Genomic DNA, 116185 nt, shown 5'->3' with positions numbered 1-116185 from the left:
GATATATGAAAATGCTCATGATATTTGGCATTTGTTCAGGATAAAAAAGAAGAAATGAAAGAAAAGTTAAATAAGTATTACAACCCCCGGTGGAAAAAGAAATAGCTGAGGGAAGAGTTTCATCACCTGAAGCAGCAGATGTAGTGAAACCATTGAGAGGGAAGGCTTTGTTATGGCAGATCAGAGCCAGGGGTCTAAAACATTTAGATGGAACTGAGAGTCCTAAGAGTTCAAAGGTGAAAGGCCATGGGAATTGAGAAGGCTGTGAGCCAGATTTTTGTTGTTCAATTATTTTGGTCATGTCTGGCTCTTTGAAATAACCTTTTGCCATTTCCTTCCCCAGCTGAGGTAAACATGGTTAAGTGACTTACCAAGTCTGAAGCCAGATTTCAATTCAGATCTTTCCCGACTTCAGGCCTGGCTCTCCATCCTCTCGCTGCCCCATAAGCCAGGTCTTGAATTTATTGAAGAGGAAGGAAAAAGGAGCTGGAGATCCATAGGTGACAATGACAAGGACTTCTGGAAGGGGAGGTTGAAATTTAACAGTGAGGTGGGTGCTGAGTTACTGTGGGAGAGAGAACCTGAAAGTAGTGATGAAGATCAAGGAATATGTCTATCCCTCCTTTTAGTCCTGAGGGAATAAGAAAAGGAATAGCCATCCTTGAAGAAAGTACCAAGAGACGGATGTCTTCAGAGCAGGATTCCATCTCATATGAAGGGGAATCTCAAAGTGCAAAATTTCCTTTCTGGGGAAAAGCCCTAAAACTTAGGGTGGCAGTTCTGGAGGAACTTCTGGAGGAAAGAAGTGAGTCCCTGGGCTTGGCATCTGGCTGTCAGATCCCCTGCTTCTAGCTTTGTTTGGGACCCTCAGAATTAGACTTGTTTTGTCCAGTCCAGGGTTTCTCCTAAGAATGTATACCTTGTATCTAGGTCTATACAGAGATGGCTAGAAGGGGCCCTCAGTTCATATAGTGTATCTTGGATAAAGAGTAGCCTTTATTTTATCTTCAGACATAAAACAAACAAAGGGTTTTTTGCAGCCCATGAATCATCCAGTTTTTCTCCAGTCCTTTTAAACTCATACCACCATCTTATGATTGAGATTTCCTAAAAAGGGACCCTTATAGTCCTTCAGTATTCCTAAGTTTCAGGGCTCACACTCCAGGGAATTTTGCACTTGAGATTCCCACTGGATCTAGATAACTCACTGGAGGATGATGTCTATATTTGCTCTCTCACATTGTGACTCAGTTCCATTTTATTTCTCCAACACCAAGGTCTCTTTGCTTTTTAAACCTCTTCTCTTTAGAAGCAGGATCAGTTGGAGATTGAATATAAATCAATACATGCTATGTTCACTTTTTTTTTCTTTTTCTTCTGTTTGTTTTTTCCTCTCATGGTTTTTCCCTTTTGTTCTGATTTTTCTCTCCTAACATGATTCATAAATGTGTATTTAAAAAAGTAATTCACATGTATAACTAGAAACAAAAACAATTAATAAAAAAGGCAAGAAAACTAGGATCAGGAATTCTGGGAAAATTTCTTCCTTGAAATCCAGATCCAGAGAACTCAAGTAAGACTTTTTCCCAGAAGTTTTCACCACTTAACTGCTACTATCTCTGGAACTTTTCTTGACTGGCTTATCCTTGATCAACCCCACCTACAAAGCACATCACTTAACCAGATATCATCAAGCAGGGTGAAAGGGAATGTTCTGGTGAAGAGTTCTAAATATCTTCCTCTTCATCCCTCCCAAAATCTGAAATACCTATTCTATGGAATTATTATACCAGTTTTAACATCTTCCTCATATTATGTTTGAAAAATAAATAAATTTAAGAAAGCAATTTAAAAATTATGCAGAGTATAATGGAGAACTTAATAAAGCTGTATCTTATAATATCAATTTTAGGAGCTTTATTTGGTGATTTACTTGATAATTCTAAAAACACTTTGACAGTGTAACTAAAAAATATAGACCATTATCTGGCTGACCTTATGAAATTCTATATTTGATATTTAGTGTATACTGTACCTTCATATACTTCTGGCCAAGTGTTCTGTCTTGGCTTTTGGTCTCATTCTTTTCCTCTTATTTCCTGTTCATTATTTTTGATTCTGAGGAACATATAAGAATAAATTATATTACCTTTTTTTAAAAAATTAAAAATTTGTGTGAGCATTTAAACCAGTTCCTTGAGTTGACAGATGCTAAAATGTTGTTTTTCATTTCTCACTTATAATCTTGTCACAGTCCACTTAGCAAAGTTGTTAGATTTCAGTAAGAAGCATCTTCTAGAGGTTTTTTCCCCATAACTTTACTATGATTAGGATGTATGATGCAGAATTTCATTCAGATGAGGGATGCCATCAGTATGTGGTCATTTAAACACTTTTAAAAAACAAAAGGATGGTGCACACTCTAGCTTCTTAGGACAGCTTCTAGACCCTAGTTTCTTTTACTGATTTAAAAACAAACAAAAAAATTATTCCCACTCCTGGAACCAAAAAGTCCCCCAAGCCAGTATTTATTTAGTTTCAATCTCTGAGACTGAAGGACTCTACCACTTTCTCTGGGGACAAGGAATTCTCGGAGGCCCCTGCTAATACAGCAGACTCCACCCTTCAAGAACTTGGCTGCTTTCTAAAATATTCCCTTTCTCTATTTTTTCAGGCTCACTTCTGGTCTTTCCAACACTGTGCCAGAACTGCTCCTTTGTGAGCCTTCATCTAAGAATAAAGCTCAGCTCTACAATAATGCTAATTCAATTAGTCATCTTCAGTCAAGTATGAATGGGTCAACAAGTATCCCTCAAAACACCATAGATCATTTCACTGTGGAATTCATGGGACTCTAAATCCTCTGTAGTGAAATGTCTTCTAAGACAGAACAAAGGCCTTATTTAACTTCAAGTTATCCAGGCTTTCTCTCTCTTGTATTATAAGAAGTTCTTAGAGGTTTTTGTTTATTTGTTTGTTTTTTTAAGCTTACATTTATATGCAGCTTCCAAGTTTTAACAAAGGACAGTATACATACGTGATGTCATTTGATGGACAAAACAAGCCCATAAGACTAGTGCAATTATTGTTTCATTCTATATTCAAAGAAGGAATTACTCAAAGAGACGGGGTGACGGTCCATGTTCATAAACTAAGGGTCAGGAATGGTACTGGAACTCAGGTCTCTCCTTATTCTAAATCTATAGTGATGACAAATGATAACACATTTCTTGGCACAGAGGTGATGGACTAAATCTGCAGGGGATATATTTTTGGACATAGCCAATGTGGGGATTTTTTTTGCTTGACTATGTTTGTTATAAAAGTTTTCTTTTTCCTTATTTTTTTTTCCCCAGGAAGGGAAGAGAGAGGAAGTGAGGAGAGGGGGGGAAAAATCAGTGCTTGATAACTGAAAAAAATTAATTTAATTCTAAATCTACTTTATAGGCTCAGATTCTGCATCATTATATATAGTTTTATATAGTTGGTTAAGATGTTCCTTTTTATGATTGTTTTGTATATACTTTAGAAAATTTTCTACAGAGTAATACGTAGGTATAGCATTTGAAGCTGATTAAATATGGCATTTATGATAATTTCCAGAAAAATCTGGGCATTAGGCCCTGGGTCAGGGGCGTAACGATTTACTATAACACTGTTTCTTTTTAAAATGTATTTTTTTAAAGTTTTTTTCCCAGGTTATTTTTACATCATAGTCATTTCCTGGTAGCCCATCTACAATACTCCCACACTCAATGAGCCTTCCATCCTAACAAAGAAAAACAGTAACATAAAAAAAAAAAAAAAAAAAAAAAAGGCAATGTAGCAAAATATATTAGCTCTGGATTCAGAAGACCCGGGCTGAAATCCCACTTGTGAAAATTACACTGTAGGACCTTGGGCAAAGCTCTTATGAGGCTTTGTAGTACAATGCTTTTATTTAGTTGTTATTCAGTCATGTCTGACTCCTCATGACCCATTTGAAGTTTTCTTGGCAGAGATACTGGAGTATTTTGCTATTTCCTTTTCCAGCTCATTTTATAGATGAGGAAACTGAGGCAAACAGGGTTAAGTGACTTGCACAGGGTCACACAATTAATAAGTGCCTGAGACCCTGTCTGAACTCAAGCCTTCCTGACTCCAGGCCCAGCACTCTAGCCACCATACCACCTAGTGGCCCACAGAGAGAAGTACCTTCTTTCTTATTCAGAAGGAATTACGATACTGATCTGCAGAGAAAAATACCCTTTCAGTCTTAGATGTGGAGTGATCAAAGAAGGAATTGAATATTGTTCTATTTGTCGAAATAGAATTTCTAGCGTATTTTGACATATTATGACATTTTCCTAGTCCAAAAGCCATATTCATGTTGTTACTTTAAATAATCTTGGGGTAGAGAGATGTCCAAAGGCATAGGAAGGATTATATCAGTTTGGCCACTTCTCTCTAAGCTAGGAATTCTTGTATTTAAAATAATGTTAAATTAATTAAAAATGGTTTCTGGTAGACTTGTACCTAAGATGCAAAGTATATTATGAACACCTTTTTTTCTTTGGTTATTCTTTTGACCCATGACCAAAGCCATCACATAGACAGCTGTTGCTGAATTTTCCTCTTCTGATGTATATGGTATCTGATTACAAGCTTTGGAAGGTATATGGGAAAATTTTTCTTTCTGCCTCCAAAAAGGCAAATTTCTATCCTTATTTCTTTCTACTGAAGAACACATGAAGTAACCTGTTCCCCATTGTTTTCTTTTCTCTTTTAGGTCACACTAACATGGTTCCTTCCAAAGTTGGAAGAATGTCACCCTGTTCCTCAGTTATACCATCTGTGTCTGAGAGGACCACTTATGTCATCTCATTTTTACCTGGTGAATTTCCCAAAGTTCACCCAATCTGTCTGGGGAACCTCCAACACAACCATGCTAGCACCATACGTGTTTGAGGCTACACCATAGGCTTCTGGCTTAATTCCTAAGGCAGAGGCCCCTATGAAACCTCACAGGCAATTCCCCTTCACTCATCGGCTCATTCTTGATGGAGGAGGACTGTTAAGGGAGAAAAAGCATTAGATTTGGACTCAGAAGTTTCAAACTTAGGTCTCCTACTCATGTTCTAACTTTTCTAGCGATCAATCCTGAGTATTTTGCTAAATTGATTCCTTGCTTTGTATCCAGGCTGAAATCCTATCTAAAATATCATGTTGCTGCTCGCTGAACCATAGGGCGTCTGATATATCTTGCATCCAACCCAACAAGGCTGGATCCTGCTTAGCTTCTCAAAACAAACAAAATCAGGGGTACGATGACCATAAACTCTATGATTTAAACCTTTTTCATGAGCCCCCACCAGTGTGCTTACCTTTGGTAGTCATAAAACATAATCATTTCAATGCAAAGACATTTAATTAAATTTGATAAAACAAAACATTTCCCCCACTAGCCAAAGGATATTCCATGAATATCCAGGGCTTTAGTGGTAAGAATTGACATGCAAAGGGGATATGTGCATCTAAAATCTTTATGTAGGGAATATTTATGCATACATGGGACTACTCATACCTCAGAGGCTGCTGGGTTGCTTAATTTCTCTAGATGATATCATCATGCAGCTCCGACCAGGTCTGCTTGCAGTATCTCCCACCGGACCCAGGACATCTGGACTGAGAAAATAGTCTCTGCTGGCCATTGCTCCACCAGGTGTTGCTCTACTATAATCTCTGTGAGGTGTTCCTTAGTCTCTGCCTCTTCATCTGACTCAACTGAAATCCTTGGCTATCTTTCTCAGGGGACAGTGGTACTGCCATTCTCTCTTAGCTTAAAGCCTATAGACTTTCCTTTGTTCTTTTAGAAAAATATAGGAATCCTTGGAACTAGCAAAAAGCCTTTTCTGTCTTGATCACTCAGAATCTTGTCCAGGGAAACCTCGTATCTTTCCTGCAAAGGGAAAATATTTTTCACATCTCAAATGCCATGCTTTTTAGAACAAAAGTCAGGCTAAGAGAGTTAAAAGTCCATCAGGTGGCTAGGTGGTGCAGTGAATAGAGTGACAAGTCTAGAGTCAGGAAAACCTGAGTTCAAATTCAGTTCAGTCACTTATCAGTTGTGTGATCCTAGGCAAATGATTTAAAACCTGTATGACTCAGTTTTCTCATTTATAAAATGATCTGGAGAAGAAAATGGTAAATCTCTTTTTGCCAAGAAAACTCCAAAAAGCATCACAAAGAGTTGGACATGATAGAAAAATGACTGAACCAAAATACTTGACCTAAGCATAAGGTGAAACAAAATTTTCATCTCTGACAGTTAAGCTACAATCCTTGAAATGGTTATTTGTCTAATAACTGTCATGCAGCTCTGGGGTTCAAGAGTCTAACTTTTTACTTCTGTGTCTTTTCCTTTCTCCCATATAGATGAGAGAGTGGGGAAGTAGGCAGGAAGAAGTTAAGCCTAGGGGGCAATGCCATTTTCTCTTAATTGTATTCCTAGTTATCATATAAAAATTATTCTTCTATATCATATGCATATAAAACAAGCCCCAAGCTTAGAGGGACTTTGCAGAAACTTCCTCATATAAAATATATGCAAAAAAATTAAGCATAGGAGAGGGTTAAAAACTGGAGTAGGGGAAAACAATCTGAAAATTCTTCCTGTAGGAGATAGCACTTGAGCTGAGCCTTGAAGGGACCCAGGGATTCCAAGAGTTGAAACTGAGAAAGGCAAGCATTCCAGGCATGGGGGACATAGTAGGATTGGGGATGTATGTGTGGGACTATATATAGGAAGACAGTCAGTGGGCCAGTTTGGCTAGGAGGTAGAGAGTGTGATGAGGGGGAATAATATGTCTTAGAAATATAGGTGGAGATCATAAGTGGCTTTAAATAACCAATAGAGGAATTTTTATTTTATCTTCGAGGTCATAGCTTTTTGAGCCCCAGGAAGCCTGATTTTGGCAGACCAGATCTCACTATTGAACATCATCTACTAGAAAGGGCATCATTTACTAGAATGGACATAGAGTTGTTAAAAGATTTTGCTTTGAGTTTGAACTCTAAGATCTGTGACTCAGACAAGGTAGTTTCATTTTGGGGGGCCTCTCAATTTAGTAAACTGAAAAATTATCAAATTATCAAAATTTCTGTAGGACCAAAAATGTAAGTAAGGCAATTCAAAGAGTGATAAAAAAGACACATGGTGGATGAAAGCGGGATATACCTTATCACCGATGTTGATTCGTCCTAAATGGCATTATTACCAAAGATGTAAGTGATTGAAAAAAGAGGGAAGGCTGGTTATGTATCAGGACAGAACAATCACAGTTATTATTGCCTGAACATTGCACTGGGGTCCATTAGATATTTTAGGAAGGACATTGGACAAAGAGCCTATCAAGGATCTGTGCAAGGATATGAACAAGAACCAAGAAGGATATGAATATTTGGAAGGACTGTGATCTTCATGTGTCTTGGGCATGTTTCAGAACTGTAATTGGTATGTAGGGACCAAGGCTTTCCTCCAGGGAACTGACAATCTCAGGAAATGCATGTCTACTTCCTGAAAAGGGGCTCATTTCCTTTTTGTGGTAACCATCCTCCCTGAGTTTTATTTTGCAATCTTTTGCCAGCTGCATTACAAATGACAAGGCCACTTCCAGTGTTCTACCATTGTGCCCACTCTCCTCCTACACTCTCTCTTCCCCTCTGCAATAAACTACCCTTTCTTCCAGCACATCTGAATTTGTGTTTATACTATCCTCTATATCAAAGTTATCGAACAGCTTTCCCTCCCCAGATACTTTAGTCAAATAGATGCAAATTGAATTCCCCTCATGCACCAGAATTTCTAGTTATTGCTCTGGAGATGGTACTTTGCCGAGGTCACAGATTTAGGAAAGCTTCAGTAAAAAAGCGTAACAACCCCCTGGGGGAGTGAGCTTGGAAGAGTTTTTTGCAAGAGCACCAAACAGAACAGCATGAAAATATATCTTATTTCACCTGTATAAAGAGTCTCAAAATTCCTTACACTGCAGCAGGATCATGGATGCATTGGGACAAACTGAACATTCTATACAAAGCAGAAACCAGATGAGATGAGGAAAGGACTTCCAAAATTGAGAAAGTGGGGGAAATGCCAAGAATCTAAGGTAGGGCTTTCCTTTTTTCCTGGGTATTCTTACAAAAAGATCCTGATAAGGAGCTGACAACTCTATTCCCTTCCAGGTGGCAGTGGAGGGGGGGAGACTTAAAGGAAGTCCCCCGGGCATATTGCCCTATGATAGGGAAGACAGAGTCCCTGAGATTCTAGAGGGCACTGCTTGGAAAGGCAGGAATTAAGGTGGACTATGATATGGGCAGGTCAAGGAAGAGTTCATTGATTCTGTGTGTGTGTGTGGGGGGGGATAATGGGGTGATGGATTCATCTGTAAAGAGATAATTTACTCACACAGCTATCTGGTAGCTATTTTAATGAAATTTTCTTGCTAATGAGAAACAACAGTCAGTTGTTTCCATGTCACCAAAGGAAGGTAAACACTGTTAAGAACCTTTAACTTTTGGTACCCTGGAACAAAGTCTCTCATACTACACGCTAATAGTGGTTCTGAGAGACAGAAAAGATAGAAGAATTAGTTGTGACTCAGTTATAGAGATAGAAAAGCCAATAATACCATAGACATGATGGATAGCTATATCCTGTAATTCAAATCAAAGCAGGAAAATCCTCATTAATTATAAATTTAGATGATGTAATTGCTGAAATATAAACCCATCTCATCCATAGAAATGTTCATAGTTTTTGACTTAGTGATTCTATTGACAAGAGTATACTCTAAAGAGTTTATGATGAGGGTGAGAGAGACAGATCTGAATTCCTGAAAAGGAGCTTTCCTGATTCCAAGCCCAGAGCGCTACACACTGTGCCCCCGAGCTTTCCTGTTAAATGGACAGCCCCTTTACAAACCATAAAACACTGTCTAAATATCAGTTATTTTTAATAATATATGAACTAAGTGGAATATTACTATGTTATGAGAACAGATGAATATGAGGAAATTAAAGAATTATGGAAAGATTTAAATGGAGTGGCACTCTGTTGAAATCTTAAAAGGGATATTGGTTTAGGAATCAGCAGTCAAAGTTCTAATCCTTGCTCTGCCACTTACCAATTAGCTTTCTCTTTTAAGGTGTCTATTTCCTCATTTGTCAAAAGAAGGAATAAGACTAGTCCCATTTTCCCCCATTGGATATGATTTTTCTTGTGCAGCATGATAAATATGAAAATGTGTTTAGAAGAATTGCACATGTTTGAACTGATGCTAAGTGAAATGAGCAGAATCAGGAGATCTTTATACATGGCAACAAGAAGATTATATGATGATCAATTTTGATGAAACTGACTCTTTCCAACAATGAGATGATTGAGGCCAGTTCCAATGATCTTGTGATGAAGAGAGCCATTACACCCAGAGAGAGGACTGTGGGAACTGAGTGTGGATCACAACAGAGTATTTTCACTTTTTGTTGTTGTTTTGCTTGCATTGTTTTCTTACTCATATTCTTTCCTTTTTGATCTGATTTTTCTTGTGCAGCAAGATAAATGTATAAATATGTATACATATATTGGACTTAACATATATTTCAGCACGTTTAACATATATTGGATTACTTGCCATCTAGGGGAGGATGTGGAGGAAAAGAGGGGAAAATTTGGAACACAAGGTTTTGCAAAAGTCAATGTTGAAAAATTATCCATGCATATATTTTGAAACATGTTTAACCTATACTGGATTACTTAGTACTTAGGGGAGGGAGTAGGGAGAAAGGGAGGGAGAAAAATTTGGAATACAAGATTTTGCAAGGGTAAATGTTGAAAACTATCTTTGCATGTGTTTTGAAAAATAAAAAGCTATTATTATAAAAAAATTTTTTTAAAAGATTAGATGAGCTTTTCCTGGTCTGAATCTTCTGATCTTTTCTAAACTGATAAAGAAAGCTGAACCAAAATAATAGTAAATTCATTGATTACAGCACTATAATTAAAAGACATTAATAAAGGGATAGCTAGATGGTACATGGATAGAGCATCTCTAGAGTCAGGAGGACTTGAGTTCAAATACTATTTCAGGCACTTACCACTTACTAGTTGTGTGATCCCAAAAGGAAAAAAAAGGAAATATAAAAAAAAAAAAAGAAAGAAAAGACATTAATAATAAGAACATGAAATCTGGTCATAGAAAAAGGAAGTTTAAAAGGACTATAAAGGAGAAATGACATTGGTTAAAGTTAAACACATTTAGTATTTGTCTTGATTAATGATTCATTAAAGTAACAAAAGTTTAAGGTTAGCTTTATAATGGCTTTTTTAGTTTTTATTTTTCTTTGTTGGCTCTTGATATATCTTTTAATATTTATACTCACTGTTGAAAAGTAAAGTGATATTCATTTTGAAAAAGCTGTTTATACTCATTTCAGCCACTTCCTCTTCTCTCACCCATTTTTCAGCCTTTTGCAATTTAGTTTCCAACTTCATCTCTCAGATGAAACCTGTGAATTTCAAGTCTGACCTTTTTCTCAGACCTCATCCTTCTTCACCTCTCTGTAGCATCTGATGCTATTGAATGCTTTCACTTCCTTCTCCAGGTTTTCTTGCTCCTGCTCTTTCTTCTCCTCCCACCTGACTGATCCTTTTCCGACTTTGCTGAATGATCATTCATGTCCTGTCACCCTCATTATGGATGTAATTCAAGGTCCTGTCCTGAATCCTATTCTTTTCTCTTTCTACCACCTCAGCCTTTGTGACTTCATCACTTGTCACTTTTATGCTGATAATTCTGTATATCCCAGCTTAGTTTCTCTTCTGACCTCCAGGGTCCACATCACTAACTCCTTACTAGACATTTAAACTACATGTCCTCCACATTTCTCAACCTTAATGTATCTAAAGCAGAATTCAGTCTTTTCTGCAAACTTCCCTTTTTCTAGCAAGGGAATGAAAGTCGTTCCACAACTTCACATCATTCTTCACCTTCACTTATCAAGACTTGTCAGTTCTGCCTCCATAGCATTTCTTACCTCTGTTTCTACACTCCTTCCCCCCCCCCCCCCCCCCCCCCCCCCCCAATCCATTCTAATTCAGCAGTCACAATTCTTGCCTGGACTATTGCAGGAAGCTCCTAATTGATTTCTGTGCCCTCCCTGTGGCTCTCTTCATATATCTCTACACAGACTCCTGAAGCACAGTTCTGACTGTGCTGCCTGCTATTGAGCAGCTCTAGTGGTCCCCTGTTACCTAGAGAATAGAATACTATTTAAACACTTAAAGCCCTTTGCAATATGGCTCCAGCAAGCCTTTCCACACTCATTACATACCTATTCTCCTTAACCAACTCTTTGGCTCAGCCCCACTGTTTTACTTGCTCTCCTTTGTACTAGCATTCATCTAGTCTTGTCTTTCCATGGAATACCTGGAGTACATCTTCCTCCTCTTTTCCCAAACCACTGTATTCCCAGTTACTCATACTTGCAAATTTGGTGCCATTCTGAGTTTACTATTTACTTAAGAGTTTGTCTTTTCATATAGACCTTCACATCTCCTGCATATATCCTCTCCTTTCCACTCACACAGCCACTACTGTAGCTCAGATCCTCATTATTCAAGCCAGAGCTATTATAATAGGTTTCTGGTTGGTCTCCCTTCCAGCGTCTCCTCTCTTCAATCCATCTTGCACTCAGTAAATGAAATTTTCCTAAAGTTGAGGTCTGACAATGTCACTGCCCTCGCCTATAAACTCTAGTGGCTCCCCATTATCTTCAGGGTCAAATCTAAAATTCTCTGTTTTTTTAAAGTTCTTCACAAACTGGTCCCTTCCTTCCTATCCTGTCTTATACTATATTCCCTTCCACACATTCCACTATTCAGTGAAAAGGGTCAACTTCTTCCTCACTCATAATATTTCATTCTCCTTTTCAGTGCCTTTTCTTTCCAGGCTGTGGTTTTCTGGGATAGCCCTGACAGGAGATTTCCATCATCAACTCCATGAATCTTGTGAAAATGTGCATCTATGTTCTTTTCTTAAACCCCTAACCTTAATTTCTGAGGCATCCCTAATGTTTTAAAGCAACATATCACCTATATAAGGTGGCTGCAAGGAGCAAAAGAAAAAAAAATAAAAAGGATTTTGCAAATCCAAAAGTATGTAAATATAATCTTTTCTTGTTGGAAACACTTCTCTTTGCCCAGTGCAGGTCCCAGATCTCTTAAACCAGAGGTGCCAAACAGTAGCTATGGCACTCCCAAACCAGATTAAAATGTAATTAGGAAATCTAGAACAAAAAAAATTAAAATATAAAGAATATAGGAGCAGCTAGTTGGTGTAGTAGATAGAGCACCAGCCCTGAAGTCAGGAGGGCCTGAGTTCACAAACACTTAACAGTTCCTGGCTGTGTGACTTTGGGCAAGTTTCTTAACCCAATTGCCTCAGGGGGGAAAAAGAAAAGAAAAAGAATATAGATGTTAATATGTTTCCTTTCAAGTCAATAGGGATTCATGTAGTTAAGTGGCCATGTCCACATAAGTTTGATACTCCTGTCTTAAACTACAAAAAAATCCTTTTCATTCCATGATTACTATAGTTGTTCAGTCTGTTCAACTCTCTGTGACTGCATTTGGGGTTTTCTTGAAAAAGATATTGAAGTGGTTTGCCATTTCCTTTTCCAGCTCATTTTCCAGACGAGGAAACTGAAGTAAAAGGGGCTCAGTGACTTGCCTATGGTCACTTAGCTAGAATCTGTTTTATTTGAACTCAGAAGATGGATATCTGGGCAAGTCACCTCACCTGCTGTAAAAAGGGGGTAACAGCACCTACACAAGGTTGTTGCAAGGCACAAAAGAAAAAATAAAAAGGACTTTGCAAATCCAAAAGTTCTAATTCACTAAGGAGTGACTCAGTTTAGGGAAGGGGGCCAACTACAACAAGGACCAATGGAAAATCAGAGAGATGCATATTGATGAGTCTAATGTTAGTCAAATACCCCAGTAATTTGGGGTGAGCTGAGGACAGCCCAGGCTTCTGGTTCTGACTTATGAATGTCCATTCACATGTTTGGGATAACAAGCTGGACTGGATCTGGAATACATGGATGCTGCCAGAGATACATTTCTCTTCCCATTTATGGGCAGCTTTGGCTGCCTGTGGAGGGTGATACAAATTAGTCTGCATTGTCTCCAGTTTCCCCAAGGCAAGTTCTTAACCCAATATATATGAATGTTGTTTTCTTTTTTTAATGTAGGTAGATATAGATAAATATTTCAATAGAACTGATTTTATTTGTAAATGATATATATTTTATGCATTTTAAAAATTAGCCTGAGAAGGTTTCAGTAGACTGCCAAAAGTGTAACAGGGAACCTGGACAGAGACAGGGAAGGGAAACACTGAAGCTAGAAACATTTTTAAGTTAACAAGTTAGCACTGGTGGGGTAGGATCCTGCATGAGGGAAGAAAGGAACCATTTTGGTGATTGTTCATAACCCAGGGATGGCATCGTAAGCCTGAGAAGCAGATTATTCTCTGATAAAATCCAGCTGCATCAATACTCAGGGTGGTGGGGACTTAGCAACAGTACTACTTCCTGACTCCACACAAAATCTCTGACTCAGTCCATGTGTCAATTAAACAAACATTTATTAAGTTCCTCCTATGTGTCAGGTACTGTGCTTGGTGTTGGAGATACAAAGAGAAAAATGAAACAGCCTCTGCCCTCAAGGAGCTTCCATTCTATCTTAAAGACCCGGTCATAGCAACAGATGCTACATCCCCAGGGTAGCTGCTGATATGCCCAAGGATATCACAGTTTACACTGTCCCATTTAGTCATCAGCCATGCAGATGGTGGATAGAGACCGAACCAAGCCTTTGGGGGTAGAGGTTCAGGAGCCCCTCGAGGATTGACTCAATTTTGAGAGGCAGCACAGTATATTAGGAGAAGCCCTGGACTTTGGAACAGAGGAGCTGGGTTCAAATTCCAATCCTATTAATTGCTATCTGTGTAGATGGGCAAATCATTTCCCACTCTCACGTCCTATCTCCGGGCCTCAGTTTCCTCATCTGTAAAATAAGATTAACCTAGATGACCTGTATGGTCCCTTCTAGTTCTGACATCACATTTCTGGGTTCAGGGGCCAAAGTGGCTTTGAATGCAGACACCTGGAGTGGATGAAGGGATCCTTCAGGTAGTGCAAACCGCTGGCAGATTAGTTCCTAGTGGATCTAATCAAGGATGAGTGGTTTAGAAAGATCTAGCTGAGGTGGCTGATCCACTAACTTTATGAATTCTGGTTTCTGTTTATCATCTGCAATATTCTAGAACATAGTAGCATTAAATCTGCTTAAAAACATCAACATAAACAGTGGACCTTTTCACTGATTAAACTGATGCAAAACCTGAAGCTTTTACTAGGAGATCTCAAGTGCTAAGTGGAATCCACCATCTCCCAAGGCAGCTCCATTTGGGAATCATTCTACTTGTTGGAAAGAATTTCCCTTCATTGAAAATTTTAATTTGGCTCTTTGCAAGTTTGACTCATCCCACCCTGTTCCCCTCGGGGCCAAGCAGTCAAATGCCTCTTCCACTCAACAGATGACTCTTGGACTATCTGAAGAGCTCTCCTGTGTCTCCGACTCCCAAGGCTTCTCTTCCTCAGTTCCTTCAACTGTTTTTCCAGGCTACCTATCATCCTGCTCAAGCCCCCCTAAACACGGCTTCCAGTCATGGCAAGGCTCAAGATAGTTTCTAGACCAATCCTTTTGGGATCCTATTTACACGACTCTCCCTGTCCCTGCCTCTAATTATGGCTAATTTGTATGTCTCTGTATTTCTGATTATGTATGTATGTATTTCTAATTATGGCTATTTTGTATTTCTCCTTAGAAGACAGGGAAGGAACAGTGGGGTACACTGGATAAGGACAGAAATGGGAATAAGTGAACCTCTGTGGGCTGACAGACATTTTATGGTGAAATATTTTTGTCTGATTCTCCCTCTTCTATTTCCTCCTGCCTCCACCCCTTTCCTTTATCTGTCACAGCTCAATAGTTTGGCTTAACTACAGTTTGAAGGCTCGCCTCTGGCTATAGCCTAGTTCTTTATGATGGTCTATCTTTGCCAAGAAAAGCTGACGCTCTCCTCATAGCCTTTTTTTGCTCTCAAGTCCCTGATCTTCCCCAGAAGAACAGTTGTGCTCAATAGTCCATCTCTACTCCAAGGGCCTGGCTTTGTCTCATTTGTCAGAAAAGTCAGGGGTCCAGAACCCAGGTGATTCAGTAATCTGGAGGAAAAACAGAAGTTTCAGGACTGTGCAAGCTGGACCTTAGCAGGTCCAATAGGAATTTTCTTCACTTCAGACCCCAGAGCTGCCCTGGCTTGTGGTTCTTATCTTTCATGACTGAACTGGGCAGATTTGGAAAGCAGAAACTTAAGGGACCTGTAGGTTGTTTTTTCTTTTGTTGATTCCAGAGGATCTTCTTAGTTCTGGTAATTTTTTCCCCAACAAACAGTCCAGAATTGGACTGTTGAAAAGAGCCTTGAATGGCCAAGAGGACTGAAGGGGAAAACTGTTATTCTGGGTATGGGATTCAATTCCATTCAACCAACATTATATTATGGGTTTAGATTTACAAATCTTCCACCAAGATCCAATCACTCAAAAAACTTGAGAACCTATATTCCTTTAGAATCCAAGCTCAGTTTGTAGCCCTTTTCCTCTCCCTTTCAACCCTATCACCACCAACTCTCCCCTTCCTATCTCCAGCTTTGGATTCTCCAATTTGGACCAAAAACCAGTGGTATTTTTCCTGTGACCTCGAAGCCCAGATGGAGCCAGAGGAGAAGGGGGCCTCCTGTGGGTAATGGCCTCTGGGTACTAAAAACACATCTACTCTACAATTCTGGGCCTCTCTGGTCAGGAAATACTTCACAGGGGCTGCAAGTAAGAAATTAATTTGCTAAACCCGGCTCAAAACATCTATTTCTGTTCCATCAAGTCAGGAAACATAAGATACAAAACTGCCCATAACAACTAGAGCAGAGGCCAGTGAAGACATCTAATTTCAAGCAGCATTTTACAGTGAGGGATATATTGAAAATATCACAGAAAGAGGAAGGGTCAGTTTATATAGTCACAAGCTGTCCACTCAGCATCCTTCCACGGGGCGGACTTGAAGCATGCTTGCAGCTGAACCCTTGAACATACCCTCTGGTCTGAGGGTACAGACACTCCTACCCAAGGGCTGGCTGGGAGCAGCTGGCAGGGAGTGTGTGGTGGGTTGGGGCTGGGTAGGCCTCCTCTAGGCCCAAGCCCCCCCTAAGCCAGGCTACAGGTGTTTTGGAACGGTCCTCAAGGCCTCCTCTCGGGAGCGGTGAATGTCCACATTCTGCAAACACAGAAAAAGGACCATTAGGGCCCCACTGGACTCTTCTTTCGCTTCCCCTCACCCTCCCGGCCACCTCCATTGTCCATGGCTCCAGGAAACTCAGTGGCTCAGACTTGAGCCACTGTCCACTCTTCAGTGGCCCAAGGCCAGTTGAGCTTTAGAGATGTCTGTTGTACTCCAGAGTCCTCAGAGGACCCTTAACCTAAGGAATAGGGGAGGGGGCAACTACAATGGGCTACCCTAAAGCCTTGGAGGTCTTGGATGTGGAGTAGCCGGTTCAGAGGTAGGAAGCTAGGGGAAAGGCAGAGGGGGAGGAGAGGTTCAGGGGAGAAAGCCTCCTGGGAGAACTGACAGGATTAATGCTACCCACGCTCTCTTCCTTCCCCTTTCTTTAGCCTCATGCAAAACAGCTCAGCTGGTTTCACTTGGAACAGGACTTGGGCTTTAAGCAGTCTGACAAGGTGAGGTTCAAACGAAGCTGGAGAAGTGGCCCTCTCTGGCAGGTTCTTCTTATCTGCCAAAGCCCCCTAAAGGCTGACGTCCCATCCTCCCATAGGAAGCCCTCACATTTCACAGGGAGAAGCCCTTTCAGCACTGGGTACAACATCTGGCAGACAGTAAGAGCTTAATGAATGCTTGTTGACCGATCCTTTCCTCTGAACCAAAGGAAACAGGGCATGGATTCCAAGAGTCCTCCTGAGACACAGGAAACAAGAATCAGCCTTGCCAACCGTGGTTTCTCTAACTGGTGCTAGGAAGGATCACAGTGAGGAGTGAGCTTTCTGCTGTTGCTGACTAGCCCCCCCTGAAAGATAAAGGACTGATTCAGCAGCAGAAATCAGCAGCGACTCCCGATTTGTCCGATTTCTTGGAGGACACTCAGGATGTGCAGAAGCAACCCGAGTCTCTTCTTTGCATATCGGTTTTCAGCAGAAGTAGTTTGTCTTTATCATACCTGCCTTAGCCCACCTTCTCTGTTCGTGCAAGGAACAATCCTCCAACTTGGGGACAGTTTGTTTTGGTTTGCCTGCCAGGTGACAGTGTATATTCTGGGGGGAAGTTGCAGAACGAGAAGTTATAGTCATATGGTGAGCGGGAAAGGGAAGTTGAGTTCTTCAGACCAAAGAGAAGTAGGTGACCTATAGTCTTCAGGTGAGACTCCCCCACCCTTCCCTCTGATGCTGATCAGCCATACTTTGGACTCCTCCCTATGTGCTACAAAGGTGTAAGAATGTACATCGGGGTCCTCAAACTATGGCCCTCGGACCAGATGCAGCAGCTGAGGACGTTTATCCCCCTCACCCAGGGCTATGAAGTTTCTCTATTTAAAGGCCCACAAAACAAAGTTTTTGTTTTTACTATAGTCTGCCCCTCCAGCAGTCTGAGGGACAGTGAACTGGCCCCCTATTTAAAAAGTTTGAGGACCCCTGGACATTTTAGCTGAGGATATTGACAGACTTCCTAGCCTAGGGACACTGAAAGGCCCGGTGACTATCATCCACCCATGTAGCACCTGTTCTTGGTAGAATGGGGTTCCCATGACAGCTTTGAAATGAGTAATAGAGAGATTCTCTACCTCTGAGCCTTGGTTTCTCCACTTATGGGGGGGAGGTTGGATCAGGTGACTCCCAAAGTTCCTTCTAGCTCTATGATCCATGTTTTCAATGACTATAGTCAAGGGTCTAGATCTGGTGACTTTTCTGCGTCTCTCCTATTTCGTGACTGAGGAGCAGACATAACAGATTTCAAACAGGTCTCTCCCCACTCTTTTAATTGTAGTTCCTCATCCTGCAATTAGCAAGAGTTTTGCATCAAAGTCTGAGTGCAGTGGGATCCTGTCCATCTGAAGCCCACCCTTTTTGGCCTGTTTCCACTCCCTTTTGATTTCTCATCTCAAAAAAAAAAAAAAAAACCAAGACTCTTCCCACTCTCTCCTGCAAGCATTATAGGGTCAGCCCTTCTTGGGGGGTTGACATACCCCGTTAGTCCCCTCAGGGCCAGGTGTCCCGGTCAGCTTGGAGGGAGGCTCCTCCTCCTCACCCTGTCACACCCAGACATGCGGGTCAGACCCACGGAGCCAAGGCCACACAACTGAATTTCCTTCCTTGGGTCACAGGATACATCGCAGGGACCTACCACATCTACACCATCAATTCTTTTCCAGCCAGAGATGGAGAGCCACAAAATCAAGGCTCTGAGGGACTTCAGTCAACACACTGGGCAGGAACTGCTCAGAAGGGGACAGCAACTCAGGCAGTGAGGGAAATGGGGGAGTGCCCCCTCCTCCCCATCCTGAGGGTCAGCCTGGTGTCCCAACACAAACGAGCCAAGTTTTCCAGGACACACTGAATTCCAGAGTGTTTATTGCAATTAAAGTCCAATCACATGCATCACGTGGATAAGACACAATACAATTAAGTTTGAAAAAAAGCCTCCTGCAAAGACTGTGTAGTTCAGGCACATGGTAAAATACAGAGGGAACAGAAAGTGGGGATTGCGTTCTCGGTGGTTTTCAGGTAAAACATAGCCTCGTGAGCCAGCTGGCTATTCTAGAAGGGGTCCCTGTACAGCCACCTCCTGGCAGGGGGCAATTCAGTGTAGATTTCCTAGCATTCCCTCCTGCCCCAGACCCTCTTTCTAATCTGGGGCCCTTTTGCTTGCCGCTGCCCCCGAGAACAGGCAAAGATGGCTTAGCTAACCAGGTATACACGGACCAAGGCCATGGTGGCCAGTGGGGCTGACAAAGCAGCAGCAATTTGGTCCTGGCAAAGGGCAGCTGAAGCTGTTCAGGACAGTTCTGTGACCCAGCACAACAGGGCTGTGTGCCTCACACCAGTGGCCAGTGATGGAGTCACATACCACAGGCTGCTGGGGGCTGGTAGTGACTGCTGATGAGTCTCTAGGGCCCAGGATTCCAGGAAGGAGGGTTTCTAAGGGAAAAGGTTCTGGCCTTGGGCAGAGGCACTAGATAGTTCCCAAGATTCTCAAATGTCAGCACAGTGATTTCTGGAAGTCACTCTCTTTGGGGTATCCTACAGGAGATTGAATCCCAGGAGTCAGAGCACTGACCCCCAAAGGCTACGTCACACAGATATAGGGCTACTCTTCCTGGTCCCCCTTCCTAGCGATTCCCAACACGTGTCGTTTCTCAGGATAGCTGCAGGTCCAAAAGCTCCTAGCTGTGGAAGCACCAATGCTGAGCAGAAGGCAATGAACCTCCAGTGCTCAGGAAACGTCTGGGTTCATTCTCCACAAGGCTCCATGGAAAGACCTTCAAGCATTCTGTTCTAGGAGCCATGTTCAGGGTCCCCCATGAATGCTTGGTGTGCTCTTAGCTAAGGCACTTTTATCTGCACAAGCTTGCTTCCTCATCTATAAAACAGAAATAAAGCCTTCCCTGCTGACCTCACAGGGTGTTGTGATGCTCCAAGAGAACGTACAGGAAGGCACTGGACAACTGGGAGGAATTGTTATTGTTATTATTTTTATTAAGCTTCCATAGACACATAAAACGCAGTCATGATCCTTCCATAAAGTGCTTGGGACCACAAGGCCACAGCCCTGGTCTCCACATCTTTCAAGAAGGACTCAAGCCACAAACCTGATCCACAGGAAAGATGTCCACATACTTCAGAGCTAAAGACTTCAAGAGGGCACGAGAAATTTTTCTGGTGCTAGTCACATTCACATCTCTTTCTCCTCTGAGGTATTTTAGTTTGAGCAGTTGGCAAGGGGCGAGACTACAGCTACCTTGCTAATGAATTTTCACTTGTGATTATATTCAGGAAGTGCTAACTACAGCTGTCACCTTTCCATGTTAAATCTCAGTACTGAGAATTTCTGCATGGACAAAGTGACTCAGGGTGACCACAGCTGTTGCTCCAAAACTCCTATATGTGTACATAATCAACAGGGAGCATCATTCCCTTTATAAATTTCAAAGTGGATGCATAATCAGTAAGAGGTGACTAGAACAGCCCTTGGTAAGTGTGTGAACACCTGACGAAGGTTCATTATGGCTGATGCTTTGCCATGTGAAATCTGGTGTGCCCATACAAGGAAGGAGTAATGACAGCCGTCGCTTTACTGTTTGGAATTTCAGTGTGTATACAAATCAGCAGTGAGTAAATCTGGTCACAGAATGGAGTACAGTACTTAGTGATGCAACTGGAGGTGGAGGGCAGGTCTGGATACTTTCAGCTCCTGTAGTAGGGAGCTATGGAAATTTTAAATATTTAAAAGGGAAAGGATATCTGGATCCCTGTAAAGTGAGGGTGCTCAGTGGAAATAAGCTGTTTTTAAGGCAAATAACACTATGAGGAGGCTCTGCCAGCAACAAGCTATGGTGGACAGGTCCATTGGTCCCTGCCCCACCCCAGGAAATACTCTGGGGATGTGTTTGGGGATTTTGCCCATCAGCAAACTGCACCAGTTCAACAGCTTAGAAGATAAGAAAATCCAATGGCACTAGTTTGGCTCTCCCATAGGGCAGTCAACCCAGGGAATTTGCTAACATTCAAGTCCGTCATACAGAGGTTTCACAGTGGCAGTTTACTTCGTACAGGTCTGCCTGCTACTGCACATCAGAGTTCAAACACTGGAGTGGAAAGATTGGATGATTAGAAAACTTTGGAGAAGATGAATCAGCAGATTAACTCTAATGATTAACGCAGAACAGGTGCCTGCCTAATTATGAGGCAACTCCTTTGGAGCCGAGCCCCTTGGGGGAAAGTCTCTTGAAGACAACTCTTGAGTTGATTTAAAAGTGACTAGAATGATTGAGTTTATGAAAAATAATGAAAACTGCACCATAAGTTTGATGGCTGATGAGGACACAGGTTCACTGGTGAGCAGGGACGGTGACAAGGGCTTCTTCTGGAGGTCTTGAAATGTCTACATTCTGCATAACAAAATACAGGAGAACACTTATCATGCAACAGGAACAGTTACTCTGACACCAAAAAGTTACTTTCTCAAACACAGAGTCCTGTTTACACAATTGGAACCCAGAATTTACAATGAACAATTTTTCTAGAAAAGTCATTTATAGTATTAATTTTAAATATTTGTGATTTTTAGAGATGATCATTTTTATGATGGTTTGTTGTGGGAAGGAAAATCTGGAATGGTTTAGGAAAAAAAAACACTCACTTTTCCCACAGAATCCCCGTCCAGCTCTAACTCTCCCTTCCCCCCCAAAAAAAAATCTTGGAGCTGGTTCCTTCTTTCCAGCTGTCCCTAGCATAGCCAAACACAGAAATGGCTGTGCAGTAGCTGCTTGGTAAACGCCAAGCATTTGAACAAATTGGCCAAGTATCTCAGAGGCCAGACATGTACTTGACTTTGGAGGTACTGGGACTACAAGGGACCCAGAGGAACCAGAAGCATTTATTCCCATCCAAAGGTTTGTATCATGGCAGTCTTGCACAGCCTGACTGCTGAAGACTGGAGGGAACAGAGACAGAGAAATTCTGTTCTCTTTCCTTTGGCCAGTCAGTAAGCGAGCACATACAATGGCTAGGCCCTGTGCTAAGTGCTGGTGGTACAAAGAAAGGCAGAAATGCTATTCCTGCTCTCAAAGAGCTCACATTCTAACTGGGGAAGATTTATCCAGGCAGCAAGCATAGAAACTCTGTGGGAGCACCCTATAAACCAGACAAAATGGCAGCCCGGAGGCAGATTCAACTGAAACACAAAAACCTATTAGGAGGCGAATTTCTCACTTGAAGCTTTTTCTTTGCACGACTCCCTGACATCAAACCCTTCTTCAGCTGTTAATGTCAAATCACCTCTCCCACCCAGGGGGTTGTGCCCTGACAACAGTTTGATGTTTGGGCTCCAGCTGCACTTGTAGCCAGAAGGGAATCTGGGAACGAGTTGTCTCAGTTTTACTGTATTAGGGCAGTAACTTAAAGGATACTTATCCAAATGGGAGTAGGACACAGCTCCATCCTTATTACCAAACTAATTTAGATTACTTGAGAGAAAATCCTGTACCTTTGATGGCCTCTGACCATTTCAGAGAAAGCCATTCTCTCCTGCTTCAAAAAATCAACTTCTGAAATACAAGATGGGGAAGCATGGCTGGACAACAAATTGTATGTGAACTGCATGGAAATAAAAAAACTGTGATCTTAGGCTACAGGGTGAAAAAACATGGTCTCCAGAACATGAGAAGTGCTGGTTTTACTGTAGTTTGACAAAGTCAGCACAGTTCTGAGTATTGTGTCCTTTTACACCAAGTTGACAAGTAGGATTGGTGAGAGGACTGGAAACCATTGTTATACAAGGATCAGTTGAAAGAAAGGAATTTTTAGTCTGGAGGAGAGACTTCTTGGGGGGAGAGCAAGGAAAGAGAAACATGATGGTTTGTTTTCAAATATTTGGAAGGTTTTCTTATGGGAAAGGGATTATACTTATCCTATTTAAATTAGCCAGAGAGAGCAAAAGGTAGAGGGAAGAGACAGTTTCAGTGTTTTTAATCAACCCAATGGCTCACTATGATTCCAAAGCACTGATCCGGAAGCATGTTTGAAACATACATTTTTTTGGACATGGCCAATGTGAGAATTCATCTTGTTGGCTAACACATATTTGTTATAAGACTTTTTCTCTCTTCCAATAGAGCAAATAGCTAGAGAAAAATCAATGTGTTCACTGACCAAAATTAAATTTATAAAGAACCTTAAAACACGTTGGGATCTTCCTCACCGAAGGTCTTCAAGCAAAGGACGGATAACTACCTATTTGAGATGTTGTGATAGGATGTCTGCTCAAATTTGGATTGCTTTAGAGCGGGGGTCCTTAAATTTTTTGTCATGGGATGTTTGGCATCTGCTGAAATCCTTGAACTTATGTTAATAACATTTTAAAATTTCTACTGAAATAGACATCAAAATATTTTAAAAACAAGTTCACAGGCTTTTGGTCTAGATCATTTCTGAGATCCTTCTCAGTTCTGGGGTCCTGTGGGCCCAATTCCCAACTTGTGGAAGACTCTCAGAAGACCACAGCAATGGAAAGCTAAAGTCTTCTGGGCCAGGTGAGAAGAGGTGACATCCTGGGCCTGCTACATGTTGTTCACAGTTGTATCCTGCATTTCCTCAGGGAGGATTTCTTTCTCCATCGCAATGACCCTAGTAGGGTTACATATAAAATCTATTTCCTCTAAAGCAAAATTCCTATCTCCCCATAAGGGCCTAGACAGAACTAGCAGCTTCAGGATATAATGAATCCTTCCCCTGACCACATCCACATAAGCATGCATTTTTCTTTAACCCCTGATGTAAGGGGGATGATGTATCTAATGTCCACCAGTCCAGAATACGATCCCCAGTGACAATCTCCAGTCCAGAGGAAGACCTATCATTCTCGGCTATTTCAGGGCAATAGGTAAGAATGCACTGAGTCCTGAGTTGAATGTGTCCTACCACAGAATGAGAGGCTTAGGAAACCTTGATATAGCCTGAAATTGAAAGTGGATAGATATAAGGTAGGTTTTGTTTTTTTTTTTTAAACTATTTTCAGAAAATGGCTTCCTTTCTTTCCTGCCAGCATTCTAAAGTTTTGGTAACAGAAAAATCAAAGTCTGATCCCAGAATTCCAAAGACTTCCCAGAGGCAGTGTGATGTAGTGGTCAGAGTGCTGGACTTGGGAGTCAGCCAAGGTTCCAATTCCAGCTCAGAAACCCATGAGACAGGCAAGTAAGTCTCTTAGTGTCTCTGATGTGCCTTTACACCATCATTGGAAAAAAGAAAATAATACCTGCAGCACCTATCTCACAGGGCTGTTGGGAAGTTCAAATAAGATATCACATTGGAGAAGCCTTTTGCAAAACATAAATCATTATCACAAATTATCACTTAACACTACTGTTACAGCCTAGAAAATGGTCATCTAAGCATGGGAGCGGCTGCCAGTGACATCAGTCCGATGCTCACCCCCTATTTTGTCCCCAAAAACAGGGTGATTCTAGTATCCAGACTAATCAGTGTTGTGCAGTCCCTAGAGCTGAGGTGGCCAACTTGAGCCAAATGAGCACAACTACAAAACAGCTAAAGGAGAATGCTGCAGAATGAGAAAGAGCAAGCCTGGCCCCAAGAGGAAACAAGAGAAGAATACTCCTCCTGCTCCCCTGCAGGGACACAGCTTGTATTTCCCGACTTTTCTGATGCACTGCTCAATTTCGTTGACTTTTTTTTTTCTTCAAAAATCTTCTTTGTTAACTAGTTTGGCTTTCTGGGAGGTGAGGAGGGGAGGGACGCAAGGAGAAATGTAGGCAACGTAAAAATAAAACACTCCTAAAATTCTATTTTTAAAAAAATTAACCTTGCACTGATGGAGCCTCTGGGTCTGGCACTCTCCAACAACATCCTCCTAACTACTGGTGCCCAGCTCTGCCTTCGGGGAGGAGGAAGCAGGATGGACACTTCTTGGCTTTTACCAGCACGGATGCCCCTGGGGCCACTTAATTCAGAATGGAGGGTTTCTCCCTGCAGACCATGCCCAGCTTCTCTCTCTGTAGGTCTGTTCAGGTATGGAGAATTATTGGGAAGATGCTCTGTGCTTTTTGTCCTGGAGCTTTCCCAAGCAGTCCCTAAGGAAAGCTTCCCAAGCGAGCCCAAGCACACGAGCAGTAAATTCCCTTCTCAGGGATTGGAGGGCCCTGGATTCATCCTCTCATCCAGCCCCATGGCTTCTCTTGATGCTGTCCCTGGGGCTGTGGTGCTGGGTCCATGTTCCCAGTTCCAGGGTTAGCTGGGCAGCCAGTAGGTTTCAGTGCCACAGATATTCAGTACTTCCAGCTGGGCAAATGTTCAGGTAATTCCTTCTTTGCCCAGCTGCGGGTCTAGAAGGCAGAGTCCTTGGAATGTACACTGAATGTCTTGTGATTTCCAAGAAAATCTGCATTCTGCAGGACTCAGAGAAGCCAAGAAGGGGTGTCCCGATGGGAGAGTTAATTAAAGTGTAAAGGCTTACCCAGCAATCAGCTGGTCCTGAGTGGGTGATGAACCTCCGTGCTCTCTTCCCGCCGCCCCCTTCCCTCTCATACTCTAAGGGAACACTCAGGAGGTGCATAGGGGACAAGAAGCACGCCTGATGGCTACATAAATGGGAGTTAAGGCCAGGTCCAAGGTGGTCCACAGACCTCAGCAAACACCTGGCTCTCCCCTCTCCAGTGTGCTCCAAGAAGATGCAGGGACAGCAGATCTCTGCCATTCCCAGAATGACCTGAGCCATCTTTCTCCACAGCACCTGGTGAACTCCCTACCAACAGTCATGTAGAGCAGCAGGACGGGTCAGAGGGACAAAGTTAAGAGGGAGAGGTCAAAGGGCAAGGAGAACCTGCTACCAGCTCCACGTGACCTATTAGAGACGACAGGAACACTCACTCACAGACTGTTTCCCTGCACACATTGTCTTTTCACTTGTGTCTCATGGCCAGGTCAGGGTCCACGTGCACATGCTCCCAGGAGCTTTGAGAAATCAGAACAGATTCCTGGAACTCCGGGGAACTTGGAGCCAGTGCTCTGATGGCAAGCAGATAAATGCTGGTGATCAGCTCTAAGGGCCAGCTAAGTGTCCCTTATGATCTCCTTTAACTCTTCCCATCACCCTAAACACCCCTCAGCGCTGACCATGGCACAACTCAGCAAGAGTCCGCTCATATACAAGGTCAGACACTTGCTAGAAATGTGATCCTGACAAGTCCCACTCAGCTGTTTTTTGTCTCCGTTTCCTCTTCTGTAAAACAGGGATAATAACAGCACCTCCTCCCAGGGCAGGATCAAACAATAATTATGTAGCACTTAGCACAGAGCCTGGCACATAAACCTTAGGCATTGTTAGCTGTTTTTATCCTGCCTCCAGCTGGGCACTGGAATTGTAGAACTAACTCCTAGTGGGTAGGGACCTTCTTGATTTGGGACTCTTAACCTTAGTTCCTAATATAGCCTCTGGCACTCAGTCAACAACTGATAATTAGTGATCGATAGTGGGGCCCACTCCTACCTCAGGTCTGTCTCTGTGTGTGTTCACAGCTTCAACATTGAGGAATATGGATTCCAACTTACAACCTGTGGATATGAGACAAAGCAGATTAATTGGATAGAAACCACATGATCCTCGTTTGTGCCCGTCCCCATACCAGGGCCCCCCAAGGCTGTCTTTGGCCCTTGTTTTTCTTCCCCTTTATAGCTTCTCCATTGATGATCTATCACTCCCAATTAGTATCTGAATGCATGTGACCCTCAGATTTCTATCTCTAATGCTGACCTCTCTTCTGTGCTTCAATCCTGTATTTCCAACTGCTTGCATGTCCTGCCAACATTAAATATGGATTCAGTATGTCCAAAATTAAATTCATCATCTCTTCCTTAACCTGACCCTTTTGTTAATGTCTCTATTGCAAAACCTTCTGTTCCAAATTTTCCCCTCCTCCCCACCCCCTGCCCTAGAAGACAGGTAGTTCAATAATTTTTCTTTTTGAAAAAAATAACTTCTCACTGACAGTTTCTTGGCTTCAATTATGTTTCCTACTTTTTCCTTCCTTCCTTCCACTCCTTCCCTGAGATCCAAAATGAATAAAGTTTTTTTAAAAATGGTAAAAATTTCAGCCACACTAATCAACAGGTCTAAAAAGCCTGATGTCCTATATAGTACTGTATACCCAGGATCCCGTTTCTATATGGAAGCAACTCTTTTGGGCTCAAAGTCTGTGGCTTCAATTGTTTTGTTGTTATTCTTTCCATTTTTTTTTTTTATTTTTTTGGGGGGTGGGGTGGGGAGAGGAAATCTTTTTACTTTGCATCTGTTCATTTTTGTCTTCCCATGCTACTGCGACAGAGGTATTATTTCTTACAGCATATTCCTATCACATTACATTCCTAATCCTCAATTTGTTTAGTCATTCACCAATTGAATGATATTTGTTTTGAGTTTTTCTATTGCCACAAAAAGAGCTGCTAGAACTATTGTGGTGTCTGTTTTTCTTTTTGTCATGAACTTTTTTTCTATTTTGCTTAAATAATGCCCCCAGGAAGTTGGACCAGGTGTTCTCCAATTCCCTTCCAACTAAGTCTCAGGATTCTGTGATTCTCTCTGTGCTCCACTCTTCATGACACTGGCAGAGGAATCTTCCTACAGCACACTGATCATATTGCTGCTTTGCACTGAAATCTTCAGTGGCCCCTCATTGCTTAATGAACAAAGTATAAACTCCATGAGCAAGGCATTCAGTGTCTCCCAGAGCTCTGCCCCAAACTATCTTTCTAGCTTTAGTTCATATTCTCTTTCACATGATCTGTGCTGCAGCCAAACAAGCTTATGCACAGTCCTCCAGCATCATCCTGCCTTCTTCTATCTCCCCGATTTTGTTTGTGTCAACTTCCATACCTGGAACAGACTCCCCAGCCCTCCAGCCCATCTCCTCTCTATTTCTGTCTATTGAAATCCTGGCCTTCCTTTAACATCCAACTCAACTGCTACCAGTTCATGAAATGTCCTAATATTCCCAGCAATCTCCCCCCTAAATCTCCCCATAATACTCTAGACAAGTATCCTAACCAGTATTAGACTTAACTGTGCATATGAATAATCTCTTTATTCAACTAGTTCCTATTTTACTCCCTAAACTCCACGAGGACTGAAACCACATCTACTTTCACCTTTGTATCACCCCCGGTACCCCAACAACAAGGCTTTGCACACAGTAGGCTCTTAAATGCTTCTGAATTCAGTTGAGAGGAATTTTATCTGAGACCACTTTAGTGGTGGAAGATTTCCCCAAAGGGGGCCCAAGAAGCAGCTAGACCAGCTCTACCAGCTGCAAGGTCACGTTACAGTCTCACCCCTTCATAGCATTTCTCAAATTGAGTATTACCCAGGCTTGAATTGGATCAGCTAATTCCCTTCTAACTGTAACAGCAAAATCCGTGTCCCTATTGCCTTCCCTCCCTCCGCAAAAAAAGTGCTCTCCATCTTAAGCTGGCACTTCCTCAAGCTCTCCCCAAGGCAAGATGGTTTAGGAAGAAATCTGCTTGGGAAATGTGTGTGTATGTGAGACGCAGGCAGACAGACAGACAGGCACCTTCTTAGAGAAGAGCTAGAATGAATAAATGTCCCACCTTCATATACTCAGCCAGTATCAATAATAATAATATAGAGTCCACACACCTTTGCTTTAAAAGCCACACTCTTATCTAACTCAGTTTCAATTGATCAAGGATGGACAGAAGCAGCTACACCCAAAGAAAGAACACTGGGAAATGAATGTAAACTGTTTGCATTTCTGTTTTTCTTCCCGGGTTATTTCTACCTTTTGAATCCAATTCTCCCTGAGCAACAAGAGAACTGTTTGGTTCTGCACACATATATTGTATCTAGGATATACTGTAACCTATTTAACATGTATAGGACTGCTTGCCATCTGGGGGAGGGGGTGGAGAGAGGGAGGGGAAAAATTGGAACAGAAGTGAGTGCAAGGGATAATGTTGTAAAAAATTACCCAGGCATGGGTTCTGTCAATAAAAAGTTATTAAAAAAAAAAAAAAGCCACACTCTTTGGAAGAGGAGATGGTGGGTATTGAAATCAATAGAACAATAATCCCTCTTTTTCCTTTTCTCTTTGGAACCTTCTATATATACAGTAACTTTAAGAAATCTCTTTTTAGGTCACTTTCATGAATCTCTTGTCCACTAAGCAATATTTCAGACTATCATTTTTATTTATTCAGGTTCCTGGAGTATCTGGCCAGATCACAGCCCACATTCTTTCTATTTTTTTTTTTGGCTGAGGCAGTTGGGATTAAGTGACTTGCCCAGGGTCACACAGCCAAGAAGTGTGAAGTGTCTGAGGCCGAATTTGAACTGAGGTCCTCCCGACTTCGGGGCTGATGACACAGCACACATTCTATGGCACATTCAGGCAGAGTATCTGAGCTGGGAGATAAACAGCAGGTCTCTTTCCTTACCGTAGGCCACTGGGGTTAGCTTTAAAACTGTGTGCAGCGGGCATTTGAGATAAGGCAGCTGTTCTGAGAAATACAAATAGAGAAGAGAGTTAGTCACATCCAAGAAAAAATGAATCCTCCCAACACACAAATAGCTTCTACTGAAAGGCCTTTGCCCAAAGCCCGCCACAGGCACCACCTGTCCCAACTGCCCTTCTATGACACGTGGCACCCACACAGATATCTCAGGAAGCTAAGGGTTCCCAGGGCTGGGCTGGGCCACACCACCTTCTGGCCCCCATACCTGCAGTCTTGTCTAGAAAATAGGCAAGCAGGCAGCGCATTACGGCCTGGTGACAGATCACCAGGACGTTCTCTTGTCTCTCCAGCTCCATAATTACTGGCTCCAGTCTCTGTACAAGGTCTTCATAAGACTGAAAGAGAACAGAACAGCTGTGTAGAGGTGACAGCTTCAATTCCGCAGGCTAGATCCCTCTTTTTCCTTTCCAATTCCAGCAGGGGGAGAATGGGATGGAATGGGTTGAAGAGGAACAGCGGCCAGATGTAGGGGCCAGATTATGCAAACAAAACGTGAGTACATAGAACACCTCTTCCAAATGCTAGTCTTGAAAACAATACTCATTCTTCCTAAATCTGGGTTTTTCGCTTGCCTGTAAGGCAGAAACTGACCCACAGTGAGGGAACAGGACAAGGATAACTTGGGCTCCAGCCCACAGTACCCTTCCTCTCCAAATATACCCTGACCACTGGTTTCAATGCCATCACTGTGGCCTTTTGTGCTCCAGTGACTGATGTTACAGCCACAACTCTCTTCTATACCGAAATCCTTCCTGTAGACTCCTCCTACAGATGGCCAGGGCAGCTAGTTGGCACAGAATGGAGTGAGGAAGACCCGAGTTCAAAACTGGTCTTAAACGTGTACTTGCAGTTTGACCCCATTTGTCCGCAAGTCAGCAAGACTCCTCTCCCTGAGTTCATATCTGACCTCAGACACTGACTTGCTATATAACCCTGAGAAAGTCATTTCACTTTGTTTGCCTGTTTCCCCATCTATAAAATGAGCCAGTGAAGGAAATATCAATCCATTCCAGTTCTCTGCCAAGAAAACTCCAAAAGGGGATCATGAAGAGCCAGATGTGAGTAAAAATGACTAGAGAAGAACAGGCAACTGTCCCAACACCGACATAGTGACAGAGCACTCACTATGCTCATGAGGGAGTGCATATTGAACATATTGATTAAAATCCCACATCCTTTTCACATGAACTCTTATTTAGCCATAGTTCCCTTATTCTAAAACTGCAACAGCAGCAGCAGCAGCAGCAGTAGTAGTATAAACTCCATGAGCAAGGCATTCAGTGTCTTTCAACCTATCTTTCAAACTTTTTATTTCCCATAATTCTTTTACATGATCTGTATACTACTATTACTACTACTACTACTAAAGTGAATGTCAGAAGGTACAAGGTGAACAACTCAAGGCAGCAACCTGCAACAATCAGGTGTAGCCCTGCTTCCAATACTGCTTAATGCTATAATTCTTTTATTCACGTGAAGGAGAATCAAAGGAAAGTCACTAGTATTTGGAGACTGACTACAGAATTTTCTGTTGCAAGCAGACCACTCTATGAGAGTGAGATAAGAAAGGGAAGGTTTAATTAAAAAGCATCCAAGTGTCCATGGTGTTTAGGGATTCTAAAGCATTATTCCTTTTTTTATTAATATAGCATTTATATAGGGCTAACACCCAGCACAGCCTCCTGGAATGTCAGTTTGGTGTCATATGTCATGGAAGGGCAGTTGGGAACAGAAAGTATCTGTAGTGGGTTTTGGGCAAAGGCCTTTCAATAGAGGTTGTGATAAGACAGGTTTTTTTTGGTGATATTACTAACTTTCCTCCACATGTGGATTCCTCACAACAGCTGCTTTATCTCCAGTGCTTGATGCACACAATTTTAAAGTTAACTCTAATGGCCTAGAGTAAGGAAAGAGAACTGTTATGTTATTTTCCAACACAATCCCTTTGCCTCAATGTGCCAAAGACTGAGTTGTAGAACTGAGTGTGGATCACAAAATAGCATTTTCACTCTTTTTGTTGTTTGCTTGCATTTTATTTTATTTCTTACTTTTTTCTGGTTTGATTTGATTTTTCTTGTGCAGCACGATAATTATATAAATATTTATGCATATATTGGATTTAACATATACTTCCTTCCATGTTTAACATATTAGACTGCTTGCCATGTAGGTGAGGAGGTGGGGAGAAAAGGGGAAAAATTGGAATACAAGGTTTTGCAAGGATTAATGCTGAAGAATTATCCCTACATATGTTTTGAAAAATAAAAAGCTTTAATAAAGAAAAAGACTGGCTTGTAATCTAGACTTTTGCTGGCCAACCCCTTTCAGGCCGAGGACATTTCCAGTTTGACTTGTGATATTTCATAGGAGACTGAGTATATAAGCAAGAGACATCTAGAAGGAGATAAAGAAACTGAATGGAGGATGATTCCACCTGGTCAGATGTTTTCCCTAGCACTGAATTTGTTTGATACAGAGTCCCAAGTTGGAGACATTCCAAGAGTGCTGACTAACTATATGAGAGCATGGACGCTAGAAGGCCCCTTTTGTAAGACCGCATAATTTAGTTTAGTTGGCACCCCCTGACATTATGTAATGAACTTTTATAACTGTATAAAACTCTGCTCATAGATTAAGCTCACTTTCTCTTAATTGAAGATTTATCATAACACAAGTATACATGGGGACTTGGGGGTGGTCCAGGCAGGGACAGTAGTTTCGAAATCGATTTGTGCAACTGTGGGATATCTTCACTGAAGCCCAAGAGCTATTGCTGCTTGCCAGATTTCACTTCTTAAAGCCAATTCTCTGTCCTTGGGGACTATCCCTGGTAGAGGCTACAAACTTTAGAACATTCTGGTTAAGCCTAATTAAATGCATTCTTCTTATTCTCAGTTCCAGCTCTGGTGCTTCATTATGGCACAGAGGCAATACTGGTTATAAGGGAAAAGCTTTGTTGGGATCACTCTGGGAGGCTTTAATTTATTCAGGTTTATGACACCGGAGTCATCCTTGTTTCCTCTTTCTCTCCCTCTATTTCCATATGCCCAACTGTTAATAAACGGGCTATGTACCTGTCATGTAAGGGTGAGCCTGGCCAGGTTCTGGGAAACACTCTGGCAAAGGAATAGTATTTTAGGCCATGGAAATTCTCAAAGACTATCTGAGTCACAGAGGAACTGTGAACTACAGGGATGTCTGAAGAATTGTAATATGTTCAGTCCATCCTATACCATCTTTTTTAAAAAAAAAAAAACAATTTTTTGGGAGACAATCAAGTGTCTTGGCTAGGGTCACACAACTAATTCAGTATCTCCAGCTATGGACTTCTCAGATGTTGTTAAAATAACATAAAATACATAGGGTTACAAAAGAGGTCAAATACAAAGAGTCAATAACAAGACAAGTTTACGGATTCGAGGTTAAGAACTCCTAATTTCATAGAGCATGTGCTATCTGTAGAGACACCACTGGAGTCTACACAGTCAATAACTGTGACCGCAGGCTCTGGGTCCTCAGGAAGCACCTGCTGGGAGCAGTTAGATGGCACAGTGGATAGAGCACCGGCTCCGAGTTCAAATCCGACCTCAGACACTTAAACACATCCTAGCTGTGTGACTCTGGGCAACTCTCTTAACCCCAGTTACCTCAACCCCCTCCAAAACAAACAAACAATTTAAAGAAGCACCTGCTGATCTGGGGTCAAAAGCATCTGTATCAACTATTGGGTGACACTGGACAGATTCCATGCAAGAGTTTCTAGGCCATTTAAATGACCTGAGAGCCCAGAAATGATGACTTAAGGGACCTAACAGGAAGGACTTCCAAATTTAGCCTTCTTCAAATATCTTTCACAACTCTGTGGCCAATGAGTCAATCAATCTTCCTTCCTCTCTCCCTTTCTTTGCTTTTCTTTTATTTTCAGTTCCTAATTTTCTCCTTTCCTTCCTTTACCCATTTCAAATATTAGTTGTCATGCAAAACAGATTTCCACTTTAGTCAAGTTCAAAGAACAAGAAATAAAATAGGCTTCACTCTAAACTTGGAAGTCTATCAGTTCTCTTAAAAGGAGGTAGGCAGAATGTTTTCTCATGAATGTTTTGTAATTATTATTGGTTACTGTTCAGAGTTGTTAAGACTTTTGAAGTTGTTTATCTTGATAACAAAAATAAATACTGTTTTTATTATATAAATTGTTTTCCTGGTTATGCTTACTTCATCTGTACATACAAATTTTCTCAGGTTTTCTGCAACTACCGTCTCTTTAATTCTTAAAACACAATAGTATTCCATCACATTCACATACCATAACTTGTTTAATCATTCCTCAGTTGGTGGGACATTCTTTTAGTTTCCAATTCATTGCTACCACAAAAAGCTTCACCATAGTTTATGCAAAGTTTAATAGCTTTAGGGAGCATGGTTCCAAATTGCTTTCCAGAATGGCTGGACCAGTTTGTAGCATTAAAGGACCTGTTTTCCTACAGCTCTTCTACCATTTGTCATTTATTTTCTTTTTTGCTAATTAAGATAATCTGATTGTTATAAAGCAGTACTGTGGAGTTATTTTAATTTACATTTCTCTAATTATTAATGATCGGGGGCAGCTAGGTGGCACAGTGGATAGAGCACCAGTTGTGAAGTCAGGAGGATCTGAGTTAAAATCTGGTCTTAGACACATAACACGTCCTAGTTGTGTGATACTGGGCAAGTCACTTAACCCCAAATGCCTCAGCAATAAATAAATCAATAAATAAAAAATAAATGAAGGCTATGTTGTTTAAATGGCTATTGAGAATTTGGATTTCTTCCTCTGTAAACTTTTTGTTTCTATCCTTTAACCATTTATCAATTTATGGGGGGAGGGGGGTAATTTTTCAAATCAAACCATTACATTAAGCTCAATCTGTAGTACTTGGGGAGAGGCTATCTTGTTCAGATCAGAGATCTGTTTTGCTTAACTCTTAGCAGCCGATCAACAGGAAGCCTCCATTGCTTTAAAAAAAAAAAAAAAAAAACCTTAATTTTTTATTCTGAATTTAAATATCACATGAGTATTAGCATAACAAATAGTTAATAAAAAAAAGGAGGAATACACGTGAAACTTCAGATCTCTATTATCTAGAGCTTATTTTTCTTTTAAAGTATAAAATAAGTCCATTCTTTCCCGATTCTGCTTCTGTCTGATCTTCCTTCTATCTTGCTCTTGGCATTTTAAAAAAATCAATGTCTCAGTGAGTTCTTTTTTTTTGGATACTCCAGCTCTATTTGCTCTCATCCTTCAACCCTTCAACCCTCCCCTACTGGGAAGAAGTCCATGTAACAAATATGTCCAATCAAGCAAATTCCCACACTGAGTTTGCACCACTGTGTAGGGCCAGAAGGGGGCAGCAGTAACACCAGATTACTCCAGGGCTCTGGACTCGGCTGAGCTCAAAGTGGTGGCAACAGTCCTTCCATGGGCTGGGAGCCCCCCTTTGGTCTCCTAAGGAGCCGGCACAGGTGAGGTCTGACACTGGCAAGGACCAGGGTCCCGGGCCCAAGAAAGGTGCAGGGAATCCTTCCCCAGAGAGCAGGATTACTAGGTATTTTCCTGGGATCCAGTTTACCTCCTTTAGGGAAGAGAGCAAGGTCCTAAGTTCATGGGGTGAATCAGGCACTTCTGTGGGCACTTCTCCAACACTGGCAATTATTTCTAGGGTCATGGAAGTGGCCAGACTTCCCTCAGAGGCCAGGGAATCCCCACCAAAGCCAGCATCTCCCCCATCCCTGTGCGATGACCTGAAGGCCGACCACTCGGAATGGGGATTGGTCAAGTACTGATGAGAGGATGGCTGTATTTCAATATTTTAATTTCCTTTGTGATCCCAGGTATTCAGTTTCCCCCCATCCCAGGCAATTGGGGGGAAACTTGCCCAGGGTCACACAGCCAGGAAGTGTTAAGTGTCTGAGACTAGATTTGAACTCAGGCCCTGCTGACTTCAGGGCTGGTACTCTACCCACTGCCACCCTGCTGCCCCTATTCAGTCTTACTAATTAAAAAACACTGTTCTGAGAAGGGATCCATGGGCTTCACCAGATTGCCAAGGGGTCCACGATACAACAAAAGGTTAAGCACCTATTACCTAGACAATGAAGCTATAGAACAAACCCTCTTCTCTTCACTCCTGCCAAAATAGGCTCACAAAGCTGTAAGGCAAATCGTAAATCAGGTCCTGAAAGACACATACCTCTCCCTTTGGGTATCGGTATCTATATTTGTCTTGATCTCGAAGTGCAAATTCCAAAGGGTGATGCTCTTGAATTTCTTCATAAGTCATCTCTTCACAGACACCCTTGAAAACAAGACCAGAAGGCATTAGCTTTATCACCCCTCCCCAAACTGTAATTCTCTTATCCTTAGAGCTCATTCTACCTTCCAGCCCTGGAGACATTAGCATTATTGTGGGAATAATTAGAATTACTCCATTTACTTTGTAGCTCTCAGTCTCTCAAATATTGTCCACCTACTTCTGAGCCTTCAATATTCTACATATTGTTCCTTCCTCCTGAGACTAGAAAAATGAGGTCAATATGAAGGGACATCACTTTGTGAGAAGGATAGACTCAGGAATCAAGAATGTTGCCGGCTGTACTTATAAGTTAGGAACTTTTGCTCCCCTTTCTGACTGGTAGTTTCTCCAAGTGTCAAAAGGAGAAATACGGAAAATAACATTTTTAACAGACAGCTTGTGTTAAGGACAGAGAGGGTTCCAGTAGCTTAGAAAAACTAAGGCCCCTGGGGACTGGGGTTAACAGAACTTCTTAGAAGCAGAACATCTGAGCAACGGCTTGAAGAATGAAAGTAGGTGGGAAGACTTCCAAGCAAAGAAAAGTATATTAATAAAGCATAGGGTTGGGAATCTATTTAGGGTCTAAACAGTCATCTCCATGGAGAGTAAACAGAGGTAGAAAATATAATTGAAAAGACAAGCTCGGACCACATTGTAGAGTCCTGGCAAGGCCAGTAAAGAACTAGTGGTCTTCATTGTAGAGAGTCCAAAATGCCAATTTGTACTTACCTTGTGGACATTTAGGAGCTAATAAAGCATTCTAAGTAGGGAAGTGATGTGAACAGTTCTAGTCATTGGGAAAATTACTTTAGCAGTCTATTTGGGATGGACCAAAGGATGGAAGGAAGCAACAGGTAGGCAGCTGATTTAGATGTCCAGGGGCGAGGTAAAGGGGGCCTGACCTAGCACAAAAGCCCTCTTTGGGCGGAGATGGGAGGACTACCGCCAGGGCACCAGTCCTGGAGAGCATTTTTTCAGTCCAGTTCTTTCCCACTTCAGCTTGGACGTATACCCTGGACATGTACCCACGTGATCTATGGGTGAGCCTTACTCCAGCCCGCACCCCATTTCCCAAGTGAGTGGAATCATGTCTGCTGTTTTGGGGTAAGTAGGTGAGGGGCTGTGATATCCACTGCAAGGGCAGCAGGGAACTTACTGCATCAATTTCGTTCAGAACCTTCCACTGCTCATAGGGGACCCCCAGGGCCTCTGCAGTTTGAATTGTCCTCTTCATCTGGCTGGTCCAAACCTTCAGATCTTTGATATTCTGATCATGAATGAACCGGGCCAAGCTCTTGGCAAACTGAGGACACAAAGCAAAATCAGACTCGGCCCTCAGACTTCCTTTCACTCCTGGATTCCCTGAACTCCCCACAGAGCAGAGACCATCCAATCAAAAGAACTCACAGCACCCTTTTATTTGTTTTTCATAAAACTTGAGAATACCGCCCCACCCCCCCACCCGCATTCCCTCAACCAAACACACCCTGTCCTGATTGTAGGGCTGTGCAGATGGATCAGCCATATCTAATCCAGACCAATTCTAATTATGAAGGGTTATGGTTATCTCTAGATTGCCCAAGTGAAGGACGGTGGTTTGGAGGTCAGCATGTATTCCAATAGGGAGTCCTGCTGCTCAAATGTTTTCAGAGTTCTCCCGCCTGTGGTCAAAAGAGTGGCAGTATGGGTCTGGCTCATCCCCAAGCTGAATTCACCCCTGTCAATTGGGGACCATGATCTTTTCCTCCTTGTACCCTACAGTTCCCTCAGATCACTGCTCTCAAATTCTCATGCCTTTCACAGCCAAACCCCTAAAAAACAAAACAACAAAAATAAAACCTATTTACACGCCTTGGCCCCATGACCAGCCACCCTCTCACTCACTTCTCAGTCCCTTGTGATCTTGTTCTGACTACATCACGCAATTGAAACCCCTCTTTCCTAAGTTACCAATGATCCTATTGCCAAATTTAGTAGATTTTTCCTAATTTGACCTTTCTTTAGCAATTTACATTCTGACCTACTAAATACTCTCTCCCCAGTTTTTGATTTTCTCTGCCCTTTTTTTTCCTTCCTCCTCTCTTATCACTCTTCAGTCTTACAGACCTCAATCCCTAATTAGGGATATACAAGGTTTGAGACCCTCAGGTTCTCTCTCTCTAAGTTATCTATCAGCCCAGCTTTCATAGATTCTATTATGATCAATTTATACAGATGACTCACAAATATATACACTTAGCCCTGTGGTCCTGTCCTGTATCTTCAGCTGTCTCTTAGACATTTTGAATTGGAAGTCACAGAGATATTTCAAACACATCATTTCTAAAACGATTCATTATCTTTCACCATCCCAGCCCAAATCTCCCCTCCTCCAAACTTGCAAATTTTAGCCTGGGTACCACTTTTTCAGGTACCCACATTTGTAACCTAGTCATTCCCGATTCTTACCTGATCACTTCCCTTATCCAATGGGTTCAAGGACTACTTCCTACCCAAGTTCTTTCCCAATCCTCGCAGCAACCAGTATGTTATTCAGTCATGGCCAATGTTTTGTGCCTTCACTAGCTCCCATAAAGTATTTCCTTGTGTTTATTTTTTATATTTGGTATGAAGGGGTCCTGAGAGCCAACCTCTAATATAGGCTGGCTGTATGAAACCTGTTAAGTTACTTTAGCTTTCAGTGCTCTAAGCTTTAAGTTGTAGCGAATATGTCAACTTGCCTTGATAGAGCTTTCTCACTTGGGAGTTTCTCTAGTGAAAGTCATCACAAAACTGTTTATTATCCTTAAATTTTCCATATATTTATATAGTGTCCCAAAAGTCTTAATGCTATTTTAAACTTTAATAACTTTACTTGAAATATTAAAATTTAAAAATGTTTTATTATAATTCAACATGATTACCATTTTGTGGCTTAATCAATTTCCAAACTTTGTAAAAATTTTATCAGCCACCATTCAGTGATCGAAAGGAGTGCATTTATAATCCTAGCTTAATCATTTTAAAAAGTTAGTTTTGCATCTACTGGTTATCCTGCCATCTGGGGGAGGAGGTGGGGGGTAAGGGGTGAAAAAGTGGAACAAGAGGTTTGGCAATTGTTAATGCTGTAAAGTTATCCATGCATATAACCTGTAAATAAAAGGCTATTAAATTAAAAAAAAGTTTGTTTAGTTTTATGTATATGACTTCAAAAGAAAAAGTCTAATGAAGCTAGACCAGGTGACTTGGGTGGCCAAGCAAGTAGACTTATTGTACCCATTCAATGGTCTGAGAAAGTGTAATCCAGAAAAAAAAAAAAAAAAAAAAAAACTGTTGCACACACACAATACATAAGAAAGGGTGCTTTCCTTTTTGTAGTGGCTAGAAACTGGAAACTGAATGGATGTCCATCAGTTGGAGAATGGCTGAATAAATTGTGGTATATGAAAATTATGGAATATTACTGTTCTGTAAGAAATGACCAACAGGATGATTTCAGAAAGGCCTGGAGAGACTTACACAAACTGATGCTGAGTGAAATGAGCAGGACCAGGAGATCATTATATACTTCAACAACAATACTAGATGATGACCAGTTCTGATGGATCAGGCCATCCTCAGCAACGAGATCAACCAAATTATTTCTAATGGAGCAGTAATGAACTGAACTAGCTATGCCCAGAAAAATAACTCTGGGAGATGACTAAAAACCATTACATTAAATTCCCAATCCCTATATTTATGCACACCTGCATTTTTGATTTCCTTCACAAGCTAATTGTACAATAATTCAGAGCCTGATTCTTTTTGTACAGCAAAATAATGTTTTGGTCATGTATACTTATTGTGTATCTAAGTTATATTTTAATATATTTAACATCTACTGGTTATCCTGCCATCTGGGGGAGGGGGTGGGGGGTAAGGGGTGAAAAAGTGGAACAAGAGGTTTGGCAATTGTTAATGCTGTAAAGTTACCCATGTATATATCCTGTAAATAAAAGGCTATTAAATAAAAAAAAAAAAAAAAAAAAAACTATCAAAAAAAAAAAGGGTGCTTTGATTGAAATTAAAAAATTTTAAATTAATGATGATTCACAAAATAAATATAAATTTAAATAAGTTTTGAAAATGACATTTTTTTTTGCAAATTTGAAACATTTATACTTCTGAGGTTATTAAAGATTAAACTTACACCAAAACTTTTGAGATACCTAAATCTATACATGCTATCTCCTTGCTATCTCCTCAAAAAGATGCAAGGCAGGGAACTGCTCTATTTTTGTTATTGAGGCTATAGTGCTTAGCACAGAGCCTGGCACTAGTTTACTTCAAATGAATAAATACTCGCTTATTGGACTGACTTGCCAGAAAGGACAATTTTCCTCAACCTCCTGTAAGCTGAGTGATTAACAGAGTGCTTAGGTTTATGGCAGCTTGGATACATGGGAAATACTCTTTGCTCACTTTAGAGATTTTCAGGTCGACTTCTCACAGCAGGAAGGAGAACTCTTATATCCACCCTACACACACAAAACTTCCTGAACTAAAGCTTTGCCATCCACTTGAATTCAGTCCAGCTGGGTTCTAGGAAGGAAGGAAAGCTCCAGTGCTTTATAGTGCAGACAGGCAGAGCAGCCTAAGCATTCTTGGCTCAGGCACTTCCTATTTGTGGGATGACCTTACTCATTTAACCTTCTTTACATTCAGTTTCCTCATTTGTAAAATATAATGGTTACTTTCTCTATTTACCTCCCAGGGCTGTTGTGATCAAAAGAGAAAACATATAAAGCACTTGCTATAAGGTCAATGGCTATGAGTATCAGCTACCATAATGATTATAAGCTCATCACCACATACCTCCTTTCCCCTTGGGGACAGTCCTGTGTCCCCTCCTATCCTTCCTTTGAGATTCAATTCACTTTCTCCATGGCGACAGAGGTAGATGGATCGAGGGGTCACATGAATATTCATGAGGTAGTAAACAATCCGACTCTGAATATGGTCCATCACTCGATTTACCAGGTAACTCCGTCCCACATCCATGATCTTGATATAGGAGAGATCCCTTTCTCCCACAGAGGAGGAAGAGTTGGAAAAGGAGAGGAGATAAGAAAGGGGGACCCAGAGAGAAGGAGAGAGGAAGTTAGGAAAAGAGAAGAAAGTGAAATAAGAAGCACAGATAGGGGAAAGAAAGCAGAGAGAAAGAGAGATAAAGGGAATGGGCAACAAAAGAGACAGACAGAGATGGAGTGGGAGGAAACAGGGAAATAAAGAAGAGGATATACAGAAAAGGGGGCAAGACGAGGAAGAAGAAAGTGGAGCAGTGGAGAGAGGAAGAATGAGGAAGAGCCATATAGAAAGAAAGGCAGAAAGAAGGGAAAGATGTGGAGTCAGAGGGAAAAGGGAGAGAGGGAAGGAAAGCACAAGAGAAGGAAGACCAAGAGAAAAACACAGAGACTCATGAGAATAGTTCAAGCTTCCAGCCCAAACGCCACTGGCTCAAATAACAAGACATTTAATCAAATTTTTAGTCACTTATGGTCAGGCTGTAGCTCCTATCATCACTTCATTCATGGGCACACACTTTCAAGACAAAAGCCTTAGCAAACAGCTTGGGCTCGTTAGTTGGCAGAGGACAGGATGGGACAAGGACTACTAGTGTGCTCTCTCGGCTTCCAGCGTACCAACGAGGGGTTCGCTTACACACCACACGTGACAACAATCTGACCTGCAGAGAAGCAAAATCTCTGGCTCAAGGAGCCACTTTTAATGGAGTTGTATTGACTTTTCATAAAACAAAAGGCAGTCCCAAGTTTTCACTCTCACCATGCTCTTCTTGTCTCCTGTAATCCCTTCGTCTCGTGCCTCATCTGTGAGTCAAACCAAGAAGCCATGGTGGTAAAAAGCACCCAGGCAGCTTGGCAGATATCATTCCGAGCATCTCCCACTATGATTTTTCAGGTCACGGAAACGCAAACTTTGAGTCGAAAGGGACTATAGATCCCATCAAGTACAATGCCTTCCTTTTACAGATGGGGAAACGGATACAGGGAGGAGAAAAATCTTTTTAAAGTTGCTCAGGTAGTATTTGAGTTGGGATTTGAACCAATGCCTTTCAGTCTCCAAGTCCAGCACTCTCTCCATTACCTTATTCATAATCTCTCTCAGTCCTTTATCTCCCCTTCCCCTTCCTTTTTTTCCACAAAGCCATGATCAAGTTAATCTCTTATCTGACACATCTGTCCAGAGGTCTGTAATGTGCCCCATGCTGGGCTAGACTGCCGAATGTAGATGGTGAACACACTGAGAGGAGGCACAAAAAAGCTCAATGGAAAAACTGAGGTGGTCTTTGTCCCCTTTACTGGGAAGGGAGGAAAGGAAGAAAGTTAAATTGAGAGAGCAGCAGGCGGCTCTCAGTGAGCCACGTGGTACAGAAAGAGGCCCTCATCAAGCTCCAGATGTCAAGAGATCTTGCATTCTAAAGGTACACTGAGTGCAAGAGGTGAGAGGATGGAGTCTCTAAGACAGACCTCTGGGATAATTCCTACCACTGTCATAAGGTCTACATGGAGAGCAATGATCCTGTTCATCCTGGGAACTTTTCTATTGTCACCACTAATCATCACAGCAATAAAAAAATGCAGGACAATAATTGTCAGAAGAATAAAAGAAACACAAGAATACTCCTTGTTAGCCTCCACAGCTAGAGGGAATGTAGCCAGGGACCCAGGCAAAGGAGTGAACCTGGGTAGGAACAGGTCAGATCTGGCCCTACATTTTTCCTATAGGAAACCAGTAGTGAACACCCAAGAAGTTACAGGGTACCACTGGCTACTACCACTGGCAGGAAGTGAGGAGGGTGACAGGGAGCTACTTTCTCATCTTAGGCCGGGATCACCTAAGCTTATTCAAGAAACATGATTAGGAAATGCTATTTCTTTCTCTCTCTCTTTTTTGGAAAGGTTATTTCAATGACATTTTGATAGGACTTTTTTTCCCTACGCAGTCAGGTAATATAGTGGATAAAGTGCTGAACTTTTGAGTCAGGGCATCCCGAGTTCAAATCCTGTCTCAGACATTTACTAGCTGTGTGACCCTGGGTACATCATTTAACCTTCTGCTTGCCTGAGTTTTTTCATGTGAAATAAGGGGATAATATTAGCACCTATCTTTCAGGGTTCTAATAAGACTAAACATTTTTATAAACCTTCAAGTGCTATATAATAAATGCTAGTGATTGTTGTTATTATTATTATTACTTCTTATCCTCACCCCCAAGCAGTTTAGAAAAGAGGCTTGCCTTAGATGAGCCACAGGGGATAGGACCAAAAGGAGTTCTCCATACCAGGCTTACTGAAAGCCGTTTCCTGACAAGTCTGCTTCAGGAGACCTGGCTCTTCCTGGGACCAGGCAACAGGGACACTTACTTGTCTAGATTTTCATCCAGTGTCTCATAGGAGTTCTTGTAGCATTCAATCCTGTTCATGAAGTCTTCTGTGGCTTCATCATTCCCACAGTCAATGTAGTCAGGACTGCCCAGCTTCACTTGCTATGGAAAAAGAAGAAAGGGAACAGTCAATCCATGGGAAGAAAGAAAATAAGGAAAGAGAGTTTATCTTTTTTCCTACTTTATGGCCACAGGCCTAGAGGGAGAATGCTCTGTGCACATTCTGTCCTCAAAGTCCCTCTAGAGAAAATCTAACCTCCTTTGAACCTTTCAAGTCAGGTATCACCTAAGTTTTGATAAGAAAAGAAAATGGAATGGGTAGGAAAGAAGGGCTAACAGGATGGGAACTCTGGGTAAGATGAGGTGCTCTAGACAGCCGAGGATATCAGGGTGCTGGAGCTTGGGAGGGAGGATATGAAAAATAGATTCAGAAAAGGAAGGAGGAGAGGGATTTATAAATGGAAGTTCACCAAAGGAGCTGCTCTCAGCAAACATGTTGTTGGTCATTGATCCTTGAGTTGTGGTATTAGTACTAATTTATAAAATTGAAAATCTTGGCTACCCTCCATCCCAGGCTGAGTCAGGTTCACTTATCTCCTTTCCCATGGTGTTTTCCTTAATAATCTTACCAGCCTCTTCTCTAGGCATATATAACAATCCTTCTCCTCCTTTTTTAAATTACATAAATAGTGTTTCCAGGAAACTCTGGCCTTTTTCACAATGCTGAGCACTAACTGGCTGTGTCAGGCAAAAGACGAGGGACAGAACAAGAGCAGAAGAGTCCTTTCTTCAGCCAGGGCTTACTCTAGCTCTATACCATAGTCCCCTGAATGTTAAGCAAAGAATTCAGGTTGATTCACTTACCACAATGTTGGCAGCAATGACTTCAGGATCCACACAGATTGATTCAACAAAGAAAGTCTGCAGCCTCAAATCCAAGGAATTAAGGATCCCCAAGAAGGGAAGAAATCAAGACACAAAAGGAATAAATTTGAGTTATATGTATTAACTGCTAAGTTTAAAATCATAGCTCAGATACTGAAATTCCTTTCTCCTCTGAGAAATCTACTGTCCTCAGGGCAGACCTTCATTACTCCAGGATTCAGAGACCATGATGTTCCACTCCAAGGGAATAAACTACCCTAAGGATCAAATAATAGGAGGCTCCTCTTTTTTAAGAACATTAGCTAACATTTATATAACACCTTAAGGTTTGTACAGAGTTTCACAAATATTATCTCATTTTTACTTCACAACAACCCTGTGAAGCAGGGATTATTATCATCATCCCCATTTTATATACTGGGAAACACAAAGAGAATAAGTGATTTGTTCAGGATCACACAACTTGTGCCTCTCAGTTGAGCACTCTATTTGCTATGTTACCTAGCTATCTGACTCCTTTTAAAAATATTTCAAGTTTGTATCCCAAAAGGATTTAAAAAAAAAAAAAAGAGAGAGCCCATTTGTACAAAAATATTTATAGCAGCTCTTTATGTGGTGGCTAAGAATTGAAAATCAAGAGGATATCCATCAATTTAAGAATGGCCAAACAAGTTGTAATACGTGAATCTAATGGAATATTACTATGCTATAAGAAATGATGAACAAGCCGATTTAAGAAAAACCTGATGCTGAGTGAAGGGAGCAAAAACACAGGAGAACAGTAATACTGTACGATGATTAACTGTGAATGTCTTAGCTATTCTCAGCAATACAACGATCCTAGACAATCTCAAAGGATTCATGATGAAAAGTGCTAGCTACCTCCAGAGGAAAAAATTGATATGATCTGAATATAGACTAACACGTGACCTTCTTTCCTTTCTTCTGACCTTTCCCTATTTTGAGTCATTTTGTACAAAATGACTAATATGAAAATGTTTTATATGATTGCACATGTGTAACCTTGCTCAGATTGCCTATCATCTTGAGGAGCTGGAAGGGGAAAGAGGGATAGAATTTAGAACTCAATTAAAAAAAAAAAAAAAAAAAAAGAATGCTAATATACTTAACATATTTAACAGATATTAGTCTACCTGCCATCTAGGGGAGGAGGTGGGGGGAAAAAGGGGAAAAGTTGGAACAGAAGGTTTTGCAAGGGCCAATGCTGAAAAATTACCCATGCATATATCTTGTATATAAAAAGCTATAATAAAAAAAAAAATAAAAAATGTTAAAAATTGATTTTATGTATAATGGGGGAAGAAAAAATTATTAAAGTATTAAAAAAATATTCCTCAAAAATCAGGCTGTAAGAAGCTCTTTCCTACAAAAAGCCTACCCCAGGCTCATTGTGAAGCCTCTTTCCTAATAGGGATAGAGGTTCAGAGTTCAGACAGTGGGTCCTATCCCACCTAAAGAAGCAAGCTCTGGCAGGACCTTCTAACACATCAGAATTTTTGTTCAGGGAACAGACCACAAATGAGCCCTATTAGAAAGACAAGCCACAGGAGCACTAGTGGTTGAAGATTGGGCCCCTCAGGTCAAGTCACACAAATCAAGAAATTGGAGATTCACCTTGTAACCATTTTCCTCTCCAAATTTAAAGATGGTCTCTCTGCGTTCTCGTGTTGTATTTGTGGCATCAAAAACCTAGAGTCAAATGGAAAAATGTGACAATCAATAGTCCTTGACATTTAAAAAAAAAAGCAATAAAAGACCCCAGATGGACAAACACACTTTCAACACCCAGTTTGGCAATAACAGTTCATATCAGCATCAAGAAAAATTGAACATTACAGAGATTGGAAGGGAACTAATTAAGGTATAGAAAGGAGGGAGGGAACAAGAAGGGGAGAACAATGAAGCTGTTCTCATGGCACCTGCTTTATCTCTTCAACTTCTGTCAAAACTCCTTACCCCCCTTCAAAGATGGAATAAGGATTAAACACACATGCATTTATGAGTACAGAAAACAGGTGTTCTGTACACACAAAGTGCCAAGCTAACAAGAGTAGTTCTACTTGGATGATTGTGTAGATGGATGACTAGGCCCCTAGAAACCCCTTTGTCACCTAACAGACTGACAATACTGCCTGGAGGAGGCAGGGAAGGGTGCTGGAACATATCCCAGATTAGTCCTGATTTTTTAAAGACCATGTGAGACATGGTCTGTTCCCACCAAGGACACCATGAATCCCAAGATTGGGGCAGATGTGTCTCAATAGTCAATCCCCAGAGCCCAGCTTGGGAATTTTTACACCAACCTCTAGGTCAGGTATTTTTAACCATTTTTGTTTCAAAGATCCTTTTGGCACTCTGATGATATGGACCCTTTCTCATGTTTTTAAATGCAAAGGATGAAATCTATAATTTTACAAAGGAAATCAATTATATTGACATACTGTCAAAGTATCAGAAAATTAAATTTACAGATCTCAAATTAAGAGCACTTGCTCTAGACACAAAAAACAATTTATGATGATAATGAAAACTCACACTTACCTTCCTCACAACAATCCTGTGATGGAGGTACTACTATTATATCCATTTTATAAATTGGAAGGTTATAGAACTAGTAAGTGTCTAACACAGGATTGCATTCTACTCCCTACACCAAAGGAAGAGCTTTGACCAACCCACCAACCATGTGAGTCACAATTAAAGCTTTCAGTCCTATGAGGTGCTACAATAGCTCCTTCAGACTCAGGGCTGATGAAATTCTATCATTTGTTGGAGTCCAAACTCTTAACCCCGAGAATGGTATAGTTCAACTCTAAGAATATGTTTCTCTGAAGTTTCCTACTTATAACTCAGAAGCAGGAACGTAGCTTTCACAGAAAAAAGCCTCACTTCCCACAGGAGTTTTGGGATTTGGAACCGTAAAGAAGGGAAAAACAGATGAATTCCCCATCTGGACAGTGACTTGCTTCCCATCTCTTTCCTTTCCAGGCAGAGAAGGTCCAGCTTGCCTCTTGCTCTGGGTGATACGTCATCACAGCAGAGGGACAGACAAGTCCATGGGAAGCTTTGCCTCAAGGATTACCTGTGCATCAAAGGCCAACACATACCCCACACATAAACATGTTTTTTATACAAAGGCATTCAACTCTTTTCTTGCATTCAAGGGCAAGAGACTATGACCTTGAGAAGGTCCAGAAAATGTGGGTGCTCCCGCTAGGTGTGTCTATGTGGAGCATGAGCACAATATGCTGCTCTGTATGCTGTGGAGGGGTGTGGGACTTCACACTCACCGCTACATGACCACCCTCTTCACTGAGGAACCGCCTGACATCTCGGAGGGCTGCCTCCGCACACTGTCTGGGAAAAAGAAAACACCAGTAAATATTCTAAGTTTGGATCTACATTAAGAAAAAATTAAAACTTTATACCAATAAAAATGGTTCCTTCAATAATTTAAACATTATAATTAAGGTAAATTTTAATTTTTTTCAATAGATTTTACTGAAATTCACCTGAGCAAATAATCTGGAAAACATTTACTAAGAGTCTTGTATACGTGAGCTATTGTGCCAAAGATTGAGGTTACAAAGACGAAATTAAAGTATTTCTTGCTCTCAAGAAGCTTATATCTTTCCAAGGAGACAAGTACATATAGCCATAATAAAGCTAGATTGCCAAAACAAACAGGGTAATTGCTGGGGAAGGGAGCAGGGATGAGACGAGCAGGAGATGATACTTCACAAATGTTTTGAAGAAAAGGAGAGACCCTTACAGAGGTAAAGAGAAAAGAATATCCTAGAAATGGGGGACAATGAGAGCAAAAGCAGAATATGAAGTATATGATGGAAAGAAAAAGCAGAAAATAAATATGATGAAGAAACAAAAGGTATCATCAATCCCTTTTCCTGTAAAAAAAAAATCTTTAATTCATCTCTCTGTATGTACATACATATATACATATATATTTTTCACCTATACTTTGAGAATTATATTTGATATAGACATCTAAGACCATGTGTTTTATTACTGAGTTTTTTTATCTTGTCTTTTTTTTTTTTAAAAGGTATTTTTATTGACCCCTTCAGTTCCTGCAGTAGACACAGAAGAAAGGTTCAGAATACTTCAGAATAGATCAGGAAGTGCTAAGTTCTTAAAAAGGAACTAACATTAAGTAACATTGGCCAATGGGCCCAGGAGCTGTCAAAATAGCCAATCTTACCCAATGTTACAATATAAAGCTTGCTGTAAGATCAGATATTCATAGATAAGGTGGACAGTGATCTGTCATAAGAAGTGGAAAAGAAAATAATTTTGGTGACTGAAAAGAAATATAGAAAAATAAGAGCTAAAGAGATTTGATTCTTAACAATCAGTACCAGACCCTTTAGTATGTAATTTTATTTAAGTTCAGCCAGCTATTCTTCATGTTTAAATTTAAAATAAGATTGTCTTCTAGACCAGTGGTCTCCAAATATTTGTTTTACTATTCTCAATATGTCCAATTTACTTTACCTATAAATCATATGCAAGTTATTGCTGTTCAGTCGTTTTTCAGTTGTTTCCTATACTTATAAGACTCCATTTGAGATTTTCTTGGCAAAAATACTGGAATAGTTTTGCCATTTCCTTATACAGCTCATTTTCCAGATGAGAAAATGAAGGCAAACAGTTAAATAACTTGCCCAAGGTCACCCCAGACATAGTAAATGTCTGAAGATAGATTAGAATTCAGGTCTTCATAACTCCAAATGAGTTAGAGAAGGAAATGGCAAACTATTCCAATATTTTTGCCACTGAGTAAGAGTTTAACCTTCTTGGGAAATGTCTGAAACCAGATTTGAACACAGGGAGATGTAATACTGTGTAAATTATTAAGTACATTATAAAATTTACATACAAAAAAGAAACGTTTGAAAAAAATGAAATGACATTTGAATCTAGATCATTAGGGAGTCAATAGAGTTTGCTGACAACTGTGTAGAAAATGGACTGGATAGAGGAGACTTCAAGGGCAGAGATCCCAATCAAGAGGCTGTTACTGTTTGTCCTAGAAGTAGGGAAAGTGATGTCATGATTTGCAAATGAACTGGATTTAAGAGAGGTCAGGAAGAATTAGGAGGTTACAGTGACCCAGAAGTAGTGTGAATCAGTGGCCAGAAGAACAGTGGGGCCATAGGACCAACAAGTATGGGAAAACAAGAAGATAGGGAGGAAGGAACTGGGGTAAGGAAAGATAGAATAATGAAATTTCAGATCAGTTGCAACTTATCAGTGTCTACTTATCTGCTGCAATTCACTCTGCAGACTCCAGGATGAATAAATTGGGGAAGAAAAATGTTGGAATTTGGCCACTGGTATTTGTGCTACATGTTATGAGAGCCCAGGAAGTAGTTTTTGCCCTAAGGGGCTGATCCCCGATTTAGAATGGGAATTAATAAGAGGGAAGCAGGGGATACTTGGGGATAAAATGAGATTACACTGGAGACAAGTCTCATGACTGGTGACCAAGGCAAGTGGGGTGGGATCCAACTTTTCACCCTCAAAATGTGAGATTACATATCCTGGGGCTCTGGCCCTTTCTTTTTTAAGCGAAATTGGCTAACTTTTTGGACCACCCTTCTAGAAAATGCTTCTGGACAATTGTCAATATTAAATAATTGTTTACTAAAATTATATTATCCTTGTTTTTAGGCAAAAAGTCACTTAGGCCTGGATGAGTTATGTTTATATGATTTGAACTTATGGTTTTTGTTTCTGTACACACTAAGGATGCTAGATGAAAATGTTAGGGATTTTAATTGGTCTTTGAATGTCATATACATCTAAAAATATCTTTTATCAAAGGACAATGACCCGTCTTTTAAAAGCCCTGTCTCCTTATAAGTTTGTTTCCAAGGTTATCTTGATTTCTTTTATCTTAACAGAGCATTTGATACTAGTTAAACTGGCTTTTCTAAGTTTTGAAAAATGGAATATCTCCAGAAGCTTTCTCATCTTTCAGTTTTTGTCCACTTTAAATTTCCTCCTCTTTCAACTTTAGAAATACATATGAGGATTAGTAACATTAAAAAGCTACACTGTTCCTTTAAGTTTTATTGTGATCTTTCTTTATAAATATTCTGTTGCTTTTTACTCTTTTCATCACTATCAGCCTGGGCTCATCTTTGGTTTCCATAACTTTCTCTAATGTGTCTTCCACTTTCCACTTTGTAATATTCCTTCTACTCTTGCTCAGGTGTAGAAGCATATCTTTATTTTTGATAAGATACACATTTTTGGATATGATCAAACAGGGATTTCCTTTGTCTGACCAGTCATATTTGTTACAAGGGTTTTATTTTTATTTCTTTCACTTGGGAGGAAGAATAGTGAGAGGAACAGAAAATCTAAATGCTTATTAATTGAAAAAATAAAATAAAATTCTTGGCTAAAACATTGATCCTGCTGGATCTGTTTTTTCCAGGATAAGGAAACCAAGCACTCTCCTTTCTATCACCTAAATCACTGCTCAGATAATGTGACCTCCCTTTGCTGTAATATGCTTGTCTCCAGACAGCTTACTTTCACGACAATTAAGGACTGGTTCAGAGGCCATTTGTTCAAGTTCTCAAGGAGTATTTCTGCCCAAACTGTCTGATGATCTCAGAACTTTATCTGATGTCTCCCTGTCTTTCATGGAACCATATTTTACTCCTATTGACATTCATCATTGCTGAAGATGAGACTTCTTGTTCTAAAATAACTTGTGAAGTCTTTTGACAGCCACCGAGAAGAGAATCAGTCCCTTAAAATCAGGTTCTGATTCCTATTTGGCCACTACTATTGATTCCCAGTTTCTTCCTCTGTAAAATGAGAAAAACTTTTGGCTACACACATATAAACATGTATATGCACACACACTAAGGAAATGACAGCACTCTGGGGTCTTCTGAGAAAGGAAGCTAATATCTTGTTATACTTTTCTTCAAAGGACAGCTCCTTTCCCATTCTTCCAATTTATTTACATCAAAGTTTTATCAGGAAGGCCTATGTTCTCCCAGAAATGGAAGGAATGGATCTTAGAGTCAACAAGTCAATTCACCAAATTTTTATGAAGCACCTACTATATGCACTGGGATAGAAATAAAGGTGAAAAACAGGGCTATAATGGGAGAGACAATATACAAATAACTATGAATAAACTATACATGTAAGGGATAAATTGGTCAGAGAGAAGGGACTAAGATAAAGAAGGCTTGAAAAAAGCAGGAATCCAGATGAGCTAAGAAGGAAATCTAGAAAGCCTAGAAAGACAAAGCTAAGGAGGAAGATGGTCTCAGTCTTGGGAGAGTCGTCTAAGCATGACAGTGCCAAGAATGTAACATTTTGAAAGAATGGCCCAAAGAGGGCCACCTGACAATGACTTGGGTTGGTTCTGACAAAGGCTTTCTCTTACCCAAAGCCCATGGCACCACTGTCAAGAAAAGTCTACCAGCCAAGGCCTCTGTCCTAGCCACAGCTCTTACCAGAAGCCATGGGGAAGCCAGCAAGCTCTGCTCTGAGATACCTTCAAAACAGAAAGCGATAAACATCTAGCCCGCCATTCAGAGATAGCTCTCTGGGAATGTAAATGAGAACATAGGCCACCAATACCTGAAGGGCCCACTAAACTGGGCTGATCCGATCAACACTAACTTTAAGAAAGTATGGGAATGAGGGTGGGAATGGAGAAACCTGTGACATACAAAGCTTGGACCTCATAGAAGATAGAGAAGTTAACACTGTTTAGGCAATGTGTCTGCTTGAATCAATACTGGTGAACATCAAGCGGGCCCATCCTTTGCAAAGTTCTTGTGGTAATATGTAGGAAAATGCTGGAGCAAACACCCACTTGGAATTCTGGGGAGCTGGGCAACTGGGCAACAGCTCTTTGGGTAACCTGAGTCAGTCTATCTTCTGAGTCCCCTTTGTCTTCTCTCTATGATTGACTTTAGCTCCTGGCCCCCTGGGAAAGACAGTCAGGAATGCATATAACTTTCCCCAAGAATATGTATGTGGGTCCATGGTCAAATTATATGTTCTTCTAGAGCACAAGCATATATGCTATGATAAGATCACCATCTCCCTAATACAGATGTTTTCTTCTTACCTATAACATGGGGAAATTTTACAATACTTCTCCAGGAAGAGAATGGCCCCAATTTTGCTAATGTAACTCCCTGATCACCTGGAGATAAAAATAAGTACCAGACATGTGGAATCTTGACATCTCAGACTTGGTAGGTGTCTAAGACCATGCAAGTCTATATACCCTGATGACCTGTTGACAAGATGCATTTCCCCATGGAGATGAAGGGGGTTCTAGGTGTGGAGAAGCTAAGTGTCACTATATTCTTGTTGCATATCCTTGCTGAGTAGTAAGTGTTCAGTGCTTTAAGAGTGCCTCATTTTATCTCCAAACTGAACCTGATCTGAATGCTGGAGTTAGAGCTGCACCTCCTACACACATATAGATTTAAATATTTATTCATTCAAACCATCAGGCAATTTCCCAAGAATTCAGCTCACTTTCTTCCTCTTGTTTAATTCTGACCCTAACTCACTGTCCATATAAAATGTCTGCTCCAAACACTGGAAAAGGAAAAGAGCAGACTATCCTGCCCTGAAGAATTGTTACCTAATTTCCCAGAATCTCATTTGGCTATTCACAGGCTATTTTCCCACACATACCTTCAGGACATTCTAAAAGGGACGGACCAGTTTGATATTTATCCTTTGTGGATGAACCAACATTATGGGCTGTCCATCCAACAATGTATCATAGTTATTTTTCAATCACTTGGGTTTCCATGTGAAAATTAAATCAAATGATTTTAAGTGATTATGGTTCTCATTTAGAAGGCTCCTGTAATGTGGTGGAATCAGCAACAACATCATCTGCAAATAGAAGCATCTGAAGACTTCACTATCTATAGTAAGAAGTCTTCTATATCATATCATGAAACAGTTTTTTACAATCTTGTTAAACAAGTGGAAATTTATAAAATAAAGTACAAATGATTACAAGGGAAATCAATTATATAAGAGTAATTATCAAAATACCTTTTAAAAAAAAAATCACCAAGTTCATGAACCCCAAGTTAAGTTGTTGTTCAGTCATTTCAATTGTGTCCAGTTCTGCATGACCCCATTTGGGGCTTTCGTAGCTTAAAATACTGAAGTGATTTGCCATTTCCTCCTGCACTCATTTTATAGATGAGGAAACTGAGGAAAACAGAGATAAGTCACTTGCCCAGGGTCACACAGTAAGTGTTGAAGCCTGGATCTGAACTCAGGAAGATGAATCAGGAACCCTTGATTACCTAGGTTAAGAACTCCTGATGTAAAGGGAATTTCTTTTTTCACTTTGATAATATATAATACATAATACATAAGGTGGTAATTTTTGCTAGAAGATAAAAAAAAAATTATAGTTAATAAATAAAAAGCACAGTGGAACCTTGTATTCTCCACACCTTTTGGCCAACTGTGTGATAGTAGATGATGTGACCTATTGTTTGTGAAAGCCTGCTGGTTCCCTTTTCAAACCTTCAGCAAGGATGCCCTGGCTGTACAGATAGATTATTTTCATAAAAATGTTAATGACGCCAAGCTCCTCACATTTTTAATTACAACATTCTTTTGTTGGTGATGTTATATAGCTTTGAGTCATGCAATACCATGGTCTTCAAAGAATTAAAATTAAAGGTCACAAAAGGGCAATGCTCAGGCTAAATGAGCAGAGTAGGGAAGAAATAGGAATCCCTCTTTAATTAACACTAAATCAAAGGTTAATTTTAAGAGTCTTCATATCAAGTCCAGTCTTGTCTCCTCTTTCTTGGTCTTCCACTAGGAAAAAAACAATACAACGAGTCTTCAACTTACTTTCTGATTTTCAAGCCTTCTTCATTGTCTGGAAGAAAGAACTCAAAGGATCTATATGTCTTCACCAGGTCTCGACGATACTGGCCAACATTAAATTCTGAGATGAAAAAAAAAAAAAAGGCATTAAAAACAGTAGGGCAAGTGGGAAGTCCAACACTTCTAAGAACAGCACTTATCTCGATGGCAGAGGATCTGCCCCCTAATCAGTCAGTATCCAGGCTGCCTGCTTTGGGATCACCACAGAAGGTGTCTATAAGGGTCCTTCATATTTGAGAAGGATGGCTCTGCTTATTCCCTTGTAAAGAACAAGAGGCCATGCTCCTACTGATCCACTCACCCCGAATCATCAGAGAGACTTCTCCATGAACCAGAAACATGCATGGCCTATATGCCAGGGATCAGGACAAGCGTAGTCCAAATTTTATACTTTGCCTCTCATCCCTGACATCCTTCAGTGTCCTCAACTCTATAATTCACTCAGAACAACTGATGATTCACAGACAAGGCCATCTGGCTTGAGACATTTCTTAAGGAAGAGCAAAGTCTCCCTGTACTACCAAATGCCAAAACCACCTTTCTAGACTCAGAAGGTCACATGATAGTCAGGGTGCTTCAATTCCACCCAATCTCTTGGAAGTCTTCCCTTAGACCCAAGGAATTCTCTTCCCACGTGTCCAACACCACCACCATTGTCTGGTCAAAATGGAAAGTGTGAAGGTACCCCCTTTCCTCCCTCCTGAGGCTTAAAGGGCCTTTTTCTGAAATTCTTTGTTTGAGGGGAGGCTGGAGGGAGAAAGGAAAAGAAAACTTTTATCAGTATATAAAATACTATATCAATGTGGATTAGCCATTAAAGTTACAAACCCAATCTGCATACAAAGATGCGGAACAGGGATTTTAGCTCCCGAATACAGTGATTTCCAATAGATTTGTAAACTAAATTATTCTGATAAAATTGAAAGCTTCCACTAAAGTATTCTTATTATGATTCACTATGTTACGGAGATAAGCCTGGGTTCTCAAAAGTGATGTCCATGAGCCAGTGAACTTAAGTATGGAGAAACTCATGAGAAATCATTAAACAACTCATTTAGGAGGTTTACAGCTCTACAGATAGAGGAAGGAATTCTACCAGTGAACTTGAGCACTTTTCAGAGTACCAAGGCATAGAGTGAAAAATGAGAGATTTCTCCTCAAATTTTTTTTTGGATGAGGTAATTGGGGTTAAGTGACTTGCTCAGGGTCACACAGGTAGGAAGTATTAAGTGTCTGAGGCCAGATTTGAACTCAGCTCCTCCTGACTTTAGGACTAGTGCTCTATCCTAGCTGCCTCCATTACTCCTCAAACTTTAAGATGGTCTCAGAGAACAGTGAGATGTCAGTTTTTAATAGTCTAGTCTTTGTGATGACATAAACCTTGTGACTATTAACCCCTTGGCAAAAATCTAAGCCTGTCAGACTGTCTAGATGAGGAGCTTCTTCCTCCAGAAGCACCAGTAATGAGATGGGGATGCTCTGATAGGGGATGAATCACAAACTGCACATTTATTGAGGCTGCCCTGGCCCTCACCTCTGGTTGGGACACCAATCCAGTTTAAGTAGCGTGTCAGCTTCTTGGAGATATAGGTCTTCCCTCGAGCTGGCAGGCCCACCATAACAATCAGGGTGGGACAATTGGTCACACAGACTGAAAGAGAAAAAGACACAAACATTCAAAATTTCTTCTTGCTACACAAGCCTTGGAGCTACAAACTGGAACAGACTTCTCACACATCCAAAGAAGGTCTGTCTGGAGCTCAGCAACACCCAATGCCCAGTGACCTTTGATGCTGTCTTTTATTAATATTTTATCTTTCTATTTACAGGACCCAGCATAACCTGGGTATATGCTATAAACATAGCATTTGACAAAAGCTTACTGAATTGAATCCCCCATTAGGGAAGTGAGGACTGACCAAGGGGAAAAGTGCTGTCCTCAGAGACACTGCAGAACCAGGCTCAGCCATGTTTCTAGATGTTTTTTTTTTCCTGACAGATAAGAGCTGGAAGGGGGTTCCACTGAGAGGGCCCCAAACTATCCATAAATTAAATCAAAGGGGGAAAAATAACAGAACCTCATCCTGGAAGCCAAGGGTTCGTTCCTTGGTTACCCAGACCCCATTTAGGGCAGCTGAGTAGGAAGCATCACCAGGGGGAGTGGAGTACATTCCCTCATCAATTTCCTCTAACCCTGCCCACCTGGCATCCCAGATCCCATCAAGGCAGTGGGCAACAGCCCCTCGAAAAACCTGGATAAACTCTGACTCGACCCTTGGCTCACCCCATCCCCCCTTGTTGATGCTGCTATTTATGATGGCTGAACCATCAAGATGACTTTCCCATCATAGCTGCCTCCCCGCAGCCCCATTCAGTGTGCCAAACTCTAGAGAGCTGCCTCCAGAAGCCTTTTCTAACTCACTTTTTACCCTAAGCTTTTCAGTTCCCACTTATTCAGGTCTTTTGCCTTGGCCTTGTGGCAGGAGAAAATCTTCCCCTTGGGTCTAAAGGACTAAAACTAGACACCTTCAAGGACTCTTCTTTGACATTGGTGACTTTGAGGAAGCATCTTTTTCAAGGAGGATCCTTCAAAGAGGCTCAGCAGCCTAGCCTGGTTGACCCAGATCTAGTCTTGGTGACCTCCCCAGGTTTCTTTTGATCTTAGGCCAAGGTCTCTTTTTCCCCAGAAGTATGATGCAAAGCAAATAACCATCACTTAGAGGCCAGAAAAGTTGGCCATTAGACTAGGCTTTAATGTTAATTCTTTAAGCACCTAAAGATAAATCTTTTTCCTTCTTAAAATTTGTATTTTTTTAATTTTTTGGTAACCTGCTTGGGCTAGATAAAATAATCTCTCAGGCTTTGATATGTTATGAGCCCAAAGGACATATCTGCTTCCCCTCTGTCTCTGACCAATTCCCTGGGCTGATTTGCCAGCCAAGAGCAGTAGTTGCACCATCACCTTTGGGGGTGGACTGGGGACACTAAGGAGGGCCCTGGCCAGCACTTGCTCCATCATGGGTCAAGGAGAAACACTTGCTCCATCAGAGGCAGAGCACAGACTCTGCAAGAGGCTTGCAGCAACAACAAAAAAGCCACAACTGACTGGGAGGAAGAAAAACAAGTTAAGTAATGAATTGCCTTCTGGGGCCAAATGGTGAAAGCCTTGAACTGGGGGGAGGAGATAAAGACTACTTTCTAAGCACAGTGTTTCAGTCTCAGCTTTTCTGGAAGCAAAAAATAAACTATTCCACAGTTTCCTCAGCCCCCAAATAGTGAATTAACTAACTCCCTCCCCACTCCCACCTCCTACCCCCCAGAACCATTAACAGTGGACATTCACAGAGCACTTTTAAGGCTTGTCAAGCATTTTAAATATGTTCTCTTATGTAATTCTCACACAACATAATGGAGAGAAGATCAGAGTTAGAATTAGAACCTAGGTTCAAATTCTGGCTTTGTAAAGTCTATCTGTGGACCTTGGACAAGTCACAGCCTCTTTGAAATTGTTTCTTCATTTGTAGAATAAGGGAGTTGTCCTTGATGCCTTCTAGGACCCCTTCTAGCTTTGAACTGATGAACAAGCTCTAGAGGTGCTAGTCTGATGTTATCAATAAGGAAACAGATGAGCAGAAAAATTAAGTATTAAGATGAATGGTCTTCTAAACTATACTAGAACATAGTACTCAAACACACATCCCCTTCCCAAGCTGAAATCACAGGGTTTACAACTTGATAGTTTTTTCATACCTGTCATGCCTCTCTCTGAGAGTCTGTTAAACACATTCATACAATACAAGACAGATATTTACTAAGCATTTTAAGTGCAAAGAAGATGTGCAGGACACTGGAAGACATTCAGAGTTTAGATGTTCTATGGAGCTCACTGATGAGCTCCATGGCATCACAAAGATCTTTAATATTCAATATTATTGACACATCTTATAGCCTTGTAAAACATGGCGTTGTATGAGATCTAAGGGGAAAGGCTATTATGGATAGGGATAGAAATGAGGAAAAGATTCCTTGTAGTGTTTTATTATTTCTATTATGTTATAACCAGGCTTTCAAGGATGGGTAAGAATATAACAAGGGCAGAAGAGAAGGCATTTTAGGTACAATGAGGACAAAAGTATGGAAGTATATGAGAATATACAAGGACAATTATGTGGGGGCAGCAGTCATCCAGTTTGGCTGCAGTGTAGTATTAAAAGATAAGCCAAAAAAAGCTAGCTAGGATAGTGTCAGATTGGAGGATCTCAAATGTCAGTCTAAGAATTTTGGGCTTTAGCAGGTAATTGATAGGGAACCCTGTGAGTTTTCTGAGCAAAGGACTGATATGGCCAGATTTCTGCTAAGGAAGATTAGTCTGGCAGCAGGTGAAAGATTAATGGTAGGGAGAAGAATAGAGAAGTAAAGATCTATAAGAAGGGTATTAAAACACTTCTGGCAGGTGGTAATAAGGACCTCTACTATTACTACTACCACCACCACCACAACTAAATTTTGTTGTTCAGTGGTTTTCTTGACAAAGATTCTAGAGTGGCCTCTTAGAATGTCCTATTAGTATGGTTTAGAAGACCAAAGAGAGTTCCTTCTCCAGTCCATTTTACAGATGAGGAAACAGAGACAAATAGGGCTAAGTGACTTATAAGAACTTTTAAGTGTCTGAGGCAGGATTTGACCTCAGGTCTTCCTGACTCCAGGCAGCCACTTAGCCATTAACATTTATATAGCACTTGCCATGTACTAGGCACTGGGCTAAGTGCTTTATAATTATTATCTCATTTGGTCCTCACAACATGAGATGTTTTTACTATGACTATCTCCATTTCCTCCAAGATGAGGAAATTGAGACAGAGGTTAGGGAATTGTGAAGGTTCATGGAACTATTAGTGTCTAAACTAGATTGGAACTGGGTCATCCTGATGCCAACCAAAGTCTGGTGGTTCTATCTCCTACCTCTGTACTGGGGTAGTAGCAATGGGAATCAAGTAGAAGGAGAGCTACAAAAGACATTTCAGGACTAGAAAACAGATTGATAATGAAAGGGGAAGGAGAAGGAAGATAACACCAAGCCTTACAACTCAGGAAGCTAAGAAGTGAGAAGTAGCAGTTTTTGGAGAAAAAGCAAGAGGTCTGGTTTGGGTTGGGTCTGAAGCAGCAGTATAAAGAATAACCGGAGAGAAGGGGGCATATGATTTTTGAGTCATTAGTCAAAGAATAAACTATAAGGGTTGATAGTATTTCGAAGGGAGAGAATGTGGAGAGAGGAAAAAAGGTTGAGGACAGACTCTTGGGGAATATATATCTTAAAGTGGTAAATGGAAGAAACCTTACATCGGGGGTCCTCAAACTTTTTAAATAGGGGGCCAGTTCACTGTCCCTCAGACTGTTGGAGGGCTGGACTATAGTAAAAACAAAAACTTTGTTTTGTGGGCCTTTAAATAAAGAAACTTCATAGCCCTGGGTGAGGGGGATAATCGTCCTCAGCTGCTGCATCTGGCCTGCAGACCAGTTTGAGACCCCTGCAGATGGTCTGGATGATATAGACACCAGATGATGGCAGGCACCAAAAGTTCAGTCATGTGAGGAATTCACAATGGCCATTCTCTCTGGCAGGAGCTGGATTTTTTTAGGGGAAGAGTTACAGATAAAACGAAGGGATACATTGACACCAGGAATGGTAAATATGAAACAGAGTTGGAGAGCATATGAAAAACAAGTTCCTCAGTGAACTCACAATTACTCAATTGAAAGGGAACAGCCCATGAGGCTGGGGCATGCCCTTATCTGGCAGGCTAAATACTGAAAGGGACTTAGTACCCCAAAAGAGTTAGTTAGCAATAAGGAGAAGTGGGGTTGAGAAGCACAGTGGAGTTAGAAAAATACCACATGGCTTGGGGGAGGGGGTAAGGAGAAAGACACCATGAGCCAGAGTGCAGTGGCAGACTGACCCAAAGGAGGGCAGCAGCCATGGGATGGCTCACAAATAGGGAAAATTTAACCTCAGGGAGATGACTAGGATGTGACAAGTCATGGCAAGGTAAGACTTCTCCAGACCACTACAGAGAGTAAATCTCTTTGACATAACTTGGATTTCTGACTGGACAATCTCCCCAGAGGGTGGGACTATGAAACTAAACTGATCTCTAGCAATGCCTTCTCCTCGGAGATCAATTTTTTAGTTTATCTCTGCCCAACACACCACTCAAGACCTCATCATTCCCCACTCTTTAATTTATTAAAGAAATCTTCTGAGGACCCCTAAACAGAAGGGAGTCTATTAGATCAGTGCTGAAATTTTAGGGGCCAAATCCTGGGACACTTCTTAAGTGGCGTCTAGAAACAGAGATAAACTGAAGACAAAGGGTGTCACTTGGGTGGCCCAGGACACATGTGCCAAAGGGTTCAAAAGGACTAACATATTGGGTAGAGAGTATAATAGGCTGAGATCAGACTCTGTTCTAGGCTGACCAAAGAAGTATCCTGTCCAGCACTGCCAGGAGTCCAGAGCAGGGAGAGCACTAAGAGCAGAGTTCTTACCCCTGGGAGGGAATATAATCTCCACTTTCTCTCTGAAGATAGTTTGCCAGGCAGAGTGGAGATAATTATCAATTTTAAGTGCCTTAGCCACAGTTTGGGTGACAAGAAGGCTAATTACTTTGTAAAGAGCTGGGCAGGCCAAAACAAATAGGACCTCATTTAAGAGATTTTGCTGTTCTTGGGCTGGCCTGGCTGTTCCTCCTGAGGAATTTTCTCTGCATCAGGAATAAAAACAGGCTTAATTGGGGAGATATGACATCAGGAGGGAATATAACCTTGGGGATTTGATATCATAACACAGCTTTCTATCTGGATACAGCAAAGGTGGAGTTTCTGGAGATCTTCAGCTGGGATGCAATTTTAACCCAAAGTACATTGCCTGGAGAACTGGAGGTGTAAGAAGGCCAATGTAATGACCTCTTCTGTGGCTGCTATCAGCAAACCAAATTCCTATGGCTTGGTCTGTGCATGTCAAATAAATTATAAGCAAATATGCTTTGCCACACACACACGACAAACAGACACTGTTCTCCATTAGTTTAAAAAGAATTGACTTTCTGTATAGATGTGATAAAAAAAAATTTCTTAAAATAAACTGTAGACTAAAATTCTCTACATCATATTGCATGAGAATAGCAGCTGGGTCTCACAAACATCAATAGCTAAATGTTCTTATATTTTGAAAGTTTTGAAACTTTATAAAACAGATTTCTAATAAAATATGTCTTTAGTAAACAGGCAGATGACTATGCTAAATATAAACCTATCCAATCATGGAAAAGTCATTTACCTAATGGCTACACATTTTTAGAGAGAAAACAGTAAGCTTTATACATGCATTTTTGCTACTGCCTTTTAAGCTGACTTCTTGCTCTAAATATAGAGATTTGCTATAAGAGAAAAATAGCAAGGACAGGACAAAGCATCCTTAGCTGTTTGACTTCAGGTATGAAGTATGAAGGTCTAATTCATGGATGTATTACACCTTCTTGACACACTCAGGAATAGATGGGAATCTATATTCCTATAGAAATAAACTGGATTTTGGGAATCAAGTTAAAAAGGTTTGACCTCAAATAGAGCTCCAAAAGCCATCCTTCAAACTCTTTTTTTGCCCAGATGAACAAACCTCCACTCTGAAGTTGTGTGGCATTTCTCTGGGATGGAGGATTTTCTGATTTATTGGTCCTCATCCATACCCAGATTCAAACTTGAGAAATAATATTAGCTATAGTTCCTTCTCTCCATTTCAAACAGTCAAATCTCCTATCAGAGACTTCAGGTCTAAAAGAAGGCCCAAACGAGGCATCCTCATGGCCATGCTTTCCTTTCACATGCAGATGAACATGAAGATGAACTGGGGATTTCCCCAGCCTTATACAGGGTTAGACAAAAAAAAAAAAAAAAAAAAAAAAAAAAAAAAACAGAAAAAGGGAAAATTAAAGTGTTGAAAATGCTGCTTTAGGTATTTTAAGAAAGCTATAGATTATATTGGCTAACCAGTAAACATGATGCACTAAATAAAGGTTAAAATAATCATTTTTAGAGAATTTGCAGTTACCTAGAAATCTAACAAACTTCTCTTAGAAGTTCCCTGCATTGCTAAGCAGTAGAACCTTGATACAGCATTTCATCCAAGTGATCTTTAAGCATTACAGAAATGATCTTGCTCTTAAAAAGACCCACAGACTTGAAAAAATGAAAACAAATATTTGGTTATTAGCACCTTGTAAACATAGGCTGAAGAGGGTTTTAGAGTGTTTCTCAGCTTGGTGGAAGGCTATAATGGATTGAGGAACGAACAACTGTTCCATTGGGGAAATGTTTAAAGTTAAAGAAAGTTCATCTAACCAGCAGGAGGGCCCAGATAAGGGCTGAGTAGGAGTAGGATTTTTTTCTACCTCCCCCCAAAATCAGTACCATGGAGAAAGGGCCAGGCCGAGGAGCAGCCACACCTAAAATGAGAAAGGTGAATTATACCTTCAAGTATAATTATGCCAATTGATCTAATAAAATTACCATATAGCTTTTAATCCTAAATATTAGATTGTAACCAAAACTCCTTTAAAACTTTCTGAAATGATAGTCAGATTGTCACCTGTCTTTTCTTTCTTTTTGGGGAATTTCATATCCCATACCAGGTTCATTTCTTAGAGCTGATGACCTTGTTAGCAAAAATGTTCTGTGAATTTTTCTTCCACTCCCCCCCGCCCCCATAACTAATTTGAAAATAAAATCCAAATACATTTTTTCACTGGCCTCTATACAGTCTCTGTATTGTTTTTAGATTTTAAAATGTAAGCTTCTAAAATTGAACATAGGTGATAGCTAAGTAATTTTGAGCAAAAACTTCACAAAACTCAGCAGGGCTAACAAAATTTTAAAATGTAGCTCATAAATTTTTTTTTTTTTTTTTTTTTTTTTTTTTACAAATTGTACAATATACAATTCAGAAAGCAATATAACACCTTAAACATAATTCATCTACTTAGGAGATAAAAACATATGATCTTTTTGAATAAATTACCAAAGAGAACTGAAGTAATCAAGGTTTTTTTTTTTTTGCTTAAAATTAAATCAATTATAGATTTAAATTTCCAGTAATAATACTTCTACTTTACCCATATTTCTAAGATCTTGCATCCAGAATAAAGTTCACAATTTCAGCATGTACTTGTTAATAGTAATTACCTCATAAAATCTGCTCATACAATTTTAGAATTAGAATTCCAATGAAAACACACAGTACCCATATTTTAAGAAAATTGCTCTTCCAAGTTACAACAGTTTTCTTCAGTTAAGATTGAAAGGAAGAAAGTTTCCTTGGCATGCAGGATGGCTAGGCTGATAAGCCATACCCTCCCACCCTCTTGGGTCGGAAAGGAGGATGTAGGACTCAGAAAGTTGGTGACTCAGGAGATCCTCATTTACAGAGAAATTGAGAGGAGCCTATCATACATCAGAGAGGTATGAAGCAACTACAAGCAGCAAGGATCTAAATCAATCAGAGTGGTTATCTAATCAAAGCAGTCTTAGATAAGGAATCTCCTCAAGGGAGAAAAGCTTAACTTAAAAACTCAGATTTATTTGAATTGCAGACAGGATAAACTGTCATAGAGGAGCAGAAATGGGGAGCACAGAGACAGGAACAATACAGTAAGAAGCACACCTTAATATCTTAGATGATCAGATATTACACTAGTTCCCATTGCAATATTGAAGATGCCAACACCCCTAACCCCTCCCCCCCCAATAATCCTACATACCAGTGGCCTCTCCCACTCCTGTTCCATTTTTGTAGCGGATACCTATGGATCTAATATCCCAGAAAAGCGGGCTCCTCACCAGAAATGGCATAACAACTTGATTCAGGGCATCCTCCAAATAGGTTTGATAACTAGCCCCCAGTTTTGCTAAGTGATCAACAATGCTTGGAGGGGAAAAAAAAACAGACTCCCCTGAAAGGCTGTGGTGGACCACATGGATGAATGGGACTTAAAATTGGGGGAGGGAAACCCTTATACAACACTTTCCCCTTTTTCTATTTTTTGTCTATCCCCAGCAAACCTCCTTTGCCTAAATATAACGGTTTATACACCTTAGTTGAGGAGCAGGAATCCAGTAACAGGAAAATGTTGGGGTGCACACTGCTTTCCTTTTGTCAAGAAGAAAGCCAGGGTTTAAAGTACCAAAATGTGGGCAATGTAGACACCAGATGATAGTAGGCACAAAAAGTTGGAGCTTTGGTCATTGAAGAATTCACAGTGGCCATTCTCTTTGGTAAAAGGTAGATTTATTTAGGGGAATAGGTAAACATAAAAACAGAGTGGAGAACATGCCCTTAGCTGGCAGACTAAATATTGAAAGGGATGTAGCACCCTAAATGAGTTAATTAGCAATAAGGAGGAAAAGCAAGGTTGAGAGGCATAGTGGAGAGGAGATACTACATGGCATGGGGAGGAGGGGTTAAGAAGCAAAAGTGCCATGGTGGACTGACCCAAAGGAAGCAGCAGTCATGGAATGGCACATAAGTAAATTTCAAAGGGAAAATTTAACCTCAGGGACATGACTGGGATTTTTGATAGGGCATAGCAAAGTAAGTAAGATTTCTCAAAATCCCTAAAGAGGGTAGGTCTCAGGGATTTGACATAACTTGGATTTCTGACTAGATGATCTCCCCAGAGGGTGGGAACATGAAGTTAAACTGATCTCTTATCAATTTCTTTTTCTCACTTGCCTCAAGGATCAATTAATTTTTCTCTATCCAACACACTATTTGGGACCTCATCATAGAAGCCAAAGCCAACCTCCTCACTTTACAGATGGCAAAACTGAGGGACGAGGGTCACAGATAAGTGTCTGAGGAATGAATTCTGGAATGAAGGAATGAAGTCTTCCTCAAATCAGTTCAATACTCTAGCCACTATTCCACTTAATTACCAGTCAAGTGTGGTATCTCTGAAACCAAGGGAGTAAGTAACAGAAGTGGTGGTCAACATTATGAATTATTAAGAAGTCAGGAAGATAATAAAAGTTTTTAAAAAGGTAATTCAGAATTAGCATGTAATTGGTGATATTGGAGATAACAGTTTCAGTAATGCTAGGAGCTGAAGCCAAGTCTGCAAAGGATTGGAGAGAGTATGGTCAGTAAAGAGGCAAAAGTATGGGGGCTTTTTTTTTCTTTTAAAATTACTAATAAAACCAAGGACAGATGGGAAGGTAGCTAAATGAGGAGCTAGGAGAAAGGACATGACATTACATCCTACTTATTCATTAGTTACCTATCTTAATCTGCCTCCACTTGGGTTTCTTCCTTTCTCATACCCCTATTTTCCAGCTGTGCACTGCTGTGAAAGGCCCCAGGGGTGAGGTCAAATTAGTAAAGGATGTGAAAAACTCCCACCCTATCCTACCCTCCTCAACTGAACAATTCTGTACACTTGATATCATTAATCATTATTCAAACCCCATTCTTTGTTCCCACTTCCCACTCCCTTAATCAAATTCTCCTCAATCCAGTCCTTCTAATATCCCCCATTCCTTGCCCTAGATTCCTGGTAATGCTTGCTTCTAAAATAGCAAACTTGCTTTTTTGTTTCCTGCTCTTCCTATCATCTTTTTTGCTTTGCTTTAATTTTTATTTTCAGTTCTAAAATTTCTTCCCTCCATTTCCTCCCCCATCCATTGAGAAGGTAAGAAATATAACTCTCCCATTATACACATGTCATTTCATCTTCTTTACTCACTGAATTCTGGTCAGAAGTAGGAGTAGAAACATTCACTGATCTCCACAGCCACATCTTGGCCCTTCCTTTACTTACATCACTTAAAACACTCCTCCTGTGAGGTTCATTCAATCCATCTATCCTTAGAAACCAGTCAAGACTCTGGTAACTGTTATCTACCAACCCTCAAGGCACTCTCTTTGTTCAATGAGTTCAGTTGCTAGCTCAAATTCCTGCTCTCATATTAATGGACTAACATACATATTTGACATTCAAACACCCCGACCTCTCAGTTCTTCAATTTCCTCATTTTTCATTACTTACTTGCTCATAGCTCACCACAACTACACAGAGATGGTCATAGCCTTTATCTTGACATTAGCTGTAAGTATTCCATTTCCATGTTCATGAATCTATACTCACCACAACCTGAAGTCCCTCTAGTCCTCTACCCTTTTCCCACCATCACCCTCTGTAACACTCTACTCCTTCCCTTTCTCCTTGGTAAACCAGTTCAACTCTACATTGTCCAATTTTCTCAAAACCTTGCTCCTGATTTTGCCCTACTGAGCCTCAGCCTTGGAATACCTTAAAACATCTGCTGCCTTTATTCCTGCTCACATGCTACTGAATGAAAAAGCCAGGAAACACCAACACACATACACACACACAGAGTAAAAAAGTCATCTACAATCCATGCCTTTAAATACTGCCTTTTCATTTTTTTCTTAGCTTTCTGGAGTACAATTTCTAACTTTATTATTGGAATAAAACTGCTCTTCAGAGGGAGAACTATGGCAACTGTATGTATGTAACCTGAGTGTCATCTACAGCTTCTCATTCTCTTCTCACCCACATAGTCAAATCTTCTGCTAAGTCCTATCAATTTTGCCTTTGTATCATTTCTCATACATTCCCCCTTAACTATAGGTCTCTTCTGACAATGGCACTTCTTGGCACAGATAACTACAATGGGCTTCTGGGTTCTTTCCCTCTTCAAGTCTTACCCTCCTCTAGTTTGTCCTCCACTAAGGTGTCAAATTAATCTCTCTCTCTCCCCTCCCTCCCCCTCTTTCTGAATAAATTCCAGATTTCTTCTACACTATATTCAAGATCAAATAAAATGCTTTATTTGATTTTCATAGCCTTTCATCACCTAGCCTCCTCTTGCTTTTCAACTCATCCAAGTCATCCTCTATGATCCAATAACACTGATCTCCTTTACAAGACACTCCATCTCTCAATCTGGAGCCCCTGAGCCTCTTCACTGGCATTCCCTTAGCCTGGAATGCTTTCAGTCCTCCACTTCATCTCCTAATTTCCCAATTTCCTTCCTATATTAGCCCAAATCTCCCACCTTATACAAGTAGCCTTTATTCCCCCTTAATGTAGTGCCTTCAATCTCTTGGCTATTTCCATTCTATCTTGTACATATCTGATAGGTATCTAATCATTTGTATAGCATTTATCTCCTCATTATAGTGAACTCCTAAAGAGCAGGAACTTTTGTTATTGTTGCTTTTCTTTGTATTCCAAGTACTTAGCATCCCAGTCAAGGCTGGCACACAGTAAGAACTTATTAAATGCTTGACTGATTTTTATATAGATGGGACAGAGCCAGTAATGGAGATTGAAGGTGATCTGAGAAAGAAGAGGGACTACTGAATCAAGACTCTAGAGAAGAAAGGAATATGGCCAAGGTAAAGGGATTGAGGCTAGAAGAACAGAGATAGTTCACCTGTCATTTGAAGGAAAAAAGAGGGAAAGGAGGATTGTTGATAAGTTTGGAGAAATTCAGAACAAATCTGAGGGGGTCCATGGTAAAGAACCACAGAATCTTACTCAAAAGGGATCTAAGAAATCAATTAGTACAACCTGCACCCAAAAGATGTCTTTCTACAAGTGCTTATCCTGTTTTTTGCTGAAGACTCTTAATAAGGAAGAACAAAAAACATTTGTACTTTTGAATAGTTCTGGTTGTTACAAAGTTTATATATCAAGCATCAATTTGGTACTTTGCAACTTCCATCTATGGCTTCTGCAGCACAGAACAAATCTAACGCTTCTTTTAAAAAAAAAAATGTACTTTTATTTATTTCATTAAATATTTCCCATTTACGTGTAAAAAATTAAGGATTTATTTTTAAATTTTTGACTTCCAAATTCTCTCATTCCCTCTCACCCTTTCCCCACCCCTTGAGAAGCCAAGCAATATACTAATTTTACATGCGAAGTCATGCAAAACATTTTCATACTGGCCATGTTGCAAAATGAATAAAAAAAACAAACAAAAAAAACAAAAATAAACACATGCCTCATATTCAACGGTTCTCTATCTGAAAGGGGATGGCATTTTTCGTCACAGGTCCTGTTGAAACTGTCTTAGATCAATATCTTGGATCAGTGTGACCAAGTCTTTCACAGCTGATCATCATTATAATGTTGCTATTACTGTCTACAATGTTCTTGTGGTTCTGCTCACTTCAGTTTGCATCAATTCATCTGAGTCTTGCCAGGTTTTCTGAAATAAATCTGCTTGTCATTTCTTATAGTACAATAGTGCTCTATCTCAATCTTATCACAAATTGTTCAGTCATTCTTTAAGAATAAAGTAAATTTTTTATTCAGGCATCCCCTCAATTTTAAATTCTTTGCCACCACAAAAAGAGCTATTATAAATATTTTTGTACAAACAGGTCCCTCTCCTTTTCTTTGATCTTTTTAATCAATAGTCCTAGTAGAGGTTTTTATTTTTTTTATTTGTATGGTCAAAGAATATGTACAGTTTACAGCTCTTTGGATATAGTTCCAAATTGTTCTCCAGAATGATTGGAATAATTCACAAATTCATCAACAGCACATTAATATCCCATTCTGTCATTTTCCTGTTTTGCCATATTAGCCAATCTGATAAGTGTGAGGTGGTATCTCAGAGTTCTAATTTGCATTTCTCCAACCAATAATGATTTAGAGCACTTTTCATAAGCTCTCTTTAAAAAAAAGCTTTTTATTCTCAAAATACATGCAAAGGTATTTTAACATGCACCCTTGTAAAAACCTTTATGTTACAAATTTTTCTCCCTCCCTTCCCAAATTCCCTCCCCTAGACAACAAGTAATCTACCATATGTGCAATTCTTTTATACATATTTCCACATTCTTTTATACACATTTCCACAATTATCATACTTCACAAGAAAAATCAGATCAAAAGGGGGAAAAAATGAGAGAAAAAAAAAGCAAACAACAAAAAAGGTGAAATATTATGTTCTGATTCACATTCAGTCCCCATACTCCTCTTTCTGGATATAGCTGGATCTCTCCATCAGAAGTCTTAGAATTGACCTGAATCACTCATTGTTAAAAAGAGTCATGTCCATCAGAATTGATCATCACATAATCTTGTTGTTGCTATGTACAATGTTCCCTTGCTTCTATTGTTCATTTAGCATCGGTTCATGTAAGTCTCTCCAGGCCTGTCTGAAATCATTCTGCTGATTCTTTCTTATAGAATAATAATATTCCATAACATTCATATACCATAACTTATTCAGCCATTCTGGACATCCACTCAGTTTCCAGTTCCTTGCCAAAAGGACTGCAACAAACATTTTCCATGTATGGATCTTTTTCCCTTTTTCATGATCTCTTTGGGATACAAACCCAGTAGAGACACTGCTGGATCATAGGATAAGCACAGTTTGATAGCCCTTTGGGCACAATCATGATAAGCTTTCAAATGGAGACATCTAGAATCTCACCCGCTTATTGTGTTCTATCCAACAAATATTCTATTTTCCATTCTTAACATCTCTAAGAATTAATTAATTCTCACATTTTGACCCCAAGATCCTTCACCATTTTGGTTGCTCTCATCTAGGCACAATCCAGTTTACCAATGTCCTTCTTAAAATATGATAACCAGAAGTGAACACAACATATATTGTGCCAGCCAGAAGAGACAAAGAATAAAATACAACAGGATCCTTACTCCTTAGTCCTAGACAATGTCATATAATCACTATCTTCCAAGTGAAGAAGGCTAGTTAATCATGGGATTGGAAGGTATAGTTGGGGCTTAGAGAAGAAAAGAACTGGAATAGTCACTGTTGGGAATGAGATAAGGAGTTGATATGAGCAGAGTATAATATACCCTGACACTGTAACAGGTGAAATTAGCTTAATTTCTTTTGACAGAGAAACTCAGGAGCTCTGGTGTAAAGGCAAAAAAAAAAAAAAAATCAAATGGTGAGCATCCCCAAAGGATTCAGATTATCAAATAAGGATGGCAAGCCAAGAAGGAAAAATATCCCACAACAGTAAATAGAAAATGATAAAAAAAAAAGGCAGACTATGTGTATGAGGCTTTACAGAGTCAAATCAAGCCAGAATGGGGAAAAAGATTTTGTAACGAGGGAAAAGTCAAGTCTACAAAAGACACATTGAGTGTGAAGAGTTTACTGTGGGTGGGAAAGGTGGAAGGAAGAGTGGTAAGGAGTCTCAAAGTTCTAAATCTTGGAAGTAACATAACTGAAAGATGGTGAGAAACATGGTGTGATCATTTTGGATTAGACTAAAGTAGAAGATCAATGGAATCTCCCCATTGCACAGATGAACAAATATAATCATGTCTACTATCCCAAGCAGAGGAGGGAGTCTGAAGAATAGGGAGAGAAAACCAGACAGATCCCTTTTTTGCTCTTTGCTATAAGAAACCAAAGATTATATATTTTGAAATGAAAGGCCTTCTTGCCCTACCCCCAAAGCCAGAAGCCTTTCTCTAAAGCTTCAGCCAAGTGGCCTAGGAGTCTGGAACTAAAAGCTGTTTACTAACTTTTTCTATAATACCATTCACAGCAGGACAAAAGTATTCAATCTGTGAAGAAAGAAGTCTTCCATTCAGTGGTCATTTCTGAAAGGACAGGGGAAAAGTTGGGTCAATCCTTGCCTGTAAAGTTCCAAAATAGAATTCTGTCCTTCTTAGCTTCTCCCAAAGAAAAATTAAGAACAAAACCTGTAGCTACATAATATAGCAAAACAAATCCCTCTATTAGTCATGTCCAGAAATGTCTCTTTCTACGTTTTAAATTCTATCACCTCTTTGATAAGCAGATGAGCGGTTTGTTTCATCATTACTCTTTTGGATTCAAAGCTCTAAAGTGTTTCAAAATTGTTTTTCTCTACAATGTTGCTTTCATTATATAAATTGTTCTAATTCCAGTTCACTTTGATCTGTCAATTTAGTCTTCAATCTCTGAAATTATTCACTTAATAATTTTTTATATTCCATTACCTAAAATTGTTTAACTATCCCAATAGGACAGCATCTCCTCAGTTTTTTTTTTTTAAATGCAACCTCACCCTCTCCACTACCTTGAGAAGAAAAACAATTTAAAATATATACTCAAAACAAATTCTTGTATCACCCAAGTCTATAAAATAAAATGAAATGTTTTAGTCTACACTCTTGAGTTTCTATCTGGAAAGAGAGAAATATTTCATCATGAGTTTTTTGGAATTGTTAGTGGTCACTGTGTTGATCAGAGTTCTTAAGGTTTTCAAAATTGTTTATTTTTATATTATTTTTTACCATATAAGTTGTTGTCTGGTGCTGTCTCCTTCACTTTGCATCAAGTCTTACAAGTCTTTCTAGACTTTTCTGAAACCATTCCTTTTACCATTTCTTCATATTAATGAATATAATTTATCTAGCTATTCTCTAATTGATGGGCAAACCCTTATCAGTTTCCAGTTCTTTGTCACAAAGAGCTACAACAAATACATATATATAATATATATTTTCCCTCTTTCCTCCATTATCCTTTTTTTTGGTTATCTTTACAATTCTAAGAAGTATGAAGAAGAACTTTTTGCCTGTGATTTTACTTAATAAGTTCATAACTATTAAAACATATGTCCTTAAGATTTTTTTAAACAAGAAAGTATCTTCTAGAAAGATTTTTTGAGAATCCATTATAAATATTAAATGATTATTATTTTGCATGAATATGTTTTATCAATATTTAATTCTTTATTAGACAGAACATCACTTTGTTCAAGATGAATTTCTTTCTTTATGACCAGTGATGAGAACCTACCATACCTGTTCTACTCTTTCATGGAAAAATTTAAACTTGATCTATCAGTTAGGACAACATACATACATACTGATATATACATGTAAAATAAGGGATTGTGGTGTGTCAGTTAGGTCCTGATCTAGCTGAAATGGACATATCCCTGGGTTCCCACTGAAGCTCTATGGGTATTGCTTATTTCTTTCCTCTAAAATATTTCAAATCCAACCCAGAAATTGCACTTACTAACCATTATGACTTGACCTGTGATTATTCTTCATTGAGGGTGGAGATGGGAGAGATCTGGAAAGGGAGTGAACAGGCAATTCAATGAAAAATCAAAACTATATTTAATCATACAAAAATGTTCTAAATCATTATTGATTTGCAAAATTAAAACAACTTTAACTTTGAGAAATCATCTTACATTTATTAAGACTGCCTAAAATGATAGATGCCTTTCAATTAGGGAATGGCTAAATAAGCTGTGGTTGTTTGTGATGGAACACTACTAAGATAAGAAAATATAAGGAGGTTGATTTAGAAAAACATGGAAAGGTTTGAAGGAAGATGGTATCTATCGCTAGAGAAAGAACTAACATATAGAAATATTCATAGTATGATCTTATATGCAGGTATGTACTAATAAATATATATGTAAATAAATATGAAGACTTCAAGGGTATCCAGGAAGGTGTTAGCAGAAAAAGTCTAAAGCATTGATGGGATTATAACACTCCCAGAGACAAGCAGGGAAGGGCTGGGATGGGCCAGGATCATCTCCATAGTTGCCCTCTAAAAGATCTGTTCATACAGTAGATCCTAGCTAAACTTCTCTGAATTTAGCCCTCAATAGCATACTCCTTGTTACAGTTAACTTCTCTTGAAATTTAGCTTGCTCTTAGCTAATAAAATCCTTGTATCTTGATTTGGAAAATGTCTAAACCTACAAATTACTTTGAGACTCCCAATACCATCCTATAACCCCACTATATTTTTGGGGTACACCCATGCTCCATTATTTTGGTGGTCTGGTATGGGAAGTCTGACTGCATCACATCATCTCAACAGACAGATATTTATGTTTTAAATTGTAGCCTTCTCTTGAAGGGGGAGGGAGGGGAAAAAAGTGTACTACAAACAAAAGAAAACCTAAAAAGCAGCACAGAAAAGCTGGGTAGATTTGAAAATAATGTGTAGTATTTACTACATAGCTTTTCTTGAAATGGAAATTTACTGTTTTATATAAATCCTGGGTATGTGGAAATGCTTTTTTTCTTTACTCATTTTGTATTTAAATTTAAAATTTATTTATTTATTTATTTTTAAATAAAGGTTTAGCTACTCTGATAGTTTAGGAGCCCTATGGCTATTTCTCAATCATAGTTGAAAGGGCATTAAATATGAAGTCAGAATGATGTGGGAAAGATTCCTATCTTTGATTCCCAAATCCTCTAGTGAATGTAATTGCCCTTTGACTCACAAATCCTTTGAATTCCAATAGAAGATCCGGACCTGTCCCAGCCCCATCAGGATCTGAGCCAATTTTGGGGCTAGACCCAAAAGCCCCTCGAGCTAAATCTTCTATTATAAAAGGGCCATGCTGGGAACCCCTCTTTGCAGAGATTCCAAACATGCTAGCCATGTGAGGACCCTCTGTCCAGTGCCCTCCTTATCTCTACCTTCACCTATCTCCTACTTCTAAACTCAATAATAAACCTCTTATCAATCTAGCTCTCAGGCTAATAAATACTTTTACTGGGGACTCCTGCCGCTACTAGACCTCATTTACAGCCATATCCTTGCGCCGAATCCAAGGGGATTGCAGGGGAGCTCTGTTTGACTCCCTGTACCCCAAACCTGCCACTAGACCTTAACTAAATCCTAATTTCATTTAGGTACCCCAAATCTAGACCTCAACAAGATGACCTCTCCAATTCAAATCTCAGTATGGGTACTTAACCACTTATTTGACCAGATGTAAATCATTTTCTCTGAGTCTAGGTTCATCGATTTTATTAAATGATGGAGTTGGTCTACCTGATTTCTAATCCCATTCGGCCTTGTAGTTGTAAATCTATGATCTTGGTAGCTCAGACTGCAGAGATCCATTGCCACCACTCCAGTTCTGGTCAAAGTTAGTATATCCTTCATCCAAGGCTAAACCAAAGTACTCTAACCTCAAAACCCTTTGTTCTACACGCATAGAAGTATTTTGAAACAAGTCTATCCCCCATGCTTCTGAATTTCTCAACAGCCAGTGATTTTTCTGTTCCTAGCAGCAGAGAAAGGTTAAATCACATGAACTTTCCTCTATGAAAAAGGAGAACATTTTGTTCTCTAGAGAAATGGCCTTCCTAGGAACTACTTCTAAAGGTAAATCTGCCCATTTCACACCAGCCAGAATGACTCCCTGACTACCCTGAAGAGAGAAAGCAAAAATATTTATTGAGTTCTTGCTTCTCTCCTTCAGCTATTTGAAAGGTACGGCCGCCAGGAGATGAGTCCACAGAACAGAGCACACACAAACCAGGAGCCTGTCATCCACCCAAACACCCCCGTGGGGTGTGAGTGCACACTACTAGCTAGCAATCAGGTCAGATTCTGCCCAGCAATATTTTGACATCTAGGTTGCCACATAAGACAACAAGCTGAAAAGTAATTCTCTAAAGCAACAGAGAGGTACAGATAGCACTTTTGTTTGGGTTTTGTTTCCAAAGTTTAGATCAGACACTGTCATTCCAGATAAAGAAACTCTCTACCCATTACTGGCCTGGCAACTTTTTAGAGTTGCCTCGGGGCACTGAGGTTTAACGATTTTTGTTTTGTTTTGTTTTAAGGAGCAGTCAACAAACCTTTAGTAATTCCTTACTGTGTGACAGGTACTATGCCGCACAGACAGTAAGTGTCAGAGCTGAGATTTGAACCTAGGTTTTCCAAAGCCAAAAACTACCTGAAAACTGCCACTCAGTTTATTAAAAAATTCCAAACCCAGCAGCTAAGTGACCATGAAGTTTCTAGATCCCCAGGTCCTATATCTACTCATTATATTCTGCCCAGTCCATTAAGTCACTAACCTCAGCCTTCTTTACCCATCTCTGAGGACATAAAGCTCCCAGGTCAGATGAAGTCTATTTCTGAAGATCTCTTTGACTAGGCCACAAAGACTGAGTCTTGAAAGTAAATGAGATCTGCTTCATTAATTGCTTAGAAGGGAACCACAGTAATCAAGTGGTTCCCCCCCCCCCCCCCCCCCCCATGAAGATTCTCTGATTGTACCAGGAAAAAGTATGGAGATGCAAAGTGGGAAGGGACAGGGCCCTTGGGCCTGGATCTGACATAGAGGAGGGAGTTAGTGAGTCAATCAGCATGTATTCATTAAGCTTCTTCCCTGTGCCCAGCACTTTATAAAGGGCTGGGGTTACAGATGTGAGGAGCTCACAATCCACTGGAGTCAATGAATCTATATATCCAGGTACTTTAGAAGAAGGAAGAGCTTATGATAGGGGAAGAGAAGGAAGTATTTATATATAATCCCCATTATGTGCCAGGCACAGTAAGTGGAGTTGTTTTTGTTTAACAGAAAAATTATCTTATTTAATTCTTAAATCTGAAAAATAGATGCTATTATCTTAATTTTGCAGTTCAAAGAAACTAAGGCAAACTGAAGTTAAGTGATTTACCCAGAATGACAAATCTAGTAAACAACTGAGACCATGTTTGAACTCAGGTCTTCCGGCCTACAGGTCCAGCACTCTACCAGCTACCTCCTATTAACTTTTGTACTCAAAAAACAAAATGCGCCTCGAAAATCATGTCATAAATTAGGAAAAGAATCCAATCATTTTGAGGAAGAGGTCCCCTAGACTGGAATTACAGGTAGCAGGAAGAGGTCCCCTAGACTGGAATTACAGGTAGCAGAAACTCATTTAGAGCCAGGGCTCAATGATCACTTAACAATTCACTCAATTTGCACAATCCTGGTTTAGAATTCAATCACTCTGAGGAGGAGGTTCCCTAGACTGGGACTATAGGAAGCAGAAACTCCTTTAGAGGCTGAGGGGGTGGGAGGGGAGGGAAGGTCTAATGATCATTTTGTCTACTTTGAGGAAGAGGTTCCCTAGACTGGCATTATAGATAGCAGAAACTCCTTTAGAGGTGAGACTCTAATGATCACTCAACAATTCACTCAATTTGAACAATCCTGGTTTAGAATCCAATCATTCTTAGGAGGAGGTTCCGATAGGGGGGTCTAATGATCACTCAACAATTCATTTCCTCAGTACTGGTTTCCTCATTTGAAAAAATTAGATGATTAAACTGGATGATTTCTAAGATTTCTTCCATTTTTGAATCATCTTATGACTTTCTTATATGAGAAAAGGAAGAAAACAAGCCTCTCCCCACCCATACAAAGCTCAGGACGGATCATACCAGCAAAGGCACCAAGCCTGAGGAATTTGTAACCAAATTATCACCACAGCCAGAAAGTAAATAAAGCAGTTTCAAAAGGCCAAAGATTATAAAGGAAGATGAGTGGTTAGAAAATAGAAAAGTTTAAAGGCACTAAAAGGCAAATGAGATTTGTTTTTCATTTCATCTTAGAACCATCAAATGACTACTCAGGAAGGGAACTACAGGCAACCTAAAAAAAAAAAAAAAAAAAAAGAGTAACTGAAGGACTGAGCTATTCTGAATATTATAAATATTCAAGCCAATTACAAAAGGACTTTGAAGATGCTATACACACCCAGAGACCCAGAGAAAGAACTGATTAAGTATGTGTAGTATGGTTTAGATAATATATATCTGTGTCAAATGGTAGCCATTTCTAGTTTGAGGTAGGGAGAGGGAGGGAGGTTTGGAACTTAAAATATAACAAAAATTTAAATTAAATTATTTTTTAAAACTTTGTTTTTTGGCTGAGGCAATTGGGGTTAAGTGACTTGCCCAGGGTCACCCAGCTAGGAAGTGTTAAGAAGACAAATTTGAACTCGGGTCCTCCTGACTTCAGGGCTAGTATTCTTTCCACTGAACTACCCAGCTACCCCGAAAAAAATTTTTTTTAAAGGAAGTGATTGCAGAAAGTTCCTCGTGCTCCAAAATCAGTGAGGCTGCACAATCCTGTTAGGGATAGCACTGAGGACTTATCTGTCCGGGATAAAAAGTTAGCCCAGAAACCATTGAGGTCTTTTCCACTCAGCTCTCTTCACTTCCTCTCTGCAATTTTGACAGGTGAGTACTGTGTTATGCGATTGAGGTTCTTTGTATATACAGGAGGTTGTGTTTTTGTCGTCACAGCTGCGGCTACCAGACACTTCATCCTTCAAATTCATACATACTCTAGAGATTTTTAATCCACTAACCTGGTGGGGACCTTTTTTTTTTTTTTGCATAAACTGGAGTCTATCTAACTACATCTCTTTGAAGCTAGTTTGTTTCACACTCAAATGAAACTAGGTAAATGAGAGCTTAAAAAGAAAAGGAGGCAAAAGAAGGCAAACATTTCTTTTTACCCCAAGTTCCACAAATCCTTTAAATCCAAAGGAAAAATTTTCTGACTTCATTTTTACCCATTCTTCTATAACAACTTTGAGGTTAGATCATGTCTCCACTCTTCCAATCCTTCCTTGTCCAAGAGGAAAACTCCCTTTTCTTATTGTTGAGGTTGAGAAGGTAGAGACCCCAAAAGTTTGAGGTCCCAGATCAATATCGTGAGGTGTCAAAAGAATTTGCAGGCTTGAACCCATCTCCTAGTCAAGGGGCAAAGTTTTATTGCAATATAACGTCATTACAAAGCAGACTGAATTCTAAGGGAATGCAATAAAGAAAAAGAAGCAAAGGAGAAATTTTTATACAGCTTTCAATCATAGATATTCTAATTCTATGGCTCAGAGGTAGGAACAATTAGTCTCAGGAAGGAGTGGTTCTCTGTTGATCAGATTATTACTGACAAGACTGCCAGTCAGCAAGGAATTGAAGAGTGGCCTTCTTCCCTATTATCTCAGGAGTTTGATCTGTGGGAGTTTCCTGAGGCCAGAAGGTATCTGACTAAGGAATGATCAGAATCGGGACAGATTGGGTATGGGAGTGTCCTGAGGCAGAAGAGGTAGGACTACTGATTTATTTAATAGAACAGAAGCCCCAAGGTCAGGGGATCCCTAAACCAAGGATATATTTCCCTAAAAGCTATACCATATCATCACATAGAGTCCTTCCCTCAAAGAGATTATATTCTTCATTCTTATGGAGGGAGATTACCTCAGGAGGGGAAGGACAAAATCCAGGGGCCTCCCATACAAATCTAAACCTTATAGTTAAGTTTCATTTTTCCAATTTAATTTTCATAACTATGGAAACCAAATAAATGCCCATTCTCACATTATAAGATCTATAGTATGTGCAGATCTTTTATAGGGGAAATATAACTTGGGGGGTTCAGGGTTGATGTCACAACTTGATTGGAAACAGTCAAGGTGGGGTTTCTGGAGACCTCCACCAGAGGTGAAGGCCACTTGAACCTGAAAGGCCTATTTAAGGAGCAAAAGAATCTATGTACCATTCCCTGCTTGTCTCGAGGAGAATTATAATCCTAGTTGTCCTTCAGGCTTTCTAAACAGATGCCCACCAAGCTACCCAGGACATCACCAAAGGAAAGTGAAAACTGGCATCCAGGCAAGCCAGTTCATTATATGGATTGAACAGGCTGTTCCCATAGCCTGGTGCATTCTCCGTCCACATCTTTCTCTTCTGGTAAATATAGCATCCTCAATTATAATGGCACCTTCCACACAAGACCTTTTCTAATCACCGTAGTAGTCAAGTCATCTTCCTCCCCAATCTCTCTATCTCTCCATGAAGGAAATTGTTTTGTATCTATTTTCTATCTACTTAACTGGGTACATATTTTTAACAAGTAGAATAGAAGCTCCTTTAGGGAAGTTTCATTTTTGGTTTTGTATCCTCACAGCCTAACTTTCTATATCTAGGTTCTTAATAAATGTTTGAGGAGAACTCCTATTTTCCTAAGATATAAGGAAGCTAGAAGGAAGATTGGTTTGTTCTTTTTGCTAAAATATCCAGAGAAAAATACTAAGATCCTCGGCTTCCTACAATTGGGCTTACATCCTCACTATTCCAAGGAAACTGCCCACTCCAAGGTCACCAATGACCTAACATCCAAGCTAAGTAGCTTTATCTAAAGTCTTTATATTCTTCCAGATATCAATTGTATTTGACAATATTGACTGGCCCCTCCTTCCACATTCCCTCCCTTCCCTAAGCTTCCCTGATCCTCAGCTCCCAAGGCTCTTCTATCTCTCTTGACTATTCCTTATAGATAAGCCTAAGGGAGAGACCATCACTACTTGCTTTGGCTTTTCTTTCTCTCTCTCTCTCTTTCAGAATACTGCATTCACTCTCTATATAGATGTTCCCCCAATCTTTTTCCTAGAACTGAGCTCTCTTCCGAGTTCTAGATCCACAAAACCAGCTATCATCTGGATATTCTACCAACACTGAAAATTAAATTTGTAAAAAATAAAATTCATTTCATTCCCCCTTACTCCTTCAGACTTATTGACAAATTTTATTTTGTCAATATAGATCCTATATACTACATAGTATGCCAATATATATAATAAGAGGAGACAGAAACCCTAGGATGCTGTGGTTATTCCCCCCAAAATAAGTTATCTCATTACTTCTAGTTTTGACTTTTATTGGTAACATATTCTACAACTACTTATCTGTAACATCTATGGGCCTTTTTTCCTGTGTAAAATGAGGTAAATGAACTAATTGTGCTCTACTGTCCCTTCCAGATCAAGATTAATTAATTTAAATGTAAATTATTATTACAAGGTGTGGAATGAGGTTTAAGGTTAAATTTCTAATAAAAAATAAATTTCCCAATCTGGAGAAAATTTCCTTGGGTAAATTTCCAGTTGTCAATAGGGTCTAAGAACAGCATTGGATCTGACACATGAGATAGTGATCTGTGCTAGGAGAGGGATAAACCACATTAAGAAAATCACGACCTTTATAGTATTTCTTTTCTGAGTTTTAATAATGCTCTTATTTATGTAGTTACTATCATCTCCTTCTGGCTTATTCTTCCAACCAGGTAGTCAAGTGTTCCTCTGCTTCTTTGTGTTTTTTATTGTCCTCATTTCTTATAGTTCAGTAAGTATTCTTGTGGCACAACTTTTAAAAAAAGTGAGGGTGCCACCCCCAATTGTGGGGTACAGTTTGCTTTCAATTCTTTATTAATATAAATAATACTGTTGTGATTATTTTCATATGGGCCTTTTCTTTCTGTCAATACCCCTTTATCAACATTCTAAAAGTGGGATTACTGGTGCAAAGGTATCAACAGTTTATAACTTTTATTGTACAAATATGTATTTCTCTCAAACAGTATTTCACCAACATTCCGGATATTTCACAATATTTCCAAACCAAAATTTCATATCTCTGCCAGCAATGAATTAATTCACTTTCATCTATCAGAATGAGTGTTATTCTTCATCATATTTGCCAGTTTGTGATGTAAGGTGAATGTCTCAATTATACTTCATCATTGCATTTCAGAATTTATTACTTTTCATTTCCCTGATTACTAGCAATTTCCTTCCCTTCCCTCCCCTCAAACTGTGGTCGGCAATTTTCTTTTTTGAAAACTATTATATTTTGACCACTTATTTTTTAAATTAGGGAATAGCTTACAAATCATTTTAATTGTTTTTGTTAATGGGTACTACCAATACCAACACTAGGTTTTAAACTCTCAAGTCATTGATTTTTCCTTGTCTCATCTCCCACATCCAATCAAGTTCCAAGACCTGTTATAGATACCTGCACAATAATCTCTCCAATATGTTCACCTTTTATCTCTTCCCATAGCTTATCACCTTAGCTTGGTCCTCATATCTCTCAAATGGTTCATTAAAGTAGCCTCCTAAGTAGTTTCCCTGTATTTATTAGTTCTCCCCCTAGAATCTATGCTTCATAATATAGTTTCCCAAACTATTTTCCTAATGTATATATATATATATATATATATATATATATATATATATATATATAACCATTCTCTAGGTACATATTCCCATTTCAGTGGCTCCCCACAGTCCATAAAATAAAACTCCTTTTTTATATTCCAATTGGCCGGGAAGTCCAGATCAAATGTCACTTTATCGTACGAATTATTTTCTGATCCTATTATCAAAAAGCAATCTCTCTGACCTTCCTCAGTCCAGAGTCTATCACTAATCATGGTGTTTAACACAACTTCCTTTGTTCTACACCTCAGTTTTATCCTCCCTCTGCTCCAGATGATCTTTCCCCAGACCAGGAACTCAGTCTGATCTCCCTCTCAATGGCCCTTCCCCTCACCCACGGTATACAAATGATAAAATATTTGTAGAACCAATAAAGGGTGAAAAGAAATCCTAAAGGAGAGGCAGAAACTTGTTGTCTGATTGGCTTAAGCTCTATTTTTAAGTGTGAATTCAAACAGAGAAATGTGGATTGTTTCCCTGGAAACAGACAAGAAATTCTGTCAAAAGGATGCAGGCACATGTATTGTATATAAGATAAAATGGTTTCCAACCCCCACTGACTATAAAGGCAGAACTAGTTTGGAAAGCAAATCTCAAAAGAAGGCCAAGTTCCCAAGTTTTTCTGATAGCCCGTCTGACAGGAGAAATGTAGCAGATTTGGGGGAACTTGAGTCGAAAAGAATCCAACTTTGGCATCATGAGAGCCTTCAGTTGCAAAACTGTTTTACTTGGGATTGGAGGGAGTGGGAGGAAAGTACATAATTGCTGCGACTTACTGTGATGGGTTAAAGATCACCTATTCTCGGAGGCCAATTCTAGCAGGGAGTAGCTAACTTGAGGCCTGGGGTGGAATGACAAGACCCAGAGTAGATCTTCTCTGGGTCAAGAGCCTTCCCATGGAGGGACTTTCCCCGATTCTTCCCATCCAAGTGTGACAGTTTCCTGACTGTAACCCTGGGTTGAAAGATTCCGTGTCAGATATGAGGGCCCACAGGGAGCTTAAACTTGTCAGACCAGGGGACAAAGGAGCAGCAGCAGGTAAGAGGTATGTCTAACTTATTCGGACTAGGGGTGGGGGAAGGAAGAAGTGAAATCCTATGATAAAATGCCAGAAAGAATGAAAAGGAGAATTATCTCCCTTCCCCTCCCTATCCTCTGCTTCTTACTCAATATTCCTTGTCCCACCGCAGATCAACCAGTGAAAGCAAAGGCTTCGCCAGCTGCCAAAGGCTTGCCCAAGAAAGGTTGCTCAAGGGCTCCAGCTGCTCTATGGCCTTCTTCAGCTTCCCCTTCCGAACCCCGAGTCCTTAGATTTATCCTTGGAACCACCTGCTAAGAACACCTCCGCCACAGCCAGGGAGGGGGACCAAAGTGTCTGCACACACACAACATCCAAAGGGCGCATTACGCTCACTGGAAGGGAAGGGTCAGTCCCGGGGAGGGGGAGGGGGAGGGCACCGACTAACCCGCCCAAGGGCCAAAGTGCAGCGAGCCTCACTCCTGAATGCCCTTCCGGGGGGCAGGGGCGCTTCACGGACCATCCAACAGCCCCTCCCCGGCCAGAGCCCCCTTCCCCCGCTTGCCCTCTCCGAGCATCCCGGGGCTGGAAGACTTGGGGAATCCCTCTGGGGGGCAAACAATTGGTCCGAAGCCGAGTCTGTCAGCGACTATGGCTCCTAGAATGCAGGGCTCTTTCCCTGGGATGCCCAGGCTCCGAGGGCTCCCCCCCACCGGCGCTCTCCCGGACACACGGACGCGGGCACACACGCACGCACACGCCCCCTTCCCCTCCAGCAGCCTCCTCCCTGGGCCGCAGGTCTCCAGCCGCACAGCCCTCACTCACAGGTGCACAGGTGCCCGCACAGGGCGCCCCCGGAGCCAGGGCTGCTCCACAGGCAGACACCCGGTGGGTGCCCCCTGCCTCCGGGGACACCTGGCCTTCGCCTGCCCCGCCCCCATCCTTCCAGGTGCACCCACGCCCCTCACTCCCCCGGACATGCGTGGTGCGCGCCCCCTCCTCAGCCCGGAGCAGCCCCCCCCCCCCCCCCCCCCCCCCGCGGGCGGCGGCTGGCGCCTCACCTCCGCGCGGACACGCGTGCTGTGCCGGCCGCCCGTTGCTATACGGCATCCAGATCTTCTTGAGCGGGTTCTGGGTGAGCTCCCGGGGGGAGGCCATGGGGACGGGCCGCAGCGGCGGCGGGCGCAGCGCAGCCGGGAACAGCTAGCGGGCAGGCCGGCCTCAGGATCGGGAGCCACCTCCTCCTCTGCCGGCCCGAGATGGAGCCTCTCCCTCCGAGGCGGGGCCCCGAGGCTCCGCCCCCGCCGCCGGGAGCCATCTCCCCGCCCAGCCCGGGGACTCCGCCCCCGCCGGCCGGGCCCCGCCCCGTCAGCCTGGGGCCTCGGGGAGCGTGGGCCGGGAAAGGGACCAGCGGACTCGGTGACACCGGATCCTGGGGCGGCGGGGACCGGGCTGGGCTAGCAGCCGAGACCTCCCCGGGCATCGGGGCCACCTGGAGAGCTGTCCCTCCGGAGCCCCACTCTGGGTCCCGGCTTATCCCCGGCTCTCCGCCCCCAACACCCAAACCTCCAGCCCCGGGGCCGGGCCTCGCGCCGACTCCCGCTCGGACATCCCCCCGAGACCAGCCCCTCTCTGAGCCGCGATTTCTCGCGCTGCACTGGGCTAGGGGGGATTAAGAAGGTGTCCAGTGCTTTTCTGGGGCTGAGGAAGGCATATGCGTGTGGGAATTGTTATCCCGAGATCATTACTGAAGAGGACTAGGCAAAGAAGGAAGAAACTGGTGGGGTCCCGGGATGAGGGAAGCAACGGGGTCTAGGCCGGGATCCTTGAAGCTGCTCTGGATGCAATCGTTTGGCGGGTGAGGGCACCTGTAGCCCTCAGGTGAATGGAAAGGAGGAACAGAGCCAGGGGAAAGGCCATGGGGTGTGGCGATAGGGCCGGCCCAGATGCCAAGAGGAGCCTGGAGTTTGCCCTCTCGCCCAGGCACAGGCTCCTGAAGTATGAGCTCTCTCCCTGCATGACCAGTTGATTAACCAAGTGGACTGGGTGAGGGTCAATTCATGGCTTCTACCCTGATCAGCCTCCACAGGTCAAAGGGCACTGTGGCCTGCCCCTCTGAGACCCTTCAGCACCATCTTAGCCCATCCCCACCCCACTCTCAGGCTCAGACAGGAGTGCCACTCAAACTCCACAATCTATCCTCTTTCCCAGGCCATCTTTGTTCATTGCTAAAAACAGGTGCTAACCCTGCCTCCCTCCAAGAAGTCTGTGACATTTGGGTCAGAGAACCTGAGTAGGAATCTAGGTTCTGCCACTTACTCCCTGTGTGGTCCTAAGCAAATCAATTAATCTTTTTTAAAAGCCCAGCTTCCTGATCTATAAAATAAGGACATGGGATTACATGATCAGTTCTAAATCCATGAACACATGATGACTTAATATTTAATCCCACCTATCCCTACCCAGCTGATGACAGGGTTGGGTCATCGACTTAATGATGTTTTTCCATCCTTAATATTTTTTTCCATCCTCTCCATATTTATGCTCCCCCATTCTTAGCAGCTCATGAAGTGATTTCTATGCACATTCTAATGTGTTAGTCACCCATGTATTCTTGTAAATGAATGCCCAACAAATATGTATGTTCTCTGCTGCGCCCTAGATTTTTGGACCAAGTGTCTGATTGGGTCTGTTGCTCCTGGTGAGTATCATGTGGGTCTATATCCAAGGAAAGGTCAGTGCTTGTTGTCTCAAGACCAGCTTCAGAGATTCCAATAATCTGGCTGTAGTGGTGGTGAAAGACATGACCAGGATACCAGAGGGAGAGCGCATCCACCCTGAAACACAGTTTTCCCCCTGCCCACAGAGTCCGAGTTAAGGTATACTTTTAGAAACTGCCATATATGAATCACTTCCTTAAACATGGGGCCATAATCAAGATCACAGAGTTCAGGCCACCTCTAGAAAACTAGGGTAGAAGGAAATAGAAGCAGCAAATACTTTTCTACACTGGTAGTTGTCAAAATACCTTTTCATCACATTCTTCTTAGAGGCCAGAGACACATCCTACTCACATCACAGATGGAAAGACCAAGATGCAAACAATAGCATTTATATAATATTTGTAAGATTTGCAAAGTGCTTTACAAATATCTTGTTTTATCTTCACAACCCTGGAAGGTAGGTGCTTTTTATCTCTTTTATAGAAGCAAAAACTGAGGTAGGCAAAGGTTAACTTGTCCCTGAGATCACCCAGTTTCTGAAGCTTTGATTTAAATTTGAGTCTGACTCCAGGTCCAGTGCTCTATCTACTGTATCACTTAGCTACTAAAAGCCACACGTAGACATAGTTCTAGCTTCAAACAGCTTTTTCTCTATCCTTTCTTCCCTGCTTCTACTTCCCCCTCCATGTAAAGTCTGCTAAATATGTAAAAAGTTTTCTGAGAGTAAGCACCTGGATTGAGTCTCTGAATTCACACACTTGGTTTCCTTAAGAGATACTCAAGACTAAAGTCTTTGCCTACCCCATCTCCTTCCTAGACACTGAACACCCTGTAAACTTGCCTTACTCCCAAGGTATCCTCTGTATCATAGATTTCAGGAGAATCTGTGAACTTGAATAGAAAAAAAGATACATCTTTATTTTTATTAACCTCTATCTGAAATTGAGCATTTCCATAAATTATTAATTTTTAGAAGAGATCTATAAGTTTCACCAGTTTGCCAAAAGGTCTAAGACACACACACAAAAAGTCACACACCCCAGCTGTGCATGAGTGACCACCAACCCTCCGTTTCTGCATTGCTTAGGGATGAGATGCAGGGGTATTAAAAACCCAGAACAACTGAGAGACTATTCCTGACATGTCATGCATACTCCATCTACAGCCTGGGTATTGACCAATGGGTGTTCTGGTTGCCTTCAGCTACTTTTGACAGTGCTGCAGGCTCTGGGCTCAAGGGTAAAAAGAAGCTGATAAATCTACCCCATCTTCTTAGCTCAGAAAGGGAAGAATCTCCTCAGGAGAGTGGTTTATGGGTGGTCAGCAGGACACTGTCAAGCCTTGACAGGATCGAGTTTCAACTTGTCCTAGCCTAAGGGACAACCAGAGAAATGGACACGCGCAAACGCAAATGCAAACACTCATACATGGATGCTCAGGCAGACCTCCTTTCCACCCCCAGCATGACTTCTCTCCTGGGACCTAGATGGGAACAGATTCTTACTGGGATCACTTTCCCAAGAGCTTTCGACCTTCCTCCTCACTCCCAAGAAGATAAAAGTGGAGGAAGCTGGGGAGTTAACCCTTGTAGGTTGAAGAACTTATGAGGGACTCTTCCCATCATAGAATCCATGGCTGAGATGAGAGGATGAATCTGGCTCAGAGCAGTTCATGCCTAAATAACTGCTGTCCCTACAACTAGCTCTTCTGAGCACATCCCCTTCCCCTCAGAACAAAGCAGACCCTCTGTCCTTAAATTTACAAAGTCCTCCACCAACTACAATTAGCTCTCAGTTCTCCCTACAAATAGGCAGACATAACTAGAGTATTTCATTTGACTGAGAATGTCCACATAGGGTTGAATTTAGGGGAACAATGAATTTCTCTTCACTTCCATCATTCCTCAGCTCCAGAGCCTTTGATGACTTCCACTGCCAATAGAATCAATTTCAAGAACCTCAATTTGTTTCAAGGTTCTCCACCAACTGGCCTCAACATATTTGTCATTTCTCTATTCACCCTGCTTTTATATCTTAAATGATTTATGAATTTTTTTTTAATGGCAGTTATTTATTTCCCAATGGTTGTCACTTTTATATTCCTTCTCTTTTTCTCCTATATAAGAGAAGACATCTAAATAAAATCAACAGACTTGCCACATGGGACAATAACTCCATTCCACACCAGTAGTTTACCACCTCTCTGCCAAATCGTGGGAGCCATGCTCAGTGTCAGCCCTCTGAAGTCTAGCTTGGTCATTACATTAATCAGTGTCCTGATTTTTTTCTGTTGCTTTTTATTTACATAATTGTCTCATCCTTTTCCACCCACCCACCCACCACAGAAGCTATATTCATTCCTGCTCCCCATCTAGTCTTATTCCACTATCAACAACATCCCAATCAAAACTAGCTATTCAGGGTCCAACTTATTTCACTTCCAGGAAACTTTCCCTATCCTCTATAACTCATTTAGCTTTTTCTCTCTAAACTGTGCTCTCCAGCAGGAAAAAAAAGGGAAAGGAGAAAAAAATGGTATTTTTGAAGTGAGGGGAGGGGGGAAAAATACTTGCATGTGACAGTTCTTTGTATACGTCCCTGCCCCATTCTCCTTGGGTAAGAAAGGAGGCACCTAGTGTGATGTGACTGATTGGCCAAGAGAAGGCATGAAATTACAGGATGGGCCAGTCAATACCACCCAGAGCACAACATGTGGATAAATCCTAGATTGGCAGGGAAGTGTTGGGGAGTCTTCATGCCTCTGTAGGACTCTAAGGGAGGCTCTGGGATCTTGCGTCGGTTTCCTCCTAGAGAATCTTAAAGATGAGGCTAGAAGGTTTAGGTACTATCTAGACTGGTTTGCTCTTGATCTTTTACTCACTTTAATTTTCTTCCATGAATCCTTCATAAATCAGTTGACTCTTTAACATTGTGAATTGACTAGAAAACATAATCATGTATATGGTCTGGAGATGGGGAAATAGAGAGTGGGAGGACAAACTAGGGCACAAAATTATCTTGGAAGGGTAATTTAGGCTAAAGGCTTAAGGGAGAAGGGACAAATTTCTGAGTCCAAGAAGCCAAGCAATATTCAGGAAGCAGGAAAGTCAGAAGGTTTAGGACAGACTTAAAAGTTGAGACTTAATTGCCAGTGAATGTTTAGAAGGTAGAGAAAAGATGCTATGAGAATGAATTGGGAAGAGTACTGGTACACTAAGCCCAGCAAGTTGTGATAGCTTTTACAGGGCCCTAAAAAAATAAAGGTCTGGGTTTAAAATGACCACAAGTGGGGTAGCTAGGTGGCCCAGTGGAGAGAGCACCAGACCTGAAGTCAGGAGGGCCTGAGTTCAAATCTGCTCCCAGACACACTTCCTAGCTGTGTCATCCTGGGCTAGTCACTTAATCCCAATTGCCTCAGCAAAAAATAAAACAAAACAAAAAACCCCCACAAATATAAAGTAGAAGGTATCTAGTCATCCAGCCACCCCTTATTTTACAGATGTCTGCAGCAAACTCGGGGGAGAGGATCTAGCCACACTATGCTATTGTACAGCTTTCCTTTTCTGACTTTTGGTTTCCCCATCCCAGAAGTGAGAAACAACCCTTGTAGTTTTGTGAAGACCCAAAGAGTTAGTAGCCATGAAAGCCCTTTGCAGAATTCTGCACAGATGTAATGGAGCAATGTCACACAACAATCCAGATGTTAGCCTCAACACAGCCTGTCCAGATGTTGGGGAGGGTTTACAAGCTTTGCACAGATGTGACAGAAGGCTGCACAGAAGAGGGACCATCATAAAACCTAACACACTGGCTGGGCCATGTCGTTGCCATGTTCAAAAATGGTCCGTGACTCCCTCATTGCCTCCAGGATAAAATAGCCTCTTTAGCACAAGCATTCCTTCCACAACCTGTCTTCAGCCTACTTTTCCACCCTGACTTCCTACTACTACCCTTCACACATATTACCTTTCAACTAAATTAAATTATTTTCTCTCCTCATCCTGCCCTCTTCCATCTTTGTTCATTCCACCAATGAATAGCACTTCCATTTTCTTGTTATCTGAAGACTTGTTGAAATGCATGACCTAACTCGGTTGTCTTCTCTTCCAAGAAGCCTTCCCCATTTTTACCAACTTAAAGTGATCTCTTTAAGTTTCTTAAAATAATTTTATTTGTTTGTATTCTTTCTTTTCACTTATTTCAATCGCCCTGATATCATTGCTATTGTGTACTGGTCTTTCCCCTTCCATAAATTGTAAACTTCCTAGAAGTAGGGTCTTCAGGAGGGTAAACTGAAAGGTTAGGGGATACTTAACCTGGAGAAGAGGAAACTCAAGGGGCACACAAAAGCTGGCTTTTTGTCTCCAAATGTACGTCAAGAGGAAAAGGGATTCAATTTGGCCTTGGAGGAAGGACCTAGAAGCAATGGGTAGAAGTAACAAGGAGGCAGTTTTTTGTTTATTTAAAGGAAAAACCTAATAAGAGCTATGCAAAGCTACAATGGCCAGCTGTCTCTGGAGGTGACGTTTCCTCCCTCCTTGGAGGTCTTCAAGTAGAGGCTGGAGGGCCACTAATGAGGTTTGCTGCGTTGGAGAATCTTTTCTAGCAGGCACAGGACTAGAAGCCTTTTAAGGTCCTGGCCGAGTCCGAAATTCTGAGGTTCTGTAATTCCTGCTTATCTCTTTCTCTCGGGTTACAAGAGCGCCCAGGTCTCACACATTTTGGGTTCTTAACGTGTTTTGTTAATAAAAAGAAGTGGTTTTTTTTTTAGGGGGGGGAAGTTTTCGCTAATCCCTGTATAGTTGTAGAGACCCAAATCTTGGGGAGCGCTCAGAGGCTCTGGGGTGGGAAGGGAGGGAAGCTCCGCAGGGGTGAGTCCAGAAGGGCTGTGCTTGCCCCTCCTGCTCGGGACGACCTCGGGGGAGAAGGCTATTTTTGGCTCCCGCTTCTGCCCCATTCCCCCCCGCCCCCGTACAGCACTTGGGGAGGGGGGGGGGAAGCACCCTCAGGGACCCGGAGGGAGGTAAGTGGGAGTCCGCCTCGGACGTGCCAGTCCCGGGCGGCAGCTGACGAGCCGGCCGGACAGACACACTGACCCGCTCCTTCAGCGGCAGCCCCGCCCTCCCCTCACCTTCCACGCTCCAGCAGCACCCCAAGGTGTACGCCCGGGCGTGCGTCCCTCCCCGCTCGTTCCCAGAGGAAGGAGGTAGGCTCGGGGTCCGGCAAAGCGAGCCAATAGCCCAGAAAATCCTGCCTGGGACCCTCCGGCCCCCGCCCCCGCCCCACGGCCTCTCCTACCTCTCAGACCCTCCGGGGGCGCTCGCTGGCTCTCCAACTCAGACATTGGGATCAGCCGGGACCCCCAGCCCCGGAGCTCGAGCAGCTGTTCGCTGCAGGGGCCAGGACCCACCCGGGCCCGAGGGCGCAGGGGCGGCCCCAGCCCCTCCCCCGGGGCCCCGCCCCTGGAGAACACACCCGGGACACGCCCCCGCCCCGCAGGCTCCGCCCCCGGCGGCAAGCCCCGCCCCCAGCCCGCTCGCGCTGGGGTCTCGCAGCTTTTGCGAGGGAAGGGGCGAGGGGGCGGCGAAAGAAGCGGCGCCGGGCCCCCCCTGGGAGGGGCAGGGGAATGGGGGAAACTGAGTCCCCGCGTTACCCTCCTTCCCGCGCTGCAGTCAGCGGGCCCGGCCCGGTGTCCGCTCCGAAATGTCCCCGCGGTCCGGCTCCCACCGGGAGCCGGGCCAGAAAACCGTCCGCGGGACCTAGCGTGGTGCTAAAACGCGCCGTCTGCGCGGGCTGCATCGTTTACTTTGTGAGCCGCTTCCCAGGGACATTTTAATCTGGCTACGGCCGCGGGCGGACCGGCTGCTCCAAAGCCCGAGGGGAGGCCCTCCTCGGCTCCGGCTCCCTGACAGTCTGAGGTTTCCGTCGTCGTTGGGGCGCGGCGGGCGGCCCCGGCCTCCCCCGGGCCTCTTGGGCGGAGATCCCGGAGCACTTGCGAGCCCCGTTTTACCGAGGAACAGACTGGGGCTCCCGGGGTCGCTTTGCGTAAGCAGGGGGCGCTTTGAATGCCCGAAGAGGGCTCTTGCTCACCCGGCCGGCCCGGACGCCTAAATTTGGGCCGCGCCGTGGCCAGTACTTAAAACGCGGCTGCTAGCTGCGCCGCTCCGGGTGACTCGGTGGCCTCTCGTCGGGCTTCCTGGGCAAAGACACCCGCGCCGCGGCCGCTCCCTCTCCAGCGCGCCGCACAGCTAAGGCTACGGCGAAGTTTCGGCCCGGCCCGAGCCAAGGCCTGACAGCGGGCCGGCAGGGCAGTCCCTGACTCCGGCGCTGCTCCTCGGTGCGCCACCTCGCTGCCCCCAGAGGGACAGCTGAACAGAGAACAGACGCGTTGGCTGCGCGGTCACTGTTTTCTGAGCGCCAAGAAAGGGTGCAAGGCGAGAAGCGGGTCCCTCGCCTCCGGGGGACACCGCGCAAGTAACTCTGTGAGAGCTCTCTGCCACGGCGGGGCGAGCCCTGGCGGAGGGTGTCTGAGCCGAATCTCGAGACCGAGGGGCGGAGGCGGGGAGGGAGGGCGTCCTGGAACGCGAGGCAGTTTGTGAGAGCGGTGTTGCTGCACCCTAGGGGACCTAGGGGGAGGAAAGTGGGGAACTGGGAAGTAGGCATGGGCAAGGCATTTAGCAATTTAGAATTTTTCATTTAGAGTTAAGAATCTGAAAATGGGTTAGGGTCATTTAAGAGCCGATAGCAGAAGTTTTCATTTGCTCTTTGGAGGTTATAGGGAGCCACTGGAGTTTACTGACCTTGGGGATGACGCGGGCTGGCCCTCTATGGAAAACAATCATTTTCACAGTTGCAAAGAGAAAAGTCAGGGGGTCTGCTCCTTTATTGCAGTGTCCAGGCACGCACAGGGCCATTGATTGGGAGGGTCGGATGGAAATATCTACGTAAAGCACTTTGCAAATGTGAGCTATCTCTCTGTCTGTCTGTCTTGCATATAGAAATCCTAGGAGGAGGCGGACCAGTCTCTTTCCCTGTCTCAGTCTCCAACGGTGACTAGACCCCACAAGTCTGAATTCAGTTGTAATATGTGACTGTGAGTGTATACTTTTAGGTGGCTGTCACTAAGGTTGAGTTCATGACTCAATGACAAGATGATGGGAAAAGAGATACTTTATGTGAGAGAGGAAAAATGCTTCTATCTCACTAATCAATTATATAATCAATGAGTCTTTATTAAAAGCTTCCTAAAATGGGCATACAAATAATGGCCAAAGCCTGACCTCAAAGTTCACATTCTAATGCACAAGCCAACATGTCAATAACTATGTGCATAGAAGATGTAATCAAAATAGAAAGTAATATCCAAGTTATAGGCAGGGTCTGGAAAGATGCCAAATATGTAGCCCACAACCCTCCTGAATGGGGTTGAACCGGATTAAAATATGACTGGGAAATATTTAACAAAATAAGTAAAAATACAATAAAATGTAGATGATGTTAACTTGTGGTTTGCTATCTCAATATGTGACCAGTATAGATCCTTTATTGTTTGATAGTTTGTCGTATCTTATTCTTTGTGACCCCATTTGGATTTTTCTTGGCAAAGATACTGAAATAAGTTGCTCTTTCTTTCTCCTGTTCATTTTACACATAAGGAAACTGAGGCAAATAGGGCTAAGTGATTTTTCCAGAGTCACACAACTAGTAAATGTGCAGATTTGAACTCGGGAAGAGGAGCCTTGTTCTGTGCATTATGGTGCCACCTAGCTGCCCTATTTGAGTGACGCTCATTGCTTTCGAAAGTGAGATTTAAGCTGTGTCTTGAAGGAAGCTAGAGAAGAAAGGAGGTGAAGAAGGAATGCATTCCAGCAATGGGGGCAGCCAGCCTAGAGGGTGTGGATGAGAGGAAAGTGTAAGAACCAGCCGAGTTATGAAGAGTTTTAAATGCCAAACTTTATATTTGAATCTGGATGTAATAAGGGACCATTGGAGTTCCTTACTAGGGTGCAGAAGAAGACATGTTGTGAGGGTAGAAGCAACAAGAGTTAATAACAAATTAGATGAATATGGGGGGGGGTGAGTGAAAGTGAGCACCTGAGGACAGTCAGGTTGATGGGAAGGTGCCCTTGATAGTAATATCCAATTTGGGAATAAAGAGTTTGAAAGATAATGAAATCTATTTTGACTATGTTGAGCTTAAGACACCTGCAGGTTGTCCAATTTGAGCTGTCCACGGGACACTTGGTGATGAGCAGTTCTAATGGCTGAGCTCAGAAAATCTTCACATAAAAGGCCTAGGAAACAAAGTCAAAGGGGTGAAGGTGGCAGTTCATCTATCACTGCCATGACAGCCTTCTGCTAGATGCCCAGCTCTGTTTCCATACCAAACATGGAAGTTTTCCAGCAATTGGTCAGAGAAATATGGAAACATCATTTATTGCTACATATTTGTATCCCCTTACTGCACTCAAGTTAGAACTTTTTTTTAGAAGAATAAAGGTTGTTAACCGATGATTCATGAATCAAAGAGTTCATGGAGAGATTTCAGAGGATCTATGAAGTTGAATTATATATATAATGTGTGTGTGTGCATATGTGTAAGAGACTTTTTTCATTAACCTTTAAAATTTATAATTTTCTTTAATTATCCTGAGAAGGGATTCATAGGTTTCACCAGATTCCCAAAAGAGTCCATGACCCCAAAAAGATTAGGATGTCTTATTCTAGAGTCACATGGACCTAAATATTCTACACATGGGGCAAAAAAAAAAAAAAAAAAAAAAAGGAAATTTGTGATTCTTCTCAATATCCCTTTCTCCAGGAGCTGTCACAGTTGCAGGAAATATTTAGAATCAGAGCTCTAAGGGCTTGACAAGATCATAGGGTTATGTAAGAGCTTCACTGGTCAGAGCAGAGGGATTACAGGAGTTTCTCTGAAGGCATGTCAGGTCAGATTTGTGTATAGAAGTTGCTCTAAGGACTTAGAATATAGTTCATCTAAGGACTTGATCTGAGAAAAAGTACAAGAGCTTGTCTGAAATCTTGGTCAGATCCCAGAACATACAGGATCTCTTAAGTGATTGGATAAGAGCAAAGAACATAAAGAACAAAGAAGACATGGGTCATTGACGATCTTGTGGAAGAGCTAACAGGATCTGTTCTCACCGGATCTTCAGAGACTCTTGTGGGTTGGGAGAAGAAATGCTGCTAAAAAGGGATTATGCCAGTAAAGGAAGCCTGTGTTTTCCAGCTATGACAACATTACTTTAATTTAATGGAGAACTTCAAAGCCTTTGTAAATGTAATTTGTGGTAGGGTCATTTCCCCCATCTTTTCAGCACCCATTTTAGAAATGGGCTAAATCTAACATGAAGAAATTTAATAAAATGGAAACATAAAATTTGGCATTTGAATTTAAAAAACCCTCAAGTACAAGATGGGAATATGTGGCTAGATAGTCATTCATATAAAAAAAAGGTTTAAGATTTTAATGGACTGCAGACTAAATGTAAGAATGGTGTGACAAAGCCTACAAAAATGAAGGTGATATTGTAATTTTATAAACGGAATAGTGTCCAGGAAGCCAATCCTACTTTTTCCTGTCTTGGTTAGACCACGGCTGGAGTATGGTATTAAGTACTAGGGACCTTAAGAAGGACATATACAAGCTGAGCTTTCAGAGCAGGGTTATCAGGATGATGAAGGGTGTCGATATTATCTCATACAAGGATAGGTTGACAAAACATTTACTTTGCAGAAAAGAGTGGGAGTTGGGGGTGGGTTATGAGTTTATTTTACATGTCCCATGAAAAGTCAGAGAAATGGATAAAAAAATGTAGAAAGGTAAATTTAGGATTGATACAAAGGAAGATCTCTCTAACAATTAGAGCTGTTTAAAGGTGAATTAAGATGCCTTGGGATTGAATGAATTCCCTTTCACTGGATGTTTTCAAGCAAAGGCTAGTTGAGCCTTGGTTAACTAGAGGAGATTGCTAAAAGGGTTGGATCAGATGATCTCTGAAGTCTCTTCCAGCTCTGAGATTCTGTAATTCCATGATTCTATTATAATTCTATAATTCTATGTACATGCAAGAGATATACAATGATGAAAAATCAGTTAAATAATTATATAGATACATACTCATGACTCATGGGCTAGGGGAGATGGAAGAGACTTGAGAGAAGACCAGACTTGGGTAGGGCAAAGCGTGGAGAATGTCCTCCTCTCCTCTCCAACCTCCTTCCCACCCCAACTCCGTGGAAGTAAAAACAGAGGGTACAACGTGAAAGGAAAGGCAAGGGAGGGGAAGGAGCTGCTAGGCTAGGCTAATCCCACATCCAGAGACCCTCCTCCTATACACACCATTTCTTCCCCCAGAAAAATTAACTAACCCTTCTCCTGTTCCTATCTGAATAAAAGGTCAGAGATCAAAAAGGTATAACAATCTTGTCCATATGTCATGTGTGGTTTTGTCCAGTGAAGTCCATACTCATACAGAAAACTACCCACATAAGGCTATCTCATCCTGCCCCTCCAAGGAGCATCACCTTCAGCCAATTTGTTCCAGAATTTGAGCATTGAGAGCTGCTTGGGTCCTGTGGGCTTCTGCTCTGGCCTGTTCTATCAAGATCTGTAGGAGACCTGTGGGAACATCCAGAGAGAGGGTGATCCGGGCTCCTCGGCAGCAGCTGGAGAGCACAGAGGCTGGTTTCGTTATAGTCCTTTGACCGAGGGGTTCCTGGGCTCTGCTTCCCATGGGATTGTCTTCCCCAGGAGACACTGGCTGGTGAGTGGCTGCAGAGGAAGCAGGGGGCTCCTGTGTGGTCAGATTCTGGGCTAGACCTTGATTTACTATTACAAGGAATATCAGCATCATCAGGCTCAGCTGTGTCATTGTCCTGGCGGGCAGTCTGCTAAAAGAGGAAATAAAAACTTGGACCAGTCTCATTGGGCAATTCAGTACCCAATCCTGGGATTCAAGAACTTAGAGAGACAGAGACAATTAGAGACTAAAAGACCCCAAAACTGAAGGATTCACAGGCAAAAGACCAACACTCATAGATCTAAAGGCTTAGAAGTTGGAGACTAAGAGATTGAGAGACCAAAAGAATCAGAGACCTAGAGAACCTCCTTTACTTCTCCACTCATCATACCTTCTGGCCTTCCCCCCCAAAATGACCATTAACCCTATTCCTATCCTCTCTTTCTCCCAGTTAAAGATAAGAAGTTAAAAAGGGCATATTAGTCCTTCCATTTAATTCCCCAGGTGCCCAAGGACATCTGGGAAGCCTCACCTTCTTCCTATGAGCACATCCCAAAGGGTTAATTCCAACTCTTGGGAATTGTCTTCCTTGATGGATATCTTAGACCTGATGTTGATCCCTTTTTCTCTGAGTCCCACACAGAAAAAGGAGAGTATTGTTGTCTGGAAGATTACCAGAGGACTGGGGTCTCAGAAGTTGTTCCAGTTTTTCTGTCCTTCCCTAGAATTTGATCCCTATATCTTCAGAATTCAGACCACGGGAGGGCCATGAAATGTGGGGGGTGGGGTTGGTATGGAGGAGGCTATGACCCTAGCCATGTGGGCACTGGGTGGGGGGCATTTCCAGGAACCTTCCCCCTCCCCCCATATGACTCAGATGCCCTCAACTTTGCCTCCCCCTAACCCCCCTTAGATCTTGGCCAAGGATGGAGCCTGGGGTACAGGGGAAAGGAAAATTAAGGCTCATTCTCATCCTAATACTTTTGATTTTGAGGTAAAAGGATGAATTGTTTTGCCCTAGGGATAAGAGAGACACTAACATGATCTTAGGCAAAGGGAACACTGAGAGGTAAAGTGGCCAAGGTTAGAAAGGGAGAGCTAGGACCTTATAATCCCAAGGTTCCAAGGAGTGGCTGGGCACAAGGTATAGAGGAAGGAAGCCTATTCATGCACAGCTACCCACATTCATTGGAACTGTAAGGATGGGTGAATACTGAAGGGACTTTGTGAGAGCAGTAGGAGGTTGACACAGCAAAACCATGTGAAATCATGGCGGAGATTTTCTACCTGGACTCAGTTCCCAACTTTTGTTACTTCTATTTTCTATCAAATGTGTGTGTGTGTGTGTGTGTGTGTGTGTGTGTGTGTGTGTGTGTGAGAGAGAGAGAGAGAGAGAGAGAGAGAGAGAGAGAGAGAGATGGAGAGAGAGAAATGTAAATTCAGTATTACCACTTTTATTTTTCCTCTGGTCTTTCTCCCTTATGGCTAAATACCCCTCCTTCCATTATTTATGTGGATGCCCTCAATTTGGGGGTTTCTTTGAAAACAGCAGCTTCATTGCTCCCTAGGAACCATATCTCTTCTGAGGGCTAAGGAGAAGAAAAGATGTCAACTTTTCTGGTACATTACCTCATGGCCCCCACCCAACCACCCTCATCAGTATTTTATGAGTGAACATGGGGATTGTGGGTTGAAGAGACAAGTACTCAGTCATAGGGTCAGTGCTGGAAGTATTGTCTCTTGCCTCCAAAGGTGAATCATCACATTTTGGGGGACTGAGATGGCCTGGTTGGTGTGGCTATTTGGTCCTTTCAATAGATAGAGCTTCATGGAAACTCCCACCCCCACCCACATGCATGTAGAGCCAAGTTTCCACTGTACCACATCCAAGGAGAGGGGGGAACTATCCAGATCCAGCTGAACCACACAATTCAGCCTCTCAGTCTTGCCATCTCATTTCCTCTTGATCTAATTTTTTCTGTCCTGATCTTTTTTTGGTTATAAATGTCTGTCCCTGGTGATTAAATCAGAGATGAAGCTAGAGGGGCAACTCCAAGGGTCATTGGGGAGAGGTCAGCCCCAAATGGTGACAGGAATCTGGGAATCCCTGACCCCCTAGTGAGTGAGCCTCAGGTCACTACGAAATATGATTATAAAAATATGTCTGTGGGCAACAGCTTTCACAGTGGATGGAGGAGTTGTGATTCATTCAGATTGACTCAACAGGCATGACTTGTTGGACCTGCCATGTTCAGGAATGTCACAAATGGGGTGGGAGGTGGATATGGTACAAATTGCCTCTCTGAGACTTTTGATCTACTGATCAGGAACTAAACATGGTCTCACCTAACTCTGATACAGAGCAAAGTGTAATAAATGGGAGGAAGAAAGAAAAGGACAAGAAGGATGTGTGTGTGTGTGTGTGTGTGTGTGTGTGTGTGAGAGAGAGAGAGAGAGAGAGAGAGAGAGAGAGAGAGAGAGAGAGAGAGAAATAAGTGAGAGAGAAACAGAAGCAGAAAGACAAAGAGATAAAAAAGTTAGAGAGAAAGAGAGAGAATAAGTGAGAGAGAGAAAGAGAAAGACAGAGACAGAGAGACAGAAACAGAAGCAGAGAGACAAAGATTTTTAAAAAAGTTAGAAAGAGAGAGAATGAGAGAGAGAAGTGAGAGACAAACAGAAGCAGAGACAAAGAGATAAAAAAAGTTAGAGAGAGAGACAGAGATAGAGACAGCAACAGAAGCAGAGACAAAGAGATAAAAAAGTTAGAGAGAAAGAGAGAGAGAGGAATAAACTTATCCCAGAGTTCCCTTGAGCCCAGTTTTAGAAGTTAAATCATAAGGTTCAAGAGTAGGCTCTCTACCTTCACCCTGCTATAATCATATTGGTGTTCCCCCTCCCTTCCCTGGGAAAATTGAAGATATCTTACCATTTGTAATGGAGCAAGAAAATGTGAGGAGTTATACCACATGAACTATAAATATCTCTGCAACTCTGACATTCTTGGGGACCTTAAAAATCTGTTGTTTTCAAGTAATAATCCCCAACTCCCTGGGGAGAGTTAACTGGTAACATAGATAGGGATAAATCCAGCTAAAATTAGAAGAGAAACAGGAAATTAGGGGGAAACTTTTGCAGCAAGTTTCTCTGATAGGTTTTATTTTTTAAAATATGTTGAGAAGGTTTTATTTCTAAGATATGTGGGGAAATAAATCAGTTTATAAGAATGAGAGCCATTTCCCAGTTGATTAATGGTCAAACAATATGGACAGTTTTCAGCGAAAGAAAGTCAAGCTATAAGCAGCTATATAAAAACGTCCTAAATCATTAGTCAGGAATGCAAACTATAACTACTCTGAGGTACCATCTATATGTATCAGAGGGACAAAGTTAACAAAAAAGGAAAATGATAAACATTGGAGGGGCAATGGGAAAGCAGATGCTTTAATGCATTGTTTGTGGAGCTGTGAAGTGGTCCAGATTTTCATAACAATCGTTTGGAATCATGTCCCCAAACTCTTAAGCTGTGTATATCCTTTGACCCAGGAATATTGCAAGTTATTAGGATTAAATTTAGGTCTAAAGTAATAAGTTTAAACTAGGATTAAATCTCAAAGAGATCCAAGAAAGACAATAAGAACGTATATGTACAAAAAGTATTTATAGCAGTTTTTTTGTTATGACAAAGAATTGGAAATTGAGGGAATGGATATCAATTGGGCAATGACTAAAGTGTTGGTATATGGATGTTACAGAAAAGGTGTAAGAAATAATAAAGAAGGGGCAGGTAGGTGGCACAGTGGATAGAGCACCAGCCCTGAAGTCAGGAGGAGCTAAGTTCAAATCGGATCTCAGACACTTAACATGGCTTGGTTGTGTGACCCTGGGCAAGTCACTTAACTCCAATTGCCTCAGGGGAAAAAAGGGAAAGAAAAGAAATATATATATATATATATATATATATATATATATATATATATATATATATATATATTATAAAAATAAATAACTTCGAAAAACCAAGTAACTGATCAGCACACTGACTAATCATAATTCCAAAGGACTTGAATGTTCTATCTACCTCCAGTTCTTTATCTCAAATTGGAAATTTAAATATGTTTTCTTTTCTTTTCTCCTCCTCCTCCTCTTCTTCCTCCTCCTCCTCCTTCTCCTCCTCCTCCTCCTTCTCCTCCTCTTCCTCCTTCTTCTTCTCCTTCTCCTCCTTCTCCCTCATTTCTTTCATTCTTTTTATTTCTTTCTTTTCTTTTTCTTTTCCTATTCCCTCTTTTCCTTCCTTCTCTCCTTTTTTTTTTTTAATATCACCTAATGGGGACATATATTTTGCTTAGCTACTTAATTGTAATGGCTTTTGTTTTTCTTGGCTTCTCAATGGATGGGAAGGAGGAGATGAAAGACAATTTGTAACTGAAAATGAAAAGAAATTAAATTATAAAAAACAAGCAAATAATAACAATATAGCACTATTGAAGAAATGAGCTTTGGGGGAAGCAGAGAGATCTTAGAAATTAAATGTCTTGGGGCAGCTAGATGGCACAGTGTGTAGAGTGCCGGCTCTGAAGTCAAGAAAACTTGAGTTCAAATCTGGTCTCAGACACTTAATACTTCCTCACTGTGTGGCCCTGGGCAAATGACTTAACCCCAATTACTTCCCCAAAAAAGAAAAGAAAAAGAAAAGAAATTAAATGTCTTTGAAGAAGCTGAAATATTCTTACTTGAAAGTGATATAATTGTGGTACCTAAGAAATTTAGGAGCTCTAAAGACAATACAAAATGACTGAAAAAGTAACAAAGGACTTTAAGAAGATAATAAATATACACCTCTCAGATTGGCTAAGATGACAGAAAAAGATAATGAGAAATGCTGGAGAGATTTGGGAAAACAGACTCTTTTTGTGGTGGAGTTGTAAAGTGATCAAACAATTCTGGAGAGCAATTTGGAACTATGCATAAAGGGCTACCAAACTCTGTATACTCTTTGATCCAGCAGTGTCTCTTCTGGGTCTGTATCTCAAAGAAATCATAAAAAAGGGAAAAGAACCCACATGTGCAAAAATCTTTGTAATAGCGCTTTTTGTGGTGGCAAGGAACTGGAAACTGAGCAGATGGCTATCAGTTGGGGAATGGCTGAATAAGTTATGGTACATGAATGTTATGAAATATTATTGTTCTATAAGAAACCATCAGCAATTTCGATTTCAGAAAGGCTTGGAGAGACTCACATGAACTGATGCTAAGTGAAGTGAATAGAACCAAGAGAACATTGTACACAGCAACAAGATTATAGGATAATCAATTCTGATGGATGAGATTCTTTTTAGCAATGAGGTATTTCAACCTAATTCCAATAGAGTCATCTGCATGCAGAAAGAGAAATGTAGAGACTGATTATGGATCACAACATAGTATTTTCACTTTTTTTGCTTGTTTGCTTGCTTTTTTTTCTTTCTTATTTTTTCCTTTTTTGATTTCATTTTTCTTGTATAGCATGATAAATGTGGAAATATTTATGGAAGAATTGCATATTTAAGATATGTTGGATTACTTGCTGTCTGGGGGAGAGCGGGAAGGGGAAGGGAGGGACACAAGGTTTTGTAAAGGTGAATGTTGAAAACTATTTTTGCACATTTTTTGAAAATAAAAAGCTATTGTATAAAAAAGCATAGAACATGAACCCACAATCACCCACCTTACATGAAGTGGGGCAGTATATGGAAATAGCACTAGAGACCGGAGAATTTCATATTAATTTTGGCTCTGATACTATCTGTGTGGTCTTGAGAAATCCACTAGACATCCGAGTCTCAGTTTCCTAATTTATAAACTGGAAATAAAAATGCTTGTACTCCCCAACTCCTTTGTATAAATATGAATTATTATTATCACATACCACTAATAAAGACCAATAAGAGAAACATTATTTAAAATGATAAGACCCATCAAATATCTAGGTTTCAACCTGTCAAATTATATGAATATACATGCATGTGTGTGTGTGTGTGTGTGTATATATATATATATATGAAATCAATGAAGCATAATGACATTTTCAGAATAGTTTTGATAAAGATTAAAAACAATTAACTTGAAAAAATGCCCTCTGAACTTAGGTGATTCCTATAGCAGGATGTTATTACTTCCCCAATTAATTTGTAACCTTAACTAAACAAAGAACTAATGAGTTACTTTTTCTTTTTTATTCTGAATTTAGCAAACCGACAAAATAGGCATTTTTTATATACAGAACAGAACAAAAGAAAATAGAACATGAAAAACATGAAAATGCAGCTTTCTATACAGTATACTTTGCTTATATATATATATATATATATATATATACACATACACACATATATAATGTATATGTATATAATACTACACATATGACTTTTCAAAATTGTCCCGCTTATCTACATTTTGTTCTGAATTCCCCTTATGTTCCATTCTCAGCATCTAAAAATACAACTCCCTCTATAACTTTCTTTTCGGGGGATAGAGAGTAATCCTCATTCCCTCCTTTTTCATCCCCAATTTAAAAAGATAGGAAGAAAAGTCTTTGTTCCAAATTTGTATAATGGGGGTCTGCCGCAAGTGCAGAGTGCCTCAAATAGAACCTCCTAGATGAAGGGAGCAAAGTCTCCTTGACTGTATGTGTTCAAAAAGTTTGAGATGTACCTTGGTATTCCAGCATTCTAGAATTTGGGTTTCAGAGCCAATGAAGCATCAGTGTTTTAAGAAGCAAGGAATAACTTTTGGAAGAACTTTGAGGACCAGCTTAGAATCTTCATCCACTAATCATGCAGAATCTAGACATGAATTTGGTAGGATCAACACTACATGCGAACTGAGCTTAATTATAAAGCTAGTCCCTATCCACTCTCATTAGCCAACAAGGTACAGAGGAGTATATGCCCCCAAGATGTTGGGGGAAATGTTGATACTTTGTTCTTCTATGTTCTTGAAGCAAATTTTTCTTGCAAAGGATACCCAATATTAAGTGGTTAAATAGAATTGGAGCAATATGAGCAAGACAAGAAAATTATATACACAATGACTACATCAATGTGAATGAAAAAACCCAATCATACTCATATCAAAAAAGAATACTGTAAAATTATAAAAAACAAATGTGGCTCAAAAGAAGAAATGTAAACAGACACTTCCAAACTATTTCTTTATAGAAGTGGGAGACTCATGCATGTAATACATTGCACTTATTTTTTCTTTTTTTGCTGAGGCAATTGGGATTAAGTGACTTGTGCAGGGTCACACAGCTGGGAAATGTTAAGTGTCTGAGGTCAAATTTGAACTCAAGTCCTCCTGACTTCAGAGCTGATGCTCTGTGCTACCTAGCTGCCCCTTATATTGCATCTTTTTAAAGACTTTTTTGATGTATGGATCTATCATGCTGATTTTTTTTCCTCCTCTTTTTCTTTTTTCTTCTATTAAAAAAACTATTTGTTTTTTGACATGGTTCCTTGGAAAATGATAGGGGAGGAATATTGAGGAAAATTATAGTGGTATAAAAAGCAAAAGACATCAATAGAAATTTTTAAAGATAAGTAAATAAATTGAATTAGGGTACATTATTGGTTCCCTAATGGTGGGAGGGTGAGGAACATGGCTAGTGGGATCTTGAGCTGATAGCAGTAGGAGACAAATCTTTCAGAGTACCTGAGCACTCTGAAGAGCCAAAGAATCTGGCTGACTCTGGGAAAGTATTCTAGAATGCTTTCACTGCATTATGCACAATCTAACATAACACATTTCCACATGTTGATGGAGTGAACTCTAAAAATAGGAGAAATGATTATGAAATCGAAATAGAAACACAGGTTTGTTTGATTGGAAGGGATCAATAAAAAGAAAGGTTGATATGGACTGCCATATTTCTGAAAAAAATTAAGAATTCATATTTTACATCACTTTCATTTCCAAATATTTGCGTCTCCTCTCCTCCTACCTATAGAGCCATACCTTATGAGAAATATTCTTTTTAGGTTAAAGTGCTTTATAGACTTCCTCCCATTTTTCCCTCACAACAAACTTGTGAGTCATTATTCCCATTGTAGACATGAGTGAAGTGAAAGCTATGGTCACATAGCTTGTAAAATAGCAGAGGTAGGATATGAATTCAAGTTTTACTGACTCCAGGCGCAATACTTTATCTACTACTCTACTGTTATTATTTTGCCATTTTTTCTGTGATCACTTATAAAAGGTGAATTACCATTTTATTTGCATAATATTGTCATTTTGCTTATTTATATGTATACCAGTTATAAGTATAAAAACAGATTTCATTGATTTATTGTGCTGGGAATACCCTTTCTCACTAAGGGCTCCCAGTTCTAAACTCAAGCACAGACTGGTTCAGTCCTAGGAGGAGCCTCCCCTAGAGAAAAGGGTAAGGCTCTTTTGTACAATATAGACTATGAATAAGACAGATATTGCAAAAGAAATTACACAAAATGCAAAAGATTTACAAGCACTCTTTGACAAAGACTTAAGACATGATGTAATATGTATACATATCTTCTATCATACTTCCCTGGAAGAGTGATGCTTAAAACATTAAGATAAGAGCAATTATTGGAGCTGTGGAATAGGCATTTCTCTTTCATCTCAGTTCTTCAACGTAACAAACAACTCCCATGGAGTCCATGTCTTCTAACAAGCCAGGCTGGGGCTTGCTTGGGTTTATCTTCCGATCAGTGTTCAGCTTCTCTGAGAAAGATTTATTTTCAGAACTGTATCTAGTAGGTTCCAACTGGGGTCTTAGGAACTTAGGAATTTCTCAAACTCATAAATTTACTCCAAAGCTGGAAATGCCTCTCATAGGATTACTATTCCTAAATCCACAAAAAGCAACTCAAAGGAGAAAATGCAGTGAGGATCTTTAAATATCCCTCAGTCTCACTTAGAGTTCAAATTCTAGGGGCTGTAGGTTCCAGAGAAGAGAAACACTCTTTTCTCAAGCCTCTTTTCTACAATGAAGAAAACTATTTAGAGGCAAACATTGTTATTTAGTTGTTTTTAGCTATGTCTGACTTTTTGCGATCCTCTTTAGGGTTTTCTTGGCAAAGATACTGTAGTGCTTTGCCATTTCCTTCTTCATTTCATTTAGAAAACTAAGGAAAACAGGGTTAAGTGACTCACTCAGGATCACACAACTAGTAAGTGTGTAAGGGTGGTTTTGAATTCAGATCATCCTGACTCAAGACCCAGCCCTGAATCCACCTACCCTACCCCAGGCAAGTATTAAAACTCCTAAATTTCTCTCAACAATTCACAATTCCAGGTTCTCTACTGAAAGCTTCTAATCTCTGGAGTATTTGTACAGACATTTCAGTATTTAAAGAAATTAAAATAACAGGCTTTTAGGACTGCCAATTTTTAACCTAAAGACACACATTCAAGATCTACAGTTTTTAATTGATGAACAAGCCTGAAGAAATTCACCCAGGCAGAATGAACTAACAAAACTCCAAAGGGAAGTTGTGGCAATCCCTTTTAGAGTGACACTTGGTCTCTGGTTCACTGGGCAGAGGACTGAAGCAGCTCTTGCTGGGCAAGGCAGGGCAGGAGATAGAGTGGAACTATGAATGATTTGGTTTGTGCATCATTTTGTAGAAAAGCTCTTGAATACCATTGACCTCTCTAAGTCACATAAGGACTAAACAGTGAATTCTGGGAACTTCTGTTCAGGCTGAAAAAGAAGTGAGCAGTTTGAGAGCCCACATCACAACAGTCATAGAGATGGTATTGTAGATTATGCTGTTGGAGTTGGAGAGCTGGGTCCAAATTTTTCCTCTGACACTTAATAGTTGCATGATCATGAGCTCATTATTCTGAGCTTGTTTCTTCATCTGTCAATTGGGGATAATGCTTACCTACCGGGGTCATTATGTGATTTAAGTAAGATTTCTATAAAGTGGTCTACAAATGGAGAAGAACCAGAATGATAAAGGACTCTTGGTAATTTTTTCTAATATCTGTTTGGGGATAAAAGTATGAGAGTCAGAAGAGATGTTTTCATCCAAAGACCCTTATTACTACAAATTTCTCAATAATGAATCTTGATTTAAATAGGTGAAGAGTGGGTTGGAATGCCTTTGAGAAACTGTAAAGCTCCTTTAATAACCCCAACCTTCCCAGGAAAACAAAAGTCCATCTTTTTAATATTGATATTCTATTGGTGTTACTAAATAGCCATTAGACACAGAATATAACCATTTCTGGAGAATTTAAAATGAGTATCAGACAGAAGGCAATGGAGAGGCACATGATAGATATGAGCAGGCTGCAACTTATATTCAATGAGGAAACTGAACAGGAATTAAGGATAGAAAAATGTATGATAAGATGATAAGATAGATTGATTAAATAGAGCGAAGGATGATATGTGGACAGCCAGAGTGTTCCATTGGTCATTGGTCAAAAATATGATCATTGGTACTGCCATGATGTCAGGGATCCCCTTATGGTAAATTTTGGGAGACACTAAAGAAGAGTCAAGTGGAATGACAGGAAATAGATGGTTTTCAGTCTGCATCTTTGAAGAGAACTTCAAAGTTGATGGGGTCACAGGTGGGAACTTGAGAACAACACAATCCCCAAAGAAATATCCTTTTGGATAACTGGGTTACAAGGGCAGGGACTCCATTTAAGCTATTCTTTGTATCTCCTCCAGAACTGTGGTCTGTCTACAGTAGCTATTTAATATGGGAGATCTAAAGTCCCAGTGAAAGTGGAAAGGTAGAGGATAAATAAATGTTTTTTTGAATAGATCAGATAGAAGAACCAAAAAAAGCTAAAGAAGTTTCTTTCTCCTCCTTCTCCTCTTTTTTGTCATCTTCCTTCTCTTCCTCCTCCTCATTATTGTTATAATACAAATGGTTCTCCTGGTTCTTCTCACTTTTCTGCATTAATTCAAAGTGAGGTTCAAATTATACCTGTCTCTTTCCATCCCTTCCTTGTTTGTATAGACTTGTACTCTGCAATTATTGTGAGATAAGTCCCCCCTTTTCTCCCCTTATATATACACTCCTTTCCTTTTTTTCTTAAAAAAGATAATCAAAACATAGCAAAAATAACTCTAGTGTTCCATAGTGTTGTTTTTTTTTGGGGGGCAGGTAATTGGGGTTACGTGACTTGCTCAGGGTCATATAGTCATTAAGTATCTAAGGTCGGATTTGAACTCAGACCACCAGGGCCATTGTGTCCTTTTGCTGACCTGCTGGCCACCTTATTTAAGTCCTCCTATGACCCTGCTGATACTACAGTTTTGGGGAGATATCTGTGTCATTTTCCCCACTAGGATGAAAATACTTCATTTTTATAGTCTTTTCCAGTTTTTCTCCTGTATATACTTTTTTATGTTTCTTTTTACTCCCATGTTGAATATCAAAGGTTCTAGTCAGTTCTAATCTTTTCATTAAGAGTGCTTGGAAGTTTTCTGCTTCATTAAAAATCTATTTTTGTCCTTTTAAGGTTATATTCAATTTTTTCTGGATAATTTATTCTTGGTTATAAACATATCACTTGCCTTTTGTATTTCATATTTTTGACTTCTTCATAGTGGTAGCTGCTGGGTCTTATGTAATTCTGATTGTGGCTTCTTAGTACTTGAACTCTTTCTTTCTGGCTATTTGAAGAATTTTTTTCTTGGATCTGGAAACTCTAGATTTTGGCTATGCCATTGTTTGGAGTTTCCCTTTTGAGGTTCTTTCAGAAGGAAAGACTGGTGGATTCTATTCTATTTTCCCCTAAGGTTCTAAGGGTTCTAAGTAATTTTCTTTCATGATTTCATAAAATATGACTAGGCTTTTTTTTGGTCATGGTTTTCAAATAGTCCAATTATTCTTAAATCATCTCTCTTAAATTCATTTTTCAAATAAGTAATTTTTGATAGTTTATTTCATATAATCATCTAACTTTTTTAGTTCTTTGACTTTGCTTTAATATTTCTTATTGATCATGGTAATAGCAACATTATGTGATGATCAACTATGAACGACTTAGTTCTTCTCAGCAATATCCAACACAATTACAAAGAACTCATGATGGAAAATGTTATCTATATCCAGAGAAAGGATTCAATGCATTTCAAAGAATCCAAATTTTTTCACTTTATTTTTTTCATGGTTTTTTCTTTTTGATCTGTTTTTTCTTTCATAAGATGACTTACATGAAAGTATGTTTTATATGATTGCACATATATAACTATATTAAACTGTTTACACTTTTAGGAAGAAGGGAGGAAAGGAAGAGGGAGAAAAATTTGGAAGTCAAAATGAATGTTAATGATTATCTTTATATGTAATTATAAAAATATGATTAAAATATTCATTATTGGCTCATGGAGCCATTAACTTCTATTTGGTTCATTCTTATTTTCAAAGAGTCTGTTATTTGTATAAAATTTTTGTACCTCCTTTGCTAAGCTTTGATTCTTTTTCCATGTATTTCCTCCATAGCTCTCATTTCTTTTATAATTCTTTCCACTAACAGTCTCATTTAATTTATAATATAATTTTAAAACTACTTTTCAAACTTGTCTCATTTCTTCTAGGAATTCTGATTGGCCTCATGAATAAATTATATTTTTCTTTAAATCTGTTTTTGTAGGAATTTTGAAATTATTCTCTTCTTTTAGGTTTGTATCTTGGACATCTCTATCTTCCTCGATATCTCTATTTTTTGTTTGCTTGTTTAGTTATTCTTCCAAAAATCTGCTTTAACAAACCTGATGCTGTAGGCCTGGCTGGGAACTCTAGGGGCAGATTATGGCAACTCTCGGAGACAATCTGCTTTTATTTTGGGTAGGGGGTAGTGGTAGTAGTGGCTGAGATGCAAATCAGCTCTGGGTATCCTGTTGCTAGCCTACTTTAGCAATATCTAATTAATTCAGGCTTCTGGGAGCTGAGGATATATTCTCCCCTTCTGGGAGACTTGGAGCTGATATTCTGAGTCAGGGATCTGAATTTAAGCTTAGAGTTTAAGGTCTAAGTCTACATTCCAGATTCCTTTGGGGGCCACCTCTCTGCTGGCCTGGGCAAAGAACTGAGTCTTCAATGATTCTGTACTATTTTTCTGGCTTTGGATGCCAATCCACCTGTTCCACAAATCTTGCTTTGGCCACCTGCCTCAAGTTATAATCTTGAGCTGAAAATATGATTTACTATATTTTCTACTTTGATTTCCTGATCACTAGTCAGTTCTTCTTAGTTTGCTGGAATTGTTGTTGTTGGTGGTGGTGGTGGGGGGGGGGTTTGGGCTGTGCTGCTTCGTCTCACTGTGGTCCTGGCTGGTCTCCCTATGTTGTTTCCTTCTCACTTCCCAAGGATAATAAGCCTTTACTCAATCTCCAAAAAACCCTCTGGGCAAAGAAGCAGAAACCAATTCAAGACTGCCAGGGTCTTCTCCAGTTTTATTTTCTTTTTGTTGTTTACAGCAGATGGTAAATGAGTTGATCACAGAAGTGATCACAGGAAGTGAGGTTCTGAGATGCTGGGAATTTGGGTGTGATCCTCAGAATGCTGGCTAGGTGAAGAGGCAGGTGGATCATGAAAAATATCACTAGCCTGGAAGGAACCTCAGGGGCTTGTCAAGGACTTTCCAACTGTGCCAGAATTCTCAGCTACAGTGTCCAGGACTGAGGGAAGTTCAACTGTGGGTCTGTGATCTCACTGATGTGCCTTTTGTGGGCACAAGCTGCAATCCATCCACTTGTGCAGCTTTTGTCCTGTTCTCTCTACAAGTTTACCACAGGGGATCTATCCAATAATCTGACGGCTTTTCATAGGTTATCACTCACTTTCACTGGACTGAGCCCATTTCTTTCTCTGCTCTACATTTTTTTTTCCCTCCACAACATACTTTATGCTGGTTCGCCTTCATCATTCTTGATTTGTTACATACTGCATCTCCTTCATGAATTTCCTATGCCTCTCCATTGTGTTTTGGGTGTGCTTAATTTTGGTTCTTTGAAAACTGTAACTTATTATTACTCATTGTCATACAACACAGGATGAATGCTAGCTTTGAAAAGATGAGTCTTTGTTTTTATAAGAAGCTTGAAGAACATGAAAAACCTTTGATATTTAGCAAAGGGAATACAATCCACACTTTTCTTGCTGTTTATTTGCACTGCACTCACTGCATTGTCCATTTTCAGTGTCTCTCCAAGATACATATATTGGGCTTTTTTTTGTCCTTCCAGCTGCATGCCATAATCTGGACCATGGATGTCATTTGTTTTTTCCCGTGTAGGTAGTTACATGAAAGTCTTTTGAGTGATTATGGCCCCACCTAGGAAGCTTTGTAGTGTTGTTGTTTTTTGGGGGGAGGTGTTGTTATAATCAGCACTTTAAATCTACAAGTGGGAGCATTTAGAAGAAATCACCATTTCTAGTAGGGACTTTTAAACTCTTAAATTGTGGCTCCCACTTGGCAATCTGGAGAAGTTTAACTGATCGTTCTCAATATAATGTTTTGTTTCCTACATTCACAATGGAAAGAAACACTAAATTTTGGTGGGAAGTAAGTGAAAATAAAGATGTGAATTTTCCCATCCAAGTTCAAGATCCCTATCCATCAAACGCTTAGGAGGATCTGGGGAACCTACTCTAAAGGGAAATCCTTTATTAATTCAAAGTCTGAGCTAGATTTACTCCCCAGTCATGAACATCTTGGGCAAGAAAGAGTATGTTTTCTTATTTTATGTCTGATATTAATGTCAAGAGAGGAGCAGCTAGGTGCACAGAGGATAAAGTACCAGGACTGGAATTAGAAGACTAGAGTTAAAATTTGACTTCAGACACTTATTAGCTTTGTGACCTTGGGCAGGTCACTTAACCCTATTTGTCTGTTTCCTCATCTGTAAAATGAGTCGAGAAGAAAATAGCCAATCCATTCCAAGGTTTTTCCAAGAAAAGCTCAAATGGGATCATGAAGAGTTGAACAAGACTAAAAGGACTGAGCAACAACAATGCTACAAGGTACCTCAATGTTATTTCTGTAGTTACGTCTTTCCAAAAAAGTCATGTAATATAAGCAGATAAAGAAATTTAAGTGAGTAATAATAATGTCTTATCCATATACTACTTGAAGATTTATAAAGCCCTCTCCTTATAACAACCTAGTGAAGCAGAGAACCCAAGTATTATCCCTATTTTATAGCTGGAGGATAAGTGATTTATTCATAGCCATTCAGCTAGTAAGTGAATACAAAATTACCCTAATGGTTAAGAAATTGGGATCATAAGGTCCAAATTGGACATAGGCACAGAATAAAAGGCAGTATAGAGAACTAGGTGGAGCCCTGGAGAGAACTCTTCCCTCAAACACTAACTGTGTGACCCTGATCAAGTGTCTCTACCTTTGTTTCTTCATCTATAAAATGGATGTGTTGGACTCATCAGCCTTTAAGGTGCCATCTCTATGACCTTATGATAAGTAGCCTAGTATAATTGGGGGAAAACATAAAAATTACAGATGTTGGTTGAATTCTGACTATGTCACTTACTGTAGGAACTTGGACAAGTCATTTTTACAGACAAGCCTCAGTTTCTATCTCTGTAAATTGGAGATAATAATGGTTGTACCACCTACCTCTCAAGGCTATTGGGAGACTTTGAAAAACTTCAAGGCAATAAGCAGATGTAAACTAGAAAGAAAATTTAGCTACAAAAATGTAAGCCATTATCATTCAGGTGACTGGATAGTCAATTAAAAGCTTTTCTGTTTTTTAAAATGTGTTTTGATGAAGCCTGTATAAAATAAGCATGGTGGTAATTTGTCATTCTAGCCTAAGTGCAAGGTGCTAATTAGATTTGCAAGGTCTGAGCGAAAAGAAATTATATTTCATTATGAAAATAAAAATAGGCTGGTGGGCATTAAACCCGAAGCAAGTGAATTAAGTTTAGCTGGGTACAAAGCATGCATTTATAGTCTCCAACAATGTTCCAGAGTGCCTCTTAGCTAGTAGGAAAAGCAGGCTATGTACAAAATAAGTAGGAAATAATCAACAGAAAGGCTCTAAATTAAGAGGGTTGGAGAAGTCTTCCAATAAAATAAGAGATTTTAGTTGAGACTTAACAGGATATTGGTGAGGTCAGTCCAGGAGGAAGTCATGAGGGACAGCCAGGAAAAATGCTCTAGTTATTTAATGACAGAATGGACAAACATAGGTGGTCACCTCTCCTAGGATTTTCATTCTAGACAAAGAACAGCAAGATGAGATGTGTTGAGGAGCTTATAAAAAGTTGCCATATAGGTGAGAGATAGGCTTCTCAGTATTATACTTGCTTCTCACAGCAAGCCTGGCTATACAGTGGAACAGTACAAGGAGGGGTGGGTCCAACAGGTTCTTTAAGGTTAGTCTTTTAAAAGTAATGTTCCTTAATCCTTCTCTTTGTATTCTATATCTTTTGGCAATTTCATTCACTCCTATGACTTCAAACTATAGCAGCTGGTACAGTGGAAAGACTGCTTGGAAATGGAGCAAGAAGACCAAACTTACTCTCAATTACTGTGAAACTTTGGGCAAGCCACTTAACCTCTCTGAGCCTCAGTTTCTTTAGGTGTAAAATGAAGGATTTGGATTAGATGACCTTTAAGATCCTTTCTAGCTCGACATTTTTGCTCCCATATGCAGATGACTTCCATATTCATATTTTTAATTTTAACCTCTCTTCTGAGTGCCAGACCCACACTTCCAACTGCCTAAGAGATAACCCCATTTGGATGTTACACCCCCACCTCAAATTTGACACATTCCACGCCAAACTCATTATCTTGAGCTCCCCAACTTGCTCCTTTTCCTGACATTACCACTTTACATAAAGAGAAACTATCTTCTGGATTTGTGTAAACTAGTGTAGAATGAAATATGCAAAACCAAAAGATAGTCTACTAATGATTGCAGCAATGTCAGTGAAAAGCTCATTAAAAAGAAGCCAAGCTGAGCAACTGGAAAACCAGTAATTGCCTCGGAGAACAGATAATGAAGTATTCTTTTGTCTTCTTGGCAGAAAAGCAGGGCAATCCTAGGCCAGAATATGGTAGGCAGCATCAGGCATCCTTCTGGGTCAGGATTTTTGCTTAGCTCTTTTTTCTTTGTTAGAAAGGAAGGTCAATTTGGAGTATGGTGGAGAGAGAATATTTCTAGAAATGATTGACAGAGGAATAAACATCAATAAAAATTCATCTAAAAAAGATGGTCTTGCCAATGTAGAAAGATACTCATTTGAGAAGAAAAAGAACAATTTTCATAATTTTAACCAAGCTATTTTACTTTGACTTTCCTATTTGGCCGTCTCATGCCAAAATTCATCAGATCACTTCCTCCCTTCTTTTTGCATGCACATCCAAGAATAACACCAACAGCAAAAATGATGATAAGGAAAGTGCAAACAAAAGTAAAATACTATAAAGTATGTGTGCTCACTAACAAGGCAACCTAAAGGCAACATGCATGTCCCGGGTGACACGTTAGGAATAACGGTTTGGGATGCTCACAGAGGCACCATGCATGTGCTAGGTGACACATTAGGAATAACTGGGATGCTCACAGAGGCACCATGTACGTCCCAGGTGACAATTAGGAATAACGGTTTGGGATGCTCACAGAGGCACCATGCATGTCCCGGGTAACACATTAGGAATAACGGTTTGGGATGCGATATCTGTGTTTGCCACCAGGTGGCAGTACAAGACCAAGCTGCTTTAACCCACTCGCCCTATGCATGCTCCCAGCTTTCAGTGGAGCAGTTGCTCACCACCCCTTGAGCATGCTCAGTGCACAAGGAGGCAGTTCCAGGCTCCTCCATACCTGCATCATCTGCCACAGCAGAGTTGGCCCTTCTTCCTCCCCTCCCTGCCGCCATCTCAGTGGTTGCCTCCTTGGCTCTCTGCCTGGGGATATAAATAACTGTGACTCACAAATCTCTTAAATGCTGCTGGTCCCCATCCCTACAGGACTGTAATTGCTTTCCCCATCAATGTGATCGGAAAGGATAATTCAATCACACATAGATTAGAATACATTTACTGAATGAAATTGAAAGTGAAAGTCTAAGCATTTTTACCGGGGGGGGGGGGGGGGGGGGGCCTGGGTGGGGGGGGGGGCGGGAGTAAATCGTGGCCAGTTGTAGTATTCTGAATCTTCCAACCCTTTTCCTTTTGTGTCCTGTCGTAGATTAGACAAACTTATCCTCAAGCCTTCTTAGTCTCCGCAATGAGTCGGAAACGTGGAGAAGGCTTCGTGAATGTCACCCTTGTCCTGTCCACCCAGGATCAACGATCATCCATTCTGCCGACATTCGCTTCCCGACCGGAGACTGATCACCAGTTTACTCCATTATCCCTGGAAAACCCTTTTAGTTTCATTCCTTGTGAGTGGATGAGTTTGAGTCCCATTTCCTTACCTCAGTGAGAGAACAGTGTCACCGAAAAGACCTTTTCTTTCTTCTTGAGCATCTTGGGGACACTCATTGGGAATGCCAGTAGCATCCGATGCTTTAAAGACTCAATAGCAGTGTGATGGACAAACTGGTTCCTATCACTCGTCTCACCTATAACGTGAGGATAATAAGATTTTCACTATGTAGTTCAAATGGCTGAACTTTGGTCTTTAATAAGGTTCATTGAAGTTGGAGAGCGGTTTGAAAGTATATCGCTTATGGCATCCCTTGGAAACTGATTGTTGGATAAGGTCTCCAATATCACCTTGTGTTCTGGACCTTTTCCATTTTCTCACAAAATTAGTGTGAAGAAAATTATCAGTTGATTTAAATAATATGAGAAAACCGGGTTCTAATTATCTGAAGTTTTAAAAATATTTGGTTTCTAATTGCTATGAACTTTCAAAAAGCAAAAATCATGGAATTATAAGACTAAAGCTGAAAGGGCTCTGAGAAGTCAACTAAATCCAATTGTCTTATTTCAGAGATGAGGAAACTTGAGGCCCAGAAAGGTTATGTGATACTTATGAAAGCCAAGATTCAAACTCGGGTCCTGTGACCTCAAATTCAGAGCTCTTTCTGCTGAACTCTTGCATTGGCAAAGGAAGTTTCCTCCCCTAGGACTTTTTGATGTCCTTATAACTTGGATTTTATTGATTTGGAAATCACTTCATGTGGTGAGGATGGTGATAGAATTGGTCCTTCAAGATGGTAGACTTGACTACCATGGCTCAACTCTTCTTATCTTAGAACTTCCTCTAGCACCAACCAGTTTCTGACTCTGGAACATCAGTCTACCCACCTGGTCCCCTTCTCCCATTAAGGAATTTGGGGCTTCCAATCCAGCCAGTTTCCATTCCTCCCCAACTGTGCTTCTGAGTGATGTCTTTTTCTATAATGCCTTTTCCCTACAATGTCCCATCCTGTCCCCTTTCAGCTTCTTTTTATAAATGCTCTTCCTCCATTAGAGTATAAGTTCCCCGAGGACAGGGCCTTTCTTTTTTGCTTATATTTATATCCCCAGTACAGTGCTTGACACAGTGCTCTGCATTGACCTATCCTGTTCACTTTGCCTTTCCATAGAAAATACCTGTGGGAGGAAGCATCACAGATAGGAGATTTTCTCCAGTTTTCTCTGCTACTTAATCACCAGCAAAGGAAAAACAAAGCCTGCTGGGAATTTGGAAGATGCCTTCTCTCTTAAACTTACTCCTCAGGCTTTCAAAATGGGGTATGGTCATCTCAGGGTTCAGGGGACAAACTACTAGGGCAAGTTGGGCAGGCAAGGAGGTAGAACTCTTCATTCTCTTTTGTCCTGCTCTGGTTTTCTGAAGCCGAGATCCTGGAACAGAAGGAAATGAGATCATCTAGCTAGAAGTCTTCTGTTGTTGAGTGTGAATACAAATTTTATGTAATGAGATCTTTTCAATAGAGTAAATGAAAGGACTAACCAAATGGGGCACATTAGAAAGAATGCTGAATTTGGAGTCTTATGATTCCAAATCTGCCCTTCTGCTATTCACTATCTGTGAGACTTTCAATATTAACTTCTCTGGCCCTCAGTTTCCCCAATTATAAAATGAAGAGATTGGACCTCAAAAGTCCATTCCATTTCTAAGTATAGGTTCCTATGATCTTTGTTCCTGTTTGAAGTTCATAATCCAGCCTACTGAACTCTTGAGTTTTTGTTTAACTGCTATGTTTCTCTGCCTCCAATGATCTACAGGGTCTTCCATGGACCACACTTGGATCTCATTCCAAATATGATCTCACACATTATGTTGAGTCTTGTCTATGAATGAATTTCATGCCTTCTGGCATGATAGTCACACTGCATATTTATTTTGGCTTTTGAAATGACATTAAATGAAAACATATACTAAGTTACTTTTACGTTGTAAGCACATACAATTTTTTATTCCAAGAAATTCAAGGTAAAAACAAAAAAAAGTGTCAAAAATAAATTCATAATTTATTCATAATTGAATAAATTTATATTTTATTATAGCTCTATTATCCATGAGAAAGTAGTCAGAGAAATTCAAATAATACCAATAGTCTTTGAAAACTATATCATGTAAATGTGGAAGTGTATGTAGAAGAATTGCACATGTTTAACATATATTGAATTGCTTCCTGTCTAGGGAAGGGGATAGGAAGAAGGTAGGGAAAAAATGTGGAGCACAAGGTTTTGCAGGAGTGAATATTGA

General features: G+C 40.8%; 1 protein-coding gene and 1 long non-coding RNA gene across 5 annotated transcripts; both read right to left on the bottom strand.

Moving 5' to 3' along the window:
* Positions 1-359: 359 nt before the first annotated feature.
* On the bottom strand, positions 360-6012 carry LOC116420140. Its single transcript, XR_004230415.1, has 3 exons — positions 5564-6012; positions 2036-2118; positions 360-519 (listed from the first exon to the last, which is right to left on the bottom strand). It is a non-coding gene; the product is annotated as an uncharacterized LOC116420140 (long non-coding RNA).
* A 9651-nt stretch (positions 6013-15663) lies between these two features.
* On the bottom strand, positions 15664-90179 carry PFKFB4 (6-phosphofructo-2-kinase/fructose-2,6-biphosphatase 4). 4 transcript variants are annotated; one of them, XM_031961148.1, is made up of 15 exons: positions 83070-83327; positions 55616-55732; positions 54046-54142; positions 47433-47499; positions 45757-45831; positions 44101-44157; positions 43217-43338; positions 40647-40854; positions 36967-37113; positions 35709-35813; positions 29684-29813; positions 29401-29463; positions 26441-26505; positions 21239-21329; positions 16349-16429 (listed from the first exon to the last, which is right to left on the bottom strand). In XM_031961148.1, the coding sequence occupies exons 1-14, from the start codon at positions 83164-83166 to the stop codon at positions 21270-21272; spliced, it is 1410 nt and encodes a 469-aa protein (XP_031817008.1). In that variant the 5' UTR covers positions 83167-83327; the 3' UTR covers positions 16349-16429; positions 21239-21269. The 4 variants fall into 4 exon arrangements, with proteins under 4 accessions (XP_031817016.1, XP_031817008.1, XP_031817020.1 ...); XM_031961156.1 differs by lacking the exon at positions 21239-21329 and having other exon boundaries at positions 15664-16429; positions 83070-83329; XM_031961160.1 differs by lacking the exons at positions 16349-16429; positions 83070-83327 and adding an exon at positions 90029-90179 and having other exon boundaries at positions 19897-21329.
* Positions 90180-116185: the final 26006 nt, after the last annotated feature.

The sequence above is a fragment of the Sarcophilus harrisii genome, chromosome 1 (assembly GCF_902635505.1).
Source record: "Sarcophilus harrisii chromosome 1, mSarHar1.11, whole genome shotgun sequence".
Classification (NCBI taxonomy): Eukaryota; Metazoa; Chordata; class Mammalia; order Dasyuromorphia; family Dasyuridae; genus Sarcophilus; species Sarcophilus harrisii.
This window is presented reverse-complemented; position numbering and strand designations above follow the sequence as displayed.

Bases quoted from the DNA above. Each gene is read 5' to 3' on its own strand.
- PFKFB4 (XM_031961156.1), bottom strand. From the start codon at position 83,166: ATGGCCTCCCCCCGGGAGCTCACCCAGAACCCGCTCAAGAAGATCTGG. The intron at 35,814-36,966 runs GTAAGTTCCCTG...CTTGTTTTCAAG, and splicing joins TTCTGAACGAAATTGATGCA to GGTGTCTGTGAAGAGATGAC. The intron at 26,506-29,400 runs GTAAGGAAAGAG...TCATATCCACAG, and splicing joins GCTAACCCCAGTGGCCTACG to GTTGTAAGTTGGAATCCATA.